Source organism: Oncorhynchus kisutch, unplaced genomic scaffold (assembly GCF_002021735.2).
Source record: "Oncorhynchus kisutch isolate 150728-3 unplaced genomic scaffold, Okis_V2 scaffold2951, whole genome shotgun sequence".
In the NCBI taxonomy this organism is placed as follows: domain Eukaryota; kingdom Metazoa; phylum Chordata; class Actinopteri; order Salmoniformes; family Salmonidae; genus Oncorhynchus; species Oncorhynchus kisutch.
Window position 1 is genome coordinate 334,410 of NW_022264896.1, and position 126,674 is coordinate 461,083.

At 43.0% G+C, this 126,674-nt stretch overlaps 7 protein-coding genes, 1 long non-coding RNA gene and 1 pseudogene across 13 annotated transcripts; 4 read left to right on the plus strand and 5 right to left on the minus strand.

Moving 5' to 3' along the window:
• LOC116371124 (large neutral amino acids transporter small subunit 1-like) overlaps positions 1 to 7,869 on the minus strand; it is a 19,357-nt pseudogene extending 11,488 nt beyond the window's left edge.
• Positions 7,870 to 15,839: 7,970 nt separating this feature from the next.
• Positions 15,840 to 27,562, plus strand: LOC109886167 (zinc finger protein 319-like). Of its 3 annotated transcripts, none has more exons than XM_020477906.2 (3): positions 15,840 to 16,085; positions 21,670 to 23,659; positions 23,931 to 27,562. In XM_020477906.2, exon 2 carries the CDS (start codon positions 21,856 to 21,858, stop codon positions 23,653 to 23,655), a length of 1,800 nt encoding a protein of 599 aa, XP_020333495.1. In that variant the 5' UTR covers positions 15,840 to 16,085; positions 21,670 to 21,855; the 3' UTR covers positions 23,656 to 23,659; positions 23,931 to 27,562. The 3 variants fall into 3 exon arrangements, 2 of the variants coding, with proteins under 2 accessions (XP_020333495.1, XP_020333493.1); XR_004208844.1 differs by having other exon boundaries at positions 15,843 to 16,085; positions 21,670 to 22,047; XM_020477904.2 differs by having other exon boundaries at positions 15,841 to 16,085; positions 21,670 to 27,562.
• Positions 27,563 to 27,988: 426 nt separating this feature from the next.
• Positions 27,989 to 63,013, plus strand: LOC109886166 (casein kinase II subunit alpha'). Of its 2 annotated transcripts, XM_031819997.1 has the most exons (12): positions 27,989 to 29,149; positions 29,588 to 29,699; positions 30,585 to 30,686; positions 36,469 to 36,519; positions 38,313 to 38,372; positions 38,553 to 38,636; positions 52,238 to 52,348; positions 54,580 to 54,681; positions 58,536 to 58,636; positions 59,379 to 59,527; positions 62,142 to 62,226; positions 62,536 to 63,013. In XM_031819997.1, exons 1-11 carry the CDS (start codon positions 29,046 to 29,048, stop codon positions 62,210 to 62,212), a joined length of 1,047 nt encoding a protein of 348 aa, XP_031675857.1. In that variant the 5' UTR covers positions 27,989 to 29,045; the 3' UTR covers positions 62,213 to 62,226; positions 62,536 to 63,013. The 2 variants fall into 2 exon arrangements, with proteins under 2 accessions (XP_031675857.1, XP_031675858.1); XM_031819998.1 differs by lacking the exon at positions 62,536 to 63,013 and having other exon boundaries at positions 27,994 to 29,149.
• A 1,643-nt stretch (positions 63,014 to 64,656) lies between these two features.
• On the minus strand, positions 64,657 to 77,736 carry LOC109885389 (uncharacterized protein KIAA0895-like). 2 transcript variants are annotated; one of them, XR_004208845.1, is made up of 8 exons: positions 77,511 to 77,736; positions 75,400 to 76,694; positions 73,774 to 73,917; positions 70,415 to 70,547; positions 69,623 to 69,928; positions 69,312 to 69,409; positions 65,662 to 68,854; positions 64,657 to 65,618 (listed from the first exon to the last, which is right to left on the minus strand). XR_004208845.1 is itself a non-coding variant. In XM_031819999.1 (7 exons), exons 2-7 carry the CDS (start codon positions 76,648 to 76,650, stop codon positions 68,693 to 68,695), a joined length of 2,094 nt encoding a protein of 697 aa, XP_031675859.1. In that variant the 5' UTR covers positions 76,651 to 76,694; positions 77,511 to 77,736; the 3' UTR covers positions 64,657 to 68,692. The 2 variants fall into 2 exon arrangements, 1 of the variants encoding a protein (XP_031675859.1); XM_031819999.1 differs by having other exon boundaries at positions 64,657 to 68,854.
• A 5,568-nt stretch (positions 77,737 to 83,304) lies between these two features.
• Positions 83,305 to 87,970, minus strand: LOC109885390 (C-C motif chemokine 13). Of its 2 annotated transcripts, XM_031820001.1 has the most exons (4): positions 87,929 to 87,970; positions 84,915 to 85,052; positions 84,675 to 84,801; positions 83,305 to 83,499 (listed from the first exon to the last, which is right to left on the minus strand). In XM_031820001.1, exons 2-4 carry the CDS (start codon positions 84,976 to 84,978, stop codon positions 83,388 to 83,390), a joined length of 303 nt encoding a protein of 100 aa, XP_031675861.1. In that variant the 5' UTR covers positions 84,979 to 85,052; positions 87,929 to 87,970; the 3' UTR covers positions 83,305 to 83,387. The 2 variants fall into 2 exon arrangements, with proteins under 2 accessions (XP_031675861.1, XP_020332829.2); XM_020477240.2 differs by lacking the exon at positions 87,929 to 87,970 and having other exon boundaries at positions 84,915 to 85,097.
• LOC116371126 (C-C motif chemokine 13-like) lies at positions 85,928 to 87,922 on the minus strand. Its single transcript, XM_031820000.1, has 3 exons — positions 87,631 to 87,922; positions 87,378 to 87,504; positions 85,928 to 86,237 (listed from the first exon to the last, which is right to left on the minus strand). The coding sequence occupies exons 1-3, from the start codon at positions 87,695 to 87,697 to the stop codon at positions 86,126 to 86,128; spliced, it is 306 nt and encodes a 101-aa protein (XP_031675860.1). The 5' UTR covers positions 87,698 to 87,922; the 3' UTR covers positions 85,928 to 86,125.
• An 8,000-nt stretch (positions 87,971 to 95,970) lies between the features above and the next one.
• On the plus strand, positions 95,971 to 97,323 carry LOC116371127 (C-C motif chemokine 13-like). Its single transcript, XM_031820002.1, has 3 exons — positions 95,971 to 96,538; positions 96,757 to 96,874; positions 97,118 to 97,323. Exons 1-3 carry the CDS (start codon positions 96,472 to 96,474, stop codon positions 97,209 to 97,211), a joined length of 279 nt encoding a protein of 92 aa, XP_031675862.1. The 5' UTR covers positions 95,971 to 96,471; the 3' UTR covers positions 97,212 to 97,323.
• Positions 97,324 to 101,508: 4,185 nt separating this feature from the next.
• LOC116371129 (uncharacterized) lies at positions 101,509 to 125,710 on the minus strand. The gene is made up of 2 exons (XR_004208846.1): positions 125,635 to 125,710; positions 101,509 to 101,990 (listed from the first exon to the last, which is right to left on the minus strand). It is a non-coding gene; the product is annotated as an uncharacterized LOC116371129 (long non-coding RNA).
• LOC116371128 (C-C motif chemokine 13-like) lies at positions 103,181 to 104,387 on the plus strand. Its single transcript, XM_031820003.1, has 3 exons — positions 103,181 to 103,373; positions 103,479 to 103,596; positions 103,840 to 104,387. Exons 1-3 carry the CDS (start codon positions 103,310 to 103,312, stop codon positions 103,931 to 103,933), a joined length of 276 nt encoding a protein of 91 aa, XP_031675863.1. The 5' UTR covers positions 103,181 to 103,309; the 3' UTR covers positions 103,934 to 104,387.
• Positions 125,711 to 126,674: the final 964 nt, after the last annotated feature.

The following is a 126,674-nucleotide window of genomic DNA, read 5'->3' on the forward strand; positions in this document are numbered from 1 at the left end:
CCTCCTCCTCCCTACTTACCAGCCTCTGTAGGCAAACAGGCCACTGTACAGGGCCAACCCAAAGCTGCCAACGTCCGTCCTTGTCCCTTCGAATGCGTTCTCTGGCCAAAGACGCTCCGTCCCTCCTGGAAAGAGATGAACGTTTGAGGGGACTGACAGAAGAAGAAGATATCACAGACAGATCCAAACAAAAACTCTTCTTCAACACTTCTATCTCTGTGTGTGTGTGTGTGTGTGTGTGTGTGTGTGTGTGTGTGTGTGTGTGTGTGTGTGTGTGTGTGTGTGTGTGTGTGTGTGTGTGTGTGTGTGTGTGTGTGTGTGTGTGTGTGTGTGTGTGTGTGTGTGTGTGTGTGTGTGTGTGTGTGTGTATTCAGCACTTCAGTCTGTCTGTGTGTCTACTTCTCACCTCTGCCAATCTGCACACAGCCGAGGATGATGATGAGCACCAGAGCGAGGAGCTTGGCTGCAGTGAAGACATTCTGGACCCGTGTGGCAGCCTTCACACTCCAGCAGTTTACTGCTGTCAAGAGCACTGGGACAGACAGACAGGCAGACAGACAGACAGACAGACAGGGGGTGACCAGACAGACAGAAAGACAGACAGACAGACAGACAGACAGGGGGTGACCAGACATACAGACAGACAGGCAGACAGGCAGACAGGCAGACAGACAGACAGACAGACAGACAGACAGACAGACAGACAGACAGACAGACAGACAGACAGACAGACAGACAGACAGACAGACAGACAGACAGACAGACAGACAGGGGGTGACCAGACAGACAGACAGACAGACAGACAGACAGGGGGTGACCAGACAGACAGACAGACAGACAGACAGACAGACAGACAGACAGACAGACAGACAGACAGACAGACAGACAGACAGACAGACAGACAGACAGACAGACAGGGGGTGACCAGACAGACAGACAGACAGACAGACAGACAGACAGACAGACAGACAGACAGACAGACAGACAGACAGACAGACAGACAGACAGGGGGTGACCAGACAGACAGACAGACAGACAGACAGACAGACAGACAGACAGACAGACAGACAGACAGGTTTATTTCTCAGGTTAGGGGAGGATTGCTAGCCTGTTGGAACCAGCCTGATCGCTGCGTTCCCCATTCTATTTCATTTCACAGTAAAACAGAATGATGAACACGGCAATGAGACAGGACGGCTGGTTCCTTCCCACCTGGCTAGAATAATTGCTGTCCTAAGGGCATCCGTTTGTAATGTGAGGCACACGGTACTACATAGAGCCATGACTACATGGAACTCTATTCCACATCAGGTAACTGATGCAGCAGTAGAATCATTTAGAAAACAGATAAATATACACCTTATGGAACAGCGGGGACTGTGAAGAGACACACACACACACACACACACACTCTATACACACAGACATTGTAATCTTGTTGTATTTTGGTATTATACATGTTGTATTGTACATTTTGAATTGTAGATACAATACTATATACAGTTGATGTTGGAAGTTTACAGACACTTAGGTTGGAGTCATTACAACTAGTTTACATACACTTAGGTTGGAGTCATTAAAACTCGCTTTTCAACCACTACACACATTTCTTTGTTAACAAACTATAGTTTTGGCAAGTCGGTTAGGACATCTACTTTGTGCATGACACAAGTCATTTTTCCAACAATTGTTTACAGACAGATTATTTCACTTAAAATTCACTGTATCACAAATCCAGTGGGTCAGAAGTTTACAAACACTAAGTTGACTGTGCCTTTAAACAGCTTCCAGAAAATGATGTCATGGTAGCTTCTGATAGGCTAATTGACATCATTTGAGTCAATTGGAGGTGTATCTGTGGATGTATTTCAAGGCCTACCTTCAAACTCAGTGCCTCTTTGCTTGACATCATGGGAAAATCAAAAAATAAATCAGCCAAGACCTCAGAAACAAATTGTAGACCTCCACAAGTCTGGGTCATTCTTGGGAGCAATTCCCAAATGCCTGAAGGTACCACGTTCATCTGTACAAACAATAGTACGCAAGTATAAACACCAAGGGACAACGCAGCCGTCATACCGCTCAGGAAGGAGACGCGCTCTGTCTCCTAGAGATTATCGTACTTCGGTGCGAAAAGTGCAAATCACTCCTACAACAACAGCAAAGGACCTTGTGAAAATGCTGGAGGAAACAGTTACAAAAGTATCTATATATAGAGTAAAACAAGTCCTATATCAACATAACCTGAAAGGCCGCTCAGCAAGGAAGAAGCCACTGCTCCAAAACCGTTAAAAAGAAGCCAGACTTCGGTTTGCAACTACACATGGGGACAAAGATCGTACTTTTTGGAGAAATGTCCTCTGGTCTGATGAAACAAAAATAGAACTGTTTGGCCATAATGACCATCGTTATGTTTGGAGGAAAAAAGGGGAGGCTTGCAAGCCGAAGAACACCATCCCAACCGTGAAGCACGGGGGTGGCAGCATCATGTTGTGGGGGTGCTTTGCTGCAGGAGGGACTAGTGTACTTCATAAAATAGATGGCATCACGAGGCAGGAAAATGAAGTGGATATATTGAAGCAAAATCTCAAGACATCAATCAGGAAGTTAAAGCTTGGTCGCAAATGGGTCTTCCAAATGGACAATGACCTCAAGCATACTGTGACAAAAGCATACTGTGACAAAATGGCTTAAGGACAACAAAGTCAAGGTATTGGAGTGGCCATCACGAAGCCCTGACCTCAAATCCTATAGAAGATTTGTGGGCAGAACTGAAAAAGCGTGTGCGAGCAAGGAGGCCTACAAACCTGACTCAGTTACACCAGCTCTGTCAGGAGGAATGGGCCAAAATTCACCCAACTTATTGTGGGAAGCTTGTGGAAGGCTACCAAAACGTTTGACCCAAGTTAAACAATTTAAAGGCAATGCTACCAAATACTAATTGAGTGTATGTAAACTTCTGACCCACTGGGAATGTGATTAAAGAAATACATCTGAAATAAATCATTCTCTCTACAATTATTCTGACATTTCACATTCTTAAAACAAAGTGGTGATCCTAACTGACCTAAAACTGGGAATTTGTACTGGATTAAATGTCAGGAATTGTGAAAAACTGAGTTTAAGTCTATTTGGCTAAGGTGTATGTAAACTTCAGATTTCAACTGTACCTCGATTACCTCGTACCCCTGCACATGGTGGTATCCCGTGTATAAAGCAGAGTTATCGTTACAGATCGTGGTATCCCGTGTATAAAGCAGAGTTATCGTTACACATCGTGGTATCCCGTGTATAAAGCAGAGTTATCGTTACTCATCGTGGTATCCAGTGTATGGAGCAGAGTTATCATTACACATCGTGGTATCCAGTGTATGGAGCAGAGTTATCATTACACATCGTGGTATCCCGTGTATAAAGCAGAGTTATCGTTACTCATCGTGGTATCCCGTGTATAAAGCAGAGTTATCGTTACTCATCGTGGTATCCCGTGTATAGAGCAGAGTTATCGTTACTCATCGTGGTATCCCGTGTATAAAGCAGAGTTATCGTTACTCATCGTGGTATCCCGTGTATAGAGCAGAGTTATCGTTACACATCGTGGTATCCCGTGTATAGAGCAGAGTTATCGTTACTCATCGTGGTATCCCGTGTATAAAGCAGAGTTATCGTTGCTCATCGTGGTATCCCGTGTATAAAGCAGAGTTATCGTTACTCATCGTGGTACCCGTGTATAAAGCAGAGTTATCGTTACTCATCGTGGTATCCCGTGTATAAAGCAGAGTTATCATTACTCATCGTGGTATTCCGTGTATAAAGCAGAGTTATCGTTACTCATCGTGGTATCCCGTGTATAAGGCAGAGTTATTGTTACTCATCGTGGTATCCCGTGTATAAAGCAGAGTTATCGTTGCTCATCGTGGTATCCCGTGTATAAAGCAGAGTTATCGTTACTCATCGTGGTACCCGTGTATAAAGCAGAGTTATCGTTACTCATCGTGGTATCCCGTGTATAAAGCAGAGTTATCGTTACTCATCGTGGTATCCCGTGTATAAAGCAGAGTTATCGTTACTCATCGTGGTATCCCGTGTATAAGGCAGAGTTATTGTTACTCATCGTGGTATCCCGTGTATAAAGCAGAGTTATCGTTACTCATCGTGGTATCCCGTGTATAAAGCAGAGTTATCGTTACTCATCGTGGTATCCCGTGTATAAAGCAGAGTTATCGTTACTCATCGTGGTATCCCGTGTATAAAGCAGAGTTATCGTTACTCATCGTGGTATCCCGTGTATAAAGCAGAGTTATCGTTACTCATCGTGGTATCCCGTGTATAAAGCAGAGTTATCGTTACTCATCGTGGTATCCCGTGTATAAAGCAGAGTTATCGTTACTCATCGTGGTATCCCGTGTATAAAGCAGAGTTATCGTTACTCATCGTGGTATCCCGTGTATAAAGCAGAGTTATCGTTACTCATCGTGGTATCCCGTGTATAAAGCAGAGTTATCGTTACTCATCGTGGTATCCCGTGTATAAAGCAGAGTTATCGTTACTCATCGTGGTATCCCGTGTATAAAGCAGAGTTATCGTTACTCATCGTGGTATCCCGTGTATAAGGCAGAGTTATTGTTACTCATCGTGGTATCCCGTGTATAAAGCAGAGTTATCGTTACTCATCGTGGTATCCCGTGTATAAAGCAGAGTTATCGTTACTCATCGTGGTATCCCGTGTATAAAGCAGAGTTATCGTTACTCGTCGTGGTATCCCGTGTATAAAGCAGAGTTATCGTTACTCATCGTGGTATCCCGTGTATAAAGCAGAGTTATCGTTACTCATCGTGGTATCCCGTGTATAAAGCAGAGTTATCGTTACTCATCGTGGTATCCTGTGTATAAAGCAGAGTTATCGTTACTCATCGTGGTATCCCGTGTATAAAGCAGAGTTATCGTTACTCATCGTGGTATCCCGTGTATAAAGCAGAGTTATCGTTACTCATCGTGGTATCCCGTGTATAAAGCAGAGTTATCGTTACTCATCGTGGTATCCCGTGTATAAAGCAGAGTTATCGTTACTCATCGTGGTATCCCGTGTATAAAGCAGAGTTATCGTTGCTCATCGTGGTATCCCGTGTATAAAGCAGAGTTATCGTTACTCATCGTGGTATCCCGTGTATAAAGCAGAGTTATCGTTACTCATCGTGGTATCCCGTGTATAAAGCAGAGTTATCGTTACTCATCGTGGTATCCCGTGTATAAAGCAGAGTTATCGTTACTCATCGTGGTATCCCGTGTATAAAGCAGAGTTATCGTTACTCATCGTGGTATCCCGTGTATAAAGCAGAGTTATCGTTACTCATCGTGGTATCCCGTGTATAAAGCAGAGTTATCGTTACTCATCGTGGTATCCCGTGTATAAAGCAGAGTTATCGTTACTCATCGTGGTATCCCGTGTATAAAGCAGAGTTATCGTTACTCATCGTGGTATCCCGTGTATAAAGCAGAGTTATCGTTACTCATCGTGGTATCCCGTGTATAAAGCAGAGTTATCGTTACACATCGTGGTATCCCGTGTATAGAGCAGAGTTATCGTTACTCATCGTGGTATCCCGTGTATAAAGCAGAGTTATCGTTACACATCGTGGTATCCCGTGTATAAAGCAGAGTTATCGTTACTCATCGTGGTATCCCGTGTATAAAGCAGAGTTATCGTTACTCATCGTGGTATCCCGTGTATAAAGCAGAGTTATCGTTACTCATCGTGGTATCCCGTGTATAAAGCAGAGTTATCGTTACTCATCGTGGTATCCCGTGTATAAAGCAGAGTTATCGTTACTCATCGTGGTATCCCGTGTATAAAGCAGAGTTATCGTTACTCATCGTGGTATCCCGTGTATAAAGCAGAGTTATCGTTACTCATCGTGGTATCCCGTGTATAAAGCAGAGTTATCGTTACTCATCGTGGTATCCCGTGTATAAAGCAGAGTTATCGTTACTCATCGTGGTATCCCGTGTATAAAGCAGAGTTATCGTTACTCATTGTTTATTTATTATTACATGTTTTACTTATCTATTATTTCTCTACTTTCTCTCAGCATTGTTGGTAAGGGCCCCGTAAGTACAGTGGGGCAAAAAAGTATTTAGTCAGCCACCAATTGTGCAAGTTCTCCCACTTAAAAAGATGAGAGAGGCCTGTAATTTTCATCATAGGTATACTTCAACTATGACAGACAAAATGAGAAAAAAAATCCAGAAAATCACATTGTAGGATTTTTTATGAATTTATTTGCAAATTATGGTGGAAAATAAGAATTTGGTCACCTACAAACAAGCAAGATTTCTGGCTCTCACAGACCTGTAACTTCTTCTTTAAGAGGCTCCTCTGTCCTCCACTCGTTACCTGTATTAATGGCACCTGTTTGAACTTGTTATCAGTATAAAAGACACCTGTCCACAACCTCAAACAGTCACACTCCAAACTCCACTATGGCCAAGACCAAAGACCTGTCAAAGTACACCAGAAACAAAATTGTAGACCTGCACCAGGCTGGGAAGACTGAATCTGCAATAGGTAAGCAGCTTGGTTTGAAGAAATCAACTGTGGGAGCAATTATTAGGAAATGGAAGACATACAAGACCACTGATAATCTCCCTCGATCTGGAGCTCCACGCAAGATCTCACCCTATGGGGTCAAAATGATCATAAGAACGGTGAGCAAAAATCCCAGAACCACACGGGGGGACCTAGTGACCTGCAGAGAGCTGGGACCAAAGTAACAAAGCCTACCATCAGTAACACACTACGCCGCCAGGACTCAAACCCTGCAGTGCCAGACGTGTCCCCCTGCTTAAGCCAGTACATGTCCAGGCCCGTCTGAAGTTTGCTAGAGAGCATTTGGATGATCCAGAAGAAGATTGGGAGAATGTCATATGGTCAGATGAAACCAAAATAGAACTTTTTGGTAAAAACTCAACTCGTCGTGTTTGGAGGACAAAGAATGCTGAGTTGCATCCAAAGAACGCCATACCTACTGTGAAGCATGGGGGTGGAAACATCATGCTTTGGGGCTGTTTTTCTGCAAAGGGACCAGGACGACTGATCTGTGTAAAGGAAAGAATGAATGGGGCCATGTATCGTGAGATTTTGAGTGAAAACCTCCTTCCATCACCAAGGGCATTGAAGATGAGACGTGTTTCACTGTTAGTCTACCTAAACCTGTCGTTTACAAAGTGTGGGATTTGATGCAACCAGACAGGAAATACTGGTTCAACGTAGGTTCATTCAAAGTGTAGAGATAAGATATGTATTTTATAAAGCAAACTGATTTACATATACTCTGGCAGGCGATCAATGTAGCTACATGCTCCTGGAGAGCAGAGGAAGACGGGTTGGAGTAAATAAGTAGCAGATACATGATGTACAGAGAAGAAGGTTGGATGATCAGCAGTTCTATCCAGAGTGTTAGGAATGCAGGAAGAGACCCATGGACCTCAAGAATGTAGGCATAATCTCCACCAGATTTGGAGATGGTGATCCCTGATTCAGCATAGCACAGGGCCCCCACTGTCGAGCACAACCCACACACTGCCCAAATGATCGACGACAATCCGACAGAACCAGCTTCCTCCAACTACAGCGATGGGTGTCATGAATATCCCCGAACCGATGATGCTACCCACGATGATAGCAACACCATTCAATAGAGTTATAGTTATTTTCAGTTCAACTGTGTTCTCCCCGGAGATGCTGCCAATTTTACTTGTCTTTCTGCCAGTTGGGTTGGTGAGCGCACTGCCTCCAATCGGGAAAAACTCTTCTTCGTGGACCCCTGATTCCCCCGAGGACTTCGAGTGACGTTTCTTCAAACTTGACATATTGAGAAATATTTCTTCAAACCTCTATTCAACCTCTATTCATGAATATTGCGAGGTAAAAACCTCCATAAAGTTTGCTAGCTAAGTAGTCCTGTACAGTAGCTAGTTAGCTAAACGTGGTATTAGTTCTTGTTGGTTTGGTGATGCAGCGTGGACTGGAATGGGAGTGGAAGCTACAATAACTTTACTACAAAGTTGCAGTAACAGGCTGTTCCGCCCACATATTTGAGGATGCTGAGGATTCTCCTAGGCAGAGCAACCCCGTGGCAGAGCAAACCCGTGACAGAGGAAACCCGCGGCAGAGCAACCCCGTGGCAGAGCAAACCCGTGACAGAGGAAACCCGCGGCAGAGTAACCCCGTGGCAGAACAAACCCGTGACAGAGGAAACCCGTGGCAGAGCAACCCCGTGGCAGAGCAAACCCGTGACAGAGGAAACCCGCGGCAGAGCAACCCCGTGGCAGAACAAACCCCGTGGTAGAGGAAACCCGTGGCAGAGGAAACCCGTGGCAGAGCAACCCCGTGGTAGAGCAAACCCGTGGCAGAGCAAACCCCTGGCAGAGCAACCCCGTGGCAGAAGAAACCCATGGCAGAGCAACCCCGTGGCAGAGCAAACCCGTGGCAGAGCAACCCCGTGGCAGAGGAAACCCGTGGCAGAGCAAACCCGTGGCAGAGCAACCCCGTGGCAGAGGAAACCCGTGGCAGAGCAACCCCGTGGCAGAGCAACCCCCTGGCAGAGCAACCCCGTGATTTCTGGTACATCATTAAAAGCAATTCAAACGCAGCATGTTTTTTGGACTCATTCGGCTGTTTTTTAAATACCATTGGAAATGAAAGTTGATAAGTCTCTTCTTCCTGTTAATAAGACGCTGGTTGGACATGTTGATAAATAGCCCAATGTCAAAACAGAGTTTTAACTGTCCAAAACAATAACGAATACACACAGACAGTTCGTGATATATTGAAAATCTAAACATGTACATACATGTGTAACAATAGTAATCATATTACTTGTATATATATATTTTTAACAGGCACCTTTATAAACCACACACGCACCAAAAACCGTGGCAATAATTGACTGATATCGATTAAGGGAGAATTCAGGATGCGCGGTATTGAAACGAACAAATAAAAATAACACATGAAAACTGGATATCTCTTTTCCATGGTTAGAGAACAACCTGCAGAAGACAGACCGTTACATTTTGCGGTCGCTAAAACGGAAATAGAAACGCAATACGCGCTTCTTTGTCAATCACACATATCACGTTGAAATCAAATGGGCGAGAGAGGGGGAAATGAGGTTGCGCATCCTGTTTAGACTAACACAGCTAAAAAAAAACGGATTATGGGAATCATGTGTACGTCATTGGTTAGAAGACAATTTGTAGAAGACATCTGGCTACATTTTTTAAGTGTTGCGTTTTGATTAAAGTGTTTGGCCAACGCGGCAAGTGTAACGCATTAAAAATAACTGTTAATAACTTTATCGATTATCACCCTGAAATCAATAGAACAGGTGGTAAACGTCTGGAGGTGTATCGCTGTTTAAACTAACACCATTCAGAGGCCAAATGGAAACTTGGGAAAACCTATACATGTTTGGTTGGATGAGAATTTATAGAAGGCTTCAATCTATATTTTGGCATTTCGGATGTTGAGTTGTAACTTCGGGAGGCTGCCATTATGGGAAAGGGAACAGTCCACTTGTTCTGTTAGTTTATTTAAACAGCATAAGATATCAACAGTGACAACGATGGGTTGCGAATTAAGAGATACATTTGAATGTCCGCGACTTTTATAGCGGGACTGCCCCCGGAATTATCCGTGGCATTTCGTTAAGTCTCGCGCATCCCAAAGTGAACAGTACAAAACAACATATATTGATTGATCTGTTTTAAGTCATCTATTTTATGTCATCGTGATGAATATAAACGTTCGTAACCGAAAGGTCGCTGGATTGAATTCCAGAGCTGACAAGGTTAAAATCTGTCGTTCTGCCCCCTGAACAAGGTAGTTAACCCACTGTTCCCCGGGCGCCGAAGACATAGATGTCGATTAAGGGTTAAATGCGGAAGAGGCATTACGTTTTACAACTGACGGTATCCCCCTTTCCCCTTCGCCAGTCTGAGGTAAAAAAAAAAAAAGGATGTGTAGTTACACCAAATATTATGGGGTGAAAATACAAGGTTTCCTTCAGAACAACAGATTGATACCTGCTTTATTTCAAAGGGAGATTGTATCCATTCCTTATGTCACAAGTTACTGGAATACATTGGTCACTAATATCTGTTGGGGAAAAGTCTGGTTATTACCACACAAATACCTGCTTGTTAACAAGGTCAAAGAGGTCTCTTTCAGAATGATCTAGAAGTATTACCCTGCGAATCATTACCTGAAGAAACTTTTAAAAAGACAATAACTGTATTTTTTGTGTTGAGCATCCAGAAACAGTTTTGCATTTATTTTGGCATTGTCCACATGTAAAAACATAATGGAAAGATATTCACAGTTTTATAATTATTCATATTCTTGATGACTTTAGTTTTTTTTATGGGAGAATGTGCTGCTCGGTTTCCTTAACCTTAATAAGGATAAAGAAAAACAATTTTACCTCGTAAATCTAATTGTGCTAATGGCAAAATTTCATATTCATAAATGTAAATTCACTGATAAAAAAACACTCTTCTGTGTTTTCTAGAAGGAAATGGAGCAGTACATTAAGAACACAATGGAGTCCATGGAGAATAAGAGCACCTCCTCCCAGCTGCCCACTGCACTGAGGCTAGGAAACACTGTGAAGTCCATGGAGAATAAGAGCACCTCCTCCCAGCTGCCCACTGCACTGAGGCTAGGAAACACTGTAAAGTCCATGGAGAATAAGAGCACCTCCTCCCAGCTGCCCACTGCACTGAGGCTAGGAAACACTGTAAAGTCCATGGAGAATAAGAGCACCTCCTCCCAGCTGCCCACTGCACTGAGGCTAGGAAACACTGTAAAGTCCATGGAGAATAAGAGCACCTCCTCCCAGCTGCCCACTGCACTGAGGCTAGGAAACACTGTAAAGTCCATGGAGAATAAGAGCACCTCCTCCCAGCTGCCCACTGCACTGAGGCTAGGAAACACTGTAAAGTCCATGGAGAATAAGAGCACCTCCTCCCAGCTGCCCACTGCACTGAGGCTAGGAAACACTGTAAAGTCCATGGAGAATAAGAGCACCTCCTCCCAGCTGCCCACTGCACTGAGGCTAGGAAACACTGTAAAGTCCATGGAGAATAAGAGCACCTCCTCCCAGCTGCCCACTGCACTGAGGCTAGGAAACACTGTAAAGTCCATGGAGAATAAGAGCACCTCCTCCCAGCTGCCCACTGCACTGAGGCTAGGAAACACTGTAAAGTCCATGGAGAATAAGAGCACCTCCTCCCAGCTGCCCACTGCACTGAGGCTAGGAAACACTGTAAAGTCCATGGAGAATAAGAGCACCTCCTCCCAGCTGCCCACTGCACTGAGGCTAGGAAACACTGTAAAGTCCATGGAGAATAAGAGCACCTCCTCCCAGCTGCCCACTGCACTGAGGCTAGGAAACACTGTAAAGTCCATGGAGAATAAGAGCACCTCCTCCCAGCTGCCCACTGCACTGAGGCTAGGAAACACTGTAAAGTCCATGGAGAATAAGAGCACCTCCTCCCAGGTGCCCACTGCACTGAGGCTAGGAAACACTGTAAAGTCCATGGAGAATAAGAGCACCTCCTCCCAGCTGCCCACTGCACTGAGGCTAGGAAACACTGTAAAGTCCATGGAGAATAAGAGCACCTCCTCCCAGCTGCCCACTGCACTGAGGCTAGGAAACACTGTAAAGTCCATGGAGAATAAGAGCACCTCCTCCCAGCTGCCCACTGCACTGAGGCTAGGAAACACTGTAAAGTCCATGGAGAATAAGAGCACCTCCTCCCAGCTGCCCACTGCACTGAGGCTAGGAAACACTGTAAAGTCCATGGAGAATAAGAGCACCTCCTCCCAGCTGCCCACTGCACTGAGGCTAGGAAACACTGTAAAGTCCATGGAGAATAAGAGCACCTCCTCCCAGCTGCCCACTGCACTGAGGCTAGGAAACACTGTAAAGTCCATGGAGAATAAGAGCACCTCCTCCCAGCTGCCCACTGCACTGAGGCTAGGAAACACTGTAAAGTCCATGGAGAATAAGAGCACCTCCTCCCAGCTGCCCACTGCACTGAGGCTAGGAAACACTGTAAAGTCCATGGAGAATAAGAGCAACTCCTCCCAGCTGCCCACTGCACTGAGGCTAGGAAACACTGTAAAGTCCATGGAGAATAAGAGCACCTCCTCCCAGCTGCCCACTGCACTGAGGCTAGGAAACACTGTAAAGTCCATGGAGAATAAGAGCACCTCCTCCCAGCTGCCCACTGCACTGAGGCTAGGAAACACTGTAAAGTCCATGGAGAATAAGAGCACCTCCTCCCAGCTGCCCACTGCACTGAGGCTAGGAAACACTGTAAAGTCCATGGAGAATAAGAGCACCTCCTCCCAGCTGCCCACTGCACTGAGGCTAGGAAACACTGTAAAGTCCATGGAGAATAAGAGCACCTCCTCCCAGCTGCCCACTGCACTGAGGCTAGGAAACACTGTAAAGTCCATGGAGAATAAGAGCACCTCCTCCCAGCTGCCCACTGCACTGAGGCTAGGAAACACTGTAAAGTCCATGGAGAATAAGAGCACCTCCTCCCAGCTGCCCACTGCACTGAGGCTAGGAAACACTGTAAAGACCATGGAGTATAAGAGCACCTCCTCCCAGCTGCCCACTGCACTGAGGCTAGGAAACACTGTAAAGTCCATGGAGAATAAGAGCACCTCCTCCCAGCTGCCCACTGCACTGAGGCTAGGAAACACTGTAAAGTCCATGGAGAATAAGAGCACCTCCTCCCAGCTGCCCACTGCACTGAGGCTAGGAAACACTGTAAAGTCCATGGAGAATAAGAGCACCTCCTCCCAGCTGCCCACTGCACTGAGGCTAGGAAACACTGTAAAGTCCATGGAGAATAAGAGCACCTCCTCCCAGCTGCCCACTGCACTGAGGCTAGGAAACACTGTAAAGTCCATGGAGAATAAGAGCACCTCCTCCCAGCTGCCCACTGCACTGAGGCTAGGAAACACTGTAAAGTCCATGGAGAATAAGAGCACCTCCTCCCAGCTGCCCACTGCACTGAGGCTAGGAAACACTGTAAAGTCCATGGAGAATAAGAGCACCTCCTCCCAGCTGCCCACTGCACTGAGGCTAGGAAACACTGTCACCACTGATAAATCCACTATAATTGAGAATTTCAATAAGCATTTTTCTACGGCTGGCCATGCTTTCCACCTGGCTACCCCTACCCCGGTCAACTGCCCTGCACCCCCCACAGCAACTCACCCAAGCCTCCCCCATTTCTCCTTCACCCAAATCCACATAGATGATGTTCTGAAAGAGCTGCAAAATCTGGACCCCTACAAATCAGCCGGGCTAGACAATCTGGACCTTCTCTTTCTAAAAATGATCTGCCGAAATTGTTGCAAAGATTGGAAAGCTGCCGCGATCATCCCCCTCTTCAAAGGGGGAGACACTCTAGACCCAAACTGCTACAGACCTAAATCTATCCTACCCTGCCGTTGTAAGGTCTTCGAAAGCCAAGTTAACAAACAGATTACCGACCATTTTGAATCCCACCGTACCTTCTCCGCTATGCAATCTGTTTTCAGAGCTGGTCATGGCTGCACCTCAGCCTCGATCAAGGTCCTAAACGATTTCATAACCACTATCGATAAGAGACATTACTGTGCAGCCGTATTCATTGACCTGGCCAAGGCTTTCGACTCTGTCAATCACCACATTCTTATCGGCAGACTCAACAGCCTTGGTTTCTCAAATGACTGCCTCGCCTGGTTCACCAACTACTTATCTGATAGTGTTCAGTGTGTCAAATCGGAGGGCTTGTTGTCCCGGACCTCTGACAGTCTCTATGGGGGTGCCACAGGGTTCAATTCTCGGGCCGACTCTCTTCTCTGTATACATCAATGATGCCGCTCTTGCTGCTGGTGATTCTCTGATCCACCTCTACGCAGACGACACCATTCTGTATACTTCTGGCCCTTCTTTGGATAACTAACCTCCAGACGAGCTTCAACGCCATACAACTCTCCTTCCGTGGCCTCCAACTGCTCTTAAATGCAAGTAAAACTAAATGCATGCTCTTCAACCGATCACTGCCCGCACATGCCCGCCCGTCCAGCATCACTACTCTGGACAGTTCTGACTTAGAATATGTGGACAACTACAAATACCTAGGTGCCTGTCTAGACTGTAAACTCTCCTACCAGACTCACAGTAAGCATCTCCAATCCAAAATTAAATCTAGAATCGGCTTCCTATTTCGCAATAGCTGCCAAACATACCCTTGTAAAACTGACCATCCTACCGATCCTCGATCCTCCATAGTGTCTGTGCATTAGGCTGAACGTTTGCCGTCCCTACGTATTGCACACGCCCAAGTCTCTAAAGCCAGTGAGGGAACATTTACATTTTTCTCAATGTTGCCTGCATGTCAATTTCATTGTAAATACTCAAAACTGATTGTAAGTACTATGTAAACGTGTGCAGTGTGTAACTGTACTGTACCTGACATACTATATACTTAACCTTTATTTTATTTGTGTTGCATCCTTTTTAATCTTATACAAGATTACTTGGAAGTAATATATTAATTGTGGCTCTGATGACTCAGATCAGAGAACATGAAAACTCAATCAGTCCCATTGGTGCCGTGACTCCCACCCATATACTAAACTCCCAGCCCCATCCATACAGGAAAATGAAATGTTCATCAATCTGTACATATTCTGATTACAGCTACAGTAGCCTAGTGTGTATCAATGTTCATAGTGCTTCAATTAGTAACGAATATTGAATTTGGCTTTACAATGCATTAACCCTCCTGTTGTGTTCGTTTCATGTTAATTAATTCTGTGTTCCGGGTTGAAAATGATCGCCTCATTATAGCTGATTATAAATCCATAATAATAGATATATTATCACCTAATGTTGTGTTAGAACCTTTAATCAACTTAAGTTATTGTGAACATACGTTTTTAACTTCTATTTGCTATTTATGGCCTGTAGGCCTCATTGACCTGAGCTCATACAACTCGTTTTTGAGTAAAACAAGCATAATGTATGGATTATTTTGACTATGACAAATAAACATATTGTGTTATTTATCGCAGACTACTTTGTGTCAAAGTTTAACAAGGACTCTCTCCTCCTCACCAGTATCAAGATCAAAGATATGATCATGACCCTCACATACAATATATTGTTTTGGTCATTGTGCCGCCACAGAATGAATTGTGAGCAAGGCCTCAAAAAAGCTTTATATACCAGAGCTGCGAGAAAAGCTCTATATATTATTGAAATAATGTTGCGATTGTTTGTGAGAATGCCAACAGGTGTGGTTCCCGTGGAGGAAAGATTCTTTTGGGGAAAAGTTCCCGTGAGGGTTGCCATGGAAGCCAAGAAGGGGAGTGAGGTGTGTGTGTGTGTGTGTGTGTGTGTGTGCGTGTGCTCAAACACACATGCATGTGGGGGTCTGGGAAGTGTGTCCATCTGATGAATGGGCATGTGCCTGATCTCAATTTTATACACTAATTGTAGTCTCACCCATTAATTTCTAATGAACGGTCGGGAACACCGGGAACACCGCAGGTTAAATAAAACAACCCAAAACTTAATGAAAATCATCTAAATGTATTTTGTGTGTTCAGATGCCCTGTGTGGACAAAGTCATGAAACCTTATGACAATCAGAATAAATGAACTACATTTGTCCGGGAGAAAACTTCGGACAAATCGGTCCAATTCGACCGGAACACAGCAGGAGGGTTACAATTATACACCAAAGTTATACCAAATTGAAGGAGAACGGTTGAACGGACTGAAAAATAAGAACAACCTTACATTATGATACAGAAGGGAGGGGAAATGTAGCTATAACATTTGAATCTACACCCCGGGGAGTGATGCAGGCTGTGGAGATTTCCGGTGTACATTATTAGTGGATGGCGTTCCGCTCTCATCTCGCCACCGTCCTCCGCCAGCCGAAATATTTATCGGAAGGTCGACTCCTGTCCTGGCACCAGAGGAAGATGACTGAGAGCCATACCGAAATGTAAGCTGTCAACCGTGTTGACTTATATATATATATATATATTTTAATGATGTTGTATTTATGATTGCATGAAAATGTATTACGCCGCTTTTGGTTGTATAAAAGGTGGAGTGTATAGCTCCGGTAGGGCGGCCTAGGTCGGCGGCTGGCACAATCCGAGACCATCGATGGGGCCTCGACGTTTCCATTTTTATTTTCCCCCTTCGGAAATAGCTAAATTAGCTTGGTAGCTAGCCATCTGGTTAGTCCTTTTCGCAGACGAGACAGTAACTTTAGGCGAACAACAGCTGTGTTTTTGCCGGCGACGTTATAGGCCTAGACATATTATTAACTAGGTAATACAAATGATACATTAATATTTTGAGATTAGTCATCTGTTTTTTGCAAACCGACTAGCCATGCTATCCCACGTAACTTGCTTAGCTAACCGACGTTAGCCACCTAATGCTATGTATCTAATAAATAACAATTATTATCGAGCTAGTTAACGTTAGTTTATTATAATCATACACCCAGTTATAATTTCGGCATCGTTTTTAATAGGTCACTTGTATAGCCGCATGATGTACTGTAGGTTTAAATGGGAGAACATGTAGTTCAGTGTCATTTTAGTGCCTGGACCTCGTCTCAGCCTCTCTAGTTAGCGAAACAGATAACTGTTGTAGTGATGTTGTTACTAGTTGAAGAAGGATGCTGTTGTTCATATATAAAGACGACTCAAAACAAAACAACAAACACAATCTGCTGCGATCTCCTCTCATGTCGCCTTTATGTAGCTACATATGGTAACACCAGATCATTTGATTTAACTATAAGAAAATATATATATGTTTTACCATTATACTGGTAGTTACAAGTGTGGCTATACAAAACAAGTCAGATCTATCAACTAACCTGGCGATACTATCAAATGAAATTGTATTTGTCAGATGCGCCGAATACAACAGGTGTGGGATCTTACCGTGAAATGCTTCCTTTACAAGCCCTTAAATCAACAATGCTGTTCAAGAAATAGAATTAAGAAAATATTTGCTAAATAAACCTAAAGTAAAAAATAAGATTAAAAGTAACACTAAGATTAGGTTTCAATAACGTGGCTCTATGCAGGGGGTACTGGTACCGAGTAAATGTGCGGGGGGTACAGGTTATTCGAGGTAATTTGTACATGTAGGTAGGGGTAAAGTGACTATGCATAGACAATAAACAGTGAGTAGCAGCAGTGTACATGTAGGTAGGGGTAAAGTGACTATGCATAGACAATAAACAGTGAGTAGCAGCAGTGTACATGTAGGTAGGGGTAAAGTGACTATGCATAGACAATAAACAGGGAGTAGCAGCAGTGTACATGTAGGTAGGGGTAAAGTGACTATGCATAGACAATAAACAGTGAGTAGCAGCAGTGTACATGTAGGTAGGGGTAAAGTGACTATGCATAGACAATAAACAGAGAGTAGCAGCAGTGTACATGTAGGTAGGGGTAAAGTGACTATGCATAGACAATAAACAGTGAGTAGCAGCAGTGTACATGTAGGTAGGGGTAAAGTGACTATGCATAGACAATAAACAGAGAGTAGCAGCAGTGTACATGTAGGTAGGGGTAAAGTGACTATGCATAGACAATAAACAGAGAGTAGCAGCAGTGTACATGTAGGTAGGGGTAAAGTGACTATGCATAGACAATAAACAGAGAGTAGCAGCAGTGTACATGTAGGTAGGGGTAAAGTGACTATGCATAGACAATAAACAGAGAGTAGCAGCAGTGTACATGTAGGTAGGGGTAAAGTGACTGCATAGACAATAAACAGGGAGTAGCAGCAGTGTACATGTAGGTAGGGGTAAAGTGACTATGCATAGACAATAAACAGAGAGTAGCAGCAGTGTACATGTAGGTAGGGGTAAAGTGACTATGCATAGACAATAAACAGTGAGTAGCAGCAGTGTACATGTAGGTAGGGGTAAAGTGACTATGCATAGACAATAAACAGAGAGTAGCAGCAGTGTACATGTAGGTAGGGGTAAAGTGACTATGCATAGACAATAAACAGTGAGTAGCAGCAGTGTACATGTAGGTAGGGGTAAAGTGACTATGCATAGACAATAAACAGGGAGTAGCAGCAGTGTACATGTAGGTAGGGGTAAAGTGACTATGCATAGACAATAAACAGTGAGTAGCAGCAGTGTACATGTAGGTAGGGGTAAAGTGACTATGCATAGACAATAAACAGTGAGTAGCAGCAGTGTACATGTAGGTAGGGGTAAAGTGACTATGCATAGACAATAAACAGAGAGTAGCAGCAGTGTACATGTAGGTAGGGGTAAAGTGACTATGCATAGACAATAAACAGAGAGTAGCAGCAGTGTACATGTAGGTAGGGGTAAAGTGACTATGCATAGACAATAAACAGTGAGTAGCAGCAGTGTACATGTAGGTAGGGGTAAAGTGACTATGCATAGACAATAAACAGAGAGTAGCAGCAGTGTACATGTAGGTAGGGGTAAAGTGACTATGCATAGACAATAAACAGAGAGTAGCAGCAGTGTACATGTAGGTAGGGGTAAAGTGACTATGCATAGACAATAAACAGAGAGTAGCAGCAGTGTACATGTAGGTAGGGGTAAAGTGACTATGCATAGACAATAAACAGAGAGTAGCAGCAGTGTACATGTAGGTAGGGGTAAAGTGACTATGCATAGACAATAAACAGGGAGTAGCAGCAGTGTACATGTAGGTAGGGGTAAAGTGACTATGCATAGACAATAAACAGAGAGTAGCAGCAGTGTACATGTAGGTAGGGGTAAAGTGACTATGCATAGACAATAAACAGAGAGTAGCAGCAGTGTACATGTAGGTAGGGGTAAAGTGACTATGCATAGACAATAAACAGTGAGTAGCAGCAGTGTACATGTAGGTAGGGGTAAAGTGACTATGCATAGACAATAAACAGAGAGTAGCAGCAGTGTACATGTAGGTAGGGGTAAAGTGACTATGCATAGACAATAAACAGTGAGTAGCAGCAGTGTACATGTAGGTAGGGGTAAAGTGACTATGCATAGACAATAAACAGTGAGTAGCAGCAGTGTACATGTAGGTAGGGGTAAAGTGACTATGCATAGACAATAAACAGAGAGTAGCAGCAGTGTACATGTAGGTAGGGGTAAAGTGACTATGCATAGACAATAAACAGGGAGTAGCAGCAGTGTACATGTAGGTAGGGGTAAAGTGACTATGCATAGACAATAAACAGTGAGTAGCAGCAGTGTACATGTAGGTAGGGGTAAAGTGACTATGCATAGACAATAAACAGTGAGTAGCAGCAGTGTACATGTAGGTAGGGGTAAAGTGACTATGCATAGACAATAAACAGTGAGTAGCAGCAGTGTACATGTAGGTAGGGGTAAAGTGACTATGCATAGACAATAAACAGAGAGTAGCAGCAGTGTACATGTAGGTAGGGGTAAAGTGACTATGCATAGACAATAAACAGTGAGTAGCAGCAGTGTACATGTAGGTAGGGGTAAAGTGACTATGCATAGACAATAAACAGTGAGTAGCAGCAGTGTACATGTAGGTAGGGGTAAAGTGACTATGCTTAGACAATAAACAGTGAGTAGCAGCAGTGTACATGTAGGTAGGGGTAAAGTGACTATGCATAGACAATAAACAGTGAGTAGCAGCAGTGTACATGTAGGTAGGGGTAAAGTGACTATGCATAGACAATAAACAGTGAGTAGCAGCAGTGTACATGTAGGTAGGGGTAAAGTGACTATGCATAGACAATAAACAGAGAGTAGCAGCAGTGTACATGTAGGTAGGGGTAAAGTGACTATGCATAGATAATAAACAGCGAGTAGCAGCCGTGTACATGTAGGTAGGGGTAAAGTGACTATGCAGAGACAATAAACAGTGAGTAGCAGCAGTGTACATGTAGGTAGGGGTAAAGTGACTCTGCATAGATAATAAACAGAGAGTAGCAGCAGTGTACATGTAGGTAGGGGTAAAGTGACTATGCAGAGACAATAAACAGGGAGTAGCAGCAGTGTACATGTAGGTAGGGGTAAAGTGACTATGCATAGACAATAAACAGGGAGTAGCAGCCGTATTAAAACAATGTAAATGGTCCGGGTGACCATTTGATGAATTGTTCAGCAGTCTTATGGCTCGGGGGTGTGAAGCGGCTAAGGAGCCTTTTGGAGCTGGTCTTGGCGCTCCGGTACAGCTTTCCGTGCGGCAGCAGAGAGAACGGTCTACGACTTGGGTGACTGTCGTCCTCGATTCGTGGAAACGGGAAGGATCATGTCCGTTTGAATCTAGAAAATGCTCCATTGTTCAAATAAATATTTTTGGGGGGGAGCTCCATGAATTCATCCAACAATGACGGAGAATTATCTAAATTTAAACAGACCCCCTGCAGCTGGACACAAAAATGTGACTATTAATCGAGGGGACGAAGATGGTATCGCCAATACCAGTTTAGTTAAAATCTCTGGTGACGTTTTGTATAGACACCTGTAATACCCGTGTAATGAAACCATTCTTTGGGTGTTGAATCACATGATCTGGTTTTAAAATCTGTAGCTAAACCTTTAAGCTGTAGTCTATGTCCATCTCGAAATGTATACAATCCTAAAAATGTATAAAAAAATAAAATCCAGTCGTTTTGAGAGTATTAATACCATAGATTTGGTAATACCATTGCGTTGCAGTTAAAAACAATGTACATAGGCTCCCGAGTGGCGCGGCGGTCTAAGGCACTGCATCTCAGCGCTAGAGGCGTCACTACGGACACCCTGGTTCGATTCCAGGCTGTATCACAGCGGTCTAAAGCACTGCATCTCAGCGCTAGAGGCGTCACTACGGACACCCTGGTTCGATTCCAGGCTGTATCACAGCGGTCTAAAGCACTGCATCTCAGCGCTAGAGGCGTCACTACGGACACCCTGGTTCGATTCCAGGCTGTATCACAGCGGTCTAAGGCACTGCATCTCAGCGCTAGAGGCGTCACTACGGACACCCTGGTTCGATTCCAGGCTGTATCACAGCGGTCTAAGGCACTGCATCTCAGCGTTAGAGGCGTCACTACAGACACCCTGGTTCGATTCCAGGCTGTATCACAGCGGTCTAAGGCACTGCATCTCAGCGCTAGAGGCGTCACTACGGACACCCTGGTTCGATTCCAGGCTGTATCACAGCGGTCTAAAGCACTGCATCTCAGCGCTAGAGGCGTCACTACGGACACCCTGGTTCGATTCCAGGCTGTATCACAGCGGTCTAAAGCACTGCATCTCAGCGCTAGAGGCGTCACTACAGACACCCTGGTTCGATTCCAGGCTCTATCACAACCAGCCGTGATTGAGAGTCCCATAGGGCAGCGACCAATTGGCCCAGCGTCGTACGGGATTGGCCGGTGTAGTAAAATATGCAATTGGCCGTCATTGTAAAATAATAATTTGTTCTTAACTGACTTTCCGTAGTGAAATAAAAAGGTTAAATAAATAAAACAACATACATGGATCCATTGCATAAAGTCTGTATCGGCTACATTTACATCATGTTCATATACCCCCTCTGTCTTTCCCTCTGTAGGGTTTCTGCCCTTTTACTAGTGGACGACCAGAGGTGTATCACCTATTGATAAGAGCCGGTAGAAAACACACCTGTTGGACATCACCAGCCCGACCAAAACCTGCCCCCATAGCCGGGCCTTATTGGATACTCCTGGGCCTCCCCTTCACACAGTCAAAACTGAATCAATACGTGCGAAGCAGCAGGATGACTGAGGCGTGGCAGCAGCACGCAGTGGCTCCCCCACCCACCGTGGTGCACAACCTCCCCCCGGGCTCCGACAGCGCCCTGGGCTGTGCCGTGTACGGGATCGTCCTCCAGCCGGATGTGGCATCCCTCCAGCAGCAGCCCCAGCATGGCCAGCAGCATGCCGTACCCGCCCAGCAGCCTTCCCTACAGGTAGGAGGCGAGGGAGGGCACAAGTGCGGAGCCTGCGGCCATGACATATCCCACCTAGCTAATCCACATGAGCACCAGTGTATGGGGACCGGGGATCGGTCGTTCCAGTGTACCCAATGTATGAAGATCTTCTGCCAGGCCACTGATCTGTTGGAGCATCAGTGTGTACAGGTGGAGCAGAAGCCGTTTGTGTGTGGCGTGTGTAAGATGGGTTTCTCTTTGCTCACCTCGCTGGCACAGCACCACAACGCCCACAACAACGGCAACAACCCCATGAAGTGTTCCATCTGTGAGAAGACCTACCGCCCAGGTTCTGGCAACAACACCCCCACCTCCTCCGCAGCCAACCCGTCCACCGGCGAGGCCTCCAGTGGCGGGGCAGCGTGCGGAGCGTCAGCCCCTACGGCGTTTGAGGCTTCGGGACCAGACAGGCCCTACAAGTGCTCTGTGTGCCACAAGGGCTTTCGGCATCTGTCTGAGCTGTCGCGACACGAGCGTGTGCACACGGGGGAAAAGCCTTACAAGTGTGACACCTGTGACAAGAGCTTCAGCCAGTCCTCTCACCTGGCCCACCACCAGCGCACCCACAGCTCAGAGCGGCCCTACAAGTGTGCCGTCTGTGAAAAGTGCTTCAAGCACCGCTCACACCTCGTGCGCCACATGTACGCCCATTCCGGCGAGCACCTGTTCAAGTGCAATTTGTGCGAGATGCACTTCAAGGAGTCGTCGGAGCTACTGCACCACCAGTGCCAGCCCACAGTGACGTTGGACAGGCCGTTCCGCTGCGGCTCGTGCGGGAAGGGCTTCAAGCGGCCTTCTGATCTGCGGCAGCACGAACGCACGCACTCCGAGGAACGCCCGTTCCAGTGCGAGGAGTGCCAGATGAGCTTCAAGCAGCAGTACGCCCTCGTTCGTCACCGCCGCACTCACAAGAACCCGGCCGACCGGCCTTTTAAGTGTAACCTATGTGACAAGGGTTTCCTGCAACCCTCCCACCTGCTGTACCACCAGCATGTCCATGGCATGGAGAGCCTGTTCAAGTGTGCTTCCTGCCAGAAAGGCTTCAGCCAATCCGGTGAACTGCTCCGGCACAAATGCACCGGCTCAGGGTCGGCGTCTGGCTCCGTGACCGCGGCCACGCCGGCGGTGGAGAAGCCCTACAAGTGTGACGTGTGTGGCAAAGGCTACAAGAAGAAGTCGACGCTCCAGCGCCACCAGAACTCCAGCTGTCAGGAGAAGCCGCTGAAGTGCTCCCTGTGCAACCGACGCTTCCTGTCGCCGTCTGAGTTCGTGACACACCGCTGCGACCCGTCACGGGAGAAGCCCCTGAAGTGCCCCGACTGTGAGAAGCGCTTCAAGTATTCCTCGGAGCTGCAACGGCATCGCCGCGTTCACACCGGCGAGAAGCCTTACAAGTGCTCCAGCTGCGACAAGAGCTTCAAACAGAGGGAGCACCTGGTGAAGCACCAGGCGGTGCACTCGCGGGAAGCCCAGTTTAAGTGCGTGTGGTGCGGGGAGCGTTTTGTGAACCTGGGAGCCCTCCAGGAGCACACGGTCCAGCACACTGCAGAAGGAGGCGGTTATCCCACAGCCCCGTGTATACAGTGAGCAGGTCTGCTGCTGTTGAGCGCCTGTACAGTGTGAACACACGCGGTGACATGGAACGTTGCCCGACCAAGCATACAGCAACACTCTTCCTGACACCTTATTTGTATATAACCACACAATCATTATTTACATTTAGTTACACACACCCACCCCCCCTCCCCCACTCCTTTTGCATAAACAATGGTAAAACTCTGCTTAATCCTAACCATGAAGTTATTATTGACACCTTCTTCCTCACACCAAGGTAATCGTGCCCATGTTCTGCCCTTCATTAGTGACTTCCAACTTCCCATGACCCTGATCAACTGAAAACAGTACATCAACAACCCATGATCCAGATCAACTGAAAACAGTACATCAACAACCCATGATCCAGATCAACTGAAAACAGTACATCAACTACCCATGATCCAGATCAACTACCCATGATCCAGATCAACTGAAAACAGTACATCAACTACCCATGATCCAGATTAACTACCCATGATCCAGATCAACTGAAAACAGTACATCAACTACCCATGATCCAGATCAACTACCCATGATCCAGATCAACTACCCATGATCAAGATCAACTACCCATGATCCAGATCAACTACCCATGATCCAGATCAACTACCCATGATCCAGATCAACTGTGGTCACCTTGTTGGATGCAGGAAAAATGCACCTTGAAAAGGAATGTTTCAATCTGAAAAGGCATTGGAAATGTTATCATGCGTTGTAACATCACATACTTAGGAGTTGCTTTTTAAAACATTTATGAAATGAAATGTTTAAGGAAATTGGGGTCTTATTCTCTGACTCCTTTATGGTCATATAATTTCTTTGCTGTGGTTTGGGTTCAAGTTTTGGCCACACTACGTGTTGAACTCCCCCTTAACCCTCTGGTTGGCTGTTAGTAATGCCCAATAAACCCCACCCCTCATAGACTTAAATATATACGTTTCTGCATGAGTATATTTAAGCAATATGGCCCGAGGGGTTGTGGTATATGGCCAATATACCACGGCTAAGGGCTGTTCTTATGCACGATGCAATGCGGAGCCCTTAGCTGTGGTATATTGGCCATATACCACGGCTAAGGGCTGTTCTTATGCACGATGCAATGCGGAGCCCTTAGCTGTGGTATATTGGCCATATACCACAACCCCCTTGAGGTGCCTTTATAAACTGGTATCAATGTAATTAGAGCAGTTAAAATACATGTTTTGTTATACCTGTAGTATACCACGGCTGTCAGCCAATCAGCATTCAGGGCTCGAACCACCCAATTTATAATTGTGAAATATGTTTATATTTAGCATCACTGTTGTACTGTAGTAGCTTAGGTTTGCTTAAAAAAAAAAGGAAAAAAATGTGACAAGTTATATCTTGTGTCCTCTTTGGAAATCTGTGGTAGATAAACTGTCTCATCTCTGTACTATAATGAATAGCAACTACTGTAGTATGTGTCAATGGGAATATTTCCCCGCATTCTGGACTACTTTGGCTCCCTATGTCATAGAAATAAACACATACCATATCTCTCTGTCAACGTGGGGCTCCCGAGTGGAACTGCATCTCAGTGCTAGAGGTGTCCCTATACAGACCCTGGTCCGATTCCCGGCTGTATCACAACCGGCCGTGATTGAGAGTCCCATAGGGGGGTGGCGCACAATTGACCCAGCGTCGTCCGCGTTTGGCCCGGGGGGTAGGCCCGTCATTGTAAATAAGAATTTGTTCTTAACTGACTTGCCCAGTTACATCAAATAAAATGTGCACAGGGAAATGGGCCGACGATGCTCACAACCTCTGAGTCCTATACGTACTGTTTGTACATAAATATTACATGCTAACACATTAACAACCTTAGTGGTAGAAGTTGTCAAAATGTGTTGGAAGAACTGCTTCTGCTACCTGCTTTTCTACCCAGTTGAGTTGAGATTGTTTTGTGTTTTTGTATTTAAGCAAAAAAAGGGGTGTGGAGGACATCCTCCGGTCCGGTGGCATTGTCCTCCGACAGGTGGGATCACTCCTACGCTACGCTCGTCCCTCAACCCACAGAGCAGACAGTTGGTCGTAAGTCAACGGCCCACTGGTTTTTGTTTAAACCAGTAATGTCTACATCTGGATTTCAACCTAGCAGTTATCGTGTGATTTTATAAAAATAAAAAAACACACATCAATCTCTTTATCATGATTTTCATTTGGACATGTTGGCCTTGGTTTGTGCCTAGGGGGTCTTCATGTAAACCCTGCCAAGTTAGGGTCCCAATTACACAAATTGTTCCCTCAGTTGCCCCTGAAATATCTGTGAGAGGACTTTTATGTTAGTATGTCTATATGTTGAGGTGGAGAAGAAGGAAGTATGTGATTATGTATGCAAGTTTATACATATGTTGTTGTTGTCTTATATTGTTTTATGAATGTGTATTTGGAAGGAGATAAAAAAAGAAACCGTATGCTCACAATGTGTATTTGGAATGAGGATATGAAACTGAAAGGTTAGCAGTGAGAATGTCATGTGGTGGATTCATCCTACATGGCACCCTATTCCCTATGTAGTATACCAGGGCCTCTGGTCAAAAGTAGTGCAAGCTATAGGGAGTAGGGTGCAACTTGGGAAGAAGTTTTATGTTTGACCTGGGTAGGATGATGAGGTAGTCAAGTCACTTGTGTCTGCAGCTAGGCTATGAGCGTGTTTGACACTTGTGTCTGCAGCTAGGCTATGAGCGTGTTTGACCCTTGTGTCTGCAGCTAGGCTATGAGCGTGTTTGACCACTTGTGTCTGCAGCTAGGCTATGAGCGTGTTTGACCCTTGTGTCTGCAGCTAGGCTATGAGCGTGTTTGACCCTTGTGTCTGCAGCTAGGCTATGAGCGTGTTTGACCACTTGTGTCTGCAGCTAGGCTATGAGCGTGTTTGACCCTTGTGTCTGCAGCTAGGCTATGAGCGTGTTTGACCCTTGTGTCTACAGCTAGGCTATGAGCGTGTTTGACACTTGTGTCTGCAGCTAGGCTATGAGCGTGTTTGACCCTTGTGTCTGCAGCTAGGCTATGAGCGTGTTTGACCCTTGTGTCTGCAGCTAGGCTATGAGCGTGTTTGACACTTGTGTCTGCAGCTAGGCTATGAGCGTGTTTGACCCTTGTGTCTGCAGCTAGGCTATGAGCGTGTTTGACCCTTGTGTCTGCAGCTAGGCTATGAGCGTGTTTGAACCTTGTGTCTGCAGCTAGGCTATGAGCGTGTTTGACCCTTGTGTCTGCAGCTAGGCTATGAGCGTGTTTGACCCTTGTGTCTGCAGCTAGGCTATGAGCGTGTTTGACCACTTGTGTCTGCAGCTAGGCTATGAGCGTGTTTGACCCTTGTGTCTGCAGCTAGGCTATGAGCGTGTTTGACCCTTGTGTCTGCAGCTAGGCTATGAGCGTGTTTGACCCTTGTGTCTGCAGCTAGGCTATGAGCGTGTTTGACCCTTGTGTCTGCAGCTAGGCTATGAGCGTGTTTGACCCTTGTGTCTGCAGCTAGGCTATGAGCGTGTTTGACCCTTGTGTCTGCAGCTAGGCTATGAGCGTGTTTGACATCGGAGCCAAAACATTTTTTAAAGGCGTGAACGACTAATCTACAAATCACCTTGAATCATAATTAACTACTCAAATGTTAGTTGCAGATCGGTCAGTCGGTCACAATTTCCCCATGATGCATCACGGTTTTGATGCTCTCGACAGGCCTTCTGCATGCCAACGCTGGTCAAATATGTCCCAGTCTGTGCGTCTGCCTCTGCTGCCATCAATTTTTGTCAACTGGGAGATATAGACGATGACATCATTCTGTGGCTTAATCTGTGTAGGCTACATTCAATCTTGAATGATATGTACAGTATATCATGTTCATATACACACTGCACTAACAAAATAAACAAATCTTACAATATTATTGTTTTACAAGTATTTGTGTTCGCTTAAATACACTGGACAGTACACATTCGAGAGGGGGCAATGTACTACTAGTCCTCTTAACAGGAAGTTATTGACAGAAAACAGGAAACGGTCTCATACACAAACACAATACTTCAATGCACATGGAAATGTTGTCCACGAGGTGCACATTTTTTTATTATCAGGTACCGAGGTGGAATTACAACACACCACACCTGAGAGAAAAGTGCATGTGAATATTGAGAGTGATCATGTGACTATTTTGGTACGTATTTCAGACTTTCGCTAGATATTTGCCAGAAAGGTTTATATACATTTACTTAGTCAAATAAGATATAGTTTATGTTTCAATAAAGCAATTGCTAGGTTAAAAATGTGTGATATATCTTTAAACGAAACCCGCTACAAATGAAACCCCTGCTGGTTAGAATGCGGCCGGTAACAAGACAGAGTAGTGATCTTTGGGCCGCTACATCAACGACTCCAATAGTGGCTCCAATGTTGCGTTTTGGGGAGGGGGGGTCACTGGTGACTACTTCCGGTTGAGTTTTTTTTTGTTGCAACGGAGTCCACAGCAGCAGCAGCAGCTACGACTTGAACGACGGAGTCTTCTTAGGAATGAATATTTAAGCTAAACCTATTAGCCAGACTCAAAAACATATTCAAGCGGTTTCAAGTGTCATATTCTCAGGCATTTTTCTCGAACTTTGCGCCCTGGAGAGGGTGCCACCGCAAGCCCAAATACATGTCGCTGGACTTCCTACCCGAGTGCGCTGCTAGCTAGCTAACAGTAGCAGGCTAGCTAACGACAATCATTTCTACAGTAACGTACATGTAGCGAGACGGGATTTCACGTATTTTCTAAACCAACTGACCGTTGTTAAATAACTTATTATCGCCACTCAAGCTTGCTGTTTGATATTGTACTTATGTTGGCTTATCGTATTCGTGTACGTTAGTATTGTGATGAACACTGGGGCCCAACTTAGCTGGTTAGCATCTAGGCTAACTAGCTAACTTATGTTGCTTATACCAGAGGGGTCTGTCAAATTCAATTAGCTTGCCCAGCTCTCGGCCTCTTGAATTGCTTTTTAAACCATTTCTCGATTTGAGTTACTAGCTAGCTGTCCGATATTGAATCCTTATTGCCAATTGTGTTAGTCTACCTCGTCCTCTTTCCCCTTTCTCCTGTCGCCTCCCTGAAACTGGCGGTCCACCATAGCATCTTGCCAAACAGGCTGTTCAGGTGCATCAGGCACTCGCTCATCGTAGCTTTGACAATCCGCACAGCAAGTGCTGCCGACTGCGGTCACCAACTACGGACGAAAGTAGCCCAAACCAATGTTAAGCCATCTTACACGGAGTTAACTACATCTAGGGTCCCCGAAAGTCGGTGCCCTGCCTTCCAATTTCGCGCCAAGAAGAGTAGTATTGTTGTGGAAGGTGAGCCCCATCAGCACCGGGCGTCCAAGCTCGCGATGCCCCCTCCTACGGTCAGCAGTAAAGCTCGGGTCTACACCGATGTCAACACGCAGAAGACCAGGGACTACTGGGACTACGATGCACACGTGCCAAGCTGGAGGTAAAAGAAGGATGTAGCTATTCTACTAACTGTTGGTTACTAGGGTTCTCTAATTCTGGAGAGTTGGGTGCGCACGCTTTCATTCCAAGCCTACAGGGTTTGATCAAACGTCTGTTTATCACTCAGTTGCTCTTCAGGACAGGAGTTAGGAGAACCCTGTTGTAAATGTGTATTAATCCCTTCCAGATAATCTGGATAATAACCCTACTGCATGCATGTACTCCTACCATTCCCCCCCGCTGGTCTCTTCTCAGGATTCCCTTGTTCTTCTCTCTCCAGTAACCAGGACAACCTGGTCTCTTCTCGGGATTCTCTTGTTCTTCTCTCTCCAGTAACCAGGACAACCTGGTCTCTTCTCAGGATTCTCTTGTTCTTCTCTCTCCAGTAACCAGGACAACCTGGTCTCTTCTCAGGATTGTCTTGTTCTTCTCTCTCCAGTAATCAGGACAACTACCAGTTGGTGCGTAAGCTGGGCCGGGGGAAATACAGCGAGGTGTTTGAAGCCGTCAACATCAGTAACAATGAGAAAGTGGTGGTTAAAATCCTCAAGGTGAGCTGCTGTCATTTTTGTAATGTGTTTTTAATATTTTTTTTCCCGTAGGTGTTATACAATGGAGTTAATAGGCCCCTCAACCTAGACATGTGGCCCCCCTGACTTAAAACAGTTGGCCTTCTATTGGCTTCAGTTGAACGGCATCGTATTCGTTAGTGCACACAATGTTTTAATTTTTTTTATTTGACCTTTTATTTAACCAGGCAAGTCAGTTAAGAACAAATTCTTATTTTCAATGACGGCCTGGGAACAGTGGGTTAACTGCCTTGTTCAGGGGAACAGTGGGTTAACTGCCTGTTCAGGGGAACAGTGGGTTAACTGCCTGTTCAGGGGAACAGTGGGTTAACTGCCTGTTCAGGGGAACAGTGGGTTAACTGCCTGTTCAGGGGAACAGTGGGTTAACTGCCTGTTCAGGGGCAGAACGACAGATGTGTACCTTGTCAGCTCAGGGGTTTGAACTTGCAACGTTCCGGTCACTAGTCCAACGCTCTAACCACTAGGCTGCCCTACCGCCTCTACGCTCTAACCACTAGGCTGCCCTGCCGCCCCTCCGCTCTAACCACTAGACTACCCTGCCGCCCCTCCACTCTAACCACTAGGCTACCCTGCCGCCCCTCCACTCTAACCACTAGGCTGCCCTACCGCCCCTCCGCTCTAACCACTAGACTACCCTGCCGCCCCTCCACTCTAACCACTAGGCTACCCTGCCGCCCCTCCACTCTAACCACTAGGCTGCCCTGCCGCTCCAATGGAGTGTGTAGAGTTAAGTTTCGGTCCAGTTGTTTCCGTTTGGTTCTGGAGAATACGACCCTGCCTGTTTTGAGGCTTTGAGGGTCTTTTTGTTGTGTTAAGTCTGGGGAAATGATTGATCTCTTGTTTCAGCCTGTTAAGAAGAAGAAGATCAAGCGAGAGATTAAGATCCTGGAGAACTTGCGTGGTGGAACCAACATCATCCGCCTGGTGGACACAGTGAAGGATCCTGTGGTATGTCTCTCTCTCTCTCGTAGAAATATCATCTCTAGAAGGGGCTTAGAGCCTCAAACAATCACAAATTGACTGGTAAACTGGCAATGGCTGCCAGTCATCCCATAATGACATCAATGATTTGGCCTGTTCTATAGATTCCATTTCTGTGGTCTCTGGTCAGCCCCAGTACTCCCTTCTATAGATTATATTTATCTGGTCAGCCCCAGTACTCCCTTCTATAGATTATGTTTCTGTAGTCTCTGGTCAGCCCCAGTACTCCCTTCTATACATTATATTTATGTGGTCAGCCCCAGTACTCCCTTCTATAGATTATGTTTCCGTGGTCTCTGGTCAGCCCCAGTACTCCCTTCTATAGATTGTTTCTGTGGTCTCTGGTCAGCCCCAGTACTCCCTTCTATAGATTATGTTTCTGTGGTCTCTGGTCAGCCCCAGTACTCCCTTCTATAGATTATGTTTCTGTAGTCTCTGGTCAGCCCCAGTACTCCCTTCTATAGATTATATTTCTGTGGTCAGCCCCAGTACTCCCTTCTACAGATTATGTTTCTGTGGTCTCTGGTCAGCCCCAGTACTCCCTTCTATAGATTATGTTTCTGTGGTCTCTGGTCAGCCCCAGTACTCCCTTCTATAGATTGTTTCTGTGGTCTCTGGTCAGCCCCAGTACTCCCTTCTATAGATTATGTTTCTGTGGTGTCTGGTCAGCCCCAGTACTCCCTTCTATAGATTATGTTTCTGTGGTCTCTGGTCAGCCCCAGTACTCCCTTCTATAGATTATATTTCTGTGGTCTCTGGTCAGCCCCAGTACTCCCTTCTATAGATTATGTTTCTGTGGTCTCTGGTCAGCCCCAGTACTCCCTTCTATAGATTATGTTTCTGTGGTCTCTGGTCAGCCCCAGTACTCCCTTCTATAGATTATGTTTCTGTGGTCTCTGGTCAGCCCCAGTACTCCCTTCTATAGATTGTTTCTGTGGTCTCTGGTCAGCCCCAGTACTCCCTTCTATAGATTATGTTTCTGTTGTGTCTGGTCAGCCCCAGTACTCCCTTCTATAGATTGTTTCTGTGGTCTCTGGTCAGCCCCAGTACTCCCTTCTATAGATTATGTTTCTGTGGTCTCTGGTCAGCCCCAGTACTCCCTTCTATAGATTATGTTTCTGTGGTCTCTGGTCAGCCCCAGTACTCCCTTCTATAGATTGTTTCTGTGGTCTCTGGTCAGCCCCAGTACTCCCTTCTATAGATTGTTTCTGTGGTCTCTGGTCAGCCCCAGTACTCCCTTCTATAGATTATGTTTCTGTAGTCTCTGGTCAGCCCCAGTACTCCCTTCTATAGATTATGTTTCTGTGGTGTCTGGTCAGCCCCAGTACTCCCTTCTATAGATTATGTTTCTGTGGTCTCTGGTCAGCCCCAGTACTCCCTTCTATAGATTATGTTTCTGTGGTCTCTGGTCAGCCCCAGTACTCCCTTCTATAGATTGTTTCTGTTGTGTCTGGTCAGCCCCAGTACTCCCTTCTATAGATTGTTTCTGTGGTCTCTGGTCAGCCCCAGTACTCCCTTCTATAGATTATGTTTCTCTGGTCAGCCCCAGTACTCCCTTTTATAGATTATGTTTCTGTGGTCTCTGGTCAGCCCCAGTACTCCCTTCTATAGATTATGTTTCTGTGGTCTCTGGTCAGCCCCAGTACTCCCTTCTATAGATTATGTTTCTGTGGTCTCTGGTCAGCCCCAGTACTCCCTTCTATAGATTATGTTTCTGTGGTCTCTGGTCAGCCCCAGTACTCCCTTCTATAGATTATGTTTCTGTGGTCTCTGGTCAGCCCCAGTACTCCCTTCTATAGATTATGTTTCTGTGGTCTCTGGTCAGCCCCAGTACTCCCTTCTATAGATTGTTTCTGTGGTCTCTGGTCAGCCCCAGTACTCCCTTCTATAGATTATGTTTCTGTGGTCTCTGGTCAGCCCCAGTACTCCCTTCTATAGATTATGTTTCTGTGGTCTCTGGTCAGCCCCAGTACTCCCTTCTATAGATTATGTTTCTGTGGTCTCTGGTCAGCCCCAGTACTCCCTTCTATAGATTATGTTTCTGTGGTCTCTGGTCAGCCCCAGTACTCCCTTCTATAGATTATGTTTCTGTGGTCTCTGGTCAGCCCCAGTACTCCCTTCTATAGATTGTTTCTGTGGTCTCTGGTCAGCCCCAGTACTCCCTTCTATAGATTATGTTTCTGTGGTCTCTGGTCAGCCCCAGTACTCCCTTCTATAGATTATGTTTCTGTGGTCTCTGGTCAGCCCCAGTACTCCCTTCTATAGATTATGTTTCTGTGGTCTCTGGTCAGCCCCAGTACTCCCTTCTATAGATTGTTTCTGTGGTCTCTGGTCAGCCCCAGTACTCCCTTCTATAGATTATGTTTCTGTGGTCTCTGGTCAGCCCCAGTACTCCCTTCTATAGATTATGTTTCTGTGGTCTCTGGTCAGCCCCAGTACTCCCTTCTATAGATTATGTTTCTGTGGTCTCTGGTCAGCCCCAGTACTCCCTTCTATAGATTATGTTTCTGTGGTCTCTGGTCAGCCCCAGTACTCCCTTCTATAGATTATGTTTCTGTGGTCTCTGGTCAGCCCCAGTACTCCCTTCTATAGATTATGTTTCTGTGGTCTCTGGTCAGCCCCAGTACTCCCTTCTATAGATTATGTTTCTGTGGTCTCTGGTCAGCCCCAGTACTCCCTTCTATAGATTATGTTTCTGTGGTCTCTGGTCAGCCCCAGTACTCCCTTCTATAGATTATGTTTCTGTGGTCTCTGGTCAGCCCCAGTACTCCCTTCTATAGATTGTTTCTGTGGTCTCTGGTCAGCCCCAGTACTCCCTTCTATAGATTGTTTCTGTGGTCTCTGGTCAGCCCCAGTACTCCCTTCTATAGATTATGTTTCTGTAGTCTCTGGTCAGCCCCAGTACTCCCTTCTATAGATTATGTTTCTGTGGTGTCTGGTCAGCCCCAGTACTCCCTTCTATAGATTATGTTTCTGTGGTCTCTGGTCAGCCCCAGTACTCCCTTCTATAGATTATGTTTCTGTGGTCTCTGGTCAGCCCCAGTACTCCCTTCTATAGATTGTTTCTGTTGTGTCTGGTCAGCCCCAGTACTCCCTTCTATAGATTGTTTCTGTGGTCTCTGGTCAGCCCCAGTACTCCCTTCTATAGATTATGTTTCTCTGGTCAGCCCCAGTACTCCCTTTTATAGATTATGTTTCTGTGGTCTCTGGTCAGCCCCAGTACTCCCTTCTATAGATTATGTTTCTGTGGTCTCTGGTCAGCCCCAGTACTCCCTTCTATAGATTATGTTTCTGTGGTCTCTGGTCAGCCCCAGTACTCCCTTCTATAGATTATGTTTCTGTGGTCTCTGGTCAGCCCCAGTACTCCCTTCTATAGATTATGTTTCTGTGGTCTCTGGTCAGCCCCAGTACTCCCTTCTATAGATTATGTTTCTGTGGTCTCTGGTCAGCCCCAGTACTCCCTTCTATAGATTGTTTCTGTGGTCTCTGGTCAGCCCCAGTACTCCCTTCTATAGATTATGTTTCTGTGGTCTCTGGTCAGCCCCAGTACTCCCTTCTATAGATTATGTTTCTGTGGTCTCTGGTCAGCCCCAGTACTCCCTTCTATAGATTATGTTTCTGTGGTCTCTGGTCAGCCCCAGTACTCCCTTCTATAGATTATGTTTCTGTGGTCTCTGGTCAGCCCCAGTACTCCCTTCTATAGATTATGTTTCTGTGGTCTCTGGTCAGCCCCAGTACTCCCTTCTATAGATTGTTTCTGTGGTCTCTGGTCAGCCCCAGTACTCCCTTCTATAGATTATGTTTCTGTGGTCTCTGGTCAGCCCCAGTACTCCCTTCTATAGATTATGTTTCTGTGGTCTCTGGTCAGCCCCAGTACTCCCTTCTATAGATTATGTTTCTGTGGTCTCTGGTCAGCCCCAGTACTCCCTTCTATAGATTGTTTCTGTGGTCTCTGGTCAGCCCCAGTACTCCCTTCTATAGATTATGTTTCTGTGGTCTCTGGTCAGCCCCAGTACTCCCTTCTATAGATTATGTTTCTGTGGTCTCTGGTCAGCCCCAGTACTCCCTTCTATAGATTATGTTTCTGTGGTCTCTGGTCAGCCCCAGTACTCCCTTCTATAGATTATGTTTCTGTGGTCTCTGGTCAGCCCCAGTACTCCCTTCTATAGATTATGTTTCTGTGGTCTCTGGTCAGCCCCAGTACTCCCTTCTATAGATTATGTTTCTGTGGTCTCTGGTCAGCCCCAGTACTCCCTTCTATAGATTATGTTTCTGTGGTCTCTGGTCAGCCCCAGTACTCCCTTCTATAGATTATGTTTCTGTGGTCTCTGGTCAGCCCCAGTACTCCCTTCTATAGATTGTTTCTGTGGTCTCTGGTCAGCCCCAGTACTCCCTTCTATAGATTATGTTTCTGTGGTCTCTGGTCAGCCCCAGTACTCCCTTCTATAGATTATGTTTCTGTGGTCTCTGGTCAGCCCCAGTACTCCCTTCTATAGATTATGTTTCTGTGGTCTCTGGTCAGCCCCAGTACTCCCTTCTATAGATTGTTTCTGTGGTCTCTGGTCAGCCCCAGTACTCCCTTCTATAGATTATGTTTCTGTGGTCTCTGGTCAGCCCCAGTACTCCCTTCTATAGATTATGTTTCTGTGGTCTCTGGTCAGCCCCAGTACTCCCTTCTATAGATTATGTTTCTGTGGTCTCTGGTCAGCCCCAGTACTCCCTTCTATAGATTATGTTTCTGTGGTCTCTGGTCAGCCCCAGTACTCCCTTCTATAGATTATGTTTCTGTGGTCTCTGGTCAGCCCCAGTACTCCCTTCTATAGATTATGTTTCTGTGGTCTCTGGTCAGCCCCAGTACTCCCTTCTATAGATTATGTTGCTGTGGTCTCTGGTCAGCCCCAGTACTCCCTTCTATAGATTGTTTCTGTGGTCTCTGGTCAGCCCCAGTACTCCCTTCTATAGATTATGTTTCTGTGGTCTCTGGTCAGCCCCAGTACTCCCTTCTATAGATTATGTTTCTGTAGTCTCTGGTCAGCCCCAGTACTCCCTTCTATAGAATATGTTTCTGTGGTCTCTGGTCAGCCCCAGTACTCCCTTCTATAGAATATGTTTCTGTGGTCTCTGGTCAGCCCCAGTACTCCCTTCTATAGATTATGTTTCTGTGGTCTCTGGTCAGCCCCAGTACTCCCTTCTATAGATTGTTTCTGTGGTCTCTGGTCAGCCCCAGTACTCCCTTCTATAGATTATGTTTCTGTGGTCTCTGGTCAGCCCCAGTACCTCCATTGGGTGCATGTTTATTTGTATTTAGGGGTGTGACCTCCCCTCCACAAAAAGGGAATTAATGAGCCCACACCGTCACAGTGAGGTGCTGACTAACAGATTTACATCTCAGTTATTTAGCAGACTCTTATCCAGAGCCTCTCACAGTTAGTGCATTCATCTTAGCTAGGTAAGACAACCACCTATCACAGTCATAGTAAGTCAAACTTTTTCTCAAAGCCCGCTATCGGCAAATGAAGCCCCCCCCGATGAAGGCTATTTGGACAATGTTGATGATAAATCCCACAAGCAAGGAGAGAGATGAGTGTGAGACAGTTTTCATTGTAATGTCTCTCCCATCCAGTTTATTTTCCTTTAGTGATGTGCTGCTCTGCTTTTGTTTGAAATGTGTCCTCAACAATAGAACTCTCTCTCACTGCCGTCTCCTTTACTAATCGAGGATGAATTCTCTCATCTTGTCTCTCTGCAGTCTAGAACACCGGCACTTGTCTTTGAGTGCATCAATAACACCGATTTTAAGGTACTGATGTTTGGTGAATATATCATGCATTGGTGTGAAACCACTACAACATTATTATTATTTATTTTTTTAAGTTACTGATCTCTCTCTCTAAGGTAATTGTCTGTTTTCGTTAAGACATGAAAATATACTGATATCATCTAACAAATACCTTTTTTTAATTTGTAAACGTTTTTGAAAGTACATTGCATTTTCCCGAAAGCTTTCAGACCCCCTTGACTTTTTCCACATTTTGTTACAGCGCTATTCTAAAAATGGATTACATTTGAAGAGAAAATACAATCTACACACAGTATCCCATAATGACAAAGCAAAAACAAATGTTTAGAATTTTTTTTTGCGAAACAAAACAAAATATCACATTTACAATAAGTATTCAGACCATTTACTCAATGCTTTGTTGAAGCACCTTTGGCAGCGATTACAGCCTTGAGTCTTCTTGGGTATGATGCTACAAGCTTGGCACACCTGTATTTGGGGAGTTTCTCCCATTCTTCTCTGCAGATTCTCTCAAAGCTCTGTCAGGTTGGATGGGAAGCGTTGCTGCACATCTATTTTCAGGTCTTAACAGAGACGTTCGATCAGGTTCAAGTCTGGGCTCTGGCTGGGCCCCTCAAGGACATTGAGAATTGTCCCGAAGCCTCTCCTGCATTGTCTTGGCTGTGTGTTTAGGGTCTTTGTCCTGTTGGAAGGTGAACCTTCATCCCAGTCTGAGGTCCTGAGCGCTCTGGAGCAGGTTTTCATCAAGGATCTCTCTGTACTTTGCTCCGTTCATCTTTCCCTCGATCCTGCCTAGTCTCCCAGTCCCTGCCGCTGAAAATCATCCCCAGAGCATGATGCTGCCACCACCATTCCTCACTGTAGGGATGGTGCCAGGTTTCCTCTAGAGGTGACGCTTGGAATTCAGGCCAATCAGTTACATTTTGGTTTCATCAGACCAGAGAAAATGGTCAATCTTTAGGCACCTATTGGCAAAACTCCAAGCAAGCTGTCATGTGCCTTTTACTGAGGAGTGGCTTCCATCTGGCCACCCAACCATAAAGGCCAGATTGGTGGAGTGCTGCATAGATGGTTGTCCTTCTAGAAGGTTCTCCCATCTCCATAGAGGAACTCGAGAGCTCTGTCAGAGTGACCATTGGGTTCTTGGTCACCAAGGCCCTTCTCCCTCGATTGCTCAGTTTGTCCGGGCGGCCAGCTCTAGGAAGATTCTTGGTGGTTCCATACTTCTTCCATTTAAGAATGATAGAGGCCACTGTGTTCTTGGGGACCTTCAATGCTGCATAATTTTTTTGGGGGTATCCTTCCCCAGATCTGTGTCTAGACACAATCCTGTCTCGGACCTCTACGGACATTAACTTCAACCTCATGGCTTGGTTTTTGCTCTGACATGCACTGTCCACTGTGGGATTTTTTTTTTTATATAGCCAGGTGTGTGCCTTTCCAAATCATGTCCAATCAATTGAACTTCCCACCTGTGGGCTCCAATCAAACTGTAGAAATATCTCAAGGATGATCAATGGAAACAGGATTCACCTGAGATATTTCGAGTCTCAAAGCAAAGGTTCTGAATACTTATGTAAAAAAGTATTTTTTCCCCCATTTTTTTCCATTTCTGAATTTAACATAACCAGTTTTTGCTTTGTCATTATGGGGTATTGTGTGTAGATTGAGGACAATTTTTTTCTTTAATACATTTTAGAATAAGGCTGTAACAAAATGTGTAAAAAGTCAAGTGGTATGAATACTTTCCAAATGCACTGTAGTTAAACTTTTTGTTTTATTTTCATTCACAGGAACTTTACCAGAAGTTAACAGACTTTGATATTCGTTTCTATGTGTACGAGCTTCTCAAGGTAAGGGAAACTGGCAGGTCCCCTTGCTTGGCTCTGTTGCATCCCACTTTTCAAATCATTTGGCTTCAATTTGTTTCCATTGACATTTTTTTGGGGGGGGTCAAGAGGGCCTGAAACGAGTCTTCAGATATAAAGGCTGTGTCGTCTAGACTTTGTTGTCCTTTGTGTTGTCTCCTACAGGCTCTGGACTACTGCCATAGCATGGGGATCATGCACAGAGACGTCAAACCACACAATGTCATGATCGACCACCAGACGAGAAAGGTAGCCATCCGATCATCTTTATTTAAACAGGTTATTCTCATTGAGATACAATCTGGAGAGACCTGTGAGCAACATCAAACACTACCTCTGTCAGGGTTGGGGTTTCTTCATTTCCTGATTTTCCATCAGGATTTCTGGTTTTGCTGACATCATCCTCTAATCATACATGATGGAAGTTGGCCCCACCCCCAAACAATATTCTCTTTTTGTCCTGGTTCTCTACAGGGTTAAAAAATATATATATATTATAGTCATACTGAGACCAAGGTTTCTTTTACAGATGAGAAACATGGTCATAAAAAAAAACTCATTCATCCATAATGTCCTCAATCAGCTTCTTGAATTGACCCAGAGACACCAACACATTCATCAGGAATAATGTCCTCAATCAGCTTCTTGAATTGACCCAGAGACACCAAAACATTCATCAGGAATAATGTCCTCAATCAGCTTCTTGAATTGACCCAGAGACACCAACACATCACATTCATCAGTAATAATGTCCTCAATCAGCTTCTTGAATTGACCCAGAGACACCAACACATCACATTCATCAGTAATAATGTCCTCAATCAGCTTCTTGAATTGACCCAGAGACACCAAAACATTCATCAGTAATAATGTCCTCAATCAGCTTCTTGAATTGACCCAGAGACACCAAAACATTCATCAGTAATAATGTCCTCAATCAGCTTCTTGAATTGACCCAGAGACGCCAAAACATTCATCAGTAATAATGTCCTCAATCGGCTTCTTGAATTAACCCAGAGACACCAACACATCACATTCATCAGTAATAATGTCCTCAATCAGCTTCTTGAATTGACCCAGAGACACCAACACATCACATTCATCAGTAATAATGTCCTCAATCAGCTTCTTGAATTGACCCAGAGACACCAACACATCACATTCATCAGTAATAATGTCCTCAATCAGCTTCTTGAATTGACCCAGAGACACCAAAACATTCATCAGGAATAATGTCCTCAACCAGCTTCTTGAATTGACCCAGAGACACCAAAACATTCATCAGGAATAATGTCCTCAATCAGCTTCTTGAATTGACCCAGAGACACCAACACATCACATTCATCAGTAATAATGTCCTCAATCAGCTTCTTGAATTGACCCAGAGACACCAACACATCACATTCATCAGTAATAATGTCCTCAATCAGCTTCTTGAATTGACCCAGAGACACCAAAACATTCATCAGTAATAATGTCCTCAATCAGCTTCTTGAATTGACCCAGAGACACCAAAACATTCATCAGTAATAATGTCCTCAATCAGCTTCTTGAATTGACCCAGAGACACCAAAACATTCATCAGTAATAATGTCCTCAATCAGCTTCTTGAATTGACCCAGAGACGCCAAAACATTCATCAGTAATAATGTCCTCAATCGGCTTCTTGAATTAACCCAGAGACACCAACACATCACATTCATCAGTAATAATGTCCTCAATCAGCTTCTTGAATTGACCCAGAGACACCAACACATCACATTCATCAGTAATAATGTCCTCAATCAGCTTCTTGAATTGACCCAGAGACACCAACACATTCATCAGGAATAATGTCCTCAATCAGCTTCTTGAATTGACCCAGAGACACCAAAACATTCATCAGGAATAATGTCCTCAATCAGCTTCTTGAATTGACCCAGAGACACCAACACATTCATCAGTAATAATGTCCTCAATCAGCTTCTTGAATTAACCCAGAGACACCAACACATCACATTCATCAGTAATAATGTCCTCAATCAGCTTCTTGAATTGACCCAGAGACACCAACACATCACATTCATCAGTAATAATGTCCTCAATCAGCTTCTTGAATTGACCCAGAGACACCAAAACATTCATCAGTAATAATGTCCTCAATCAGCTTCTTGAATTGACCCAGAGACACCAAAACATTCATCAGTAATAATGTCCTCAATCAGCTTCTTGAATTGACCCAGAGACGCCAAAACATTCATCAGTAATAATGTCCTCAATCGGCTTCTTGAATTAACCCAGAGACACCAACACATCACATTCATCAGTAATAATGTCCTCAATCAGCTTCTTGAATTGACCCAGAGACACCAACACATCACATTCATCAGTAATAATGTCCTCAATCAGCTTCTTGAATTGACCCAGAGACACCAACACATCACATTCATCAGTAATAATGTCCTCAATCAGCTTCTTGAATTGACCCAGAGACACCAAAACATTCATCAGGAATAATGTCCTCAACCAGCTTCTTGAATTGACCCAGAGACACCAAAACATTCATCAGGAATAATGTCCTCAATCAGCTTCTTGAATTGACCCAGAGACACCAACACATCACATTCATCAGTAATAATGTCCTCAATCAGCTTCTTGAATTGACCCAGAGACACCAACACATCACATTCATCAGTAATAATGTCCTCAATCAGCTTCTTGAATTGACCCAGAGACACCAAAACATTCATCAGTAATAATGTCCTCAATCAGCTTCTTGAATTGACCCAGAGACACCAAAACATTCATCAGTAATAATGTCCTCAATCAGCTTCTTGAATTGACCCAGAGACGCCAAAACATTCATCAGTAATAATGTCCTCAATCGGCTTCTTGAATTAACCCAGAGACACCAACACATCACATTCATCAGTAATAATGTCCTCAATCAGCTTCTTGAATTGACCCAGAGACACCAACACATCACATTCATCAGTAATAATGTCCTCAATCAGCTTCTTGAATTGACCCAGAGACACCAAAACATTCATCAGGAATAATGTCCTCAACCAGCTTCTTGAATTGACCCAGAGACACCAAAACATTCATCAGGAATAATGTCCTCAATCAGCTTCTTGAATTGACCCAGAGACACCAACACATTCATCAGTAATAATGTCCTCAATCAGCTTCTTGAATTGACCCAGAGACACCAACACATCACATTCATCAGTAATAATGTCCTCAATCAGCTTCTTGAATTGACCCAGAGACACCAACACATCACATTCATCAGTAATAATGTCCTCAATCAGCTTCTTGAATTGACCCAGAGACACCAACACATCACATTCATCAGTAATAATGTCCTCAATCAGCTTCTTGAATTGACCCAGAGACACCAAAACATTCATCAGGAATAATGTCCTCAATCAGCTTCTTGAATTGACCCAGAGACACCAAAACATTCATCAGGAATAATGTCCTCAATCATCTTCTTGAATTGACCCAGAGACACCAACACATTCATCAGTAATAATGTCCTCAATCAGCTTCTTGAATTGACCCAGAGACACCAACACATTCATCAGTAATAATGTCCTCAATCAGCTTCTTGAATTGACCCAGAGATACCAACACATCACATTCATCAGTAATAATGTCCTCAATCAGCTTCTTGAATTGACCCAGAGACACCAACACATCACATTCATCAGTAATAATGTCCTCAATCAGCTTCTTGAATTGACCCAGAGACACCAACACATCACATTCATCAGTAATAATGTCCTCAATCAGCTTCTTGAATTGACCCAGAGACACCAACACATCACATTCATCAGTAATAATGTCCTCAATCAGCTTCTTGAATTGACCCAGAGACACCAACACATCACATTCATCAGTAATAATGTCCTCAATCAGCTTCTTGAATTGACCCAGAGACACCAACACATCACATTCATCAGTAATAATGTCCTCAATCAGCTTCTTGAATTGACCCAGAGACACCAACACATCACATTCATCAGTAATAATGTCCTCAATCAGCTTCTTGAATTGACCCAGAGACACCAACACATCACATTCATCAGTAATAATGTCCTCAATCAGCTTCTTGAATTGACCCAGAGACACCAAAACATTCATCAGGAATAATGTCCTCAACCAGCTTCTTGAATTGACCCAGAGACACCAAAACATTCATCAGGAATAATGTCCTCAATCAGCTTCTTGAATTGACCCAGAGACACCAACACATCACATTCATCAGTAATAATGTCCTCAATCAGCTTCTTGAATTGACCCAGAGACACCAACACATCACATTCATCAGTAATAATGTCCTCAATCAGCTTCTTGAATTGACCCAGAGACACCAAAACATTCATCAGTAATAATGTCCTCAATCAGCTTCTTGAATTGACCCAGAGACACCAAAACATTCATCAGTAATAATGTCCTCAATCAGCTTCTTGAATTGACCCAGAGACACCAAAACATTCATCAGTAATAATGTCCTCAATCAGCTTCTTGAATTGACCCAGAGACGCCAAAACATTCATCAGTAATAATGTCCTCAATCGGCTTCTTGAATTAACCCAGAGACACCAACACATCACATTCATCAGTAATAATGTCCTCAATCAGCTTCTTGAATTGACCCAGAGACACCAACACATCACATTCATCAGTAATAATGTCCTCAATCAGCTTCTTGAATTGACCCAGAGACACCAACACATTCATCAGGAATAATGTCCTCAATCAGCTTCTTGAATTGACCCAGAGACACCAAAACATTCATCAGGAATAATGTCCTCAATCAGCTTCTTGAATTGACCCAGAGACGCCAAAACATTCATCAGTAATAATGTCCTCAATCGGCTTCTTGAATTAACCCAGAGACACCAACACATCACATTCATCAGTAATAATGTCCTCAATCAGCTTCTTGAATTGACCCAGAGACACCAACACATCACATTCATCAGTAATAATGTCCTCAATCAGCTTCTTGAATTGACCCAGAGACACCAACACATCACATTCATCAGTAATAATGTCCTCAATCAGCTTCTTGAATTGACCCAGAGACACCAACACATCACATTCATCAGTAATAATGTCCTCAATCAGCTTCTTGAATTGACCCAGAGACACCAAAACATTCATCAGTAATGTCCTCAATCAGCTTCTTGAATTGACCCAGAGACACCAAAACATTCATCAGTAATAATGTCCTCAATCAGCTTCTTGAATTGACCCAGAGACGCCAAAACATTCATCAGTAATAATGTCCTCAATCGGCTTCTTGAATTAACCCAGAGACACCAACACATCACATTCATCAGTAATAATGTCCTCAATCAGCTTCTTGAATTGACCCAGAGACACCAACACATCACATTCATCAGTAATAATGTCCTCAATCAGCTTCTTGAATTGACCCAGAGACACCAAAACATTCATCAGGAATAATGTCCTCAACCAGCTTCTTGAATTGACCCAGAGACACCAAAACATTCATCAGGAATAATGTCCTCAATCAGCTTCTTGAATTGACCCAGAGACACCAACACATCACATTCATCAGTAATAATGTCCTCAATCAGCTTCTTGAATTGACCCAGAGACACCAACACATCACATTCATCAGTAATAATGTCCTCAATCAGCTTCTTGAATTGACCCAGAGACACCAACACATCACATTCATCAGTAATAATGTCCTCAATCAGCTTCTTGAATTGACCCAGAGACACCAACACATCACATTCATCAGTAATAATGTCCTCAATCAGCTTCTTGAATTGACCCAGAGACACCAAAACATTCATCAGGAATAATGTCCTCAATCAGCTTCTTGAATTGACCCAGAGACACCAAAACATTCATCAGGAATAATGTCCTCAATCATCTTCTTGAATTGACCCAGAGACACCAACACATTCATCAGTAATAATGTCCTCAATCAGCTTCTTGAATTGACCCAGAGACACCAACACATTCATCAGTAATAATGTCCTCAATCAGCTTCTTGAATTGACCCAGAGACACCAACACATCACATTCATCAGTAATAATGTCCTCAATCAGCTTCTTGAATTGACCCAGAGACACCAACACATCACATTCATCAGTAATAATGTCCTCAATCAGCTTCTTGAATTGACCCAGAGACACCAACACATCACATTCATCAGTAATAATGTCCTCAATCAGCTTCTTGAATTGACCCAGAGACACCAACACATCACATTCATCAGTAATAATGTCCTCAATCAGCTTCTTGAATTGACCCAGAGACACCAACACATCACATTCATCAGTAATAATGTCCTCAATCAGCTTCTTGAATTGACCCAGAGACACCAACACATCACATTCATCAGTAATAATGTCCTCAATCAGCTTCTTGAATTGACCCAGAGACACCAACACATCACATTCATCAGTAATAATGTCCTCAATCAGCTTCTTGAATTGACCCAGAGACACCAACACATCACATTCATCAGTAATAATGTCCTCAATCAGCTTCTTGAATTGACCCAGAGACACCAACACATCACATTCATCAGTAATAATGTCCTCAATCAGCTTCTTGAATTGACCCAGAGACACCAAAACATTCATCAGGAATAATGTCCTCAACCAGCTTCTTGAATTGACCCAGAGACACCAAAACATTCATCAGGAATAATGTCCTCAATCAGCTTCTTGAATTGACCCAGAGACACCAACACATCACATTCATCAGTAATAATGTCCTCAATCAGCTTCTTGAATTGACCCAGAGACACCAACACATCACATTCATCAGTAATAATGTCCTCAATCAGCTTCTTGAATTGACCCAGAGACACCAACACATCACATTCATCAGTAATAATGTCCTCAATCAGCTTCTTGAATTGACCCAGAGACACCAAAACATTCATCAGTAATAATGTCCTCAATCAGCTTCTTGAATTGACCCAGAGACACCAAAACATTCATCAGTAATAATGTCCTCAATCAGCTTCTTGAATTGACCCAGAGACGCCAAAACATTCATCAGTAATAATGTCCTCAATCGGCTTCTTGAATTAACCCAGAGACACCAACACATCACATTCATCAGTAATAATGTCCTCAATCGGCTTCTTGAATTGACCCAGAGACACCAACACATCACATTCATCAGTAATAATGTCCTCAATCAGCTTCTTGAATTGACCCAGAGACACCAACACATCACATTCATCAGTAATAATGTCCTCAATCAGCTTCTTGAATTGACCCAGAGACACCAAAACATTCATCAGGAATAATGTCCTCAACCAGCTTCTTGAATTGACCCAGAGACACCAAAACATTCATCAGGAATAATGTCCTCAATCAGCTTCTTGAATTGACCCAGAGACACCAACACATCACATTCATCAGTAATAATGTCCTCAATCAGCTTCTTGAATTGACCCAGAGACACCAACACATCACATTCATCAGTAATAATGTCCTCAATCAGCTTCTTGAATTGACCCAGAGACACCAACACATCACATTCATCAGTAATAATGTCCTCAATCAGCTTCTTGAATTGACCCAGAGACACCAAAACATTCATCAGGAATAATGTCCTCAATCAGCTTCTTGAATTGACCCAGAGACACAAACATTCATCAGGAATAATGTCCTCAATCATCTTCTTGAATTGACCCAGAGACACCAACACATTCATCAGTAATAATGTCCTCAATCAGCTTCTTGAATTGACCCAGAGACACCAACACATTCATCAGTAATAATGTCCTCAATCAGCTTCTTGAATTGACCCAGAGACACCAACACATCACATTCATCAGTAATAATGTCCTCAATCAGCTTCTTGAATTGACCCAGAGACACCAACACATCACATTCATCAGTAATAATGTCCTCAATCAGCTTCTTGAATTGACCCAGAGACACCAACACATCACATTCATCAGTAATAATGTCCTCAATCAGCTTCTTGAATTGACCCAGAGACACCAACACATCACATTCATCAGTAATAATGTCCTCAATCAGCTTCTTGAATTGACCCAGAGACACCAACACATCACATTCATCAGTAATAATGTCCTCAATCAGCTTCTTGAATTGACCCAGAGACACCAAAACATTCATCAGTAATAATGTCCTCAATCAGCTTCTTGAATTGACCCAGAGACACCAACACATCACATTCATCAGTAATAATGTCCTCAATCAGCTTCTTGAATTGACCCAGAGACACCAACACATCACATTCATCAGTAATAATGTCCTCAATCAGCTTCTTGAATTGACCCAGAGACACCAACACATCACATTCATCAGTAATAATGTCCTCAATCAGCTTCTTGAATTGACCCAGAGACACCAACACATCACATTCATCAGTAATAATGTCCTCAATCAGCTTCTTGAATTGACCCAGAGACACCAACACCACATTTTGAATATTGTTCCACAAATACAGTGGAGGAAAAACCCTAAAAGCTGGTTTACCTAACTTAATACAGACCGAATGAATTTTCCAGACATATCCACTCATGTCTAGAGGTTAGTAATGATGTTAGGTACAGTGAGTCTTTTTTTTTTGTTTGTAAAAGGGCTTTATGAATGAAAACACAGTAATATATCATCCTACGTGATATCAGAGACGGCCAGACCAACTTCACGGTAGAGAATGCGGTGATGAGCACTAACACTGTCGACTCCGCAAAAAAAAAAATCGAATACCATTTTATGTTATGAGTACAACGGGTGTAGACTTTACTGTGAAATGCTTCCTTACCAGCCCTCTCCCAGCAATGCAGAGGTGAAAGGTCAATGAACATGACAAGGCTGCATACAAGGAGTACCGGTCCCAATTTACTAAATGTACATTTAGATATTTCTCTTTCATCTTCAATACATTTGTAATCCCCCCCCCCCCCCCCCCCCCCTTTCACTTTGTTATTATTGGCTGTGGTATGTAGAGGTGAGTGAAAAAAATAATGGAATCCATTTTGAATTCAGGCTGTAACAACAAAATGTGGAATAAGTCCAGGGGTTTGAATACTTTCTGAAGGCAATGTACATGTTGGTAGCTAGGGGTGGCTAGGTGGTAACTAGGGGTGGCTAGGGGGTAGCTAGGGGGTAGCAACTAGGGGTAGCTAGGGGTAACTAGGGGTAGCTAGGGGGTAACTAGGGGTGGCTAGGGGGTAGCTAGGGGGTAACTAGGGGTGGCTAGGGGGTAACTCGGGGGTAACTAGGGGTAGCTAGGGGTGGCTAGGTGGTAACTAGGGGTAGCTAGGGGGTAACTCAGTGGTAACTCAGTGGTAACTCAGTGGTAACTCAGTGGTAACTCAGTGGTAGCTAGGTGGTAACTAGGCGTAGCTAGGGGGTAACTAGGGGTAGCTAGGGGTGGCTAGGTGGTAACTAGGGGTAGCTAGGGGGTAACTCGGTGGTAACTAGGGGTAGCTAGGGGGTAGCTAGGTGGTAGCTAGGGGTGGCTAGGTGGTAACTAGGGGTAGCTAGGGGGTAACTAGGGGTGGCTAGGTGGTAACTAGGGGTAACTCGGTGGTAACTAGGGGGTAGCTAGGGGGTAACTCGGTGGTAGCTAGGGGTGGCTAGGTGGTAACTAGGGGTAGCTAGGGGGTAACTCGGTGGTAGCTAGGGGGTAACTCGGTGGTAGCTAGGGGTGGCTAGGTGGTAACTAGGGGTAGCTAGGGGGTAACTCGGTGGTAGCTAGGGGTGGCTAGGTGGTAACTAGGGGTAGCTAGGGGGTAACTCGGTGGTAGCTAGGGGGTAACTAGGGGTAGCTAGGGGGTAACTCGGTGGTAGCTAGGGGGTAACTAGGGGTAGCTAGGGGGTAACTTGGTGGTAGCTAGGGGGTAACTCGGTGGTAGCTAGTTGGTAGCTAGGTGGTAACTAGGGGTAAAAGGCAGGATAGATAATACAGTAGCAGAGTGTGGCTACAGTCCAGTGAGTGTGCATAGAGCCAGTGGAAGAATGTAAGTGCAAACAAGGGAGTCAATGCAAATAGTCTGGTAACTAGGGGGTAGCTAGGGGGTAACTAGGGGTAAAAGGCAGGATAGATAATACAGTAGCAGTGTGTGGCTACAGTCCAGTGAGTGTGCATAGAGCCAGTGGAAGAATGTAAGTGCAAACAAGGGAGTCAATGCAAATAGTCTGGTAGCTAGGGGGTAACTAGGGGTAAAAGGCAGGATAGATAATACAGTAGCAGTGTGTGGCTACAGTCTAGTGAGTGTGCATAAAGCCAGTGGAAGAATGTAAGTGCAAACAAGGGAGTCAATGCAAATAGTCTGGTAACTCGGTGGTGGCTAGGTGGTAACTAGGGGGTGGCTAGGTGGTAACTAGGGGGTGGCTAGGTGGTAACTAGGGGGTGGCTAGGTGGTAACTAGGGGTAGCTAGGGGTGGCTAGGTGGTAACTAGGGGTAGCTAGGGGGTAGCTAGGGGGTAGCTAGGGGGTAGCTAGGGGGTAACTTGGTGGTAGCTAGGGGGTAGCTAGGGGGTAACTTGGTGGTAGCTAGGGGGTAACTTGGTGGTAGCTAGGGGTAGCTAGGGGGTAACTAGGGGTAAAAGGCAGGATAGATAATACAGTAGCAGTGTGTGGCTACAGTCCAGTGAGTGCATAGAGCCAGTGGAAGAATGTAAGTGCAAACAAGGGAGTCAATGCAAATAGTCTGGTAACTAGGGGGTAGCTAGGTGGTAACTAGGGGTAAAAGGCAGGATAGATAATACAGTAGCAGTGTGTGGCTACAGTCTAGTGAGTGTGCATAGAGCCAGTGGAAGAATGTAAGTGCAAACAAGGGAGTCAATGCAAATAGTCTGGTAACTAGGGGGTAGCTAGGGGGTAACTAGGGGTAAAAGGCAGGATAGATAATACAGTAGCAGTGTGTGGCTACAGTCCAGTGAGTGTGCATAGAGCCAGTGGAAGAATGTAAGTGCAAACAAGGGAGTCAATGCAAATAGTCTGGTAACTAGGGGGTAGCTAGGTGGTAACTAGGGGTAAAAGGCAGGATAGATAATACAGTAGCAGTGTGTGGCTACAGTCCAGTGAGTGTGCATAGAGCCAGTGGAAGAATGTAAGTGCAAACAAGGGAGTCAATGCAAATAGTCTGGTAACTAGGGGGTAGCTAGGGGGTAACTAGGGGTAAAAGGCAGGATAGATAATACAGTAGCAGTGTGTGGCTACAGTCCAGTGAGTGTGCATAGAGCCAGTGGAAGAATGTAAGTGCAAACAAGGGAGTCAATGCAAATAGTCTGGTAACTAGGGGGTAGCTAGGTGGTAACTAGGGGTAAAAGGCAGGATAGATAATACAGTAGCAGTGTGTGGCTACAGTCCAGTGAGTGTGCATAGAGCCAGTGGAAGAATGTAAGTGCAAACAAGGGAGTCAATGCAAATAGTCTGGTTAGCTGTTTGATTAACTGTTGAGCACAGGGTTTCCGTTAGCCGGCGTTTGGCCAATTTACATCTTTGTTGTTGTTGAAAAACGGATATAAATTGTCACCGGGCCAATTGTCCGGTAGAAGAAGATCCCATTTAGGCATGACTTGTCAAATGTGTTATTTCTATCGGTCTAGTGGTTAATTTAGTGGAATTAAATGGGTGAGGTGTAGTACAGTATATTCGTTATGCATCTTATCACACCATACACATGCAGAGCCTTTGAGGGGAATGTCTGTCAGACAACATCTCCAACGGCAACGGAAGGAAGGCAGGCTTCATTACCTCACACACCACTTTGCAGTGAGCTGGAGGCAGTATGCGTTTTAGAAAACATTAACTTAATTGTTTGAGACTTGAATGTTTAGTTTTTTTTTTACTACCAATGAGGCATGTCTTACCTTGATTCAAAGTAGCCTAGTCAATCACAACATATCCTTGGAGGCAATTTATTTTATATCAACTTTCTTTCGTTGTCCGGTAGCCCAAGGCACAATCCTGGTCATATTAGCGACCCGTGGTAGTTGTTGATAATCCTGGTCATATTAGCGACCTGTGGAACAGGGTTAGAGTTAAAACCTACAGGAAGGTAGCTCTCCAGGAACAGGGTTGGAGTTAAAACCTACAGGAGGGTAGCTCTCCAGGAACAGGGTTAGAGTTAAAACCTACAGGAGGGTAGCTCTCCAGGAACAGGGTTGGAGTTAAAACCTACAGGAGGGTAGCTCTCCAGGAACAGGGTTGGAGTTAAAACCTACAGGAGGGTAGCTCTCCAGGAACAGGGTTGGAGTTAAAACCTACAGGAGGGTAGCTCTCCAGGAACAGGGTTGTAAACCCCTGATATAGATGTCACCATAGTCTAGGACCGGTAGGAACATCTACTGAATAATCTGTTTTCGACTATTTAGCGAGAGGCAGGACCTATTTCTATAGAAGAAGCCCATTTTTTTAATAATGTATGTTATGATAAACACCATTCCTGCCCCTGTTCCCTACTAATCTAGGCCAGTGTTTCCCAAATAGCTGGCCTCATAGCAGCCGGAGCTGCAGCGAATTTCTCCTGGGTCAGAAGCAGAGCATCAACACTGTTGTTTTATCAGGAGGGTCACAGAAGTGCGTCCCAAATATCACCTGAAGTGTACACTTGATTTTTACCTCTTACAACCGTCCGCAAGTCTCGCAAAGCTTACATTGTTTTGCTACATGAATTCAGCAGTAATCAGTCATCTTCTCACTGTAATGTAATGGCATTGGATTGATGGATGCATAGGTTAGTGGGAGTTCCTACCATATTTGTTACGCCTGTCGTTTCCTTTTAGAGTCAGTCAAGGGAAGTAAACAAGGTCACACTTTGGGAGGAAGAAGAGATAATTGGGTCTCATCCAGAGATGGAACTTCAGAAGGTGCTAAATGGGTCAGGGTATGGCACCAAAACGCTGTGAAGATGGAGAGGGGGGGGGGGGGGGGGTCCAGGGTGGGGCTGGCTGTCATGGTTCTGTTTCGCCACCAGGTGGCAGTAATGGAGCTGCAGCAAGCAGAACACAAAGGTGAAGGCCAAGATTTTTTAAAAATGGTTTTAACCTTTTTAATTTAACTAGGCAAGTCGGTTTAAGAACAAATTCTTATTTTAGAAATGACGGCCTACACCGGCCAAACCCGGACGGCGCTGGGCCAATTGCGCGCAGCCCTATGGGACTCCCAATCACGGCCGGTTGTGATACAGCCTGGATTCGAACCAGGGGGTCTGTAGTGACGCCTTTAGAGCTGAGATGCAGTGCCTTAGACCTGCTGTGCCACTCAGGAGCCCTTCAAATTAAAGATGAGTGTAGAGAATCATTGTAGCATCTAAACCGCAGTGAAATATATTTTCCAAAATATTGTATTTTCAGCTGTTTTTGAAGCAAATTTTTAAGTTAAAGACGCAAAAAAAAGAAACGTAAGAACTGGAAGCATAGAAATAGCACCCATAGAATAGATCTTAGACTTGCGTTCAATTAAGAATGACAAATCTGTAACACACGTTTCTATGTGAATTTGGTCTGGTCGTCCTAGAAGTGACATTTTTGCAGCTTTATGGATCAATTCCTTGTTTATTTTTTTTAATTCAATAACCAACTTAATATTAAATTGTATAAATTAATAAATGATCCGTTTAATATTCAGACTATTTTCAACTGAATTCCTTTACCTCCTTTTACTGTTTTTCAAAATGTAAATTGATCCCAAACATACTGTAGATCCGTAGTTCCCAGATGGTCCACTAGTTGGTGGGTCAGAAGGACATTTTGAAAAGGCTTAGAAGGCAGGTTAGCATAATGCAAAACAGGAAGCTCTGCTTCTGTAGATGTCACACTGCCCTAAAAACCCCTCTAATTCCTCTGTCTGTTTGTCTCTCTCTGTCTCTCAGCTGCGTCTCATAGACTGGGGTCTGGCTGAGTTCTACCACCCAGCTCAGGAATACAACGTCAGGGTGGCCTCCCGTTATTTTAAAGGACCGGAGCTGCTAGTGGACTATCAGGTAGACACTAGTTATTAACACGACTTACACAATGTGCCCTATCAGGTAGACACTAGTTATTAACACACCTCCCACTACTTACACAATGTGGACTATCAGGTAGACACTAGTTATTAACACCACCCACTATTTACACAATGTGGACTATCAGGTAGACACTAGTTATTAACACTACTTACACAATGTGGACTATCAGTTAGACACTAGTTATTAACACCACCCACTATTTACACAATGTGGACTATCAGGTAGACACTAGTTATTAACACCACCCACTATTTACACAATGTGGACTATCAGGTAGACACTAGTTATTAACACACCTCCCACTACTTACACAATGTGGACTATCAGGTAGACACTAGTTATTAACACTACTTACACAATGTGGCCTATCAGGTAGACACTAGTTATTAACACACCTCCCACTACTTACACAATGTGGACTATCAGGTAGACACTAGTTATTAACACCTCCCACTATTTACACAATGTGGACTATCAGGTAGACACTAGTTATTAACACACCTCCCACTACTTACACAATGTGGACTATCAGGTAGACACTAGTTATTAACACTACTTACACAATGTGGACTATCAGGTAGACACTAGTTATTAACACTACTTACACAATGTGGACTATCAGGTAGACACTAGTTATTAACACACCTCCCACTACTTACACAATGTGGACTATCAGGTAGACACTAGTTATTAACACACCTCCCACTACTTACACAATGTGGACTATCAGGTAGACACTAGTTATTAACACACCTCCCACTACTTACACAATGTGGACTATCAGGTAGACACTAGTTATTAACACACCTCCCACTACTTACACAATGTGGACTATCAGGTAGACACTAGTTATTAACACCTCCCACTACTTACACAATGTGGACTATCAGGTAGACACTAGTTATTAACACACCTCCCACTACTTACACAATGTGGCCTATCAGGTAGACACTAGTTATTAACACTACTTACACAATGTGGACTATCAGGTAGACACTAGTTATTAACACTACTTACACAATGTGGACTATCAGGTAGACACTAGTTATTAACACCACCCACTATTTACACAATGTGGACTATCAGGTAGACACTAGTTATTAACACCACCCACTATTTACACAATGTGGACTATCAGGTAGACACTAGTTATTAACACCACCCACTATTTACACAATGTGGACTATCAGGTAGACACTAGTTATTAACACACCTCCCACTACTTACACAATGTGGCCTATCAGGTAGACACTAGTTATTAACACTATTTACACAATGTGGCCTATCAGGTAGACACTAGTTATTAACACCACCCACTACTTACACAATGTGGACTATCAGGTAGACACTAGTTATTAACACACCTCCCACTACTTACACAATGTGGACTATCAGGTAGACACTAGTTATTAACACTATTTACACAATGTGGACTATCAGGTAGACACTAGTTATTAACACCACCCACTACTTACACAATGTGGACTATCAGGTAGACACTAGTTATTAACACTATTTACACAATGTGGACTATCAGGTAGACACTAGTTATTAACACCACCCACTACTTACACAATGTGGACTATCAGGTAGACACTAGTTATTAACACTACTTACACAATGTGGACTATCAGGTAGACACTAGTTATTAACACTACTTACACAATGTGGACTATCAGGTAGACACTAGTTATTAACACCACCCACTATTTACACAATGTGGACTATCAGGTAGACACTAGTTATTAACACCACCCACTATTTACACAATGTGGACTATCAGGTAGACACTAGTTATTAACACCACCCACTATTTACACAATGTGGACAATCAGGTAGACACTAGTTATTAACACCTCCCACTATTTACACAATGTGGACTATCAGGTAGACACTAGTTATTAACACCTCCCACTATTTACACAATGTGGACTATCAGGTAGACACTAGTTATTAACACCTCCCACTATTTACACAATGTGGACATCCCACACACACTGCAGTACATCACGTTTTGCTTTAATACTGGTTACATCAACACATTTATCTGTCTGCTAACATGAGTATGTTCAATAGCAGTATGTTTACAGGTGTACCAATACATGGATGATGTTCGATGAACTACATTGTGATTTAAAAAAATAGATATATATATTTGTAGAGTATTTTTCCAGTGTTCTGTGTTGTCCTTGTTGTGTTTGTAGCTATATGACTACAGTCTGGACATGTGGAGTCTAGGCTGCATGTTGGCCAGCATGGTCTTCCTGAAAGAGCCGTTCTTCCATGGCCAGGACAACTACGATCAGGTACACACACACACACACACACAGGACAACTACGATCAGGTACACACACACACACACGACAACTACGATCAGGTACACACACACACAGGACAACTACGATCAGGTACACACACACACACACACACACACACACACACACACACACACACACACACACACACACACACACACACACACACACACACACACACAGGACAACTACGATCAGGTACACACACACACACACACACACACAGGACAACTACGATCAGGTACACACACACACACACACAGGACAACTACGATCAGGTACACACACACACACACACACACACAGGACAACTACGATCAGGTACACACACACACACACACACACACACAGGACAACTACGATCAGGTACACACACACACACACACACAGGACAACTACGATCAGGTACACACACACACACACACACAGGACAACTACGATCAGGTACACACACACACACACACACAGGACAACTACGATCAGGTACACACACACACACACACACAGGACAACTACGATCAGGTACACACACACAGGACAACTACGAACAGGTACACACACACACACACACACACAGGACAACTACGATCAGACACACACACACACACAGGACAACTACGATCAGGTACACACACACACACACACAGGACAACTACGATCAGGTACACACACACACACACACACAGGACAACTACGATCAGGTACACACACACACACACACACACAGGACAACTACGATCAGGTACACACACACACACAGGACAACTACGATCAGGTACACACACACACACACACACACACAGGACAACTACGATCAGGTACACACACACACACACACAGGACAACTACGATCAGGTACACACACACACACACACACACACAGGACAACTACGATCAGGTACACAACACACACACACACACAGGACAACTACGATCAGGTACACACACACACAACACACACACACACAGGACAACTACGATCAGGTACACACACACACACACACACACAGGACAACTACGATCAGGTACACACACACACACAGGACAACTACGAACAGGTACACACACACACACACACACAGGACAACTACGATCAGGTACACACACACACACAGGACAACTACGAACAGGTACACACACACACACACACACACAGGACAACTACGATCAGGTACACACACACACACACAGGACAACTACGAACAGGTACACACACACACACACACACACAGGACAACTACGATCAGGTACACACACACACACACAGGACAACTACGATCAGGTACACACACACACACACACAGGACAACTACGATCAGGTACACACACACACACACACACACACAGGACAACTACGATCAGGTACACACACACACACACACACACACAGGACAACTACGATCAGGTACAACACACACACACACACACACACACACACACACACACACACACACACACACACAGGACAACTACGATCAGGTACACACACACACACACACACACACACACAGGACAACTACGATCAGGTACACACACACACACACACACACACACACACACACACACACACACACAGGACAACTACGATCAGGTACACACACACACACACACACACACACACAGGACAACTACGATCAGGTACACACACACACACACACACACACAGGACAACTACGATCAGGTACACACACACACACACACACACACACACACACACACACACACACACACACACACACACACAGGACAACTACGATCAGGTACACACACACACACACAAAAGCAGGGCAACTACGATCAGGTACACACACACACACACACACACACACACACACACACACAGGACAACTACGATCAGGTACACACACACACACACACACACACACACACACACACACACACACACACACACACACACACACACACACACACACACACGACAACTACGATCAGGTACACACACACACACAAAAGCAGGGCAACTACGATCAGGTACACACACACACACACACACACACAGGACAACTAAGATCAGGTACACACACACACACACACACACACAGGACAACTAAGATCAGGTACACACACACACACACACACACACAGGACAACTAAGATCAGGTACACACACACACACACACACACACACACACACACACACAGGACAACTACGATCAGGTACACACACACACACACACACAGGACAACTACGATCAGGTACACACACACACACACAGGACAACTACGATCAGGTACACACACACACACACACACACACACACACACACACACACACACAGGACAACTAAGATCAGGTACACACACACACACACACACACACACACACAGGACAACTAAGATCAGGTACACACACACACACACACAGGACAACTAAGATCAGGTACACACACACACACACACACACACACACAGGACAACTAAGATCAGGTACACACACACACACACACACACACACACAGGACAACTACGATCAGGTACACACACACACACACACAGGACAACTACGATCAGGTACACACACACACACACAGGACAACTACGATCAGGTACACACACACACACACACACACACACAGGACAACTACGATCAGGTACACACACACACACACACACACACACACAGGACAACTACGATCAGGTACACACACACACACACACAGGACAACTACGATCAGGTACACACACACACACACACACACACACACACAGGACAACTACGATCAGGTACACACACAGGGCAACTACGATCAGGTACACACACACAGGGCAACTACGATCAGGTACACACACACACAGGGCAACTACGATCAGGTACACACACACAAGCAGGGCAACTACGATCAGGTACACACACACAAGCAGGGCAACTACGATCAGGTACACACACACAAGCAGGGCAACTACGATCAGGTACACACACACAAGCAGGGCAACTACGGTCAGGTACACACACACACAGGGCAACTACGGTCAGGTACACACACACACACACACACACAGGGCAACTACGATCAGGTACACACACACACACACACACACAAGCAGGGCAACTACGATCAGGTACACACACACAGGGCAACTACGATCAGGTACACACACACACACACACACACAAGCAGGGCAACTACGATCAGGTACACACACACAGGGCAACTACGATCAGGTACACACACACAAGCAGGGCAACTACGATCAGGTACACACACACACACACACACAAGCAGGGCAACTACGATCAGGTACACACACACAGGGCAACTACGATCAGGTACACACACACACACACACACAAGCAGGGCAACTACGATCAGGTACACACAAGCAGGGCAACTACGATCAGGTACACACACACACAGGGCAACTACGGTCAGGTACACACACACAAGCAGGGCAACTACGATCAGGTACACACACACACACACACACAAGCAGGGCAACTACGATCAGGTACACACACACAAGCAGGGCAACTACGATCAGGTACACACACACACACACACACAAGCAGGGCAACTACGATCAGGTACACACCACACACACTGCTCCACACTACACTAGTCCATGATACTATGCTTGTATGTAATACCACAGTGTGAAATGGCATCATTGGGAGTGGGACCAGCCACTAGTGAGGTCATCACTTCTATTGTCAAACAACCCTGTTTTATTGATTTATATATATTTCATTTAGTTATATATAATTACAACTAAATGACCACATGAATACACACTATGAACACGGTTCATCTTTGACGTAGAAGGTGTGGCTGTATGCTAGATGTGTGTCTCGACGATCCTCTGACTGTCCCCATGTTGTGTCCAGCTGGTCCGCATCGCTAAGGTTCTTGGGACAGATGAGCTGTTCGGCTACCTACACAAGTACCACATTGAGCTGGACACGCGTTTCAAAGACCTCCTGGGACAGTAAGTACCACTAGGGGGCGTAGCACAGGGCTAGCCTGGCCCCTTCATCTGTTCGTGCTCTCGTCAAGTCTATTGCTCATTGAAAAGCCAAACAATTTGACAAAGCACTGACATGCCAGAAACAGACTGTCACTCGGGTGGGGAGAGGGGCTGCTGTTGAGGGCTGCTGGGGTGGTATTCAGTGGCTCTATTGGGATTTGTTTTAGTGCAGTGGGTGGGCAAGACTGTTTGTTTACACGGAGCACATACCACTGTGCTAGCCTACCGTGTGGAATGTTCAGATAGAAATAGATTGTGTAGAAATCCACATCCCAGTGTTCTGTTGTTTCCGTGTTACCCTGAAGGACATAGAATACAAAGTATAGATCCAATCACCTTCACATTTTAGCCTCCCAGTCTCTCCTTTTATTGGATGTTTGTTCCCTTGGGGACGGCGATACTTGTGAAGCGATGTGTCAACATACCCCCTCGGAACACAACCATAGCGTTATATTTTGAAATGTTAAACTAAATAGTGTTTCTTATTAGTTTCTAATCAAGCAGTACCTCCCTGTTTCTTATTGGACCAGATCAAGCAGTACCTCCCTGTTTCTTATTGGACCAGATCAAGCAGTACCTCCCTGTTTCTTATTGGACCAGATCAAGCAGTACCTCCCTGTTTCTTATTGGACCAGATTAAGCAGTACCTCCCTGTTTCTTATTGGACCAGATCAAGCAGTACCTCCCCCTCTCCTCCCCGTAGGCAGACGAGGAAGCGCTGGGAGCAGTTTGTTCAGACAGAGAACCAGCACCTGGTGACCCCTGAGGCCCTGGACCTGCTGGACAAGCTGCTACGTTACGACCACCAGCAGAGACTGACCGCTGCTGAGGCCATGCAGCATCCATACTTCTGTAAGATACACACCTGTCTGTCTGCCTGAGTCCATGCAGCATCTATACTTCTGTAAGATACACACCTGTCTGTCTACCTGAGTCCATGCAGCATCCATACTTCTGTAAGATACACACCTGTCTGTCTACCTGAGGCCATGCAGCATCCATACTTCTGTAAGATACACACCTGTCTGTCTACCTGAGTCCATGCAGCATCCATACTTCTGTAAGATACACACCTGTCTGTCTGTATACCTGAGGCCATGCAGCATCCATACTTCTGTAAGATACACACCTGTCTGTCTACCTGATTCCATGCAGCAGCCATACTTCTGTAAGATACACACCTGTCTGTCTACCTGAGTCCATGCAGCATCTATACTTCTGTAAGATACACACCTGTCTGTCTGTCTACCTGAGGCCATGCAGCATCCATACTTCTGTAAGATACACACCTGTCTGTCTACCTGAGGCCATGCAGCATCTATACTTCTGTAAGATACACACCTGTCTGTCTACCTGAGGCCATGCAGCATCCATACTTCTGTAAGATACACACCTGTCTGTCTACCTGAGGCCATGCAGCATCCATACTTCTGTAAAGGGGTCTACACAGTCTACTCTAACAGAGCCTACAGAGGTCTGTTACCATCTCTCTGTACGTAGTTCTACCAACATTTTTGAGGCAGAATTTTTGTAACTCGACACAAACAGACCTCTGTCGGCTCGGTTTGAGTAGACTGAAGAACCCTTAAGATAAACACACACAGCAGAAGATATGAGCGGAGCGGAAGCATGGAGAGGATCTTATTTTTTTTTTAACATTGGCCTTGTCTCTTCCTTCAATTTAACTGGTACCGCATTTAAAAGTCCCTTCATCACCGTTCTCTTAAGGCCTGTTCTGTGGTCTTCATTTAGCCTCCCCACCACTAATAAACAGAGACGTAGATATCAGTCCACCAGGTAATAGGACACTCTAATTGACGATTTATATAAAGGCTTTTATTAAATAACAAGAGTAAGTTTGTAACAGTGCTAAAGTTGTCTATCGACTGTGAAATGTGACAGAGCCAGTTACGACTGAAGTATCTGAGATTCAATAGATTGGAGAAAAAGCGAATAGTTTTTTAACATATCGGCCATATATCGTCAGCTAAAAGCTAATAGTTTAACACGTCAGCTAAAAGCTAATAGTTTAACACGTCGTCAGCTAAAAGCTAATAGTTTAACATATCATCAGCTAATAGTTTAACACATCATCAGCTAATAGTTTAACACGTCATCAGCTAATAGTTTAACACGTCATCAGCTAATAGTTTAACACGTCATCAGCTAATAGTTTAACACGTCATCAGCTAATAGTTTAACACGTCATCAGCTAATAGTTTAACACGTCATCAGCTAATAGTTTAACACGTCATCAGCTAATAGTTTAACACGTCATCAGCTAATAGTTTAACACGTCATCAGCTAATAGTTTAACACGTCATCAGCTAATAGTTTAACACGTCATCAGCTAATAGTTTAACACGTCATCAGCTAATAGTTTAACACGTCATCAGCTAATAGTTTAACACGTCATCAGCTAATAGTTTAACACGTCATCAGCTAATAGTTTAACACGTCATCAGCTAATAGTTTAACACGTCATCAGCTAATAGTTTAACACGTCATCAGCTAATAGTTTAACACGTCATCAGCTAATAGTTTAACACGTCATCAGCTAATAGTTTAACACGTCGTCAGCTAATAGTTTAACACGTCGTCAGCTAAAAGCTAATAGTTTAACACATCATCAGCTAATAGTTTAACATATCGGCCACATATCGTCAGCTAAAAGCTAATAGTTTAACACATCGTCAGCTAAAACAGCTCTTTTTTTTTTATGTGCTGAGCGATTTGTAGGATGTTGAGCACCAGAGTGCTGCACAAAGACCACTCAACTCTAGTCTCTTTTACCCCATCTTTCTACATTCCTCTGTCTTTCGCTGTCTCTCTCCATCCCTGTCCATGGACTCAATGCTAGGCAGTTAAGTGCACTCATTCTGTGTGCAATTATTTATGCAAATGTACTTCTGTGATGTTGTGTAAATAGTTAGAAGCAGTTCAAACCCTTAAAGGGATGGTTCCAGATTTTTGCCAATTAAAGGGATACTTTGGGATTTTTTCAGAGGCCATTTATGTACTTCTCCATAGTCAGTTGAACTTGTAGATACTATTTTTATGTTTCTGTGTCCAGTATGAAGGAAGTTTCACGAGCCAATGCTAATTAGCGTTAGCACAATGACTGGAAGTCTATGGGTATCTGCTAGCATGCCTGCAGTAGATAAAGGACATTAATGCAAAAATCCAGAAGTATCCCTTTAAGCCTTTTTCATCTGACTAACAGAACTTTATTGCAGAAATCTCTCACTGTCCCTTTAAACTTTGATCTTTACTGATGAAGAGTGAATCTCTCACCATCCCTTTAAACTGACCTGTACTGATGAAGAGTGAATCTCTCACCATCCCTTTAAACTGACCTGTACTGATGAAGAGTGAATCTCTCACCATCCCTTTAAACTGACCTGTACTGATGAAGAGTGAATTGGAAAGAGATGGTCTCCTGACTACCATGTTCTGTGTTCCTCAGATCCAGTGCTGAATGAACAGACCATCTCCAACACAGACACCAAGGCAATAAGTGGATCCAATGCAACATGATGGACAGAGAGGAGGTAACATACAGACAGAGTTCTCCCCAAAGAATGTTCGAGCGGCGCCACCTGGTGGACTGGCAGCGCCATTATGTAAAATAAAATACTTCAATATTTATGAGTAGATTGCAGGAAATGTCATTTACAGGTGTTGAAAACACCTGCTCAGCTGCACCACCTTGTTAAATAATCCTGGGGAGAACCCTGACATGTACACATTCTCACACCTGTCCACACACACATACCTGCACCTGCACAGAAACACCCAGATTGTAAAAAGCCCAGACTTCCATTCTTTTGATCGTGTCTCTATTCCTTCTTGCCGTCCAGGAAAACCTTTGTTACCTCAACTTGTGACCCTTTCGTGGCAGAAACGATCTGCCTCCAAGTCTACAGCCATACTGGAGCAAGAAGTCAACTTGCAACACACACAACACTCTTGGATTAAACCTAAATCTTTCACAACGTGGGTTCTAGCGTTGCTTGGCCCCAGTCACACACACCGTCTCGGATCCAAGCTATGAGGTGTGATATTGCCTCCTAGAACTGCCCCCCGAAATCCCTGCCCGCTCCCCACCCCACCCAGCTCAACTCCCCTGTTTTCAAATAAGCTGATGTCAGATGTGATACAGAGACTGACTCCAGGTCAGTTTGGCACTGGTGTTGTGCTGTGAGATGTGTGTTGGTCAGTACGGAGCTGCACTGGCCTGGGGTCAGAGCTATAATAGCACTGAGTGGCATGGAGGCTCTTTTCTGCTATGGATAGAACAAATACTATATTAAAGAGAATAAACCATTTTTATTTAAATGTTTTTGTGCCTGTTTTTATTTTATTTTTTATTATATATCGATTTCTGATTGATCAGTAGAAACCTAAATACTTACAGAGCATTCGGAGACTTTTTCCACATTTTGTTACGTTAAAGCCTTATTCTAAAATTGATTTCCCCCTCAATCAACAATACCCAAAAGCAAGGACTTATTTAAAAAAAAATGTATTACAAAAGAAAAACTGACATATTACATTTACGGAAGTTTTCAGACCTTTTTACTCTACTTTGTTGAAGCTCCTTTGGCAGCGATTACAGCCTTGAGTCTTGGGTATGACGCTACAAGCTTGGCACACCTGTATCTCTGCAGATCCTCTCGAGCTCTGTCAGGTTGGATATGGGGAGTATCACTGCACAGCTACTTTCAGGTCTCTCCAGAGATGTTTGACCGGGTTCAAGTCCAGGCTCTGGCAGGGCCACTCAAGGACATTCAAAGACTTGTCCCGAAGCCACTCTTGCGTTGTCTTGGCTGTGTAGCTAGGGTTGTTGTCCTGTTGGATGGTGAACCTTTACCCTAGTCTGAGGTCCTGAGTGCTCTGCTGCAGGTTTTCATCAAGGATCTCTCTGTACATTGCTCTGTTTATCTTTGCCTCGATCCTGACTAGTCTCCCAGTCCCTGCCGCTGAAAAACATCCCCACAGCATGATGCTGCCACCACCATGCTTCACCGTATGGATGGTGCCTGGTTTTTCCCCAATGTGACGCTTGGCATTCAGGCAAAAGAGTTCAATCTTGGTTTCATCAGACCAGAGAACCTTGTATCTCGTGGTCAGTCTTTAGGTTCCTTTTGGCAAACTCCAAGCGCACTGTCGTGCCTTTTTACTGAAGTCTGGCCACTCTATCAGAAAGGCCTGATTGGTGGAGTCCTGCAGAGATGGGAGGACCTTTCAGAAGGACAACCATCTCCACAGATGAAATCTAGAGCTCTGTCAGAGTGACCATCGGGTTCTTGGTCACCTCCCCGACCAAGGCCCTTCTCCCCCGATTGCTCAGTTTGGCAGGGCTGCCATCTCTAGGTAGAGTCTTGGTGGTTGCAAACTTCTTCCATTTTAAGAATGATGGAGGCCACTGTGTTCTTGGGGACCTTCAATGCTGCAGCCATTTTTTGGTACCTTTCCCCAGATCGTTGCCTCGACACCATCCTGTCTCGGCGCTCTATGGACAATTGCTTTGACCTCATGTCTTGGTTTTTGCTCTGACATGCACTGTCAACTGTGGGACATTATATAGACAGGTGTGTGTGCCTTTTCATGTCCAATCAAATGAATTTACCTCAGGTGGTCTCCAAGTTGTAGAAACATCTCAAGGATGATCATGAGCTCAATTGAGTCTCATTGCAAAGGGTCTAAATACTTTAAGTAAATAAGGTAATTCATTTTTTTAATTTTTAATATATATTAGCGAAAATGTCACTTTTGCTTTGTCATTATGGGTTATTGTCTGTAGTTTGAGGATTAAAAAAAATAATTATTTAATCAATTTTAGAATAAGGCTAACTTAATCAAATGTGGGGGAGAAATCAAGGGGTCTGAATACTTTCTACCGAAGTCAAAATATGACCAATTCTCAGATCAGTATCTAATACATTCCAAAATGTAAATTATGAAACTTATAGACGACGTCAGTTTTAATGTGTTGTTTTTAATAAATAATCTGTGAATCCCAGATTATTTCCAGAACATAAAATGTGCAACATTCATGCAATACAAATGATAAAAGAGTGATGATTAAAATGCAGTCTACAGAAGTCTAACTTCAGCAGGGCTGCGTTCAGCAGGTTGTAATACACTGAACACTGCAGAGAGAAATGCTATGAATAGAGCTGACACAATTCCACAACGTCGTGTCCTGCTGAACGCATCCCAGGTGAGTTCTATTCGAAAACCCATCTAAGGCACGCCCACAACACCACCTTTCTTCTCTACAGCCAATCACGCACATTCCCTGTCAAACATAGGAAAGGAGGAAGCTGCTGTGATTAGTCAGCTTTGGCTGCCTGACAGTATGAATTAAGGTTGCCATAGTAGCGTATCTCAGAGGCCTGTCGTTTTATATATGGGTGTGTTCCTCTGGCCAGATGTTGCTGATGCATTCCAGATCTTACAACGCCTGGATAGGTGTTTAACCGATCAGATAACCACATCATGTTATATCGGTTTGGTGCCCGACAGCACAGTCAATGAAGTGGCACTCAACCATTGGTCCAGCAATGTCTGAGCAGGGGAACGCGGTCTATAACGTCCATGGACCTGGCATAGAAGACAAAGGATCCCATGTGAGGCGGAGGCAAGGGAAGCTCAGGCCTTCAGCTCAGTCACATCACATTAATACAGTAGCGCTGATATCAAGGGAGCTTGAAGCCCACCAAGGGAGCTCTCGCTCAACACAACAAAATAACAATCAGAACTGGGTCTGATTTAACCACACAATAAGATATGTGTTGTTAAATGGTGGTAGAAACTAATACCAGGGAAGATTTATTTTAAGTGAACATTCAGACCAGTCAGAATGAGTCTATTGGCTCTCAATAGTTTTAGTCTTCTTTACCTGGTTTTTGGAAAATAAATCCTTGGTGTTCTTTACCTGTGTTCTGGGATAGAACTGAGTGCTCCTTGGTGTTCTTTACCTGTGTTCTGGGATAGAACTGAGTGCTCCTTGGTGTTCTTTACCTGTGTTCTGGGATAGAACTGAGTGCTCCTTGGTGTTCTTTACCTGTGTTCTGGGATAGAACTGAGTGCTCCTTAGTGTTCTTTACCTGTGTTCTGGGATAGAACTGAGTGCTCCTTGGTGTTCTTTACCTGTGTTCTGGAATAGAACTGAGTGCTCCTTGGTGTTCTTTACGTGTGTTCTGGAATAGAACTGAGTGCTCCTTGGTGTTCTTTACCTGTGTTCTGGAATAGAACTGAGTGCTCCTTGTTGTTCTTTTTAGCAAAGCTAAACGCTTAAAACAATCAGCTCCACAAAAAGGAGATACAGAACTAATACCATAGACATTCATTGTTTTTGTCCTGAAAATAAAAACAGACATGAAATAACTTACAAATGCCATGACATGACCCTGTGGTTGTTTCCAGAGGTGTAAGAAGCAGAAGCACAGTTTTACAGACCTGGGCTGCAGTGGTATAATGTAGGCTATGTACCCACTGGGCACAGACATCAGTTCAGTGTCTAGTTTTGATTTACATTTGGTTGAGTTGTCAACTAACATGAATCCAATGTTAAATTAACAAAAAATGTCACAATGACATTGGATTTAGGTTAAAAGATGGGTGTAAAATAGACTAAATTCCCATTGACATTGGATTTAGGTTAAAAGATGGGTGTAAAATAGACTAAATTCCCATTGGTTGATAACTTTCTCATCCAATCAGTTTTCCACATTGATTGAATTTCATCGCAGATCATTTGCTTTTGGTTGGAATGCTGTAATAACGTTGATTCAACCAGTTTTTGGCCAGTGGGTATTTTATATGATACAGCCAGACAGGGTTGGGCTCAATTCCATTTCAATTCCAGTCAATAGAGAAAGTAAACCAAATTCCAAATGTTCTTTTATTGAAGAGAATTGGAATTTCAGTGTACTTCCTGAACTGAGCTCAACCTTGTAGCCAGGTTAGCTGGTGGTTACAGCAGGGGAACATCACCTAGATTCAGCCACAGAACCATTTTTACATTCTTCAGCAGATGTTCAGAGGTTTGGAAAACATCATTAGAAATTATTTATAGACTGCAAATTGACCACAAGAAGCCACAACACATATATTTGACTAAAAAACAATTCATTTCAAACAGAGGGTTGGTAGACATCATCCAGGGGGTTGGTAGACATCATCCAGGGGGTTGAATATGAACCCCAAGGTAGACATCATCCAGGGGTTGAATATGAACCCCAGGTAGACATCATCCAGGGGGTTGAATATGAACCCCCAGGTAGACATCATCCAGAGGGTTGGTAGACATCATCCAGAGGGTTGAATATGAACCCCAAGGTAGACATCATCCAGGGGGTTGAATATGAACCCCAGGTAGACATCATCCAGGGGGTTGGTTGACATCATCCAGGGGGTTGAATATGAACCCCAGGTAGACATCATCCAGGGGGTTGGTAGACATCATCCAGGGGGTTGAATATGAACCCCAGGTAGACATCATCCAGGGGGTTGAATATGAACCCCAGGTAGACATCATCCAGGGGGTTGGTAGACATCATCCAGGGGGTTGAATATGAACCCCAAGGTAGACATCATCCAGGGGGTTGGGAGACGTCATCCAGGTATCAGAAGAACTGTTCTGTTTCCCTGCAGGACTGCTGTCATCACAACAATCCACTGACCTGTTGGACTGTATGACCATGATATAGGATGCATCCCACATGGCAGCCTGTTCCCTTTATAGTGCACTACTTTGGACCGGGGTCCATAGGGTAGTGCACTACTGTTGACCAGGGTCCATAGGGTAGTGCACTACTGTTGACCAGGGTCCATAGGGTAGTGCACTACTGTTGACCAGGGTCCATAGGGTAGTGCACTACTGTTGACCAGGGTCCATAGGGTAGTGCACTACTGTTGACCAAGGTCCATAGGGTAGTGCACTACTGTTGACCAAGGTCCAATAGGGTAGTGCACTACTGTTGACCAGGGTCCAATAGGTTAGTGCACTACTGTTGACCAGGGCCCATAGGGTAGTGCACTACTGTTGAACAAGGTCCATAGGGCTCTATACAGAGAATAGGTTGCTGTTTAGGCCCCAGCCATAGTGAATATGATCCAATCGTAGTAGATATGATCTGAGTGTTGATCTGTTCGTTCCACACACTCTGTCTGTCGGACACTGGCCTTCATTTCCAGGGCTTTCCAACAGCAGTGATGAATGACACTTGGGAGGATTAGGGTCAGTCTAGACCAGAGGGAGTCAGTCAAGGATGGGATGGCCAGTCTAGACCAGAGGGGTCAGTCAGTCAAGGATGGGATGGCCAGTCTAGACCAGAGGGAGTCAGTCAAGGATGGGATGGCCAGTCTAGACCAGAGGGGTCAGTCAGTCAAGGATGGGATGGCCAGTCTAGACCAGAGGGGTCAGTCAGTCAAGGATGGGATGGCCAGTCTAGACCAGAGGGAGTCAGTCAAGGATGGGTGGCCAGTCTAGACCAGAGGGAGTCAGTCAAGGATGGGATGGCCAGTCTAGACCAGAGGGAGTCAGTCAAGGATGGGATGGCCAGTCTAGACCAGAGGGAGTCAGTCAAGGATGGGATGGCCAGTCTAGACCAGAGGGGGTCAGTCAAGGATGGGATGGCCAGTCTAGACCAGAGGGAGTCAGTCAAGGATGGGATGGCCAGTCTAGACCAGAGGGAGTCAGTCAAGGATGGGATGGCCAGTTTAGACCAGAGGGAGTCAGTCAAGGATGGGTGGCCAGTCTAGACCAGAGGGGGTCAGTCAAGGATGGATGGCCAGTCTAGACCAGAGGGGGTCAGTCAGTCAAGGGGAAAACAGACCACGCTGACCAGAGGTAATTAGCAGCAGGTGACCATTCTTAACACCTCTGACCACCGAACATCATCCGCGATTTTCTATTCATTTCCCGACCATTCTACATGTTGAATCGCCACCTTTGTTGACGCCCAGCAGGTGATCTACTGCGACGCTCAGCTGAAGGTCGGTCGGTCAGGGAAGGAGTTCTCTAAGCTGAGCGTCGCTCAGTTCGTTGACCGTGACAATGTGGTCCAGATTCTGAAGGTATTTCTCCTGGTCCTGCATGAAGTGAGGGATTCTGGTCCGGCGCAGGACAGCGATGTGCCGTAGCCTTTCTACGTCCTCAAACGACACCTGGAGGACCAGAAGAAGAAGGTTAACATCATCATCATCACATCGGTGGCAAATTTACAGACTCAACCTCTTTCCAACCCCATCTGATATTACAACAGCCTTGTCTGTGCTCTATTATGAGGTATGTATTTAAAAAAAAATGTTTTAACCTTTATTTAACTAGGCAAGTCAGTTAAGAACACATTCTTATTTTCAATGACGGCCTGGGAACAGTGGGTTAACTGCCTGTTCAGGGGCAGAACGACAGATTTGTACCTTGTCAGCTCAGGGGTTTGAACTCGCAACCTTCCAGTTACTAGTCCAACGCTCTAACCACTAGGCTACGCTGCCGTATAAACTACAATTCAGCTTTTTTTTTGCTGCAAATGTGTCCACCATGAAACAACCAAACTATATATCATCGCCGTGGGGGGGAAATAAACATGAACCGATCCTGTACGGGAGGATGACGACTGACCTTGCCTAGCGAGGTCAGCATCTTGAAGTCGATGTTCCTCCGATGTCGTAGAATCCTGAGGATTCCGTCCAGGTACACCTGATCTTTACTGAAACAGCCTGATTCACAACCACACAAACCATCAAGTCAACACAGGGACTACCAATCCTTTAAAAAAAATGTTACAAAATAAGTCATGATTCTTTTGGGTGCATAGATCTACTACTGGTACATGTGCAATGGTTAGTGTAGTCACACACACACACACGACACATACACACACACACACACACACGACACACACACACACACACACACCCACACACTCTCACCAGGCTCCGAGGTGTCCGTCTGTCCCCTCTTGGCTCTGAGGCAGTACTCCCAGCGCACCGCGGGATCCTGGACGAACTGAGCGATGTGGCTGAAGAGCTGGCTGAAGCCCATCCTGGTGGCGTGATACACCGTATAGTAGAGCAGAGCGGCGCGCCACAGGTAGGGCTGTTTCCGTAGCAACACACTGTGCAGGCTGGCCAGGCCTTCTTCCGTGGGATTGGCCGGTTTGAGGCCATACTGCTTCCTGCCTGCGGAAGTAGACCAGGGCTGGAGGTTGTTGTTCACACCTCGAAGGTAGTGGGTTCCTGGGAGGGACAGAGATGGAATAACATGAGGATGTAATTGAGGCACTGTGTCACTAGTAGGACACCCAAATTATAACTCAGAACTAATTTATGATGCTGTGTGGATGATAAACACACCCCCCATCACACATTTGGGGCGGCAGGGTAGCCTAGTGGTTAGAGTGTTGGACTAGTAACAGAAAGGTTGCAAGTTCAAATCCCGAGCTGACAAGGTACAAATCTGTCGTTCTGCCCCTGAACAGGCAGTTAACCCACTGTTCCTAGGCCGTCATTGAAAATAAGAATTTGTTCTTAACTGACTTGCCTAGTTAAATAAAGGTAAAAAAAATATATTAAAAAAAATACCATCTCCCATCCCAGATCCCCCATCTCCCATCCCAGACCCCCCATCTCCCATCCCAGACCCCCCATCTCCCATCCCATACCCCCCATCTCCCATCCCAGATCCCCCACAGTAAACACATGCTGTATGGTGCAGTACTGTACCTATCTCATGCCTGAGCATGCCCTCCAGCCAGTGTTGTCGTGCTCCAGACAGGTTGATAGTCAGAGTGGGACGACAACTCTCCACCATCATCACCGCCTGGGACAGCAGCTCATCAGACAGACACACCACCACCTAGACAAAGTTAACACCATACTCTTCATCATCATCATCATCATCACCGCCTGGGACAGCAGCTCCTCAGACAGACACACCACCACCCAGACAACGTTACCACCATACTCTTCATCATCACACAGACCACCACCACCTAGACAAAGTTAACACCATACTCTTCATCATCATCAGACACACCACCACCTAGACAAAGTTAACACCATACTCTTTATCATCACACAGACCACCACCACCTAGACAACGTTACCACCATACTCTTCATCATCATCAGACACACCACCACCCCCTAGTAGAGGTCGACCGATTAATCGGAATGAAGGAGCCATGGTAAGGTGCTAGTTAGCATTAAACTTGTAAAAATAAAACTAATCTTAACATAATCACTAGTTAACTACACATGGTTGATGATATTACTAGTTTATCTAGCTTGTCCTGCGTTGCATATAATCGATGCGGTGGCTGTTAATTTATCATTGCATCACAGCCTACTTCGTCAAACGGGTGATTTAACAAGCGCATTCACGGAAAACGTGAAAAACGTCGTTGCACCAATGTGTACCTAACCATAAACATCAATGCCTTTTCTTAAAATCAATACACAAGTATATATTTTTAAATCTGCATATTTAGTTAATATTGCCTGCTAACATGAATTTCTTTAACTAGGGAAATTGTGCCACTTCTCTTGCGTTCTGTGCAAGCAGAGTCAGGGTATATGCAGCAGTTTGGGCCGCCTGGCTCGTTGCCAACTGTGTGAAGACCTTTTCTTCCTAACAAAGACTGTAATTAATTTGCCAGAATTGTACATAATTATGACATAACATTGAAGGTTGTGCAATGTAACAGCAATATTTAGACTTCGGGATGCCACCCGTTAGATAAAACACGGAACGGTTCCGTATTTCAATGAAAGAATAAATGAAATGATAGTTTCCGGATTTGACCATATTAATGACTCGTATTTCTGTGTGTTTATTATGTTATAATTAAGTCTATGATTTGATATTTGATAGAGCAGTCTGACTGAGCGGTGGTAGGCAGCAGCAGGCTCGTAAGCATTCATTCAAACAGCACTTTCCTGCATTTGCCAGCAGCTCTTCGCTGTGCTTCAAGCTTTGCGCTGTTTATGACTTCAAGCCTATCAACTCCCGAGATTAGGCTGGCAATACTAAAGTACCAATCAGAACATCCAATAGTCAAAGGTTAATGAAATACAAATGGTATAGAGAGAAATAGTCCTATAATAACTACAACCTAAAACTTCTTACCTGGGAATATTGAAGACTCATGTTAAAAGGAACCACCAGCTTTCATATGTTCTGAGCAAGGACTTAAATGTTTTTTACATGACACATATTGCACTTTTACTTTTTTCTCCAACACTTTGTTTTTGCATTATTTAAACCACATTGAACATGTTTCATTATTTATTTGAGACTAAAATGATTTTATTTATGTATTATATTAACTTAAAATAAGTGTTCATTCGGTATTGTTGTAATTGTCATTATCACAAATATATATATAAAAATCGGCCGATTAATCGGTATCGGCTTTTTTTTTGGTCCTCCAATAATCGGTATCGCCGTTTAAAAATCATAATCGGTTGACCTCTACTCCCTAGTCAAGGTTTATCATCATCACCTTCATCATCATCATTACATCATCAGACACACCACCACCTAGACAAGGTTATCATCATTACATCATCAGACACACCACCACCTAGACAAGGTTATCATCATTACCTTCATCATCATCATCATCATCATCATCACCTTCATTACCTTCATCATCATCATCATCATCATCACCTTCATCATCATTACATCATCAGACACACCATCACCTAGACAAGGTTATCATCATTACCTTCATCATCATCATCATCACCTTCATCATCATTACATCATCAGACACACCATCACCTAGACAAGGTTATCATCATTACCTTCATCATCATCATCATCACCTTCATCATCATTACATCATCAGACACACCATCACCTAGACAAGGTTATCATCATTACCTTCATCATCATCATCATCACCTTCATCATCATTACATCATCAGACACACCATCACCTAGACAAGGTTATCATCATTACCTTCATCATCATCATCATCAGACACACCACCACCACATAGACAAGGTTTATCATCACCACCTTCATCATCATCATTACCTTCATCATCATCATCAGACACACCACCACCACCTAGACAAGGTTTATCATCATCACCAGAATCATCATCATCACCAGAATCATCATCAGACACACCACCACCACATAGACAAGGTTTATCATCATCACCTTCATCATCATCATTACCTTCATCATCATCATCAGACACACCACCACCACCTAGACAAGGTTTATCATCATCATCATCATCATCATCAGACACACCACCACCACCTAGACAAGGTTTATCATCATCACCTTCATCATCATCATTACCTTCATCATTACATCATCAGACACACCACCACCTAGACAAGGTTATCATCATTACCTTCATCATTGCACAAAGACATCTTATTAACACACCAACCGTCAAACACACTACCTGTAACACACCAACCCTCCAACACACTACCTGTAACACACCAACCCTCCAACACACCAACCCTCCAACACACCACACGTAACACGCTACCCATAACACACCAACCCTCCAACACACCACATGTAACACACTACCCGTAACACACCAACCCTCCAACACACCAACCTTCCAACACACCACATGTAACACACTACCCATAACACACCAACCCTCCAACACACCACATGTAACACACTACCCGTAACACACCAACCCTCCAACACACCAACCTTCCAACACACCACATGTAACACACTACCCATAACACACCAACCCTCCAACACACTACCCGTAACACACCATACGTAACACACTACCCATAACACACCCACCCTCCAACACACTACTCGTAACCCACCAACCCTCCAAAACACCAACCCTCCAACACACTACCCATAACACACCAACTCTCCAAAACACTACCCATAACACACCAACCCTCCAACACACCACACGTAACACACTACCCATAACACACCAACCCTCCAACACACTACCCATAACACACCAACCCTCCAACACACTACCCATAACACACCAACCCTCCAACACACTACCCATAACACACCAACCCTCCAACACACTACCCGTAACATGTGAAACCTCACTCACCTCTCCTACACAGTTCTCCTTCTGCAGGTACTTGCGTGCAGCAGCCCAGACTCGACTCTTTGGTAAAATACTTCCTCCCGTCACTTCCTCAAAGTTCTCATAGTTACCAAACTTCCTCAGAATACACTCCATAATCCCAACAGCCTGTAGAGAGAGAGGAGAGAGAAACACCCAGAGATAGAGAAAGAGAGAAACACCCAGAGAGAGAGAGAGAGAGAGAGGTTTGTTCACAAACAGACCCCACAGAGCCACAGGACAGCAACACAATTAGACCCAATCAAATCATGAGAAAACAAAAAGAGAATTACTTGACACGTTGGAAAGAATTTACCAAAAAAACAGAGCAAAAACACAGGCCCTAAACAGAGAGTACACAGTGGCAGAATACCTGAACACTGAGGTGGAAACTGACCCAAACTTAAGGAAAGCTTTGACTATGTACAGACTCAGTGAGCATAGCCTTGCTATTGAGAAAGGCCGCTGAAGGCAGACCTGGCTCTTAAGAGAAGACAGGCTATGTGCTCACTGCCCACAAAATGAGGTGGAAACTGAGCTGCACCTCCTAACCTCCTGCCCAATGTATGACCATATTAGAGACACATATTTCCCTCAGATTACACAGATCCACAAAGAATTCGAAAACAAATCCAATTTTGATAAACTCCCATATCTACTGGGTGAAATTCCACAGTGTGCCATCACAGCAGCAAGATTTGTGACCTGTTGCCACAAGAAATGGTCAACCAGTGAAGAACAAACACCATTGTAAATACAACCCATATTTATGCTTATTTATTTTCCCTTTTGTACTTTAACTATTTGCACATCATTACAACACTGTATATAGACATAATATGACATTTGAATTGTCTTTATTCTTTTGGAACTTTTGTGATGTAATGTTTACTGTTCATTACTGTTCGTTTGCTTTGGTAATGTCAACATATGTTTGCCATGCCAATAAAGCCCCTTAAATTGAAATTGAGAGACAGACAGCGAGAGAGAGAGAGACAGAGAGAGAGACAGAGAGAGAGACAGAGAGAGAGACAGAGAGAGAAACACCCAGAGAGAGAGAGAGACAGAGAGAGAGGAGAGAGAGAGGAGAGAGAGAGACAGAGAGAGAGACAGAGAGAGAGGAGAGAGAGAGACAGAGAGAGAGAGACAGAGAGAGAGAGAGACAGAGAGAGAGACAGAGAGACAGAGAAAGAAACACCCAGAGAGAGAGAGAGAGACAGAGACAGAGAGAGACAGACAGAGAGAGAGTGAAACATCCAGTGAAAGAGAGTTTATTAAGATACAATATGTCAGGAGGAAGACATTTCAAGTTAATTTGCCACAAAACACACATAATAACAAAAAATGCAGAAATCCCCAGAGTGGGTTATCTTCCTACCATCTAATATCTTTGCCAGACAGAGAGGCCTACCTGTGCGAGGAAGAGGTCAGATAATATCTTTGCCAGACAGAGAGGCCTATCTGTGAGAGGAAGAGGTCAGATAATATCTTTGCCAGACAGAGAGGCCTACCTGTGCGAGGAAGAGGTCAGATAATATCTTTGCCAGACAGAGAGGCCTACCTGTGCGAGGAAGAGGTCAGATAATATCTTTGCCAGACAGAGAGGCCTACCTGTGCAAGGAAGAGGTCAGATCCATCTTTGTATTTCTCCAGCACAGCGCTGGGCTCCGGGGTCGAGTACTCAAACTGGGGGTCGTATTTATAGTCGGACTGGAAGAAGGCCTGCCTCTCCTGGTCTAGGTTAATGGGTCTTAGGGCCACAAGGAGACAGGGGCCTCGTGGTGTGGAGGGCAAGGGCAGCGGGGAGGCCCCTCCAAACCCCCGGGCAATGTGGGGAAGGGAGGTGGCTGGACGCATACGCCCCCTGGTGGCCCGGAGGCCCATTGAGGAGTTGTTGACGGTACAGGTGCTCTCGCTGCGGCGCATCCAGCCTCCGGGGCCCAGGCTGGGGCTGGTGAGGGAGCGTGCTGGGGGCGAGGGGGCAGTGGAGGGACCCCCAGCGCTGCGCCAGGGGGGTTGTAGGACCCCACGGTCCAGAGCGGGCTCGGAGCCACGGAGGCGCAGAGGCGTCACGTCCAGGCTGAGGGGCCGGTGGAGAGCGGGTCTGGTCGCCACCTTATTCCGAGACGAGGCCGTTGCCACGGTGACGTCCCGCCGCAGAGAGACAACCGGTCCATCGAATGGTAAAACTGAGCGATAGGAGTTGGTAGAGGAGCCAACACTGGACCTAGGGCTGGGGGTAAGGCTGACATCTGCCACCAACGACTGAGGTTGAGGCTGGGGTCCATTGTGGGAGTTGGATACCCGCTCCCTCTTAGTGACACGGCTTGTCCTGGCGTGGAGCCTAGTGTTGGTGGTGGTGGGAGGATCCGCTGTTGGTTCCTCTGTTCTTTTGGCGGTTTTGGTAGTGTCAGGCCTGGTCTCTTCTGTTTTAGTGGGGGTGCTGTTGGTGGTGGTTTTGGGGGCATCCGGTTTGGTGTTTTCTAGTCCGGTGCTGTTGGTTATGGGAAGCTCTGGGCTGGTGTTTTCTAGTCTGGTATTGGTGGTGGTTTTGGGGGCATCCGGTTTGGTGTTTTCTAGTCCGGTGCTGTTGGTTTTGGGAGGCTCTGGTTTGGTGTTTTCTAGTCTGGTGCTGTTGTTGTTGGTGGTTTTGGGAGGCTCTGGGCTGGTGTTTTCTAGTCTGGTGCTGTTGGTTATGGGAGGCTCTGGGCTGGTGTTTTCTAGTCCGGTGCTGTCGGTTGTGGTGGTTTTGCGAGGGTCCGGTCTTGGTTCTGGACCCGTCAGGTCTGTGGTGCTGCTGCTCCCTCCAACCCCGTCGACGTCCGTCCGATCCATACAGTCCTCACCCGGGTCCAAAACCATCTCCACTGCAACAGCTCTGCTGCCGCTGGTCCAACCACACCACACTGCAAACACAAGACGGTCAGCTTTAGGGTCTGTCACAAATTACCCATTGATTGGTATGACCTTTTTAATGCAGTCAGTGCTTGTGTCAGGAACAGGTGACAACAAGTTCAAAAACATTTGTGCCATCGCTTTAACTGGATTACATGAATCCATTACTGGCCTAGGAGCCATCTGGACAGGGACACACACATGTCCAACGGTCTGATTGCTGCAAGTATACCTCCGATTTGAATCGGCCTGCCCTGCAACATAGACAGGGCTCGGTCAGGGGCGGGGTTTCTGTGCTGCTGAATACGAAACTAGATGGTCGGGACGGCGGGACGGGCTCCAGTCATCCCATATATGGGACTAGTAATGACTTCAAAACAAAAAAACTAAAGATCCGAATCATATAGATGTTTTAGCCTACTACATATGTAGCCTATATTTACACAAGGCGATCGCGACTTCTGCTGTGTATTGTAGTGAGGTTTAATTATCCATTCGGACCACCAAAGTGTATTGCATACACATTTGCAGGATATCTCTCCGTTATTGTGACATTGTCGTAATGTAATGGCACAAATAGTATGTTGTAGAGTACAGCAAACCGTTTTTATGACACCGTGTTATTATTATAGTCATGCCAATAGCCATAATTGTCAATATATTGTATTCAATGACAGTAAAGGATGAATCGACAAAAAAATAACGGTTTTCTATCAACATGTGTAGTTTTCTTCTGATCTGATCTTCAGAATCAGATAATAAATCGAGGATGAATTAAACAAGACAATAACCGAAACTCCAATAATCTTGTTCTTAAATGTTTTTACCTTGCAGCGGGGTTTGGTGATCAGATTTGCAAATGCAGGCTTTTCTTTAATTCATGACGCCCAGCTCTGCTTGTTCTCTCCACAATGAGCCGCGGGAAGGTTTCCGGTGGCGCCCGGTGAAAAATGCTCATTGGATATGAGCAGCTATAGTGGATGGGCCGCCCGGAGAGGCATGCGAGGAAGTTCGGACTGTGTTGGAAGATATGACGCGGCGGCACAGCTGAGGAACTCGAAAGTGCCATGCGCAGTGCGTGCCGCTATCCTGCGTCCTTACGCACGTGGCATCTCTCGGAGGCGACGGAGCAACGAGGAGCACGTAGGCTACGTTCCCGGAGGTTCACATAAGCCCCACATAAATATAACGGTTAGAGTCTTCATAGTGAAATCCATATATTGAGATATACAGTGCCTTCGGAAAGCATTCAGACCACATGACTTTTTCTAGATTTTTTTTTACGTATTATAAATCCGTATTATAAAATGGATTAAATGACAAACAAACAAAATCTCAGCAATCTACATACACACAATACCGCATGACAAATCAAGAACCGTTAAAAACAAATCTTGGCAAATTTATAAAAAAACAGAAACACCTTATTTACAGTATTCAGACCCTTTGCTATGAGACTTGAAATTGAGCTTAGGTGCATCCTGTTTCCATTGATCATCCATTGGAGTCCACCTGTGGTAAATTCAATTGATTGGACATGATTTGGAAAGGTACACACCTGTCTATATAAGGTCCCACAGTTGACAGTGCATGTCAGAGCAAAAACCAAGACATGAGGTCGAAGGAATTGTCTGTAGAGCTCCGAGACAGGATTGTGTTGAGGCACAGATCTGGGGAAGGGTACAAAAACCTTCTGCAACCTTGAAGGTCCCCAAGAACACAGCTGGCCTCCATCATTCTTAAATGGAAGAAGTTTGGAACCACCAAAACTCTTCCTAGAGCTGACCGCCTGGCCAAACTGAGCAATCGGGGGAGAAGGTTGTAGCGTCATACCCAGAGACTCAACTCTGTAATCGCAGCAAAAGTTTCTTCAACAAAGTACTGAGTAAAGGGTCTGAATACTTATGTAAATTTGATATTTCAGTGTTTATTTTTTTTTTATAAATGAGAAAACAAATTCTAAACCTGTTTTTGCTTTGTCATTAAGAGGTATTGTGTGTAGATTGATGAGGGGAAAAAACAAAACAATTTAATGAATTTTACGATATGGCTGTAACGTAACAAAATGTGGAAAAAGTCAAGGGGTCTGAATACTTTCCGAAATCACTGTAAGGCTCTGGGTATTTCTATGTATCAGTCAATAGACCTATGGTTAAACGGTCCCCAGAAGCCATCCAAAGGTCTTCAATTAAGCCCCCATGCAGTCTTTTTAATTAAATGTTTAAATAACTTTGTCTAATATATCATTGTGTGTTTATTTCATATATTTTTTTATTTATCATTTATTTTCCTGAGATTCCTTTTGCCATTGAAATGCTCAATCTGATTGTGTGGCTCTGCCGATACACATGTTAATATGCTGGAGAATAGGATCCTCCAGGCTCTGGTCTAGAGCCGACCCCTTCAAGGTAGGAGGAGACATATGCAAATAAAAGATGACTGGTCATTGGTCATAATAATCTGATTGTGATGTCATGCTGTGAGCCAATAACTCCATCTCGCCTGAACAGAATGAAATTCCAGGCGATTATTTTTTCTCTCTCTCTCTCCAAAAAGATGACACTAAAAAGGCATTATCATAATGTTCACAATTTCAGTGTTATTTCGACCTCATAGAGTGGAAATATAATTTAAAAAATAAATAGGACAATCACGTTTTTTCACTGTACTGCCCCTTTTAACAGCATAATCATTTAAAAAAACTAAATGTAAGCTATATTACTTACTACAATCACTCTGCATAGGATAGAAAGATCCTCAAAATGAGTTTTATTTCAGTGTTAAGTTTATAAAATAACATCGGTTCGTGTATGATTTCACATTTTGGTTAATTTAATTTCATGTAACGATTAATCAATAAAAGTAGGCTAGTATAGATTAGTAGAATATTTGATACTGTTGATCACTCACTGCTAATTTCCTCAGTTGGCCTAGACCAGGCTGCATGTAACTGGTTTAAACAATTACTTGACAGATAGAGCTCAATGTGTATCTACGGATGATGCTAAATCGGGTTTCCTTGATATTAAGAAAGGTGTCCCGCAGGGGTCCATTCTGGGTCCTGTACTCTTTACTGTTTGTATCAAAAATATCGACTTGTCTGTAAAACAAACTGTAACCTACACTTGTATGCCGTTGATAGTGTTGTGTATGCTATTGACCCCAACGTTGACCAGGCTCTATCTGAACTACAGTCTGCCTTCATTGTCTTACAGAACAACTCAATTGACCTGAAATTAGTATTGAATGCAGGTAAAAAAAAAACAAAGTACATGTTGTTCTCTAGAGCACATAAAAACAACTACGATGATTTCAGCATATGTACTTTGGATGGTTCTTCATATTGATCGTGTACCTGCTCACAAATACCTGGGCATCTGGATAGATGGAAAGCTGTCTTTTAAAAAGCACATTGATGAGTTCGCTGAGAATTAAAATGGTCTTTTCTTCTATAGAAACAGGTCCTGCCTCTCGCTAAATGGTAGAAAGCAGATCATTCAGTCGACGTTCCTATATCGGTCCGAAACTATGGCGGCATCATCTATACTAACGCAGCTGCCACTTCGTTAATAGAGCCTTAAGATTCAGTTCGTCATAGCGCACCGCTCTTCATTACGGGTGGTAATATCAGCACTCGGCACCGCATTCTCTACCGTGAAGTTGGGTTGGCCGTCTCTGATATCACGTAGGATGATACATTCTCTACCGTGAAGTTGGGTTGGCCGTCTCTGATATCACGTAGGATGATACATTCTCTACCGTGAAGTTGGGTTGGCCGTCTCTGATATCACGTAGGATGATACATTCTCTACCGTGAAGTTGGGTTGGCCGTCTCTGATATCACGTAGGATGATACATTCTCTACCGTGAAGTTGGGTTGGCCGTCTCTGATATCACGTAGGATGATACATTGCTGTGTTTTCATTTTTTTTTGTTTATATTCCCACAAAAACGGCCACTGTACCTAACATCATTACTAACCTCTAGACACGAGTCACCACACCCAGTCTCAGGGATGGCCAACTCTGGAAATTCCTTTGGTCTCTACGGAGTTTGGTAAATCAGCTTTTGGTTTTCCTGCACCTTATTTGTGGAACTTCAACGTGTTCTATGAATGTGATGTTTCGGTGTCTCTAGGTCAATTCAGAAAGCAGCCCATCTTGTTGTGTTGAGGATATAGTCCATGCTACTTACAGCAGAGCTTTACGAGGGCAGCTGCTGGGGGTCGTTATGACAGAAACCATCAGAGAGACAGGCTTCCTGGTGGTGTAGGACTCTAAACAGCAGAAACCATCAGAGAGACAGGCTTCCTGGTGGTGTAGGACTCTAAACAGCAGAAACCACCAGAGAGACAGGCTTCCTGGTGGTGTAGGACTCTAAACAGCAGAAACCACCAGAGAGACAGGCTTCCTGGTGGTGTAGGACTCTAAACAGCAGAAACCACCAGAGAGACAGGCTTCCTGGTGGTGTAGGACTCTAAACAGCAGAAACCACCAGAGAGACAGGCTTCCTGGTGGTGTAGGACTCTAAACAGCAGAAACCACCAGAGAGACAGGCTTCCTGGTGGTGTAGGACTCTAAACAGCAGAAACCACCAGAGAGACAGGCTTCCTGGTGGTGTAGGACTCTAAACAGCAGAAACCACCAGAGAGACAGGCTTCCTGGTGGTGTAGGACTCTAAACAGCAGAAACCACCAGAGAGACAGGCTTCCTGGTGGTGTAGGACTCTAAACAGCAGAAACCACCAGAGAGACAGGTTTCCTGGTGGTGTAGGACTCTAACAGCAGAAACCATCAGAGAGACAGGCTTCCTGGTGGTGTAGGACTCTAAACAGCAGAAACCACCAGAGAGACAGGCTTCCTGGTGGTGTAGGACTCTAAACAGCAGAAACCACCAGAGAGACAGGCTTCCTGGTGGTGTAGGACTCTAAACAGCAGAAACCACCAGAGAGACAGGTTTCCTGGTGGTGTAGGGCTCTAACAGCAGAAACCAACAGAGAGACAGGCTTCCTGGTGGTGTAGGACTCTAAACAGCAGAAACCACCATAGAGACAGGCTTCCTGGTGGTGTAGGACTCTAAACAGCAGAAACCACCAGAGAGACAGGCTTCCTGGTGGTGTAGGACTCTAAACAGCAGAAACCACCAGAGAGACAGGCTTCCTGGTGGTGTAGGACTCTAAACAGCAGAAACCACCAGAGAGACAGGCTTCCTGGTGGTGTAGGACTCTAAACAGCAGAAACCACCAGAGAGAGACAGGCTTCCACACACACACACACACACACACACACACACACACACACACACACACACACACACACACACACACACACACACACACACACACACACACTCACACACACACACTCACACTCACACTCACACTCACACTCACACACACACACACACACACACACACACACACACACACACGTCATATGGAGGGAGCAGAGCAGTCTGGGTCTTCATGGTTCAGAGATGGTTGAGATGCTGAAGATTGTATTGTCTGATCTGGTATCTGATGTTCTAGTCTCATTCTATGTCTGAGTTCTGTTCTGTTCTCTCATTATATATAAACAGCTATTACTTAACAACTCAACCATGAAAAGCCCTTCCCTCAATTTCTGTTCCTCTTCTCTGGTCAAAAGTAGGACTCACTTCAGCACTGCTGACAATAACAACTTGTGTAGAATTGCTTGCTCAGCATTCATATGTACATTATGCATTGGTTTTAACATTCTCACAAGATCTTACAATAGGTTGTCAAACAGAGTTATAGACCTGTTAGGTTGTTGGATAAAGTTCACAGAGTTATAGTCATGTCATCTACAAGACCCTGCTAGGTAAAGTCCCCCCTTATCTCAGCTCGCTGGTCACCATAGCATCTCCCACCTGTAGCACACGCTCCAGCAGGTATATCTCTCTAGTCACCCCCAAAACCAATTCTTTCTTTGGCCGCCTCTCCTTCCAGTTCTCTGCTGCCAATGACTGGAACGAACTACAAAAATCTCTGAAACTGGAAACACTTATCTCCCTCACTAGCTTTAAGCACCAACTGTCAGAGCAGCTCACAGATTACTGCACCTGTACATAGCCCACCTATAATTTAGCCCAAACAACTACCTCTTTCCCAACTGTATTTAATTTTTATTTATTTATTTATTTTGCTCCTTTGCACCCCATTATTTTTTTATTTCTACTTTGCACATTCTTCCATTGCAAAACTACCATTCCAGTATTTTACTTGCTATATTGTATTTACTTTGCCATCTTGGCCTTTTTTGCCTTTACCTCCCTTCTCACCTCATTTGCTCACATTGTATATAGACTTGTTTATACTGCATTATTGACTGTATGTTTGTTTTTACTCCATGTGTAACTCTGTGTCGTTTTATCTGTCGAACTGCTTTGCTTTATCTTGGCCAGGTCGCAATTGTAAATGAGAACTTGTTCTCAACTTGCCTACCTGATTAAATAAAGGTAAAATAAATAAAAAAATAAAAAAATAGACCTGTTAGGTTGTTGGATAAAGTTCACAGAGTTATAGACCTGTTAGGTTGTGATTTAAAGTTCACAGTAACTTCACAGTAGTGTAAATAAATAAGAATGAAATAATACTACTGTATGTACAACAAAAATATAATATTTATTTTCTTGACAGATCTGACAGTTATTGCAGTGAGTTTGTGGTGGCGGTGGTTGATGACATCATCGTTGTCCTGGCAGAGACAACGATCTGCTCTCAATCTTGGTCACATATCTCTGGACCCAGGCCTGAGATTGGTCGACACAATATCGATTCCCTTTCTTTGTTGTAAACCTGCAACCAATAAACAACACACATATTTAGGGGTAACTAAACAAGGCACACACCAAACTCACATGTGGAAGACTACTGTATGGATGTTCCAACATGACTCTGTGTGTATTGTGCATGTACCTACAGTCCTACTGGCTGAGTATGAAGACACGTATCGGACCATTCAATTACATTCAGAATCACTATGTCATTATTAGGGCTGTCAAACCATTACAACATTCTATCCAGAATATGTTTTACGATTAATCTATATATATATACAGTGGGGCAAAAGAGTATTTAGTCAGCTTGTTTGTAGGTGACCAAATACTTATTTTCCACCATAATTTGCAAATAAATTAATTAAAAATCCTACAATGTGATTTTCTGGATTTTTTTTTCTCATTTTGTCTGTCATAGTTGAAGTGTACCTATGATGAAAATCACAGGCCTCGCTCATCTTTTTAAGTGGGAGAACCTGCACAATTGGTGGCTGACTAAATACTTTTTTGCCCCACTGTATATATTAATATAGAACCTCTGAGGTTGCAACCATGCATCCCTAGCAACACAGAGGTTGTAGCCATGCAGCACTAGCAACAGAGGTTGTAACCATGCAGCCCTAGCAACAGAGGTTGTAACCATGCAGCCCTAGCAACAGAGAGTGTAACCATGCAGCCCTAGCAACAGAGGTTGTAACCATGCAGCCCTAGCAACAGAGAGTGTAACCATGCAGCCCTAGCAACAGAGGTTGTAACCATGCAACCCTAGCAACAGAGAGTGTAACCATGCAGCCCTAGCAACAGAGGTTGTAACCATGCAGCCCTGCAACAGAGAGTGTAACCATGCAGCCCTGCAACAGAGAGTGTAACCATGCAACCCTAGCAACAGAGAGTGTAACCATGCAGCCCTAGCAACAGAGAGTGTAACCATGCAGCCCTGCAACACATTTGGCCGCCCACCAAGGATATAGAACATGTTATGTCCCGTAGAAATCTAAATCTGTGTGTGTGTGTGTGTGTGTGTGTGTGTGTGTGTGTGTGTGTGTGTGTGTGCGTGCGTGCGTGCGTGCGTGCGTGCGTGCGTGCGTGCGTGCGTGCGTGCGTGCGTGCGTGCGTGCGTGCGTGCGTGCGTGCGTGCGTGCGTGCGTGCGTGCGTGCGTGCGTGCGTGCGTGCGTGCGTGGTGGTTAACTTACACAAGTGCTTGTTGAGGGCAGCTACTAGAGGTTCTAGAAACTGAAACCACTGCACCAAGAGGGATCCTCTTCTGGGAGAACTTCACACAGCATTCTCTGGTAGTCTTTAATGAAATCCCCATGACAGCTGGAAACAAAGAACGATCACACTCACTGGTCAACACAGGCATCTCTTGTGGTGCTTCTTCCTATACACTCATATGCATACTGTACACACACACTGTACAAACACACACACACCTGCAGACGTCGTATGCAGGGAGCAGAGCAGTCCCAGGAGGAGTAGAGCAGTCAGGGTCTTCATGGTTCAGAGATGGTTGAGATGCTGAAGATTGTATTGTCTCTGATGTTCTGGTCTCTGATGTTCTGGTCTCTGATGTTCTAGTCTCATTCTATGTCTGAGTTCTGTTCTGATCTCTCATTATATATGAACAGCTATTACATAACAACTCAACCATGAAAAGCCCTTCCCTCAATTTCTGTTCCTCTTCTCTGGTCAAAAGTAGGACTCACTTCAGCACTGCTGACAATAACAACTTGTGTAGAATTGCTTGCTCAGCATTCATATGTACATTATGCATTGGTTCTGACATTCTTGAAAGGAATCAAAATAGTTTGTCAAAATAAGTTGTTGGTTAAATCTCACAGAGTTATGGACTTGTTAGGTTGTTGGTTAAATCTCACAGAGTTATAGACCTGTTAGGTTGTTGGTTAAATCTCACAGAGTTATAGACCTGTTAGGTTGTTGGTTAAATCTCACAGAGTTATAGACCTGTTAGGTTGTTGGTTAATGTTCAGAGTTATAGACCTGTTAGGTTGTTGGTTAATGTTCAGAGTTATAGACCTGTTAGGTTGTGATTTAAAGTTCACAACTTGGAAATGAGGAAGGGAAAGTGAAAAACAGCACATTTCACCAATCTGCAGTATGTAACAGATATCTAAGAGTTTTGTTGCAGTTGAGTTGAACAGTTTATTCTGTTTCTGTGTTCCTGACTGTTGACCTCTGTTGTCTTGGAAACAGAGTTCTCTGTAGTTCCATGAGTTCTAACACATGAACTGTTTCCTGAAAGAAGAAACAACCAACATGCTGAATCTGCTGGTCGCTTGTCTATGGAAATAGTTGATATCTGTCCATGTAACTGGCAGCACGGCTGAAGTGGTTGTGAAGAACTCGCACTCACAAAATGTGAAGCTTTTGTAATCAAAGTATGAATACCACAATAAGAATACAATTAACTTCGTTATTAAAAATGTTAAAATTATTTAGCTTTATTGCTGAATTTTTTTTGTTTGTTGACAAAACAATTTCAAAATACACAGTAACTTCACAGTATTGTAAATAAATAAGAATGAAATAATATTACTGTATGTACAACAAAAATATTTAAAAAAAATTATTGACAGATCTGACAGTTATTGCAGTGAGTTTGTGGTGGCGGTGGTTGATGACATCATCGTTGTCCTGGCAGAGACAACGATCTGCTCTCAATCTTGGTCACATGACTCTGGACCCAGGCCTGAGATTGGTCGACACAAAATCGATTCCCTTTCTTTGTTGTAAACCTGCAACCCATAAACAACACACATATATTAGGGGTGGCAGGGTAGCCTAGTGGTTTCGATCGTTGGACTTATAACCGAAAGGTTGCAAGTTCAAATCCCCGAGCTGACAAGGTACAAATCTGTCATTCTGCCCCTGAACAGGCAGTTAACCCACTGTTCCTAGGCTGTCATTGAAAATAAGAATTTGTTCTTAACTGACTTGCCTAGTAAAATAAAGGTAAAATATTTAGTAGTCTTCCACATGTGGAAGACTACTGTATGGATGTTCCAACATGACTCTGTGTGTATTGTGCATGTACCTACAGTCCTACTGGCTGAGTATGAAGACAAGTATCGGGCCATTCAATTACATTCAGAATCACTATGTCATTATTAGGGCTGTCAAACCATTACAACATTCTATCCAGAATATTTCAAATGTTTTAACATTCATTTATATATATTAATATAGAACCTCTATGAGGTTGTAACCATGCAGCCCCAGCAACAGAGGTTGTAACCATGCAGCCCTAGCAACAGAGGTTGTAACCATGCAGCCCTAGCAACAGAGGTTGTAACCATGCAGCCCTAGCAACAGAGGTTGTAACCATGCAGCCCCAGCAACAGAGGTTGTAACCATGCAGCCCTAGCAACAGAGGTTGTAACCATGCAGCCCTAGCAACAGAGGTTGTAACCATGCAGCCCCAGCAACAGAGGTTGTAACCATGCAGCCCTAGCAACAGAGGTTGTAACCATGCAGCCCTAGCAACAGAGGTTGTAACCATGCAACCCTAGCAACAGAGGTTGTAACCATGCAACCCTAGCAACAGAGGTTGTAACCATGCAGCCCCAGCAACAGAGGCTGTAACCATGCAGCCCTAGCAACAGAGGTTGTAACCATGCAGCCCTAGCAACAGAGGTTGTAGCCATGCAGCCCTAGCAACAGAGGTTGTAACCATGCAGCCCTAGCAACAGAGGTTGTAACCATGCAGCCCTAGCAACAGAGGTTGTAACCATGCAGCCCTGCAACACATTTGGACCCGCCCACCAAGGATATAGAACATGTTATGTCCCGTAGAAATCTAAATCTGTGTGTGTGTGTGTGTGTGTGTGTGTATGTGTGTGTGTGTGTGTGTGTGTGTGTGGTGGTGGTTAACTTACACCAGTGCTTGGCGAGGGCAGCTACTAGAGGTTCGAGAAACTGAAACCACTGCACCAAGAGGGATCCTCTTCTGGGAGAACTTCACACAGCAGTCTCTGGCAGTCATTGCTGAAATCCCCATGACAGCTGGAAACAAAGAATGATCACACTCACTGGTCAACACAGGCATCTCATGTGGTGCTTCTTCCTATACACTCATATGCACACTATACACACACACTGTAGACACACTGTACACAAACACACACGTACGCTGTGCAGATGTCGTATGGAGGGAGCAGAGCAGTCCCAGGAGGAGTAGAGCAGTCAGGGTCTTCATGGTTCAGAGATGGTTGAGATGCTGAAGATTGTATTGTCTGAGATGTTCTCTGATGTTCTGGTCTCTGATGCTCTAGTCTCTGATGTTCTGGTCTCTGATGCTCTAGTGTCTGATGCTCTAGTGTCTGATGCTCTAGTGTCTGATGCTCTAGTCTGGTTTTATGTCAGAGGTCTAGCTGAACCTCTGGTCTGGTTCTGTGTCAGAAGTCTAGCTGATGCTCTGGTCTCTGATGTTCTGGTCTCTGATGTTCTGGTCTCTGATATTCTGGTCTCTTATGCTCTGGTCTCTGAAGTTCTGGTCTGGTTCTGTGTCAGAAGTCTAGCTGATGCTCTGGTGGTCTGATCTGACCTGTCTTTTATACAGAGAGCTGGTCCATCAGACCCATTGACAATTGACGGGGGAATCTCCCCTCTATTCCTTCATTCACTCTGAATATCTTTCTAAGAACCAACATGCTGCCCTTCAGGTTCCTCTTCCTCAATTCTCTGTAACTCTGTTTCCTCCAAGATGTTCAGCAGCGCTGCTATTTTCTGAAATACTCAGAACACATTTACTGGAGAATTGCATGTCAAAGGAAGGATATTAAAGTGGACTGTATACTATACGATACATTACATCAAGTACAAGAATAATTAAGATTAAATTAAGTTCTCTACATCATAACCAACTAGTTTGTAAGTAATTCTATTTGATTGAAATGGACTATGTGTCTTTCAACATTTAATTGCAGATTTCAGGATGTGTGTATTTTGATTAAAAACCTGTAGCATACTGTTAACCTTTACATCATAGTGAGATTAAATCATAGAATCTTTTATAAATTCATCTCAGATGTAGTGTGGTGTGGTTTGTGTCTTCCCTCCGTTTGGAAGGTTGGTGGTTCGTTCCCAGGTCGAGTCATAACAAAAGCCCCAAAAATGGGGCCCAAAGCCTCTTTGCCCCTTTAATGCTGAGTGCCAAGCAATCTCTGAATTCCATTTTTGGATAAATGAAATAGTTATAAACACCCATTGATACTTGAGGAATATAACTTATACAGTTGAAGTCAGAAGTTTACATACACCGTAGCTAAATAAATGTAAACTCAGTTTTTCACAATTCCTGACATTTAATCCAGTAAAAATTCCCTGTTTTAGGTCAGTTAGGATCACCACTTTTATTTTAAGAATGTGAAATGTCAGAATAATAGTAGAGAATGATTTATTTCAGCTTTTATTTCTTTCATCACATTCCCAGTGGGTCAGAAGTTTACATATACTCAATTAGTATTTGGTAGCATTACCTTCAAATGGTTTAACCTGGGTCAAACGTGACGGGTAGCCTTCCACAAGCTTCCCACAATCAGTTGGGTGAATTTTGGCCCATTCCTCCAGACAGAGCTGGTGTAACTAAGTCAGGTTGGTAGGGCTCCTTGCTCGCACATGCTCTTTCAGTTCTGTGAACAAATTTTCTATAGGACTGAGGTCAGCTTTGTGATGGCCACTCCAATACCTTGACTTTGTTGTCCTGAAGCCATTATGCCACAACTTTGGAAGTATGCTTGGGGTCATTGTACATTTGGAAGACCCATTTGCGACCAAGCTTTAACTTCTTGACTGATGTCTTGAGATGTTGCTCCAGTATATCCACATAATTTTCCTACCTCATGGTGCCATCTATTTTGTGAACAGCACCAGTCCCTCCTGCAGCAAAGCACCCCCACAACATGACCCCCGTGCTTCATGATTGGGAAGGTGTTCTTCGGCTTGCAAGCCTCCCCCTTTTTCCTCCAAACATAACGATGGTCATTATGGCCAAACAGTTTCATCAGACCAGAAGACATTTCTCCAAAAAGTATGATCTTTGTCCCCATGTGCAGTTGCAAAGCGTAGTCTGGCTTTTTTTATGGTGGTGATTTTGGAGCAGTGGCTTCTTCCTTGCTGAGTGGCCTTTCAGATATGTTGATATAGGACTTGTTTTACTCTATATATAGATACTTTTGTACCTGTTTCATCCAGCATCTTCACAAGGTCCTTTGCTGTTGTTCTGGGATTGATTTGCACTATTCGCACCAAAGTACTTTCATCTCTAGGAGACAGAACGTGTCTTATTCAGAGGTATGACGGCTGCGTGGTCCCATGGTGTTTATACTTGCGTACTATTGTTTGTACAGATGAACGTGGTACCTTCAGGTGTTTGGAAATTGCTCCCAAGGATGAACCAGACTTGTGGAGGTCTACAATGTTTGTTCTGAGATCTTGGCTGTTTTCTTTTGATTTTCCCATGATGTCAAGCAAAGAGGCACTGAGTTTGAAGGTAGGCCTTGAAACACATCCACAGGTACACCTCCAATTGACTCAAATGATGTCAATTAGCCTATCAGAAGCTTCTAAAGCCATGACATACTTTTCTGGAATTTTCCAAGCTGTTTAAAGCCACAGTCAACTTAGTGTATGTAAACTTCTGACCCACTAGAATTGTGATACAGTGAATTATAAGTGAAATAATTGGTCTGTAAACAATTGTTGAAAAAATTATTTGTGTCATGCACAAAGTAGATGTCCTAACCGACTTGCCAAAACTATAGTTTGTTAACAAGAAATTTGTGGAGTGGTTGAAAAACTAGTTTTAATGACTCCAACCTAAGTGTATATAAACTTCTGACTTCAACTGTAAATGCTTCATGAGTTTAGTTGAACTGTGAATATAAGCTTATTTGACTCAAATGCTTGTGAATAACGTAAATTGAACCTTTATTTAACTAGGCAAGTCAGTAAAAGGGATATTCGTATCTACAATGACGGACTACACCACCCGAACCCGGACGACGTTGGGCCAATTGTTTGATTATATATTATTATTATATTATTAATTATAGAAACAAGTTAACAAACGCTACGGGTAGTTTTGGACTAGACAAGACTACAGTATACATATACAGTGCCTTGCGAAAGTATTCGGCCCCCTTGAACTTTGCGACCTTTTGCCACATTTCAGGCTTCAAACATAAAGATATAAAACTGTATTTTTTTGTGAATAATCAACAACAAGTGGGACAAAATCATGAAGTGGAACGACATTTATTGGATATTTCAAACTTTTTTAACAAATCAAAAACTGAAAAATTGGGCGTGCAAAATTATTCAGCCCCTTTACTTTCAGTGCAGCAAACTCTCTCCAGAAGTTCAGTGAGGATCTCTGAATGATCCAATGTTGACCTAAATGACTAATGATGATAAATACAATCCACCTGTGTGTAATCAAGTCTCCGTATAAATGCACCTGCACTGTGATAGTCTCAGAGGTCCGTTAAAAGCACAGAGAGCATCATGAAGAACAAGGAACACACCAGGCAGGTCCGAGATACTGTTGTGAAGAAGTTTAAAGCCGGATTTGGATTTAAAAAGATTTCCGAAGCTTTAAACATCCCAAGGAGCACTGTGCAAGCGATAATATTGAAATGGAAGGAGTATCAGACCACTGCAAATCTACCAAGACCTGGCCGTCCCTCTAAACCTTCAGCTCATACAAGGAGAAGACTGATCAGAGATGCAGCCAAGAGGCCCATGATCACTCTGGATGAACTGCAGAGATCTACAGCTGAGGTGGGAGACTCTGTCCATAGGACAACAATCAGTCGTATATTGCACAAATCTGGCCTTTATGGAAGAGTGGCAAAGAGAAAGCCATTTCTTAAAGATCTCCATAAAAAGTGTAGTTTAAAGTTTGCCACAAGCCACCTGGGAGACACACCAAACATGTGGAAGAAGGTGCTCTGGTCAGATGAAAGCAAAATTGAACTTTTTGGCAACAATGCAAAACGTTATGTTTGGCGTAAAAGCAAGACAGCTCATCACCCTGAACCCACCATCCCCACTGTCAAACATGGTGGTGGCAGCATCATGGTTTGGGCCTGCTTTTCTTCAGCAGGGACAGGGAAGATGGTTAAAATTGATGGGAAGATGGATGGAGCCAAATACAGGACCATTCTGGAAGAAAACCTGATGGAGTCTGCAAAAGACCTGAGACTGGGACGGAGATTTGTCTTCCAACAAGACAATGATCCAAAACATAAAGCAAAATCTACAATGGAATGGTTCAAAAATAAACATATCCAGGTGTTAGAATGGCCAAGTCAAAGTCCAGACCTGAATCCAATCGAGAATCTGTGGAAAGAACTGAAAACTGCTGTTCACAAATGCTCTCCATCCAACCTCACTGAGCTCAAGCTGTTTTGCAAGGAGGAATGGGAAAAAATGTCAGTCTCTCGATGTGCAAAACTGATAGAGACATACCCCAAGCGACTTACAGCTGTAATCGCAGCAAAAGGTGGCGCTACAAAGTATTAACTTAAGGGGGCTGAATAATTTTGCACGCCCAATATTTCAGTTTTTGATTTGTTAAAAAAGTTTGAAATATCCAATAAATGTCGTTCCACTTCATGATTGTGTCCCACTTGTTGTTGATTCTTCACAAAAAAATACAGTTTTATATCTTTATGTTTGAAGCCTGAAATGTGGCAAAAGGTCGCAAAGTTCAAGGGGGCCGAATACTTTCGCAAGGCACTGTATATACTCCCCACACTCACACCAACTTCACTAGACTACTGTAGACTCTGTATCTCTCCCTACACTCACACCAACTTCACTAGACTACAGTAGACTCTGTATCTCTCCCCACACTCACACCAACTTCACTAGACTACAGTATTCTCTGTATCTCTCCCCACACTCACACCAACTCCACTAGACTACAGTAGACTCTGTATCTCTCCAAAACACTCACACCAACTCCACTAGACTACAGTATACTCTGTATCTCTCCCTACACTCACACCAACTTCACTAGACTACTGTAGACTCTGTAACAATCCCCACACTGACACCAACTTCACACTCAGCAGAAACAGAATTGAACTGTATAATTGATTTTCAAGAAATTCTAGAAAAAAGTTTCCATAATTCCATTATGTTCTGTATTCAAAATGACAGAAGACTTCCTGTAGGCCTGATATGCAATCATACTGACTGACCCATCTGGCTATACAAACATACTGACTGACCCATCTGTCTCTACAATCATACTGACTGACCCATCTGTCTCTACAATCATACTGACTGACCCATCTGTCTCTACAATCATACTGACTGACCCATCTGGCTCTACAATCATACTGACTGACCCATCTGTCTCTACAATCATACTGACTGACCCATCTGGCTCTACAATCATACTGACTGACCCATCTGGCTCTACAATCATACTGACTGACCCATCTGGCTCTACAATCATACTGACTGACCCATCTGGCTCTACAATCATACTGACTGACCCATCTGTCTATACAATCATACTGACTGACCCATCTGGCTCTACAATCATACTGACTGACCCATCTGTCTATACAATCATACTGACTGACCCATCTGTCTCTACAATCATACTGACTGACCCATCTGGCTCTACAATCATACTGACTGACCCATCTGGATATGCAATCATACTGACTGACCCATCTGTCTCTACAATCATACTGACTGACCCATCTGTCTATACAATCATACTGACTGACCCATCTGTCTCTACAATCATACTGACTGACCCATCTGTCTCTACAATCATACTGACTGACCCATCTGGCTCTACAATCATACTGACTGACCCATCTGGATATGCAATCATACTGACTGACCCATCTGTCTATACAATCATACTGACTGACCCATCTGTCTATACAATCATACTGACTGACCCATCTGTCTCTACAATCATACTGACTGACCCATCTGTCTATACAATCATACTGACTGACCCATCTGGCTCTACAATCATACTGACTGACCCATCTGTCTATACAATCATACTGACTGACCCATCTGGCTCTACAATCATACTGACTGACCCATCTGTCTCTACAATCATACTGACTGACCCATCTGGCTCTACAATCATACTGACTGACCCATCTGTCTATACAATCATACTGACTGACCCATCTGTCTATACAATCATACTGACTGACCCATCTGGCTCTACAATCATACTGACTGATGGCTCTCTTTCTATATCATAAAATTATCAGGGATCAAGGTAAGACCCAGATGCAGACCGTGTCGCAGTAATAATGTTTATAGCAGCAAAAGGGGCAAAGGTACAGGACGGCAGGCAGGCTCAGGGGCAGGCAGAGTGGTCTGACAGGTGGGTACAGTGTCAGGACAGGCAGGGGTTAAAAACCAGGAGGATGAGGGAAGAGCTGAGCTGACACAAAACCGCTGGTTGGCTTGACAAACAAGACAAACTGGCAACAGACAAACAGAGAACACAGGTATAAATACACAGGGGAAGATGGGCGACACCTGGAGGGGGGTGGAGACAATCACAAGGACAGGAGAAACAGATCAGGGTGTGACGTAAATAAGTTTCAAGTGAAGATGCATATTTAGCTGACACACGCACTGAACCAAGTATCCTGTTTTTGTTCAGAAAGACTCAAGTAAAGAGAGACGTCTCTTTTTAAAATAACTCTCACTTCCCTGTTCTGTCACCAGAACTTCGTATGATGCAAATGACTGCGGCTTTTCTAAGAACAAACATTGCAGCGCTCTTCTCTCATTGTCATTCTCAAAATGTTTGTAACAACTTGAAGCCAGAGCTCACAGTACTGAACAGAGTTAGTGGTGGAAACAGGGAGGGACTGACAGTACCTGAACTGGCATGCAAATAACAAACATGTTCATTAAGAAACAGGGAGGGACTGACAGTAACTGAACTGGCACGCAAATAACAAACATGTTCATTAAGAAACAGGGAGGGACTGACAGTAACTGAACTGGCACGCAAATAACAAACATTTTCATTAAAATACAGAATAATTTTTAAATGTCTGCTCAGAGAAGTGAATGAAGGAATAAATAAATTAACAAATGAATGAATTTATGAATAAATGAATTGAAACAAACTACAGTTACCACCCAGCAAACATGACCCCATTTGCCCCATGTGGGCACGGGCTAGTCCACACCAAGACCACACCAGCCCAATGGGCTGGTCCACACCAAGCCCACACCAGCCCAATGGGCTGGTCCACACCAAGACCACACCATCCCAACGGGTTAGTCCACACCAAGCCCACACCATCCCAACGGGCTAATCCACACCAAGCCCACACCATCCCAACGGGCTAATCCACACCAAGCCCACACCAACCCAACGGGCTAATCCACACCAAGCCCACACCAACCCAATGGGCTAATCCACACCAAGCCCACACCAACCCAACGGGCTAATCCACACCAAACCACACCAACCCAACGGGCTAATCCACACCAAGCCTACACCAACCCAATGGGCTAATCCACACCAAGCCCACACCAACCCAATGGGCTAATCCACACCAAGCCCACACCAACCTAACGGGCTAATCCACACCAAGCCCACACCAACCCAACGGGCTAATCCACACCAAGCCCACACCAGCCCAACGGGCTAATCCACACCAAACCCACACCAGCCCAATGGGCTAATCCACACCAAACCCACACCAACCCAACGGGCTAATCAACACCAAGCCCACACCAACCCAACGGGCTAATCCACACCAAGCCCACACCAACCCAACGGGCTAATCCACACCAAGCCCACATAAAGCCCACATCAGCCCAACGGGTTAGTCCACATCCAGTGCCAGCTACTTCATAGTGTTGAGGCGGGGGCTCATTAGAATATTTTGGTGCATGGTTTGCACACAGTTCTTCTCCTCACCTGCCTTGGGGTGACCTGCCTTGGGGTGACCTGCCTTGGGGCCACCTGCCTTGAAGACCATAGTGGAGCCGATGAGCAAAATGCATGTTTGCCGAATGTGGGCAGCCTACAGGGACCAATATTGTAGCCTTCATTATTTAGAATTCTTCTAAATAAAAATTACTTTTTTATATATCTGAATGAATTGGAAATAATACCCGCAGTCTGTGTATGGATTTAATAAGCAGTAATATGTCTGAAGGATTTTGCTGCAACAGTGAGGCATTGAAAAGAAAGATGAGGAGAGATCTGAGGAGGCAGGATCTTAGAAAGACTACTGAGTGAGAACAGCAATACAGGTATTGTTCTTATCAACATGGATGCATCCTAATATCTGCATTTAAAAGTTGAAAGATACATAGTTGAATTTAAGTGTAATTTATAAACGAGTTGGTTATGATGTAGAGAATATAATTTAATCTGAACAGTTGTTGTATTTGATGTAATGTATCGTATAGTATACAGTCCACTTTAATATCCTTCCTTTGAAATGCAATTCTACAGTAAATGTGTTCTGAGTATTTCAGAAAATAGCAGCGCTGCTGAACATCCTGGAGGAAACAGAGTTACAGAGAATTGAGGAAGAGGAACCTGAAGGGCAGCATGTTGGTTCTTAGAAAGATATTCAGAGTGAATGAGGGTATAGAGGGGAGATTCCCCCATCAATTGTCAATGGGTCTGATGGACCAGCTCTCTGTATAAAAGACAGGTCAGATCAGACCTCAGAGATAGAACCAGAGCATCAGCTAGACTTCTGACACAGAACCAGACTAGAGCATCAGAGACCAGAGCATAAGAGACCAGAACATCAGAGACCAGAACATCAGAGACCACAACATCAGAGACAAGAGCATCAGAGACCAGAGCATCAGAGACCAGAGCATCAGAGACCAGAACATCAGAGACAGAACATCAGAGACCAGAACATCAGAGACCAGAACATCAGAGAACATCTCAGACAATACAATCTTCAGCATCTCAACCATCTCTGAACCATGAAGACCCTGACTGCTCTACTCCTCCTGGGACTGCTCTGCTCCCTGCATACGACGTCTGCACAAGGTACGTGTGTAGGTGTGTGTGTGTGTGTGTGTGTGTGTCTGTGTGTGTGTGTGTGTGTGTGTGTGTGTGTGTGTGTGTGTGTGTGTGTGTGTGTGTGTGTGTGTGTGTGTGTGTGTGTGTGTGTGTGTGTGTGTGTGTGTGTATGTGTAGCAATGCTGTGTAATACGCTGTTGGAGACAGACCTGGAGATCTTCATGTTAACTGTGGTTTGTTTACAGGTGTCATCGCGTTGGAAACGTCAACTGACTGCTGTATGAAATTCAGCGCGAGGATCCCTCTTCAACAAGTAGTTTCTCTCAGAACAACCTCCAGTAGCTGCCCTCGCAAAGCACTGATGTAAGTAAGCATAGTCTACTGTAAACTGTAAACATCTGGGCTAGCCTGGTCCCAGATCTGTTTGTGACTTCACGTCAACTCCTTGTCGTGCCAAACACGACCAGGAGTGACAAGGAGTTGGTATGATAGCACAAACACACCTGGAACCAGGCTACATCCAGGCTACACTGTACAAGACAAGATGGAGCATTCATATTACAGACTGGATGTTCTGAGAGACAATGTGTTGTGTATCTGTTGCAGTTTCATCACAAAGAAAGGGAAGACATTTTGTGTTGACCCTTCTGAAGCCTGGGTCCAGAGTCATGTGACCAAGATTGAGAGCAGACGACAATGACGTCATCAACTACCATCACCCCCTAACACCCCAACCCCTTGTTGGTGCACTATAAAGGGAATAGTTAGTGCCGTAGACCTTGTCATGCATGTCAATACCCTATCTGAGATTGGTATAGAATATGTTCAGTAAATATGTTCAGTGTAATGTACTACATTTTTGTTTTCCTAAAACTGTAAACATCTTTGACATGTAACTATTCAGTAACCTATTTAATATATTATTTTTTATAAATCTGTAGAAGATTTCAAACATCCTGCGAAAGAGTGGTTCATATTATTCAATTAATGTATTCATGGGTTGTAACTAGGTCTATTCTACTGATATAGATATTAATGGGTTGTAAACTAGGTCTATTCTACTGAAATAGATATTAATGGGTTGTAACTAGGTCTATTCTACTGATATAGATATTAATGGGTTGTAACTAGGTCTATTCTACTGATATAGATATTAATGGGTTGTAACTAGGTCTATTCTACTGATATAGATATTAATGGGTTGTAACTAGGTCTATTCTACTGATATAGATATTAATGGGTTGTAACTAGGTCTATTCTACTGATATAGATATTAATGGGTTGTAACTAGGTCTATTCTACTGATATAGATATTGATGGGTTGTCACTAGGTCTATTCTACTGATATAGATATTAATGGGTTGTAACTAGGTCTATTCAACTGATGTAGATATTGTATTTTTCTACTATACAGTCAACTGTTGTGCATCTGTTGTTTTTTTAAATAAATGAAGACTTCTGAAGAATTCTATGATATTCATTCTAGTGTTAGATTTAAGTGCCTTTAAACGGGGTACGGTAGTAGGTGTCAAGCGCACCGGTTTGAGTTTGTCAAGGACTGCCACGCTGTTGGATTTTCCTTGCTCAAAGGTTTCCTGTGTGTATCATGAATGGTCCAACGAACATCCAGACAACTTCACACAACTGTGGTAAAAATGGTAGTCAACACGTGGACCGCTTTCAACACAATGTTTTCCTCAATCCGCTCCACAATGTTTTCCTCAATCCGCTCCACAATGTTTTCCTCAATCCGCTCCACAATGTTTTCCTCAATCCGCTCCACAATGTTTTCCTCAATCCGCTCCACAATGTTTTCCTCAATCCGCTCCACAATGTTTTCCTCAATCCGCTCCACAATAATCTCCAACACTGCTGGGTTTTTCATCCTCAACAGTTTCCCGTATGTATCAACAATGGTCCACCATCCAAATCACACAACTGTGGGAAGCATAGGAGTCAACATGGGCCAGTATCCCTGTGGGAAGCATAGGAGTCAACATGGACCAGTATCCCAGTGGGAAACATAGGAGTCAACATGGACCAGTATCCCTGTGGGAAGCATAGGAGTCAACATGGACCAGTATCCCTGTGGGAAACATAGGAGTCAACATGGACCAGTATCCCAGTGGGAAACATAGGAGTCAACATGGACCAGTATCCCTGTGGGAAGCATAGGAGTCAACATGGGCCAGTATCCCTGTGGGAAACATAGGAGTCAACATGGACCAGTATCCCTGAGGGAAACATAAGAGTCAACATGGACCAGTATCCCTGTGGGAAGCATAAGAGTCAACATGGGCCAGTATCCCTGTGGGAAACATAGGAGTCAACATGGACCAGTATCCCTGTGGGAAGCATAAGAGTCAACATGGACCAGTATCCCTGTGCGAAACACAAGAGTCAACATGGACCAGTATCCCTGTGGGAAGCATAAGAGTCAACATGGGCCAGTATCCCTGTGGGAAACATAGGAGTCAACATGGACCAGTATCCCTGTGGGAAGCATAAGAGTCAACATGGACCAGTATCCCTGTGGGAAACATAGGAGTCAACATGGACCAGTATCCCTGTGGGAAACATAAGAGTCAACATGGACCAGTATCCCTGTGGGAAGCATAAGAGTCAACATGGACCAGTATCCCTGTGGGAAGCATAGGAGTCAACATGGACCAGTATCCCTGTGGGAAACATAAGAGTCAACATGGACCAGTATCCCTGTGGGATGCTATGGACACCTAGTGTTCATGTCGAGGCTGTTCTGAAGGAAGTACAGTATTAGAGAGGTGTTCTTAATGTTTTGTAAACTCAATGTGTCTCCCTTTTTGTGGAGATCATTGTTTTAAAGTTTACATTGTTCAACTTTCCCAAAAAGAACACTAAAGAGAACTCAGTTCTATTCCAGAACACAGGTAAAGAACACCAAGGAGCACTCAGTTCTATTCCAGAACACAGGTAAAGAACACCAAAGAGCACTCAGTTCTATTCCAGAACACAGGTAAAGAACACCAAGGAGCACTCAGTTCTATTCCAGAACACAGGTAAAGAACACCAAGGAGCACTCAGTTCTATTCCAGAACACAGGTAAAGAACACCAAAGAGCACTCAGTTCTATTCCAGAACACAGGTAAAGAACACTAAGGAGCACTCAGTTCTATTCCAGAACACAGGTAAAGAACACCAAAGAGCACTCAGTTCTATTCCAGAACACAGGTAAAGAACACCAAAGAGCACTCAGTTCTATTCCAGAACACAGGTAAAGAACACCAAGGAGCACTCAGTTCTATTCCAGAACACAGGTAAAGAACACCAAAGAGCACTCAGTTCTATTCCAGAACACAGGTAAAGAACACCAAAGAGCACTCAGTTCTATTCCAGAACCCAGGTAAAGAACACCAAGGAGCACTCAGTTCTATTCCAGAACCCAGGTAAAGATGACCAAGGAGCACTCAGTTCTATTCCAGAACACAGGTAAAGAACACTAAGGAGCACTCAGTTCTATTCCAGAACACAGGTAAAGAACACCAAGGAGCACTCCGTTCTATTCCAGAACACAGGTAAAGAACACTAAGGAGCACTCAGTTCTATTCCAGAACACAGGTAAAGAACACCAAGGAGCACTCAGTTCTATTCCAGAACACAGGTAAAGAACACTAAGGAGCACTCAGTTCTATTCCAGAACACAGGTAAAGAACACCAAGGAGCACTCAGTTCTATTCCAGAACACAGGTAAAGAACACTAAGGAGCACTCAGTTCTATTCCAGAACACAGGTAAAGAACACCAAGGAGCACTCAGTTCTATTCCAGAACACAGGTAAAGAACACCAAGGAGCACTCAGTTCTATTCCAGAACACACGTAAAGAACACCAAGGAGCACTCAGTTCTATTCCAGAACCCAGGTAAAGAACACTAAGGAGCACTCAGTTCTATTCCAGAACCCAGGTAAAGAACACTAAGGAGGTAAAGAACACCAAGGAGCACTCAGTTCTATTCCAGAACACAGGTAAAGAACACCAATGAGCACTCAGTTCTATTCCAGAACCCAGGTAAAGAACACTAAGGAGGTAAAGAACACCAAGGAGCAATCAGTTCTATTCCAGAACACACGTAAAGAACACCAAGGAGCACTCAGTTCTATTCCAGAACACAGGTAAAGAACACCAAGGAGCACTCAGTTCTATTCCAGAACACACGTAAAGAACACCAAGGAGCACTCAGTTCTATTCCAGAACACAGGTAAAGAACACCAAGGAGCACTCAGTTCTATTCCAGAACACAGGTAAAGAACTCTAAGAATCTAAAGAAGCTGAAACTACCAAGTGCCAATGGATGTTCAGACCAGTCAGACCAGATAGAAATGTATCTTCCAGGCTGTATTCAGGCCGTGATTGGGAGTCCCATAGGGGGGCACACAACTGGCCCAATGTCTGGGCAGAGGAACACACCCTTATGTAAAGGGACAGGCCGCTGAGATAATATGCTACCATGGCAACCTTAATACATACCTTCAGGCAGCCAAAGCTGACCAATCACAGCAGATTCCTCCTTTCCTATGGTTGACAAGGCATATGCGTGATTGGCTTCAGAGGAGAAAGGTGGTGTTGTGCCTTGGATGGGTTTAGATTAGAACTCACCTGGGCTGCGTTCAGTAGGGCACTACGTTGTGGAATTGTGTCAGCTCTATTCAAAGCGTTTCTATCTGCTGAACGCAGCCCTGCTGAAGTTAGACTTCTGTAGACTGCATTTTAATCATCACTCTTTTATCATTTGTATTGCATGAATGTTGCACATTTTATGTTCTGGAAATAATCTGGGATTCACAGATTATTTATTAAAAACGACACATTAAAACTGACGTCGTCTATAAGTTTCATAATTTACATTTTGGAATGTATTAGATACTGATCTGAGAATTGTTCATATTTTAATATTTAGGTATTTAGATTTCTACTGATCAATCAATCAGAAATCAATACATCAACAATAAACATGAACAAAAACATTTAAATAAAAATGGTTTATTCTCTTTAATATAGTATTTGTTCTATCCATAGCAGAAAAGAGCCTCCATGCCACTCAGTGCTATTATAGCTCTGACCCCAGGCCAGTGCAGCTCCATACTGACCAACACACATCTCACAGCACAACACCAGTGCCAAACTGACCTGGAGTCAGTCTCTGTATCACATCTGACATCAGCTTATTTGAAAACAGGGGAGTGGAGCTGGGTGGGGTGGGGAGCGGGCAGGGATTTCGGGGGGCAGTTCTAGGAGGCAATATCACACCTCATAGCTTGGATCCGATACGCTGTGTGTGACTGGGGCCAAGCAACGCTAGAACCCACGTTGTGAAAGATTTAGGTTTAATCCAAGAGTGTTGTGTGTGTTGCAAGTTGACTTCTTGCTCCAGTATGGCTGTAGACTCGGAGGCAGATCGTTTCTGTCACGAAAGGGTCACAAGTTGAGGTAACAAAGGTTTTCCTGGACGTCAAGAAGGAATAGAGACACGATCAAAAGAATGGAAGTCTGGGCTTGTTACAATCTGGGTGTTTCTGTGCAGGTGCAGGTATGTGTGTGTGGACAGGTGTGAGAATGTGTACATGTCAGGGTTCTCCCCAGGATTATTTATCAAGGTGGTGCAGCTGAGCAACTGACATTTCCTGCAATCTACTCATAAATATTTAACAATGTTATTTTACATAATGGGCCTTCCTCTGACACCTAACGGACCAAAAGCTGTGATCTTTAACCAACAACCTAACAGGTCTATAACTCTGAACATTAACCAACAACCTAACAGGTCTATAACTCTGAACATTAACCAACAACCTAACAGGTCTATAACTCTGAACATTAACCAACAACCTAACGGGTCTATAACTCTGAACATTAACCAACAACCTAACAGGTCTATAACTCTGTGAGATTTAACCAACAACCTAACAGGTCTATAACTCTGAACATTAACCAACAACCTAACAGGTCTATAACTCTGTGAGATTTAACCTACAACCTAACAGGTCTATAACTCTGAACATTAACCAACAACCTAACAGGTCTATAACTCTGTGAGATTTAACCAACAACCTAACAGGTCTATAACTCTGAACATTAACCAACAACCTAACAGGTCTATAACTCTGAACATTAACCAACAACCTAACAGGTCTATAACTCTGTGAGATTTAACCAACAACCTAACAGGTCTATAACTCTGTGAACTTTATCCAACAACCTAACAGGTCTATAACTCTGAACATTAACCAACAACCTAACAGGTCTATAACTCTGTGAACTTTATCCAACAACCTAACAGGTCTATAACTCTGTTAACTTTATCCAACAACCTAACAGGTCTATAACTCTGAACATTAACCAACAACCTAACAGGTCTATAACTCTGTGAGATTTAACCAACAACCTAACAGGTCTATAACTCTGTGAGATTTAACCAACAACCTAACAAGTCCATAACTCTGTGAGATTTAACCAACAACTTATTTTGACAAACTATTTTGATACCTTACAAGAATGTCAGAACCAATGCATAATGTACATATGAATGCTGAGCAAGCAATTCTACACAAGTTGTTATTGTCAGCAGTGCTGAAGTGAGTCCTACTTTTGACCAGAGAAGAGGAACAGAAATTGAGGGAAGGGCTTTTCATGGTTGAGTTGTTAAGTAATAGCTGTTCATATATAATGAGAGAACAGAACAGAACTCAGACATAGAACGAGACTAGAACATCAGAGACCAGATCAGACAATACAATCTTCAGCATCTCAACCATCTCTGAACCATGAAGACCCTGACTGCTCTACTCCTCCTGGGACTGCTCTGCTCCCTGCATATGACGTCTGCAGGTGTGTGTGTGTGTGTGTGTGTGTTGGGGAGTGGATGACTACCCATATTGTGTAATATGCTGGAGCTCTTTATGTTGACTGTGGTTTATGATAATTTGTTTGCAGGTGTCATTAAGTTGGAAACGTCAACTGACTGCTGTCTAAAGTTCAGCGCGAGGATCCCTCTTCAACAAGTGGTTTCTCTCAGAACAACCTCCAGTAGCTGCCCTCGCAAAGCACTGATGTAAGTAAGCATAGTCTACTGTAAACTGTAAACATCTGGGCTAGCCTGGTCCCAGATCTGTTTGTGACTTCACGTCAACTCCTTGTCATGCCAAACACGACCAGGAGTGACAAGGAGTTGGTATGATAGCACAAACACACCTGGACCCAGGCTACATCCAGGCTACACTGTACAAGACAAGACGGAGCATTCATATTACAGACTGGATGTTCTGAGAGACAATGTGTTGTGTATCTGTTGCAGTTTCACCACAAAGAAAGGGAAGACATTTTGTGTTGACCCTTCTGAAGCCTGGGTCCAGAGTCATGTGACCAAGATTGAGAGCAGACCACAATGAAGTCATCAACTACCATCACCCCCTAACACCCCAACCCCTTGTTGGTGCACTATAAAGGGAATAGGTTGCCATTAGTGACGTAGACCTTGTCATGCATGTCAATACCCTATCTGAGATTGGTATAGAATAGGTTCAGTGTAATATACTAGGTTAATATCCTATCTGAGATTGGTATAGAGGAGGCTCAATGTAATATACTAGGTTAATATCCTATCTGAGATTGGTATAGAATAGGTTCAGTGTAATATACTAGGTTAATATCCTATCTGAGATTGGTATAGAGGAGGCTCAATGTAATATATTAGGTTAATACCCTATCTGAGATTGGTATAGAATAGGTTCAGTGTAATGTACTAGGTTTAGGATATACTAATTGTTTATTTTTCTAAAACTGTAAACATATTTGACATGTAACCTATTTTATATTTTATAAAGCCTTTGAAGATTTCAAACATCCTGTGAAAGAGTGGTTCATATTATTCAATTAATGTATTAATGGGTTGTAACTAGGTCTATTCTACTGATATAGATATTAATGGGTTGTAACTAGGTCTATTCTACTGATTTAGATATTAATGGGTTGTAACTAGGTCTATTCTACAATACTGATATAGATATTAATGGGTTGTAACTAGGTACAGTGCCTTGCGAAAGTATTCGGCCCCCTTGAACTTTGCGACCTTTTGCCACATTTCAGGCTTCAAACATGTATTTTTTTGTGAAGAATCAACAACAAGTGGGACACAATCATGAAGCGGAACGACATTTATTGGATATTTCAAACTTTTTTAACAAATCAAAAACGGAAAAATTCGGCATGCAAAATTATTCAGCCCCCTTAAGTTAATACTTTGTAGCGCCACCTTTTGCTGCGATTACAGCTGTAAGTCGCTTGGGGTATGTCTCTATCAGTTTTGCACCGATATTTTTTTCCAGATAATTTTTTCCCATTCCTCCTTGCAAAACAGCTCGAGCTCAGTGAGGTTGGATGGAGAGCATTTGTGAACAGCAGTTTTCAGTTCTTTCCACAGATTCTCGATTGGATTCAGGTCTGGACTTTGACTTGGCCATTCTAACACCTGGATATGTTTATTTTTGAACCATTTCATTGTAGATTTTGCTTTATGTTTTGGATCATTGTCTTGTTGGAAGACAAATCTTCGTCCCAGTCTCAGGTCTTTTGCAGACTCCATCAGGTTTTCTTCCAGAATGGTCCTGTATTTGGCTCCATCCATCTTCCCATCAATTTTAACCATCTTCCCTGTCCCTGCTGAAGAAAAGCAGGCCCAAACCATGATGCTGCCACCACCATGTTTGACAGTGAGGATGGTGTGGTCAGGGTGATGAGCTGTGTTGCTTTTACGCCAAACATAACGTTTTGCATTGTTGCCAAAAAGTTCAATTTTGGCTTCATCTGACCAGAGCACCTTCTTCCACATGTTTGGTGTGTCTCTCTGAGACTATCACAGTGCAGGTGCATTTATACGGAGACTTGATTACACACAGGTGGATTGTATTTATCATCATTAGTCATTTAGGTCAACATTGGATCATTCAGAGATCCTCACTGAACTTCTGGAGAGAGTTTGCTGCACTGAAAGTAAAGGGGGCTGAAAAATTTTGCATTCCCAATTTTTCAGTTTTTGATTTGTTAAAAGAGTTTGAAATATCCAATAAATGTCATTCCACTTCATGATTGTGTCCCACTTGTTGTTGATTCTTCACAAAAAAATACAGTTTTATATCTTTATGTTTGAAGCCTGAAATGTGGCAAAAGGTCGCAAAGTTCAAGGGGGCCGAATACTTTCGCAAGGCACTGTATATTCTACTATACTGATATAGATATTAATGGGTTGTAACTAGGTCTATTCTACTATACTGATATAGATATTAATGGGTTGTAACTAGGTCTATTCTACTATACTGATATAGATATTAATGGGTTGTAATTAGGTCTATTCTACTATACTGATATAGATATTGATGGGTTGTAACTAGGTTTATTCTACTATACTGATATAGATATTGATTGGTTGTAACTAGATCTATTCTACTATACTGATATAGATATTGATGGGTTGTAACTAGGTCTATTCTACTATACTGATATAGATATAGATATTCAACACCATAGTACCCTCCAAGCTCGTCATCAAGCTCGAGACCCTGGGTCTCGACCCCGCCCTGTGCAACTGGGTACTGGACTTCCTGACGGGTCGCCCCCAGGTGGTGAGGGTAGGCAACAACATCTCCACCCCGCTGATCCTCAGCACTGGGGCCCCACAAGGGTGCGTTCTGAGCCCTCTCCTGTACTCCCTGTTCACCCACGACTGCGTGGCCACGCACGCCTCCAACTCAATCATCAAGTTTGCGGACGACAGAACAGTGGTAGGCTTGATTACCAACAACGAAGAGACGGCCTACAGGGAGGAGGTGAGGGCCCTCGGAGTGTGGTGTCAGGAAAATAACCTCACACTCAACGTCAACAAAACTAAGGAGATGATTGTGGACTTCAGGAAACAGCAGAGGGAACACCCCCCTATCCACATCGATGGAACAGTAGTGGAGAGGGTAGCAAGTTTTAAGTTCCTCGGCATACACATCACAGACAAACTGAATTGGTCCACTCACACAGACAGCATCGTGAAGAAGGCGCAGCAGCGCCTCTTCAACCTCAGGAGGCTGAAGAAATTCGGCTTGTCACCAAAAGCACTCACAAACTTCTACAGATGCACAATCGAGAGCATCCTGGCGGGCTGTATCACCGCCTGGTACGGCAACTGCTCCGCCCACAGCCGTAAGGCTCTCCAGAGGGTAGTGAGGTCTGCACAACGCATCACCGGGGGCAAACTACCTGCCCTCCAGGACACCTACACCACCCGATGTTACAGGAAGGCCATAAAGATCATCAAGGACATCAACCACCCGAGCCACTGCCTGTTCACCCCGCTATCATCCAGAAGGCGAGGTCAGTACAGGTGCATCAAAGTTGGGACCGAGAGACTGAAAAACAGCTTCTATCTCAAGGCCATCAGACTGTTAAACAGCCACCACTAACATTGAGTGGCTGCTGCCAACACACTGACACTGACACTGACTCAACTCCAGCCACTCTAATAATGGGAATTGATGGGAAATGATGTAAATATATCACTAGCCACTTTAAACAATGCTACCTTATATAATGTTACTTACCCTACATTATTCATCTCATATGCATACGTATATACTGTACTCTATATCATCGACTGCATCCTTATGTAATACATGTATCACTAGCCACTTTAACTATGCCACTTTGTTTACATACTCATCTCATATGTATATACTGTACTCGATACCATCTACTGTATCTTGCCTATGCTGCTCTGTACCATCACTCATTCATATATCCTTATGTACATATTCTTTATCCCCTTACACTGTGTATAAGACAGTAGTTTTGGAATTGTTAGTTAGATTACTTGTTGGTTATTACTGCATTGTCGGAACTAGAAGCACAAGCATTTCGCTACACTCGCATTAACATCTGCTAACCATGTGTATGTGACCATTAACATCTGCTAACCATGTGTATGTGACCAATAACATCTGCTAACCATGTGTATGTGACCAATAACATCTGCTAACCATGTGTATGTGACCAATAACATCTGCTAACCATGTGTATGTGACCAATAACATCTGCTAACCATGTGTATGTGACCAATAACATCTGCTAACCATGTGTATGTGACCAATAACATCTGCTAACCATGTGTATGTGACCAATAACATCTGCTAACCATGTGTATGTGACCAATAACATCTGCTAACCATGTGTATGTGACCAATAACATCTGCTAACCATGTGTATGTGACCATTAACATCTGCTAACCCATGTGTATGTGACCAATAACATCTGCTAACCATGTGTATGTGACCAATAACATCTGCTAACCATGTGTATGTGACCAATAACATCTGCTAACCATGTGTATGTGACCAATAACATCTGCTAACCATGTGTATGTGACCAATAACATCTGCTAACCATGTGTATGTGACCAATAACATCTGCTAACCATGTGTATGTGACCAATAACATCTGCTAACCATGTGTATGTGACCATTAACATCTGCTAACCCATGTGTATGTGACCAATAACATCTGCTAACCATGTGTATGTGACCAATAACATCTGCTAACCATGTGTATGTGACCAATAACATCTGCTAACCATGTGTATGTGACAAATAACATCTGCTAACCATGTGTATGTGACCAATAACATCTGCTAACCATGTGTATGTGACCAATAACATCTGCTAACCATGTGACCAATAACATCTACTAACCATGTGTATGTGACAAATAACATTTGATTTGATTTGATTTGATTTATATTGATGGTTGTAACTAGGTCTATTCTACTATACTGATATAGATATTGATGGGTTGTAACTAGGTCTATTCTACTATACTGATATAGATATTAATGGGTTGTAACTAGGTCTATTCTACTATACTGATATAGATATTAATGGGTTGTAACTAGGTCTATTCTACTATACTGATATAGATATTGATGGGTTGTAACTAGGTCTATTCTACTATACTGATATAGATATTAATGGGTTGTAACTAGGTTTATTCTACTATACTGATATAGATATTAATGGGTTGTAACTAGGTTTATTCTACTATACTGATATAGATATTAATGGGTTGTAACTAGGTCTATTCTACTATACTGATATAGATATTAATGGGTTGTAACTAGGTCTATTCTACTATACTGATATAGATATTAATGGGTTGTAACTAGGTCTATTCTACTATACTGATATAGATATTGATGGGTTGTAACTAGGTCTATTCTACTATACTGATATAGATATTAATGGGTTGTAACTAGGTCTATTCTACTATACTGATATAGATATTAATGGGTTGTAACTAGGTCTATTCTACTATACTGATATAGATATTAATGGGTTGTAACTAGGTCTATTCTACTATACTGATATAGATATTAATGGGTTGTAACTAGGTCTATTCTACTATACTGATATAGATATTGATGGGTTGTAACTAGGTCTATTCTACTATACTGATATAGATATTAATGGGTTGTAACTAGGTCTATTCTACTATACTGATATAGATATTAATGGGTTGTAACTAGGTCTATTCTACTATACTGATATAGATATTAATGGGTTGTAACTAGGTCTATTCTACTATACTGATATAGATATTAATGGGTTGTAACTAGGTCTATTCTACTATACTGATATAGATATTAATGGGTTGTAACTAGGTCTATTCTACTATACTGATATAGATATTGATGGGTTGTAACTAGGTTTATTCTACTATACTGATATAGATATTAATGGGTTGTAAATAGGTCTATTCTACTATACTGATATAGATATTGATGGGTTGTTACTAGGTCTATTCTACTATACTGATATAGATATTAATGGGTTGTAACTAGGTCTATTCTACTATACTGATATAGATATTGATGGGTTGTAACTAGGTCTATTCTACTATACTGATATAGATATTAATGGGTTGTAACTAGGTCTATTCTACTATACTGATATAGATATTAATGGGTTGTAACTAGGTCTATTCTACTATACTGATATAGATATTGATGGGTTGTAACTAGGTCTATTCTACTATACTGATATAGATATTAATGGGTTGTAACTAGGTCTATTCTACTATACTGATATAGATATTAATGGGTTGTAACTAGGTCTATTCTACTATACTGATATAGATATTAATGGGTTGTAACTAGGTCTATTCTACTATACTGATATAGATATTAATGGGTTGTAACTAGGTCTATTCTACTATACTGATATAGATATTGATGGGTTGTAACTAGGTCTATTCTACTATACTGATATAGATATTGATGGGTTGTAACTAGGTCTATTCTACTATACTGATATAGATATTGATGGGTTGTAACTAGGTCTATTCTACTATACTGATATAGATATTGATGGGTTGTAACTAGTCTATTCTACTATACTGATATAGATATTAATGGGTTGTAACTAGGTCTATTCTACTATACTGATATAGATATTAATGGGTTGTAACTAGGTCTATTCTACTATACTGATATAGATATTGATGGGTTGTAACTAGGTCTATTCTACTATACTGATATAGATATTAATGGGTTGTAACTAGGTCTATTCTACTATACTGATATAGATATTAATGGGTTGTAACTAGGTCTATTCTACTATACTGATATAGATATTAATGGGTTGTAACTAGGTCTATTCTACTATACTGATATAGATATTAATGGGTTGTAACTAGGTCTATTCTACTATACTGATATAGATATTGATGGGTTGTAACTAGGTCTATTCTACTATACTGATATAGATATTAATGGGTTGTAACTAGGTCTATTCTACTATACTGATATAGATATTAATGGGTTGTAACTAGGTCTATTCTACTATACTGATTAGATATTAATGGGTTGTAACTAGTCTATTCTACTATACTGATATAGATATTAATGGTTGTAACTAGGTCTATTCTACTATACTGATATAGATATTGATGGGTTGTAACTAGGTCTATTCTACTATACTGATATAGATATTGATGGGTTGTAACTAGGTCTATTCTACTATACTGATATAGATATTGATGGGTTGTAACTAGGTCTATTCTACTATACTGATATAGATATTAATGGGTTGTAACTAGGTCTATTCTACTATACTGATATAGATATTAATGGGTTGTAACTAGGTCTATTCTACTATACTGATATAGATAGTGATGGGGTTGTAACTAGGTCTATTCTACTATACTGATATAGATATTAATGGGTTGTAACTAGGTCTATTCTACTATACTGATATAGATATTAATGGGTTGTAACTAGGTCTATTCTACTATACTGGATATAGATATAATGGGGTTGTAACTAGGTCTATTCTACTAGACTGATATAGATATTAATGGGGTTGTAACTAGGTCTATTCTACTATACTGATATAGATATTAATGGGTTGTAACTAGGTCTATTCTACTATACTGATATAGATATTGATGGGGTTGTAACTAGGTCTATTCTACTATACTGATATAGATATTGATGGGTTGTAACTAGGTTTATTCTACTATAACTGATATAGATATTGATGGTTTGTAACTAGGGTCTATTCTACTATACTGATATAGAATATTGATGGGTTGTAACTACGTCTATTCTACTATACTGATATAGATATTATGGGTTGTAACTAGGTCCTATTCTACTATACTGATATAGATATTAATGGGTTGTAACTAGGTCTATTCTACTATACTGATATAGATTGATGGGTTGTAACTAGGTCTATTCTACTAGACTGATATAGATATTGATGGGTTGTAACTACGTCTATTCTACGATAACTGATATAGAGATTAATGGGTTGTAACGAGTCTATTCTACTATACTGATATAGATATTAATGGGTTGTACTAGGTCTATTCTACTATACTGATATAGATATTAATGGGTTGTAACTAGGTCTATTCTACTATACTGATATAGATATTATGGGTTGTAACTAGGTCTATTCTACTATAACTGATATAGATATTAATGGGTTGTAACTAGGTCTATTCTACTATACTGATATAGATATTGATGGGTTGTAACTAGGTTTATTCTACTATACTGATATAGATTATTGATGGGTTGTAACTAGGGTCTATTCTACTATACTGATATAGATATTGATGGGTTGTAACTAGGTCTATTCTACTGATATAGATATTAATGGGTTGTAACTAGGTCTATTCTACAGATATAGATATTGATGGGTTGTAACTAGGTCTATTCTACTATACTGATATATATATATATATATATATATATATATTAATGGGTTGTAACTAGGTCTATTCTACAGATATAGATAGTAATGGGTTGTAACTAGGTCTATTCTATTGATATAGATATTAATGGGTTGTAACTAGGTCTATTCTACTGATATAGATATTGGTGGGTTGTAACTAGGTCTATTCTACTGATATAGATATTGATGGGTTGTAACTAGGTCTATTCTACAGATATTGTATTTTTCTACTTTCAACCGTTCTGTCGTTTGATTAATAAATGACGGCTTCTGAAGAATTCTCTGATATTCATTTTAACATTCGATTTAAGTGCCTCTAAATGGGGTATGATAGAGGGTGCCAAGCGCACCAGTTAGAGTGCGTCAAGAACTGCCACTCTGCTGGATTTTTCATGCTCAACAGTTTCCTGTGTGTATCATGAATGGTCCACTACACAAAGGACATCAAGCCAACATGACACAACTGTGGGAAGCATTGGAGTCAACATGTGGAGGCGTTGTGGTGCCTTCTTCACGACAAATAAATTAATATTGAAGTATTTATTTTACATAATGGCGCTGCCAGTCCACCAGGTGGCGCCGCTCGAACATTCTTTGGGGAGAACTCTGTCTGTATGTTACCTCCTCTCTGTCCATCATGTTGCATTGGGATCCACTTATTGCCTTGGTGTCTGTGTTGGAGATGGTCTGTTCATTCAGCACTGGATCTGAGGGACACAGAACATGGTAGTCAGGAGACCATCTCTTTCCAATTCACTCTTCACCAGTACAGATCAAAGTTTAAAGGGACAGTGAGAGATTCACTCTTCATCAGTACAGGTCAAAGTTTAAAGGGATGGTGAGAGATTCACTCTTCATCAGTACAGATCAAAGTTTAAAGGGATTGTGAGAGATTCGCTCTTCATCAGTACAGGTCAAAGTTTAAAGGGACAGTGAGAGATTTTTGCAATAATGTCCTTTATCTACTGCAGGCATGCTAGCAAATACCCATAGACTTCCAGCCATTGTGCTAACGCTAGTTAGCATTGGCTCGTGAAACTTCCTCTAACTTCCTTCATACTGGAGACAGAAACATAACAATAGTATCTACAAGTTCAACTGACTATGGAGATGGACAGTGCTTTGCAAAAGTATTCATCCCCCTTGGTGTTTTTCCTATTTTGTTGCATTACAACATGTTTTTTAAATACATTTTAATTAGGATTTCATGTAATGGACAAAATAGTCCAAATGGGTTTAATAAAATTTAAAAAACAAACTTCTTTCAAGATTTTCCCCAAAAATAAAAAACAGGAATCTGGTGCGTGCATATATATTCACCCCCGTTGCTATTTATCACCTACATAAGATCTGATGGCAACCAATTAACCTTCAGAAGTCACATAATCAGTCAAATAAAGTCCTTGAAATAATTTAATTCAGAAGAGGAGAGAGAGAGAGAGAGAGAGGAGAGAGGGAGAGAGAGAGAGAGAGACGAAGAAGAGAAGAGAGAAGAGGAGAAATGGAGAGAGAGAGAGAGAGAGTAGAGAGAGAGAGAGAGAGAGAGAGAGAGAGAGAGAGAGAGAGGAGAGAGAGAGAGAGAGAGAGAGAGAGAGAGGAGAGAGAGAAGATGAGAGAGAGAGAGAGAGGGAGAGTGTCACGCCCTTGGTTAGGCNGAGCACTCAGTTCTATTCCAGAACACAGGTAAAGAACACTAGGAGCACTCAGTTCTATTCCAGAACACAGGTAAAGAACCCAAGAGCACTCAGTTCTATTCCAGAACACACATTTACTGAAACCAAGGACCTCCAGTTCTATTCCAGACCCACGTAATACGACCAAGGAGCACTCATTTCTATTCCAGAACCCAGGTAAGAACACTAAGGAGCACTCAGTCTATTCCAGAACCAGGTAAAGAGACTCTAGGAGTACGAACACCAAGGAGCACTCAGTTCTATTCCAGAACACAGGTAAAGACCCCAATGATCACTCAGTTCTATTCCAAACCCAGGTAAAGAACACCTAAGGAGGTAAGACACCAAGGAGCTCAGTTCTATTCAGAACACACGTAAAGAACACCAAGAGCACTCAGTATCTATTCCCAACACAGGTAAAGAACACCAAGGAGCACTCAGTTCTATTCCAGAACACACGTAAAGAACACCAAGGAGCACTCAGTTCTATTCCAGAACACAGGTAAAGAACACCAAGGAGCACTCTCAGTTCTATTCCAGAACACAGTAAAGAACTCTAAGAATCTAAAGAACTGAAACTAACCCCAAGTGCCAATGGATGTTCAACCAGTCAGACCAGATAGAAATGTATCTTCCAGGCTGTATTCAGGCCGTGATTGGGAGTCCCATAGGGGGCACACAACTGGCCAATGTCTGGCAGAGGAACACACCCTTATGTAAAGGGACAGGCCGCTGATATAATATGCTACCATGGCAACCTTAATACATACCTTCAGGCAGCCAAAGCTGACCAATCACAGCAGATTTCCTCCTTTCCTATGGTTGACAAGGCATATGCGTGATTGGCTTCAGAGGAGAAAGGTGGTGTTGTGCCTTGGATGGGTTTAGATTAGAACTCACCTGGGCTGCGTTCAGTAGGGCACTACGTTGTGGAATTGTGTCAGCTCTATTCAAAGCGTTTCTATCTGCTGAACGCAGCCCTGCTGAAGTTAGACTTCTGTAGACTGCATTTTAATCATCACTCTTTTATCATTTGTATTGCATGAATGTTGCATTTTTATGTTCTGGAATAATCTGGGATTCACAGATTATTTATTCAAAACGACACATTAAAACTGACGTCGTCTATAAGTTTCATAATTTACATTTTGGAATGTATTAGATACTGATCTGAGAATTGTTCATATTTTAATATTTAGGTATTTAGTTTCTACTGATCAATCATCAGAATCAATACATCAACAATAAACATGAACAAAACATTTAAATAAAAATGGTTTATTCTCTTTAATATAGTATTTGTTCTATCCATAGCAGAAAAGGCCTCCATGCCACTCAGTGCTATTATAGCTCTGACCCCAGGCCAGTGCAGCTCCATACTGACCAACACACATCTCACAGCACAACACCAGTGCCAACTGACCTGGAGTCAGTCTCTGTATCACATCTGACATCAGCTTATTTGAAAACAGGGGAGTGGAGCTGGGTGGGGTGGGGAGCGGGCAGGGATTTCGGGGGCAGTTCTAGGAGGCAATATCACACCTCATAGCTTGGATCCGATACGCTGTGTGTGACTGGGGCCAAGCAACGCTAGAACCCACGTTGTGAAAGATTTAGGTTTAATCCAAGAGTGTTGTGTGTGTTGCAAGTTGACTTCTTGCTCCAGTATGGCTGTAGACTCGGAGGCAGATCGTTTCTGTCACGAAAGGGTCACAATTGAGGTAACAAGGTTTTCCTGGACGTCAAGAAGGAATAGAGACACGATCAAAAGAATGGAAGTCTGGGCTTGTTACAATCTGGGTGTTTCTGTGCAGGTGCAGGTATTGTGTGTGGACAGGTGTGAGAATGTGTACATGTCAGGGTTCTCCCCAGGATTATTTATCAAGGTGGTGCAGCTGAGCAACTGACATTTCCTGCAATCTACTCATAAATATTTAACAATGTTATTTTACATAATGGGCCTTCCTCTGACACCTAACGGACCAAAAGCTGTGATCTTTAACCAACAACCTAACAGGTCTATAACTCTGAACATTAACCAACAACCTAACAGGTCTATAACTCTGAACATTAACCAACAACCTAACAGGTCTATAACTCTGAACATTAACCAACAACCTAACGGGTCTATAACTCTGAACATTAACCACAACCTAACAGTCTATACTCTGTGAGATTTAACCAACAACCTAACAGGTCTATAACTCTGAACATTAACCAACAACCTAACAGGTCTATAACTCTGTGAGATTTAACCTACAACCTAACAGGTCTATAACTCTGAACATTAACCAACAACCTAACAGGTCTATAACTCTGTGAGATTTACCAACAACCTAACAGGTCTATAACTCTGAACATTAACCAACAACCTAACAGGTCTATAACTCTGAACATTAACCAACAACCTAACAGGTCTATAACTCTGTGAGATTTAACCAACAACCTAACAGGTCTATAACTCTGTGAACTTTATCCAACAACCTAACAGGTCTATAACTCTGAACATTAACCAACAACCTAACAGGTCTATAACTCTGTGAACTTTATCCAACAACCTAACAGTCTATAACTCTGTTAACTTTATCCAACAACCTAACAGGTCTATAACTCTGAACATTAACCAACAACCTAACAGGTCTATAACTCTGTGAGATTTAACCAACAACCTAACAGGTCTATAACTCTGTGAGATTTAACCAACAACCTAACAAGTCCATAACTCTGTGAGATTTAACCAACAACTTATTTTGACAAACTATTTTGATACCTTACAAGAATGTCAGAACCAATGCATAATGTACATATGAATGCTGAGCAAGCAATTCTACACAAGTTGTTATTGTCAGCAGTGCTGAAGTGAGTCCTACTTTTGACCAGAGAAGAGGAACAGAAATTGAGGGAAGGGCTTTTCATGGTTGAGTTGTTAAGTAATAGCTGTTCATATATAATGAGAGACAGAACAGAACTCAGACATAGAACGAGACTAGAACATCAGAGACCAGATCAGACAATACAATCTTCAGCATCTCAACCATCTCTGAACCATGAAGACCCTGACTGCTCTACTCCTCCTGGGACTGCTCTGCTCCCTGCATATGACGTCTGCAGGGTGTGTGGTGTGTGTGTGTGTTGGGGAGTGGATGACTACCCATATTGTGTAATATGCTGGAGCTCTTTATGTTGACTGTGGTTTATGATAATTTGTTTGCAGGTGTCATTAAGTTGGAAACGTCAACTGACTGCTGTCTAAAGTTCAGCGCGAGGATCCTCTTCAACAAGTGGTTTCTCTCAGAACAACCTCCAGTAGCTGCCCTCGCAAAGCACTGATGTAAGTAAGCATAGTCTACTGTAACTGTAAACATCTGGGCTAGCCTGGTCCCAGATCTGTTTGTGACTTCACGTCAACTCCTTGTCATGCCAAACACGACCAGGAGTGACAAGGAGTTGGTATGATAGCACAAACACACCTGGACCCAGGCTACATCCAGGCTACACTGTACAAGACAAGACGGAGCATTCATATTACAGACTGGATGTTCTGAGAGACAATGTGTTGTGTATCTGTTGCAGTTTCACCACAAAGAAAGGGAAGACATTTTGTGTTGACCCTTCTGAAGCCTGGCCAGAGTCATGTGACCAAGATTGAGAGCAGACCACAATGAGTCATCAACTACCATCACCCCCTAACACCCCAACCCCTTGTTGGTGCACTATAAAGGGAATAGGTTGCCATTAGTGACGTAGACCTTGTCATGCATGTCAATACCCTATCTGAGATTGGTATAGAATAGGTTCAGTGTAATATACTAGGTTAATATCCTATCTGAGATTGGTATAGAGGAGGCTCAATGTAATATACTAGGTTAATATCCTATCTGAGATTGGTATAGAATAGGTTCAGTGTAATATACTAGGTTAATATCCTATCTGAGATTGGTATAGAGGAGGCTCAATGTAATATATTAGGTTAATACCCTATCTGAGATTGGTATAGAATAGGTTCAGTGTAATGTACTAGGTTTAGGATATACTAATTGTTTATTTTTCTAAAACTGTAAACATATTTGACATGTAACCTATTTTATATTTTATAAAGCCTTTGAAGATTTCAAACATCCTGTGAAAGAGTGGTTCATATTATTCAATTAATGTATTAATGGGTTGTAACTAGGTCTATTCTACTGATATAGATATTAATGGGTTGTAACTAGGTCTATTCTACTGATTTAGATATTAATGGGTTGTAACTAGGTCTATTCTACAATACTGATATAGATATTAATGGGTTGTAACTAGGTAGTGCCTTGCGAAAGTATTCGGCCCCCTTGAACTTTGCGACCTTTTGCCACATTTCAGGCTTCAACATGTATTTTTTTGTGAAGAATCAACAACAAGTGGGACACAATCATGAAGCGGAACGACATTTATTGGATATTTCAAACTTTTTTAACAAATCAAAAACGGAAAAATTCGGCATGCAAAATTATTCAGCCCCCTTAAGTAATACTTTGTAGCGCCACCTTTTGCTGCGATTACAGCTGTAAGTCGCTTGGGGTATGTCTCTATCAGTTTTGCACCGATATTTTTTTCCAGATAATTTTTTCCCATTCCTCCTTGCAAAACAGCTCGAGCTCAGTGAGGTTGGATGGAGAGCATTTGTGAACAGCAGTTTTCAGTTCTTTCCACAGATTCTCGATTGGATTCAGGTCTGGACTTTGACTTGGCCATTCTAACACCTGGATATGTTTATTTTTGAACCATTTCATTGTAGATTTTGCTTTATGTTTTGGATCATTGTCTTGTTGGAAGACAAATCTTCGTCCCAGTCTCAGGTCTTTTGCAGACTCCATCAGGTTTTCTTCCAGAATGGTCCTGTATTTGGCTCCATCCATCTTCCCATCAATTTTAACCCATCTTCCCTGTCCCTGCTGAAGAAAAGCAGGCCCAAACCATGATGCTGCCACCACCATGTTTGACAGTGAGGATGGTGTGGTCAGGGTGATGAGCTGTGTTGCTTTTACGCCAAACATAACGTTTTGCATTGTTGCCAAAAAGTTCAATTTTGGCTTCATCTGACCAGAGCACCTTCTTCCACATTTTGGTGTGTCTCTCTGAGACTATCACAGTGCAGGTGCATTTATACGGAGACTTGATTACACACAGGTGGATTGTATTTATCATCATTAGTCATTTAGGTCAACATGGATCATTCAGAGATCCTCACTGAACTTCTGGGAGAGAGTTTGCTGCACTGAAAGTAAAGGGGGCTGAAAAATTTTGCATTCCCAATTTTTCAGTTTTTGATTTGTTAAAAGAGTTTGAAATATCCAATAAATGTCATTCCACTTCATGATTGTGTCCCACTTGTTGTTGATTCTTCACAAAAAAATTTTTTATATCTTTATGTTTGAAGCCTGAAATGTGGCAAAAGTCGCAAAGTTCAAGGGGCCGAATACTTTCGCAAGGCACTGTATATTCTACTATACTGATATAGATATTAATGGGTTGTAACTAGGTCTATTCTACTATACTGATATAGATATTAATGGGTTGTAACTAGGTCTATTCTACTATACTGATATAGATATTAATGGGTTGTAATTAGGTCTATTCTACTATACTGATATAGATATTGATGGGTTGTAACTAGGTTTATTCTACTATACTGATATAGATATTGATTGGTTGTAACTAGATCTATTCTACTATACTGATATAGATATTGATGGGTTGTAACTAGGTCTATTCTACTATACTGATATAGATATAGATATTCAACACCATAGTACCCTCCAAGCTCGTCATCAAGCTCGAGACCCTGGGTCTCGACCCCGCGCCCTGTGCAACTGGTACTGGACTTCCTGACGGGTCGCCCCCAGGTGGTGAGGGTAGGCAACAACATCTCCACCCCGCTGATCCTCAGCACTGGGGCCCCACAAGGGTGCGTTCTGAGCCCTCTCCTGTACTCCCTGTTCACCCACGACTGCGTGGCCACGCACGCCTCCAACTCAATCATCAAGTTTGGCGGACGACAGAACAGTGGTAGGCTTGATTACCAACAACGAAGAGACGGCCTACAGGGAGGAGGTGAGGGCCCTCGGAGTGTGGTGTCAGGAAAATAACCTCACACTCAACGTCAACAAAACTAAGGAGATGATTGTGGACTTCAGGAAACAGCAGAGGGAACCCCCCCTATCCACATCGATAGGAACAGTAGTGGAGAGGGTAGCAAGTTTTAAGTTCCCTCGCTACACATCACAGACAACTGAATTGGTCCACTCACACAGACAAAGCATCGTGAAGAAGGCGCAGCAGCGCCTCTTCATCCTCAGGAGGCTGAAGAAATTCGGCTTGTCACCAAAAGCACTCACAAACTTCTACAGATGCACAATCGGAGCATCCTGGCGGGCTGTATCACCGCCTGGTACGGCAACTGCTCCGCCCACAGCCGTAAGGCTCTCCAGAGGGTAGTGAGGTCTGCACAACGCATCACCGGGGGCAAACTACCTGCCCTCCAGGACACCTACACCACCCGATGTTACAGGAAGGCCATAAAGATCATCAAGGACATCAACCACCCGAGCCACTGCCTGTTCACCCCGCTATCATCCAGAAGGCGAGGTCAGTACAGGTGCATCAAAGTTGGGACCGAGAGACTGAAAAACAGCTTCTATCTCAAGGCCATCAGACTGTTAAACAGCCACCACTAACATTGAGTGGCTGCTGCCAACACACTGACACTGACACTGACTCAACTCCAGCCACTCTAATAATGGGAATTGATGGGAAATGATGTAAATATATCACTAGCCACTTTAAACAATGCTACCTTATATAATGTTACTTACCCTACATTATTCATCTCATATGCATACGTATATACTGTACTCTATATCATCGACTGCATCCTTATGTAATACATGTATCACTAGCCACTTTAACTATGCCACTTTGTTTACATACTCATCTCATATGTATATACTGTACTCGATACCATCTACTGTATCTTGCCTATGCTGCTCTGTACCATCACTCATTCATATATCCTTATGTACATATTCTTTATCCCCTTACACTGTGTATAAGACAGTAGTTTTGGAATTGTTAGTTAGATTACTTGTTGGTTATTACTGCATTGTCGGAACTAGAAGCACAAGCATTTCGCTACACTCGCATTAACATCTGCTAACCATGTGTATGTGACCATTAACATCTGCTAACCATGTGTATGTGACCAATAACATCTGCTAACCATGTGTATGTGACCAATAACATCTGCTAACCATGTGTATGTGACCAATACATCTGCTAACCATGTGTATGTGACCAATAACATCTGCTAACCATGTGTATGTGACCAATAACATCTGCTAACCATGTGTATGTGACCAATACATCTGCTAACCATGTGTATGTGACCAATAACATCTGCTAACCATGTGTATGTGACCAATAACATCTGCTAACCATGTGTATGTGACCAATAACATCTGCTAACCATGTGTATGTGACCATTAACATCTGCTAACCATGTGTATGTGACCAATAACATCTGCTAACCATGTGTATGTGACCAATAACATCTGCTAACCATGTGTATGTGACCAATAACATCTGCTAACCATGTGTATGTGACCAATAACATCTGCTAACCATGTGTATGTGACCAATAACATCTGCTAACCATGTGTATGTGACCAATAACATCTGCTAACCATGTGTATGTGACCAATAACATCTGCTAACCATGTGTATGTGACCATTAACATCTGCTAACCCATGTGTATGTGACCAATAACATCTGCTAACCATGTGTATGTGACCAATAACATCTGCTAACCATGTGTATGTGACCAATAACATCTGCTAACCATGTGTATGTGACAAATAACATCTGCTAACCATGTGTATGTGACCAATAACATCTGCTAACCATGTGTATGTGACCAATAACATCTGCTAACCATGTGACCAATAACATCTACTAACCATGTGTATGTGACAAATAACATTTGATTTGATTTGATTTGATTTATATTGATGGTTGTAACTAGGTCTATTCTACTATACTGATATAGATATTGATGGGTTGTAACTAGGTCTATTCTACTATACTGATATAGATATTAATGGGTTGTAACTAGGTCTATTCTACTATACTGATATAGATATTAATGGGTTGTAACTAGGTCTATTCTACTATACTGATATAGATATTGATGGGTTGTAACTAGGTCTATTCTACTATACTGATATAGATATTAATGGTTGTAACTAGGTTTATTCTACTATACTGATATAGATATAATGGGTTGTAACTAGGTTTATTCTACTATACTGATATAGATATTAATGGGTTGTAACTAGGTCTATTCTACTATACTGATAAGATATTAATGTTGTAACTAGGTCTATTCTACTATACTGATATAGATATTAATGGGTTGTAACTAGGTCTATTCTATTCTACTATACTGATATAGATATTGATGGGTTGTAACTAGGTCTATTCTACTATACTGATATAGATATTAATGGGTTGTAACTAGGTCTATTCTACTATACTGATATAGATATTAATGGTTGTAACTAGGTCTATTCTACTATACTGATATAGATATTAATGGGTTGTAACTAGGTCTATTCTACTATACTGATATAGATATTAATGGGTTGTAACTAGGTCTATTCTACTATACTGATATAGATATTGATGGGTTGTAACTAGGTCTATTCTACTATACTGATATAGATATTAATGGGTTGTAACTAGGTCTATTCTACTATACTGATATAGATATTAATGGGTTGTAACTAGGTCTATTCTACTATACTGATATAGATATTAATGGGTTGTAACTAGGTCTATTCTACTATACTGATATAGATATTAATGGGTTGTAACTAGGTCTATTCTACTATACTGATATAGATATTAATGGGTTGTAACTAGGTCTATTCTACTATACTGATATAGATATTGATGGGTTGTAACTAGGTTTATTCTACTATACTGATATAGATATTAATGGGTTGTAAATAGGTCTATTCTACTATACTGATATAGATATTGATGGGTTGTTACTAGGTCTATTCTACTATACTGATATAGATATTAATGGGTTGTAACTAGGTCTATTCTACTATACTGATATAGATATTGATGGGTTGTAACTAGGTCTATTCTACTATACTGATATAGATATTAATGGGTTGTAACTAGGTCTATTCTACTATACTGATATAGATATTAATGGGTTGTAACTAGGTCTATTCTACTATACTGATATAGATATTGATGGGTTGTAACTAGGTCTATTCTACTATACTGATATGATATTAATGGGTTGTAACTAGGTCTATTCTACTATACTGATATAGATATTAATGGGTTGTAACTAGGTCTATTCTACTATACTGATATAGATATTAATGGGTTGTAACTAGGTCTATTCTACTATACTGATATAGATATTAATGGGTTGTAACTAGGTCTATTCTACTATACTGATATAGATATTGATGGGTTGTAACTAGGTCTATTCTACTATACTGATATAGATATTGATGGGTTGTAACTAGGTCTATTCTACTATACTGATATAGATATTGATGGGTTGTAACTAGGTCTATTCTACTATACTGATATAGATATTGATGGGTTGTAACTAGGTCTATTCTACTATACTGATGATATATTGGGTTGTAACTAGGTCTATTCTACTATACTGATATAGATATTAATGGGTTGTAACTAGGTCTATTCTACTATACTGATATAGATATTGATGGGTTGTAACTAGGTCTATTCTACTATACTGATATAGATATAATGGGTTGTAACTAGGTCTATTCTACTATACTGATATAGATATAAATGGGTTGTAACTAGGTCTATTCTACTATACTGATATAGATATTAATGGGTTGTAACTAGGTCTATTCTACTATACTGATATAGATATTAATGGGTTGTAACTAGGTCTATTCTACTATACTGATATAGATATTGATGGGTTGTAACTAGGTCTATTCTACTATACTGATATAGATATTAATGGGTTGTAACTAGGTCTATTCTACTATACTGATATAGATATTAATGGGTTGTAACTAGGTCTATTCTACTATACTGATATAGATATTAATGGGTTGTAACTAGGTCTATTCTACTATACTGATATAGATATTAATGGGTTGTAACTAGGTCTATTCTACTAACTGATATAGATATTGATGGGTTGTAACTAGGTCTATTCTACTATACTGATATAGATATTGATGGGTTGTAACTAGGTCTATTCTACTATACTGATATAGATATTGATGGTTGTAACTAGGTCTATTCTACTATACTGATATAGATATTAATGGGTTGTAACTAGGTCTATTCTTCTACTATACTGATATAGATATTAATGGGTTGTAACTAGGTCTATTCTACTATACTGATATAGATATTGATGGGTTGTAACTAGGTCTATTCTACTATACTGATATAGATATTAATGGGTTGTAACTAGGTCTATTCTACTATACTGATATAGATATTAATGGGTTGTAACTAGGTCTATTCTACTATACTGATATAGATATTAATGGGTTGTAACTAGGTCTATTCTACTATACTGATATAGATATTAATGGGTTGTAACTAGGTCTATTCTACTATACTGATATAGATATTAATGGGTTGTAACTAGGTCTATTCTACTATACTGATATAGATATTGATGGGTTGTAACTAGGTCTATTCTACTATACTGATATAGATATTGATGGGTTGTAACTAGGTTTATTCTACTATACTGATATAGATATTGATGGGTTGTAACTAGGTCTATTCTACTATACTGATATAGATATTGATGGGTTGTAACTACGTCTATTCTACTATACTGATATAGATATTAATGGGTTGTAACTAGGTCTATTCTACTATACTGATATAGATATTAATGGGTTGTAACTAGGTCTATTCTACTATACTGATATAGATATTGATGGGTTGTAACTAGGTCTATTCTACTATACTGATATAGATATTGATGGGTTGTAACTACGTCTATTCTACTATACTGATATAGATATTAATGGGTTGTAACTAGGTCTATTCTACTATACTGATATAGATATTAATGGGTTGTAACTAGGTCTATTCTACTATACTGATATAGATATTAATGGGTTGTAACTAGTCTATTCTACTATACTGATATAGATATTAATGGGTTGTAACTAGGTCTATTCTACTTAACTGATATAGATATTAATGGGTTGTAACTAGGTCTATTCTACTATACTGATATAGATATTGAGGGTTGTAACTAGGTTTATTCTACTATACTGATATAGATATTGATGGGTTGTAACTAGGTCTATTCTACTATACTGATATAGATATTGATGGGTTGTAACTAGGTCTATTCTACTGATATAGATATTAATGGGTTGTAACTAGGTCTATTCTACAGATATAGATATTGATGGGTTGTAACTAGGTCTATTCTACTATACTGATATATTATATATATATATATATATATATAATGGGTTGTAACTAGGTCTATTCTACAGATATATATTTAATGGGTTGTAACTAGGTCTATTCTATTGATATAGATATTAATGGGTTGTAACTAGGTCTATTCTACTGATATAGATATTGGTGGGTTGTAACTAGGTCTATTCTACTGATATAGATATTGATGGGTTGTAACTAGGTCTATTCTACAGATATTGTATTTTTCTACTTTCAACCGTTCTGTCGTTTGATTAAAAATGACGGCTTCTGAAGAAATTCTCTGATATTCATTTCATTCGATTTAAGTGCCTCTAAATGGGGTATGATAGAGGGTGCCAAGCGCACCAGTTAGAGTGCGTCAAGAACTGCCACTCTGCTGGATTTTTCATGCTCAACAGTTTTCCTGTGTGTATCATGAATGGTCCACTACACAAAGGACATCAAGCCAACATGACACAACTGTGGGAAGCATTGGAGTCAACATGTGGAGGCGTTGTGGTGCCTTCTTCACGACAATAAATTAATATTGAAGTATTTTATTTTACATAATGGCGCTGCCAGTCCACCAGTGGCGCCGCTCGAACATTCTTTGGGGAGAACTCTGTCTGTATGTTACCTCCTCTCTGTCCATCATGTTGCATTGGATCCACTTATTGCCTTGGTGTCTGTGTTGGAGATGGTCTGTTTCATTCAGCACTGGATCTGTCTGAGGCACAGAACATGGTAGTCAGGAGACCATCTCTTTCCAATTCACTCTTCACCAGTACAGATCAAAGTTTAAAGGACAGTGAGAGATTCACTCTTCATCAGTACAGGTCAAGTTTAAAGGGATGGTGAGAGATTCACTCTTCATCAGTACAGATCAAAGTTTAAGGGATTGTGAGAGATTCGCTCTTCATCAGTACAGGTCAAAGTTTAAAGGGACAGTGAGAGATTTTTGCAATAATGTCCTTTATCTACTGCAGGCATGCTAGCAAATACCCATAGACTTCCAGCCATTGTGCTAACGCTAGTTAGCATTGGCTCGTGAAACTTCCTCTAACTTCCTTCATACTGGAGACAGAAACATAACAATAGTATCTACAAGTTCAACTGACTATGGAGATGGACAGTGCTTTGCAAAAGTATTCATCCCCCTTGGTGTTTTTCCTATTTTGTTGCATTACAACATGTTTTTTAAATACATTTTAATTAGGATTTCATGTAATGGACAAAATAGTCCAAATGGGTTTAATAAAATTTAAAAACAAACTTCTTTCAAGATTTTCCCCAAAAATAAAAAACAGGAATCTGGTGCGTGCATATATATTCACCCCCCCTTGCTATTTATCACCTACATAAGATCTGATGCAACCAATTACCTTCAGAAGTCACATAATCAGTCAATAAAGTCCTTTGAAATGAATTTAATTCAAGAGAGAGAGAGAGAGAGAGAGAGAGAGAGAGAGAGAGAGAGAGAGAGAGAGAGAGAGAGAGAGAGAGAGAGAGGAGAGAGAGAGAGAGAGAAGAGAGAGAGAGAGAGAGAGAGAGAGAGAGAGAGAGAGAGAGAGAGAGAGAAGAGAGAGAGAGAGAGAGAGAGAGAGAGAGAGAGAGGGAGAGTGTCACGCCCTTGGTTAGGCCAGAGGGAGAGGGAGTGGGAGAGAGAGGGAGAGGGAG

Bases quoted from the DNA above. Each gene is read 5' to 3' on its own strand.
- LOC109886167 (XM_020477906.2), top strand. From the start codon at position 21,856: ATGACTGAGGCGTGGCAGCAGCACGCAGTGGCTCCCCCACCCACCGTG.
- LOC109886166 (XM_031819997.1), top strand. From the start codon at position 29,046: ATGCCCCCTCCTACGGTCAGCAGTAAAGCTCGGGTCTACACCGATGTC. The intron at 30,687-36,468 runs GTATGTCTCTCT...GTCTCTCTGCAG, and splicing joins ACACAGTGAAGGATCCTGTG to TCTAGAACACCGGCACTTGT. The intron at 58,637-59,378 runs GTAAGTACCACT...TCCTCCCCGTAG, and splicing joins TTCAAAGACCTCCTGGGACA to GCAGACGAGGAAGCGCTGGG.
- LOC109885389 (XM_031819999.1), bottom strand. From the start codon at position 76,650: ATGGTTTTGGACCCGGGTGAGGACTGTATGGATCGGACGGACGTCGAC. The intron at 70,548-73,773 runs GTGAGTGAGGTT...AACTTTGTCTAG, and splicing joins AGGAGAACTGTGTAGGAGAG to GTGGTGGTGTGTCTGTCTGA. The intron at 68,855-69,311 runs GTCAGTCGTCAT...CTGGTCCTCCAG, and splicing joins TGCTGACCTCGCTAGGCAAG to GTGTCGTTTGAGGACGTAGA.
- LOC109885390 (XM_031820001.1), bottom strand. From the start codon at position 84,978: ATGAAGACCCTGACTGCTCTACTCCTCCTGGGACTGCTCTGCTCCCTG. The intron at 84,802-84,914 runs GTGTGTGTGTGT...CTTTGTTTCCAG, and splicing joins CCTGCATACGACGTCTGCAG to CTGTCATGGGGATTTCATTA. The intron at 83,500-84,674 runs GTAAGTTAACCA...TATTGGTTGCAG, and splicing joins TGCCCTCAACAAGCACTTGT to GTTTACAACAAAGAAAGGGA.
- LOC116371126 (XM_031820000.1), bottom strand. From the start codon at position 87,697: ATGAAGACCCTGACTGCTCTACTCCTCCTGGGACTGCTCTGCTCCCTC. The intron at 87,505-87,630 runs GTACGTGTGTGT...CTTTGTTTCCAG, and splicing joins CCATACGACATCTGCACAGC to CTGTCATGGGGATTTCAGCA. The intron at 86,238-87,377 runs GTAAGTTAACCA...TATGGGTTGCAG, and splicing joins TGCCCTCGCCAAGCACTGGT to GTTTACAACAAAGAAAGGGA.
- LOC116371127 (XM_031820002.1), top strand. From the start codon at position 96,472: ATGAAGACCCTGACTGCTCTACTCCTCCTGGGACTGCTCTGCTCCCTG. The intron at 96,539-96,756 runs GTACGTGTGTAG...GTTTGTTTACAG, and splicing joins GCATACGACGTCTGCACAAG to GTGTCATCGCGTTGGAAACG. The intron at 96,875-97,117 runs GTAAGTAAGCAT...TATCTGTTGCAG, and splicing joins TGCCCTCGCAAAGCACTGAT to TTTCATCACAAAGAAAGGGA.
- LOC116371128 (XM_031820003.1), top strand. From the start codon at position 103,310: ATGAAGACCCTGACTGCTCTACTCCTCCTGGGACTGCTCTGCTCCCTG. The intron at 103,374-103,478 runs GTGTGTGTGTGT...ATTTGTTTGCAG, and splicing joins CCTGCATATGACGTCTGCAG to GTGTCATTAAGTTGGAAACG. The intron at 103,597-103,839 runs GTAAGTAAGCAT...TATCTGTTGCAG, and splicing joins TGCCCTCGCAAAGCACTGAT to TTTCACCACAAAGAAAGGGA.